At 46.8% G+C, this 144,179-nt stretch overlaps 1 protein-coding gene and 1 long non-coding RNA gene across 5 annotated transcripts; both read right to left on the reverse strand.

Moving 5' to 3' along the window:
• Positions 1-13,043: 13,043 nt before the first annotated feature.
• Positions 13,044-17,013, reverse strand: LOC139080197 (uncharacterized). The gene is made up of 4 exons (XR_011534499.1): positions 16,878-17,013; positions 16,594-16,711; positions 14,138-14,258; positions 13,044-13,465 (listed from the first exon to the last, which is right to left on the reverse strand). It is a non-coding gene; the product is annotated as an uncharacterized lncRNA (long non-coding RNA).
• Positions 17,014-19,292: 2,279 nt separating this feature from the next.
• On the reverse strand, positions 19,293-96,724 carry ZBTB40 (zinc finger and BTB domain containing 40). Of its 4 annotated transcripts, XM_008537083.2 has the most exons (20): positions 96,225-96,419; positions 72,683-72,777; positions 72,133-72,223; positions 56,431-57,207; positions 55,840-55,973; positions 46,565-46,757; positions 45,814-45,956; positions 41,971-42,163; positions 40,065-40,201; positions 39,226-39,427; positions 38,719-38,852; positions 36,957-37,125; positions 36,197-36,658; positions 35,205-35,411; positions 31,545-31,709; positions 28,762-28,976; positions 27,329-27,491; positions 26,544-26,630; positions 25,017-25,243; positions 19,293-23,285 (listed from the first exon to the last, which is right to left on the reverse strand). In XM_008537083.2, the coding sequence occupies exons 4-20, from the start codon at positions 57,134-57,136 to the stop codon at positions 23,091-23,093; spliced, it is 3,732 nt and encodes a 1,243-aa protein (XP_008535305.1). In that variant the 5' UTR covers positions 57,137-57,207; positions 72,133-72,223; positions 72,683-72,777; positions 96,225-96,419; the 3' UTR covers positions 19,293-23,090. The 4 variants fall into 4 exon arrangements, with proteins under 4 accessions (XP_008535305.1, XP_008535306.1, XP_008535304.1 ...); XM_008537084.2 differs by lacking the exon at positions 72,683-72,777 and having other exon boundaries at positions 96,225-96,362; XM_008537082.2 differs by lacking the exons at positions 72,133-72,223; positions 72,683-72,777 and having other exon boundaries at positions 96,225-96,724.
• Between the last annotated feature and the right edge of the window lie 47,455 nt (positions 96,725-144,179).

The following is a 144,179-nucleotide window of genomic DNA, read 5'->3' on the forward strand; positions in this document are numbered from 1 at the left end:
CCCAAGACTTTCCTCGGGGAGCAGGCGGGGTCAGGCCGTGGCTCTTTATCAGACAGAGGAGCATTAATATCCTCGATATTAAAAAATAACCTTATCGTCCTCCTGCCTCGTCGGGAGGAGACGAGCCTGCATCAGCCTTCTGACAGATGGGAGCGGCTCTGTGTTTGCCGTGTTTGTGGGAGAGAGACAGACAGACAGAGAATGAGAGGGAGGGAGAAAGGGAGGAAGGGAGGGAGGGAGAGACACACAGAGATGGAGGGAGCGTGGCGTGTGTGAGCCTGGGTGACAGGGACTTGGGGGGGCGGGGTTGTGTGGGTGGGTGGGTGGGTGGGCGGTGATGGCACCTCTCCAGAGTGGGGAATAGTTCTGGGAGGGTGACTTGGTGATACCCAATATTGAATGTATTGAAATGCTAAGCAGCTCAAAAATCTGTGTGATTTTCATTAAAGCTGCGGAGGCAGGGGGTGTGCTGGGAGGGGCGGTGGCTGCATCACTGCCTGGAGGTCTCATTACAGGAGCCAGAGCTGGGGTCACGACCAGCACTGAGGCCACCCACACCCACACCACTGCTGCCACCTTCCCAGCCGCCACCACCACTGCCATCACCAGTCACCACAGCCCGGAGGGGGCCCTGGCCCTATGTTAGGCCATCTTGGTCACTGAGCAGCCTCAGCTTCTTCTGCAGACCGAGAGATGCCCCCCCAGTGGTCCACCTGGCAGACCCCACACTCCCACCCCCAGGGCCCTTTTGCTGCTCTGTCATATGGGCAAAGAAGCAGCCCTGTGCCACCTCCAAACCAGTCCATCCACCCACATTTCCTGAGGCCTGACGGTGTTGGGGCAGGGGGCAGGGGGCAGGGGGCAGGGGGCAGGGAGCTTTGCTGGGTGCCAGGTGTGGGGGACGCATCCGCTGTCCTCTAGGAACTGCTAGTCTGATGGTGCAGTCAGATCCAGAACAGATCATTTCATGGCAGTGGGGTGGGAACACCAAGAAGCTACTGAAGGGCCCAAAGGAGGGAGAGCTAAACAGTGTGGTGCTGGTGTGCATGTGGGAGGAGGGGACTGGTCATGTGCCCAGAGAAGGGAGGTGATTTCCCCGAGGTCACACAGCCAACAGCAAATCTAGGAACAGAATCCAATGTCCTGGGTCAGAGCACCTACCTGAGGCCACCTCACCACGGAGCAGCCAGAACATGGAGAGGGGGCTGGGCTGTGGGTTTTTTCACATGTCAGCCTTGGGGAGGAGGGGGGGAGCGGTGGTCTGTGCCCTAGCAGGGCAGGGAGGAATAAGCAGTTGGAAGGGGGGGTCATCATTTATGAGGTGCCCACTCTGGGCTCGATGTCTTGGTATTCCCCTCTCCAGTAACCCCACACCAAGGCTGCAGGGGTATCATAACACTTATGTTTGGCTCCCTGAAGGCTCAGAGGGGGAGAGCAAGCTGTCCAAGGTCACCCAGACAGGAAGCAGCAGAACTGAGATATGAACCCAAGGATATCTGACTCTCAAACCTGTGTATGTCCCCCTTGGCCAGACAACTCCCTGGGGTGGGTTTCCTGGGAAGGACACAGGGTGTAGCTCCGAAGTTGGAGACCCATCAGTGGCTCAGGGTCACCTAGAAGGACCTCCAGAGAGTCCAGTTTAATTTGGAGTTGTCCCAAATGCAGATTTACTCCCTGGGATTCGAGTGGAAGCTGGGGAGAGAGCCCAGGGCTGCTGGGGGCCCAGGCTGTTTGAATTCCGGCCGAGCTGCTCCCGGCCCTGCCCAAGGTCATTTGTTCGGGGAAGAAAGCAGCTCCTCAGCCCTGGGTGCCCCGCCCTCCTGCTCTGAGCTGGGAGCTGGGGGAGGCTGAAGGACGATGTTCCTGGTGAAAGCAGATTACCCGGCGCGGCGCGGCGGGTGAGGGGCCGGCTGGGCGGGATGGCTCTGTGCTGACAGGTCCATCAGGAGGCTCTCTGAGGGGATGTTTCCCTGGGCTGCTGGTGACAGGCCCAGGCTGTGGAGGGAGTGCTGATGAGGTGGAGGCAGACTGGCCCCACAGCTGGAGACACGACCCCCAGGCTCACAGTGGCCTCGTGGGCAGGGGCTGCGCCGAGTCCCTGATGCCTTTTCCTGAAGCCCGAGGAGTCTCCCAGTCATCAGCCCTGTTCTAGCTCAGGACCACGCGCCGGATCTGTCCCCTCTAACTCTATCCCACATCCCACCCTTGATGTCTCAGCTTCTGGGGGCTGTTCCAGGTTCTGGCTGGATGCCAGCTCTGTTCAGCCGGGACCAGCACCCCCAGCAGCCCTGGGCCTCTGGGCCCTGACAGTCCGAGCAGCTTCCCAGGCAGGTCATGGAGGGGCTGCTCTTCCCATTGCAGCCAGGAATTCACAGCCCTCTCCGCTGGCTCTCCCTGCCCCGTTTCTGCAGCCCTTTGGCTAACTCCTAGAATTTCTGACCTCATTCAGTTGTGACCTCCTGGCTTCTGGATCTCGCCTCTTGTTTGTCCTGGGATCCCCATCTTCACACTTCAGATCAGCCTCTTGGCCTCACTCCGTCTCAGCTTGCTGCCTCTGTACAGTGGCTGGGGACGTGTTTCCAGCCCTGGACCCTGCCCGAGGCCCCACACTGTCCCTCAGTCCAGGCTTGGGCTTGTTGTGTCAGCCTAGCCCCCTACCAGAGCTTTGAACCCCAACGTGGGAGCTCAGCGCTCTGGCCCCACCCCCTCTCCCCACCGCCGCGCCGCGGAGGGGCTGGGGGGCTGGGGATGATGAAGCCGTCTGGGAAGGAGGAAGCTAAAGATGTAAACGAGCCCGTGAAATCCCCGATGACAGCCGTGAACACTGTGGCTCCAGCCATTAAACACGGAGCTTTATCGGCCCCCGAAATACACCTGGGGCACTTGTCAGAAGCTCCTGCTCATCACACGTGCACATGCGAGCCGTGCACACACGTGCAAACGCATGCACACATACAGAGGCTCAGAGAGCAGCTCAGAAGGGAAGGATGGGGGACCGCGGGAGATGGTTCCAGCAGTCTCCGTGGCTGAAGGATGAAGAGACTGGGTGGGGTCCAGGGAAGAGGATCCAGCCACCCTTCCAGTCTGCATCCCTTGCGGCCTTCCCGCTTTCAGACTGCACTTTATATTTGCATAGCACTCATGCATCCCCTGCATCCTTCCTAAGCAGCTTTGATGTGGGTCAGATGCTATCGAATACCCACCCCTCCTCTGGTCCCACAGTGCAGCCTCAAACACGCAGCACTGTGCCTGGCACACTGCAGGCACTGGGAGGTGCGTGTTGACTGAATACATCAGCTGCATCGGCCATCAAGGGAAATTCCTAACCGGGAACCTCGTGTTTTGTCTGAGACCCACCTGGTCAAGTTGAAAGTCCTGGATGGGGAGCCACGGCTCTGAGTTCTGGCCATGCCACTAACTCCTGTGTGATCTTGGCGTCCTGTGTGACCAAGGCCTCCCCTTCTTTGGCATCAGTTTCCGAATCTGAAAAGTCCCTGCCTGGCCTGGTCATCAGAGCATCCTGTGGTGGTTGTCTGAATCACGTGGTGAGTGTCCGTCAGCCTGTGGCTCCTGCAGCCTGGCCAGGGAGGTGGCCCAGCAGCTGTGGGAGCGCAGAGCCTGCTGGGCCCTCGGGGTGCTTCCTCTGTGGCCAGTCATTGTTGTTCACACAGCACAAAGCACACGGCATATAGTAGACACTCAGGGAAGGTTGGTTAGTCTGAACTAGCCACTAAATCCTGTAAGAGTGAATTTTCAGGAAGCATTCAGGAGTCTCTCCTTGTGTGTCAATTCCCCACTGAGGGAGTTCTGTGTCTTGGCTCTTGTTTACCTCTCCAACCATGGTTCTCACCATTCATACTTCCCTACTCTATGCAATAAGCACTGTGAGCTTTCAGCTTTGCTGGTCTGCTGTGGTCTCTCTGGCTCCCTGCTGCCAGTCCCTTGGCTGGCACATTCCTCTTCCCCTTGCCCCATCCCTTTGCCTGGTGAACTCAACTTCAGACTAAAACTTCAGGCCTCCAGAAAGCCTTCCTTGGTTTCCCATGTCTGGGCTGGGTGCATCCTCAGGCTGCTCAGCCTCCTGAATTTCCACCGTCACAGAACTTACCACTGTGACATGTCCACGCTGGGCTGTGCCTCTCTTCTCCAGGTGGCTGGGGGCTTGAGAGGGCTTAGATGGTGTCTTCCCCAAGGCTGGGCCCGGCAATGGTGAGCAGTGACGTGGACCTGCTGAGTGCTCAGGGCTGGCAGCTTCTAGCATACGCTCCTGTGGCTCCTGCTGGTCCCCACCTCATGATTTTAGTGCCCACCTGGCTCTGCAGGCACCTGAGGGCTGCCACATGTGGCCGTTTCTCGGGCCAAGACCCCTCCACTGGGCTGCCTGTCCTGGAGAGCCCACGGCCACTTGCACAGTGGGCTCCACCCATTGTGCCAAAGACAAGCTCAGCTGGGGACCATGCTTCCAAAGTGCCAGGCACAGGGCTGGTGAGACAAATCCCAGCCATTCCCTCCCAGGCACTTTCCAAACTCAGCGGGCCCCTGTCTCCTGCTCCCAAGGGCCTTAGGGCTCAATCTTCCCAACTGAGCCTGTTACCTGTGCCCTTTCCAGGGGTCACCTGTCATAGGTAAGAGGAAGCAGGGTCCAAGGACGTTTATTTAATTTCCTACGCAGAAAACCGCCTTTCGACCCCAGTGGTGGCCTGTAACAAGACCAGAGCCCAAACGATCATCTGCGGTAGAAAAGGTGAGAGTGGGCCTTTGCGGGAGGTGACAGGTAGCGGTGAAGAAGCAGGCAGGCCCGCCAGAAGGGATGGTGACTCCAGGCAGGCAGAGGGAGTGTGACGGGCCCTCGTCCGGCAAGTCCCTGCCATCAGAGGGCTGACAGCAGGCAGGCGGAAGGCTGCCAGGGGGACATTAAGAGCAGGCAGTTGGCAAAGGGCAGGCTCAGGACAGAACCCCAGACCCTGGGAGTGCCAGCAGAGGAGGAACCGTGAGCAAGCTACTTAACTCCTCTGGCCCGGCTCCCTCATCTCTAAAATGGGGATAATAATAATGGCTTCACCGTAGGCTGTTTGGAGGAGGAAGTGAGTTAACACAGACACAGCTCAGAACACCACCGGATGCAAGTTTGCTACAACGACGCTGATTACCGCCTGTGTGCGTTTTTGCTGTTGTTATGGTTTTAGTGATGCCGGCCATTTATGCAGCAGCAGCACGGCTGCTCTCACTGCGGCCTCATTCAATCTTCATGCACCCCGCGGTGACACCCTCACCTGATGTGCCGAGGAGGCCTAGAGGGGTGAGGTCAGCGGCCTGGGTCACCGGAGCAGCAGAGGGAGGAGCTGGGGGCCAGCGTCCGTGGGGAGCCCACACTCAGACCTCGCCCCAGGGCTCCGGCTCTCCGCGCAGGGCTCCTTCCTCTCTTTCTTGCTGCTTCAATGACACAAGTCATTGGTTCGGCCATCCCCTGGAGAGAGGCGAGGAGCCCATGGGGCAGTGGGATCTTGGCCTGGTGAGGCTGGCAGCTGACCCGTGAGCATGCTCTGAGGAAGCCACTGGTGACCACCGGTGGCTGGGCCTGCTGCAGGGGGAGGGACCCCACTCCCTGGCCCTGGGAGGATGGGCCTGCCCAGATCCTCGGGCCACCATCTCATGCCCAACAGGGACTCATTTCAGAGCAGTGACCAGCTTGCTAGAGGACTTCAAAGGTAGCATTTGATGAGTTTTAGCAGCTTCAGCAAAACTCTAATTTGAATTTCAGGCGCTGGTGTGTGATTTCCTCGGTGACAGCTCCAAGGGACGCTCGGGCTCGGCTGTCATCCAGGGGGGCCTCTCGCTGGCTGCCGTTGCTGCCTGCCTGCCCAAGGAGGAGAGAGGAGCTGGGGCTCCACTGAAGCTCAGGGAGGAGAGGAATAAACAAGTGACAGAGAAAGAGGGATGGGCTGTGGGGGGAACCAAAAGCAGAGATGGAGGGACAGAGAGAGGAGGAGGAGGAGACGGGAGAGAGTCGGGGAATGAGGGTGAGGTTAGGGACGCTGGGGAGAGGCAGAGCCACAGAGGACACAGAGACAGGAGGGAAAGGATGACAAGACCCCAAGGGAAAGAGGCAGAGAGAAGGGGGAGAGGGGGAGAAAGACAGAGAGACAGAGATGGACAGGCCAAACTCCAGACTGAGGGAGCCAGGAAGAGCCCGAGGACAGAGACACAGGGAGGACAGCAGAGGGCCAGAAAAGACAGGGAGGGGAGGACGAAGAGGGACAAACGAGAAAGACAGGAGAGGGGTGAGAAGGAGACCCCGAGAGAGGCGCTCATTCAGCCAACCCACGTTGACTAAGCACCTGCCCAGCAGGGAACGAGGCAGGCAAGCCCCAGGGGGTGTGTGTGTGGGGGGGTGCGCTCAGGATGCTCCTTCCCCAGGCACCTTGGCTGGTACGGCTGTTCCAGAGGTGAGGGGGCAAACTCCTGTCTCCCACTCCCCAGCACCCTGCTCTGAGCCTGTCTTCCACCCGCCAGCCCCTCCCCCAGCAGCAGGGCAGCTTGCGAGCAGGAACTCTAACGCCCAATGCCAAGGCTGTGTGTGGGAGGGGGCTCATTTCTCGTGTAGCCCTCCCCCTCACACGCACACACACACGGACGCATGCACGCACGTGCACACACAGGACCGGGAAGGAGAGAAGAAAGGGAGACAGAATGAAAGGAGATCTAGGAGTAAGGAAGAGAGTCACTTCCTCCCTCTGAGCCTCAGTTTCCCCCTCTGCAAAAACCAGGAGCAGACAGCGAGCATCCCTTGGGGCTCCCGGGAAGGCAGACCAGATGACTCAGGGGGAGTTTAGACCCATACCCCAGCAGACGGATCTGAGCGGAAGGCACACACATTCCAAACAATGGAACCCGGGTTCTGAGGTCTGTTTTCCCCGTGACATCCCCCTTCCTGGGGAAGAGGGAGCTGGTGCCCTTCTGCCCTGTCTTCTTTCCCAGGCTGGCAGAGAGGGAAGCCTTGCGGGGCTGCCCGGGCCTTCAAGACCACGCAGGACTCCACTAGCCTCAGCGCAGAGCTCTGGGTGTCCAGGCCCCGTTAACTGCCGCCAGGCTGGCACTCGGCCAGGTGGGAGGGACCAGGAGACCGAGGGCCACCCGCAGCCCCAGCAGGAGCCACAGCCCTCCTGGAGGGACGGCGAGAGTAAAGGCTGGGGCAGGACACGACGAGAACTCTAGCATCAGACGGTCCAACACGGCGGCCACCTGCCAACGTGGCTCCCGAGTGCTTGAAAGGTAGATAGTCTGAATTGAGATGACTTAGTACAAAAAAAGTGTAAAATATCTCATTAGCATGTTTATATGGATTACGTGCTAACATGAAAATAACTTGGATGTATTAGGTTAAATAAAATATATTGTTAAATTAATTTCACCTGCTTCTTTTGACCCTTTTAATGTGGCTCTTAGAAAATTTAAGGGGCCGGCCCCGTGGCCGAGTGGCAGAGTGGTTAAATTCACACGCTCTGCTTCGGTGGCCCAGGGTTTCACTGGTTCGGATCCTGGGTGTGGACATGCCACCACTCATTAGGCCATGTTGAGGTGGCATCCCACATACCACAACTAGAAGTACCCACAACTAAAATACACAACTATGTACTGGGGAGGTTTGGGGAGAAAAAGCAGAAAACAAAAAAAGATTGGCAACAGTTGTTAGCTCCGGGAGCAGGGAGCCGCTCTTCCCTCTGGCCCCAGAAATGGGGCCAGGCACAGTGTGCGGGGGGCTACTGGCAGCTCGATAAGCTGGGAGTGACGTATGAGGCAGGAATGAGTGATGAGGCTGGCAGAGGTCAGACCTCGGAGGGCCCTGTCTGGCCGACTAAGCCGCCAGGACTTCACTGCGGGCGCCGCAGGGGGTTGGAGCCAGGGCACCACGTGGTCCAGTCCATGTCCTAAGCAGATCCCTCTGACAGTTGAAAGGTCTGTGAAGACAGCTCTAGGGTCTCCAGGGCCCCCAGCTGCCCCTGTGCCCATCTCCTCAGCACGTGCTCTGCTTGTAAATGGTGCCCACAAGAGTGGGAGAACGTGGCTCTCAGACCGACAGCCCAGGGCCACCCGTGGGAAAGCTGAGCACAGAGGACCTGAAGGGCCTGGAGCATCTGCCTCCCCAGACCCAGTGCTGCCTGGGTCTTCTCACCCCACCCAGACCTGCTTTCAGCCAGAGGGTTCCAATCCTGGCTCCCCCACTTACTACCTGTGTGGCCTTGGGCAAGTGACTGAATTCTCTGTGCCTCAGTCTCCTCACCTGTGAAACGGGGAGGAATCTCATCACGGGTATGTGTGTGTGTGCATGAGCGCACTCTCCATAGGCCATGACTGATGGCTTCCACATGCCTCCCTGCATCCATGACCCTTGGGAAGCAGACGGGGGAAGGGATCGTGCTCATCTCCCATGGAAGAGAGAGGGAAGCTGAGACTGTGGGGGAGGTGGCCTGTCCAAGGATGCTCGCTCAGTACATCAGGGACGCACCTGGGACCAGGACTCAGGTAGGTTGGCACCTGGTCTGGAATTCTCCCTATGTATCAGGTTGCCATCCAGAGCTATATCCAAGTCGAGGGATGGATAGGAGGATTCCAGGCACCTTTCAGTGGTCAGATGTAATTTTCGAGCTTAGGACATCAAAGAAGGAAATTCTCAGCCTTCTCCCAACCCGCTCTGCACCCCACTCAACCAAAGGAACCACTCTGTGTAGGCATCTGCTTACCCCGCCGCTAGAAGGGAGCTGGGATCTGCAGGTTGGCCTCCCCCAGAGCTCTGCTCACTTGCCGCAGCCCTGCTTGGCCCGTCTCTGGAGCCTTCCTGATGCTAGAGGCCCCGCCTCCCTGCCACCAGCATGGCTCCTGCCATTGGGTAGAATGACTGCCTATTTTCTTGCCTACCCCCCACCAGATTGTGGCTTAAGAGCAGTGTCTCTGAGCTTGGTCACCTCTGTGCCCAGCACTAGGACTGAGCCCTCTGTTATTGTGGGGCCAACCGAGAGTGTGCTCCAAGCCCTGGCCCTCCCCTCCGCCTCCTAACCTGGCTTCTCACCCTTTCCTTCAGCATTGCTCCCCAAGGAGCCTTTTAAGACATTTCCTCCCCTAATCTCTACCCCCGTGAGATCTTAATACTACAGATGTACTGCATACCTGTGTATGTACTGTGCGCATATCTGCACTTCATACATAAAAAGAGTAAGATTTTTTAACCCTCTGATAGCCAATTACTGCCCCCCTTGAGAATCTAAGCCTTAACCCAAGTCACTTGTGAGTCCTGTGGACTGCAGACCACACTTGCTAGGTTGACTTAATTGCTTCACCACGGTTAATCACATCTTGATGGAACATGAAGACGGCAAAATCGATGTCAGGGCACATTTGCTGGTCAGATGGGTGTTATGGGAGCAGGAAGCCAACACGGATCCCTCTCCCAGCCCCGCCCAAGCCGTGGCGCCCCAGCTCAGAGAAGGGGGAGGGCAAGTTGGCCTCATGAGGTCATGGGAGGTCTGAGTTGGCGGTGCCCCTAAAGATTGTCTGATCCAAATTCATTTTACCAATGGTGAGATTGAGGCCACGGGAGGCAGGAGGTGGCGGGGGTGGGGGGGAGAGTAGAGAGTTTGTAACCAGACTGTAAGCCTGTTGAGGGGAAGCTGTATCTTACTCACTCCTGTATCCCCAGTGCCTGACACCGCGTCTGACACAGGTGAGATGTGCAGGGCATGGACGGATGGATGGATGGATGGATGGGCAAAGGAAGAGCAGATTGTAAGGCCTGGTCTCTTCCCCACACTGGGGAGGGTGGAGTCCAACCTGCAGCCTGGGTCTCTGGAAAGCTCTGGTGATGCCAGGTGCCGGCTCGGCCTCAGAAAACAAAACAGGAACACTGGACTGAGTGACCTCAACATCCCTGACTCTAGAGTCACACATCAGCTGCCTACTCTCCATCTCTACCTGGGCGTCCGCTGACGTCTCCAACCTAACGTGCCCCAGGGAGAACTTGTCTTTCCGCCAAGACCTGCCTTCTCATGGTTCTCCCCATCGCAGCACACGGCAACTTCTACGCTCCCACTTCCAGAGCAAAATCTCGGAGTTACCCTCGAGCCCTCTCCCTTCTCAGGCCCCACATCTAAGGCATCGGCAAATCCTGTTTGTTCTACTTTCAGCATCTGAACTCCTCACCACCACCCCAGCCCAAGCCACCGTTATTTTCGTTTGGCTAATAAATGAACCACTCAGAAACTGATTTTAGTTGCAGCCTCATTTTCGTTTTTAATTTTTATCAAATTCTGCTGTGAGGAGACACTGCAACACCCCAGGTAATCTCCCAGCCTCCACCCTTTCTCCTGAATTTATTCTCTACACAGCAGTCACAGCACTAGCTCAAAACCCCCCACTGACCAAATCCTTAAAATGGCCTAGACGGTCCTACATGATCTGGGCCCCGATTACTCTAACTTTATCCGCTACTACTCCCTCCCTTGCCCACTCTGCTCCAGCTGCCCGGGCCTCCTTAGTACTCCTCAAACACGCCGTTGCACTCCTGCCTCAGGTCCCTTGCACTGGCTGTTCCCACGGCTGGGAATGTTCCCCCCTAGACACACACGTGGCCACTCCCTCAAAGCCATCAGGTCTTTGCTTGGGTCACTGAACAAGCGAGACCCTTCCTGGCCACCCCATCTAAAACTGCAACAGCGTCTGACTTCCACGTGCCTCCACCCCACCCCTGCCATTTAACTTTCTCCTTGACGCTCAGCATGACGCAGCACACTGTGCACTTACTGTCTGCTCTCCCACTGAAATACGAGCTCCACGAGAGCAGGGCCTTTCCTCTGCTCCGCTCACTGCGGTGTCTCCAGCACTGGACCACAGCCTAGCCCGCAGTAAGTGCTCAGCAGGCCCTGTGGAATGACGGCGTTCTAGTGCTGGGTGGGAGGGCGTGGCGGGACCGGGTCTGTCTCGGGAAGCCTTGGGCCCGGCGTCATCCTTGTTCTTTGCCCCTTTTACCCGGTCACTCAGTAGAGGCACCAGGCTCTGTGGAGGGTCACGACATGAACACAAACACCGTGTCATTCCACTTCCATGAGAAACCTAGACTAGTCCAATTCAGAGCGCCAGGGGGTGGGTGGTCTCCAGGGCCGGGGGCGGGGGGCGGAGGAGAGGGATGCTAACACATACGGGCTTCTTTCAGGGGTGATGGAAATGTTTAATGGGTACAGAGTTTCAGTGTGAAATGATGAGAAAGTTCTGGAGATGGATGGCAGTGACGGTTGCACAACAGTGCGAATGATGTTAACGTCACTGAACTCTACATTTAAAAATGGCTACAATGGTAAATTGTTATATATATTTTACCACACAAAAAAGTCAAAACAAACAGAAAGACGTGAACACTAATTAGCGCACGCTCAACAATGTGGGTCACACGAGGTATCAGGGGGGCCAGGGGAAGACCCTTTTGGCTGGGCTGACCCGAGGCACCTTTCTGGGGTGGGAGACATCTGGGCTGGGCCTGGAGGGCTGGGAGAAGCTGGTGGGAAAAGGCCAGCGGAGGGCATGGGTCGGGGACGGGATGGCTGGGGACAAGGCCTGGAGATAAGTTTGACCTTGAGTATGCGTGCCTGGCTAGGGTACAGAGGGCCCCACGCTGGGAGCCTTGAGTGCCTGCCACCTCCCCATTCCCCCTGGTAGGCTGCGTGTGCACCCCCCAGGAAGGCTTGTGGGGAAGCTTCCGGCCAGGAGACAGGGAGCAGCCCGTGCGGTCCAGGGGCTCTGTCTCCTCAGGCCTCCTGAGTGCTGGGTTGAGGAAGCCCCTCACAAACCTGGGGTTCTGGTCCTGACTGCCCCGCCAGCGAGGCCTAACCCAGAAGGCTCAGGACACACAATACCAGGCTTCAGGCCTTGCTTCTCCCTGCAGGAGCGGAGGCCGCAGCCTAACCAAGGCCGGGGGGACCTCCCCCTACCCCCGAGCACGACTTGCCCCTCCTGCTGCCCTGTGGCTCTGCAGTCCTGACTACAAAGCACAGCCCCTCCTGCAAGCCGGCCTTTCTGGGGTCAGGCCCAGAGAAGCCATTTACTGAGCCTGTTCTCTGGCCACACAAGGGCTTTCACGAGTATTATTTTATAATCCTAAGAGGCAGGCAAGTACCGTGATCCTCTCCATTTCAGAAAAGGAAAATAAGGCTCAGAGAGGTTAAGGGGCTCGCCCAAGCCCAGAGCACTGGCTGTAGCAGGCTGATACCAGACCGTGTGACTCCGCAGCCCTCGGGCCACCCCAGGCTTGCTTCAGACCAGGGCTCACAGGGACGGCAGAGCCACTGTCCCCATGCCCCACTCTCCTCATGGGGTAACCCCTCTCCACTAGCTCTGGGAAGCTTCCCTCTTCCAGGCCTAGATGCTTTTTCGCCCCTCCCTCCCTGCCAGCTCCTCCCAGCTGTGCCTGCGGTGGGCCAGGCCCAGGCCCCAGGAAGGAGAGGGGCAGGCAGGGCTGTACCTGACGGAGCTGCTATGGGAGGCTCTCCTCACGTAGCTCTCAGCACCTGTGGCAGGACCTTGGCCCCAGAGGACATGTTTGCCCTCCCACTGAGGACAGGGGGTTCCTCCAGCGTCTCCTCCCCCGAGCAGGGCAGTGAGTGCTGCTGGGCACTGCGCATGCAGCACAAAAGCCCATCGGGGCCTTCACTGCACACTCGCCAGATGGTGGGCCAAGCCGGGAGGTGGCAGCATCACAGACGAGGAGACCGAGGCTCAGAGGTAAGTTGCACAACATGAAGCTGGCAGAGTCAGCCCCAGAATGCCAATTTCCCTACGATCCATGCTACATAAGGAATCAAAGACTATTGGAGAAGGGCCCTTGGAGGTTATCTAATCCACTCGCTGGGGTGGAGCTGAGATTTGTCCAAGGTCATGCAGCTTGTGAGTGACAGTGAATTTAGTTTCCCCACGACTTCTATTATAAATGTGCTGGCATGCTGCCACAAATCTTGTTAGTTCCAAGATAAACAAAACTCGAATTTAAGATTATAGTAGGCTTTTTTAAAAATGTGTTTAATTGAGGTAAGTGCCTTCTCCTGCAATGTCAGAAAGCCACAAATATCCAAAGGTGAGCCTGCCCCAAGAACATGCCAGCTGGCCAGCCCTCCACGCAGACAGCCACTGGAACCCAGGCAGCATGCTTCCTGTGATGGTGTCTTCTCAAAAGCCGGGAGGGAGAGGGCGTGCCGGCTGTCCTGTGGTACCTGCTAATTTCAGGTTAGCTCTGCTCTGGAGCTGGAGAGGAACAGGAGCAAGAACCAGGCATTTTGTATTTATACCACCGTGACTCCTCCAGCAAAAGCCCACCTAGCTTGGACAAGTTTCTCGACTCTTTTGAGCTTCAGTGTACTCATATGTAAACAGGATAACAGGATCGTCATTATAATTATCAGGATCAGTCACGATGGAGGTGGAGCCCCTGGAACAATAAACGGAATCCACAATGATGAGGATGCAGACGGACGAGGGCACAGAGCCGCGATGGTGCTAACAGTACGAGCATAAAGCAGGGGACAGCCTTAATGAATGAAACAGAAGTATTCTGACCCTTGCAGCCAATATTTACGCCCGAGTGCATTTCCCTCCTGACACTGGGCTCCAGTGGAAATGTCATGGGCTTGGGAGTCTGACAGACTTGGCTTTGAATTTGGGCTCAGCCACTTCCTGTCTGACTCTCATCCCTGAGTCTCCATCTAGTTCTATGCCATTCAATACATTAGCCACTAGCTACACACAACTATTTAAATTAAAGTTTAAAATGTGGTCTCTCAGTCACACTAGCCACATTTCAAGTGCTCAAAGCCACATCTGACTAGTGGATTCATGTGGGACAGTGCAGAATAAACCATTTCCCTCATCACAGAGAAGCCCATGGGACAGTGCTCCTCTGGTGACCTGAACACAGATGTGGTGTCTACGTTGGGGATGATGTGCACACGGCCTGGCCAGGGCAGAGGGTGACAAACGGGAGCGCTCAGCCCACCCCTGCCGCGAGGACTCTGGCTGAGCCCTGGCCGAAGTTGTGCCTTTCCTTGCACAGTGGGTGTAATGGGGTCCAGCTGCTCCGATGGCAGTTCCGCTACTGACTTACCATGAGATGGAGCAACGTGGGCTTCTGGAACCTCGAGTTCTTCATTTGCCAAATAATTCGTGCCCCTCCAGTCTCAGAGCATTGCTGCCAGGGTCACGAAAGTAAACGATGGAAAAGTGCTCTGAATACGGGGACCAGAGAGACACAAGGGACAGCAAGGTGAGGTGGGACAAGCCTACATGTGGTGTCAGAAAACTGGGCTGCCATTCCACCTCCCACTAGCTGAGGACTCTTAAGTCCACAGAGGAGGCTGCGTCTGAATTCCTTCACTGTGAAAGGGGTAACAATAAGGATACTTACTCTATACTTTCATGGTGCTGCAGGATCAATAATGTGTATGAAAGTGATCTAAAAACAGCAGCGCTACTCGAGCAAGGCATTATGGGACTACTGATACCCATACAAAAACGAGGGAGGCCAAGCTGGTCCAAGCATTTGCCACTCCCTCTCCTTCCTGTGCCCCGCCTGCCTGAGAGCCTGACTCCCACCTGGTGAGGCCTCTCTCACTCCAGGCCAATAGCCATGCTGGGACAGAAACGGGGGCACCAAATGGGTCAAAACAACCTGTGCTGCTGATGCCAGAACAAGACATCAACTCCACGGGGGCCACATGGCCAGGACCTGGGGCATAGCCAGATCCAGGAAGTACGCCTGCATTTGTGACACCCTTTGGCTATAGGATCTTGCTCTGGGTGGTCCTGGCGTAGCTGGGAGCAGCAGGAGGAGCCCGGCCCTTCGCCTGGTTTTGCCACTCACCTAGTCGTACAATGGGTGTTCCCTGGCACCAGACATGTGCTGGACCCCAGGGAAATGGGGGATAGAGGGACAGCTTAGACCAGGCCTGACCTCCAAGGACTCTGTCTAGCCTGCCCTCTTTTCCACCTTGCACTCCCCACAGAAGCCCACCTTCCTGAGCCTCAGAAGCACCCAGTGGGTCTCTGCACTGGGGCAGGGACCACCCCGCAACTTTGGGTCCTGACAGCATGAGTGGTATCGTTTTTATTGAGCACTAGCTACATGCCATGACCTGTACCGGAGTCTTATATGCACCACTTCTAATCTCCAGACTTACCCCAAGGGTTTGTATTACCTGCATTTTACAGACAAGAAAAATGAACATACTCAAAGTCACACATCTAACAAGGGCCAGAGCGGGGATCTGAACTCAGAGCTGAATCTCTCTCAAGCGGGGCTCTGAACCACGGCATTTTATAAAGTTTTCTGATTCAATACTCTCCAGTAAAATGGCTGTTCTTCTGAAAACATTTTTCCTTTAGGAGCCCAGGATTAGGGGGAGATGGGGAAGTCAGAGAAGACAAGATGTTTCCCAGAGTGGCCTGGGTCGGGGAATGGCCCTTGCACATTTGTCAGGCACCGTGCGGGCTCAGCTGCCCCCGCAGGGGCTCAGGCAGGACCTGCAGCTGTCCTTCTGCCCTCCCAGAAGAGCACCAACTGCGTCATCAAGGGTCGACCAAGGGCTGGTGAAACTGTGAGAGCGGCAGGGGCCCAAAAAAGTGACAGGCCCTATGCCACCAACAATCTAGTCCCCAAACAAGGCAAAGGACATGACTCCTGTTGCTACTGGGACTCCAAGTTTCCAGCTGAGAGAAGCAGAGTTTTAGGCCTGGCTGGCTGTCTCAGGCAGGAAGGACAGAAGGGAAGAGAAAGGAGAGGGCAGGTGGGGAGACATGGCAGGCCTATGGCAACAGTCCAGGTGTGACACACCGGGCTGCTTAAGAACTGGAAGTATGGCTGACCGGGGATTAGGCAAGAAATGCCTGAATGTGGCATGGTGTTTAAGAGCAAGCTCTGGAATCAGTCAGCCAGGGTTCGAGCCCACTGTGCTGCTCACTAGCCACATAACTCATCAGGGAGCTTCTCACCATGCCACACCTACACATCAGGGTGCTGGTGACGTAAGAATTACATAAAGCTCTTCATCCAGTGTCCAACACGTGGTGAGCACTTAATAACAGTAAGTATTAATTATGAGAAGATTTCTAAAAAATATTAACACCCCCTCCTCCATGAAAAAGACGAAAAAGAGAGAAACGCAGCATTTATGGGTACTTTAGGCCTGAGTCTGGACTGGCATGGGTGTTTTGGGTCCTTGTTTCTCACACCGATGTTATCCTTGCCTGGCCAACCAGGTCATCAGTCCCCTAGGAGCAGGCACCACGCATCATTTTAGCCTGATCCAGCCCCAACCTCTACAGCATCTGGCAGGGGACTAAGCACATAACAGGACTGCAGAGACTCCAGAACCTCAGGTCTAAAAGACACCTGATGTGCCTGGCTAACCGCATGTGTGTGTGTGTGTGTGTGTGTGTGTGTTAACAAAAAGGATAATGCACAGTTCTTGCCCTTGAAGGGGTCACAGTTTAGTGAGGGAGGATCTTAAGTCATCCTGTGACAATCTAATAATCCCATGCTCCCAAACCCACACTCGCTCCTACCTGACATCTCTCTCACCCCCACACAGTCATGCGTGCATGCACATTTCGCTTCAGTTCCCTGGCCTCACAGGCAGCAGCAGCCCTGGCCTCTCTGGAAATGCTGGCTTTGGTCTGGACCCTGTGTGGAGCACAGAGGTTTCAACCTTAAATGGAATGAAAAGCTGCTCAGTCCTGTGCCAGCCCCACGGGCCCTCTTCCCCGCCCCCTACCCATTTTTATCAGACCCTCCTGATGGCAGGTCTATGAAATCTCCCCTGGAGGGGACTGTGGGTCCCTGGACTGACCTTGTCCTGATGTGTTTGATCAGCTGTTTCTGGCCTGCGCTGGGGGAACCAGTCAAGAAGAGGCGGCAGAGTGGTGTTTGATCAGAGCGGCCGGGGAGCCCTGGCTGGCGAGCTGCTCTCAGCCTTCTGCTAATCTCTCCTTGGAGGACAAAGAAAGGAGGATGTTCTGATACCCCAGCCGACAGGTAACTTGGGGAGCACCTTGCTGGCAGGGGTGAGATGTGGAAGCCGGGTTCCTCCTCAGCAGCCTTGAGGGCAAGTGAGAGGAGCACTGCTTGGTCCTGGCCGAGCACCCTGAGCTCAGTGACGCCAAGTACGTGGAAGAGATACAGTTGTCTCAGGGGACAGGGGACATACGCTCTGGGAGCACTGGGCGGCAGGGCAGAAGACAGGAGAGATGCACAAGCACAAGCCTGGAGAACACTCACGAGAAGTAAATGAACTTGGTTCTCGGTGAAACCTTGAGTCCTAGGGTATTTCCCAAGGAAGGGTGAAGACCCTTGGTCTAGGACAAGTCCGCATGCAGCCATTTTTTCACCCAAACACGCCCCTGAGTCCAAGCTCACAGAGGGTAAGATAAACGGTGACTAAGAAAGCTCACGCAGACGCTGGCCTTGTGGCTGAGTGGTTAAGTTCGCTCGCTGTGCTTCGGCGGCCCAGGGTTTCGCTGGTTTGGATCCTGGGCACGGACATGGCACCGCTCATCAAGCCATGCTGAGGCAGTGTCTCACATGCCACAACTAGAAGGACCCACAACTAAAAATACACAACTAGGTACTGGGGGGCTTTGGGAGGAGCAGCACACAAAAACCCCGAGCAAGCTCATGCAGCAAAGTGGGAAGGCCGGAAATCACTCTCCAGCATTCCCATTTCCCTTGCCCTCATTACACGAGTTCCCACCTGTGCTTTACTCCGATGTGACCCCCAGCTGCAGAGCCTGGGGCGGCGCTGTGCCCCTCTCTTACCACTCGCTCTGGTCTGGGACAGAGGCTCTGGGTTTACTGTAGTGCAGCCCACAGGGCTAAACCTCACGGTGGTCCCGGACACCCCCGCACTCCACTGCAGGCCTCTACCTGTAGAGGACACCGCAGGCAGCCCCCTCCTGCCCTTCCCTGCCCTTTTCCCCAGGCTCCTTTAACGTATCTTAGAGACATTCACAGACACCACTTACGAAGCATGAGCACTATGCCACGCCTTTTAGGATGGCTAGGTTCCTCCTCACCACCACTGTGAGGGACACTAGCCCAAGGGCATCTGGGCGTGCAGAGGTGGGCTGGGAGCTGGGGTCCACACCCTTCCGCTGTGCTGCTCAGCCCCTCACAGCCAGCCCTGGCCTGGCCTGAGACAACAGATCACCAGGGCCCGTGTCCTCCCTCTGCTCTCCACCTCTGCACGCTCACCTTCATGGCTGGAGCCGAGGCAGGTCACAATGACCCCTGCAGCTGCCTGGACACTTAGGATTATTGCTCCACACACAACAGATGGCTCCAGCCTCTCTCCGAAGACACAGCTTGGGAGGAGGGGCATTCTCTCCTCGGGCCTGTGGGCTCTGGACAAGGCTTGACGCGTGCTACCCCGGCGCTGTCCCAGGAGAAGTCAGCACAGGACCCCTGCCTTCCCGGCCTCGAGGACGACCTGAGCCAGAGGCTGCAGCATGTGACACGCCTCCCCTTGCCTGCCATGCTGGGTTCCCACTGCAGAGACTCTGCACACCCTGTGAGTCGGCTTCTCGCTTCCTTGTTGGCTGTCGGCGATGTGGCATTTTCACCTGTTCACCACGAAAGGTTTCTGCTCATTTTACAGTCATGTGCTCAGCACTCGGTGCTCTGGGGGCAGTTGAGAGTCAAAGATAAATGACACGGTGGGTGTTACAAGGATCCCTAAGGACTCAGAGACAGAGGAAGAGGAGAGACCCGTACAGGTGCGGGCATGAACACTCTCCTCAGCGCTGGAAACTGCAGGGAACGGCTGACTCGTCTGTGAAGGACTTTATTAATAACGACTAAACTTTCCAACACTAAATTCATTAAATCCAGGCTTTTCATTTGTACTACAATTCTGTGGGGTAAGTACAGTAATCCCTCATTTATAGATGGGAGCAGGGAGGAGGGAGCTCAGAGAGGGTAACATTTCACCCACGGTCACACAGCCAAGAAGTGGCATAGCTGGGATGTACCCAGGTTGGACTCAAAGCCTGCCTCTGAGACACTGTACCACACTTGCTCCCTGGGAGAGGGTTTAGGAAATGAGACTCCACATGGCAGGAGAGCTTCCTCCCTGACCCCCAGGCCATGCCACCATGGCCTGAAGCTCCTAGGAAACCAGGCCTATCAAGCCTTCCCATCTGACAGCTGCCTAGAACCAGAGAAAACAGCTCTATATCATCACAGTCCATTTGAAACGCAGGCAGCACGGTTTTTTTCAAAGTACATATTTTATTTATATAGAGTAGTGCAAGTTGAACATGAATAATGGTTTCTAATCCAATTTATACAGCATCACGTGCTGGCTAGCCGTCCTGGCCATGGGTGGTGGCAGGTGGGGCTGGCCTCTGTAAAGGAAACAATAAACACCTCCACGATTTGGAAGTGATCTAAATTAGCCCAGGGATGATTTCCCGCCCCCCGACAACGTAGTCCCCAAAGCACAGACAGCTCCTTTCTCCCTTACAGGCCCCGTCGTAGGTGTGGCAAGCTTCTGGGTTCTGGCTGTTCTTCTGAGCTTTTGGCCCAAGTCCTACCAGTTCCAGGTTTTCCATGGCAACAAAACAATTATCACCTTGCCTTCGACACTCCCTTCAACCCCGGATCTTTCTTTTACTCCCATTTTCTCCCAGGGATACACTGGGCCAAGTGGAGCGGGGCTGGGCTGCTGAATTCTTCCCTTGGGAGGCCTGCTTGCAGCCTCTCAGTATTCTCTCCACCACAGTCCAACTGTCTAGTCCATTTACTAGAAATACTGCTTATCCCCTAGACCCATTCTCTGTAAGGTTAGCAGTTTCTTACATCCCTTAGTCAATCTACAAACCTCAGGCACATGAGATTTAAAGGCACAGCCACCCCATTACCATGTCATCGGCCTGTGGTGACTGCAATATCACCTGGGGTGAGAGACTCTTTGGGTCCCTCTCATCTTTCTCCTCGACTCTGGGAGCATTCCTGCTTTAGACCGTGAGCAGAGAACAGGGACCTTGTCTCCCCATTCACCCCCATCGGGCTGGACCTCATTTCATCCCTCACCCCCGGAACATCAGAGCCCTCCCCTGGGGGAGGAGGCTGACGTGCGTTCTGTGGTCGGTGGGAGGGAGAGTCAGAATGCTTCCTGAGGGCCTGAATCAACAGAGGAACCCAGCCTGTACACTGTAACCATGATACTCACTGGGCTCAGCTTTCCAACCACAGAGCTTCTGGGACAGAAGAGAGAGGCTTTATACAGTAAACGAGTACAGCCCTGTGTCGCTGCCCCTCTGGTCCCCGGCTCTGCTCACGTACCTGGCCAGTCCCAGCATTCTACAGCAATCCTTGCTCTTGACTCATCTATTTGCTCTCTCACTTACCAGGGATGGGCAAATCCTGTTCCATGAGGGATCCCCATCATTCCCACAGAATTAGGCTCCAGCTTGGAGTCTGCCTGCCCGTCCCTCCCCACCAGCTGCCTTATGCTCTCTGGGAGCAGGGAGGTTTGGGGTCCCCCAAACAAATCCAAGTGTCCCAAGAAGCCCAGACTCCTCCACACCCCTGCCAATGCCCCAGGGGTCAGCCCGGAGGCCACAGGGCAGCACCCATAGCACCGAGGCAAAGAGAACCCCACTGCCATGTGAGACCAGTGGTGTGGACTAAAGAGACAGGTGACAATGTCCTCTGCGGCGGCAACTCAGAAGGGCTCTTGGGCGGAAGTCGAGAAAGTAATAAAATGGCTAGAAAAACTCTTCCTACAATAAAATCCAAGCGCGGGCGTCTCCAGGGAGCAACACTGAACTCCTTGGCAGTGCGGCGTCCTGCGGAGGTGCGCTCAGAGCAGGCTGGACTCAGGATGGACCCCTCCGTCTCGCTGAGGACCAGCAGGGGCCGTGCCTCCTGCCGAGTGTGCCGCAGGGAAGTGCAGCCCGCAGGGAGGCCGGCTCTCCATCGCTCCTGGCAGAGCAACTGCAAGTCTGGTGATCCGGAAGAAATTGAGTGTCCTGACACCATCTGGGTCTCTGTCAGAAACCCGAGAAAGGGCCTCTCAGTACCCAAAAGGATCTGAAACTTGGATTTAAAACATATAGTTTTCATTACTCAGAAGACTTTCTAAAAAGAAAAATCACTTTCCCCTACAGGCCCTCAGCAATTAATTTTTGACTTTCTTTTGTTTTCTGGCTGGAAGGAGTCCTGCCCACAGCTTGTGAGGAGCGCGTCCGCTGGGCCTGGCTCAGGCCCTGTGGCACGGGCCACTCCACTGTCAGTGGGTTTTCTCTGGTGCCAGGAGAGATTCAGAGCCATTGCGCCCCTGCAGATCAAGAGCTCTCCTGCTCTGACAGCTCACTGGACTGAAAAACCTTAAGACAGAGACAGTCTCGGCAGAAGCACTGAGGGCCTTCCATGGAGGCGAAGTCTTAAAGGTTTGAGCACCATCTTCTGGTCAGTTTTCGGCTTTCGAGGCCAACATGCCTTTGAAAACTTCATTTACTTCGGAATGGGAAGATCCCTGAGCAGACCAGCTCAAGTGATTTGCATATCGAAATGAGGACCCACTCGGGGCAGGAGCAGATGCCTGGGGTACGTGGCCCAGCTGCCTGCACAAAGCAGGATGGCCAGACACGAACACACTGGTCACTGTTAAGGTTCCACCTTCGGTCTCCCCAGCAATGTGTGATGGCAATACAAGTCCCGACCATGACACAAATTGACCCCCTACCCCTGCTTGTACTTGGTAATGTGACATGTGCTTAGAAAAAAGGGGTGGCTTGTGTTCTGCCAGCCTGTAGCTTGAGGGTGAGTGATATAATTGGGCCCTGCCCTCCGCAAGGGGTCAGGCCACACAATGTGGCAGGGGGCCCTGCCTGATGTGTAGACACTGCACTAGCAGACTTCAACCTTCTGGCATCGAGGAAAGGAAGATAAACGCCAGTAATTCCCTCCGAACGGCGGGAGCCTACATCCATCTAATTGCACTTCAGAATGGATCCCACAAACCATTAATTATCAGATTATATTTTAGGAACTGAAGATAAAAAAGCTTTGTGAAATTCAGACTCCAAGGGATCACTGACCTGCACTAACAGTGGCAGCCCGGAAGAGCTCAGACAGCAGGCCACTCACGGTGCATGAAAGACCGTGGCAGGAGGAAGAGCCAGGGGCAGTCACGGGCGCTGCTCCACCTGGCGCTGGTTCCTTAGCTACAGGACGTGATCCAGAGCAGGCGCAAGGCCTCCAGGTCAGGAGAGTTTTAGGCTTTGATTAGGGAAAGGGGATGAGGATGACATGGAAAAGCCGCAGGAACCAGCCTTCAGGTACAGAACAGCATGGAGACCATCCTGGAAAGGCAGGGACGGTCTTTGCAACTGGACGGCCTCTAGGGAAGAATTCCAGCAGGAACACTCCAAAGGCTTTGTCTGGGGAAGGGCTGACTGTACTGATAACGTGGGAATGAAGCCTTCCTTCATTAACACGCTGCCACCTGCCCTAGGGCCACCACAATGGGGCTGGTGACCCAAGCAGCTGGGAGGATGATACAAGTGAGGGAGGGGCAAGTGTGCTCAAGGCTAGGAGTCCCTGGATGGTCTGCTGGTGCTTGTTTCTCAGTTTTAAATGGTCAGAAGGCACTGGCAGCATATGCAGCCCCACTCTGTGGGCCACGGCCCACATCCACCTGCTGTTCTGCACACGGAGGGCTGCTGGCACATCACCCCTCTGGCTGCCTTGAGGGCTCCTATCCCACTGCTCTTTCAGAAGCTACACTCCACTGGGATGGACAGCGTCACAGAGGCCACAGCAGGAGACGTGGGGGCAAACAGGCCTGCCTGCTACGGAGAGTGGTGGTGTTGACGTTGATGACTGGGACCTTGCTGGTTCTATGGAAACAATGATGCTTGTCTGTTTTCCAAGTGAGACCATTTAGGCTGGTGCCAGGCTAAGATGCCGCCTCAGGATAGCAGGGGTGGAGCGCAAAGGGCAAGCTGCGGGGTGCTCTCTCTGCAGCAAACGCAGGGCCCTCCACTGGAGGGGCAGCAGCTCACTTGGCCTCACCACAGATCAGGGTCACGGTGCCATCCAGCAAATCCTCCACGGTCACAGCCACGAGTTCAGAGCTTGTCTGAGATGTCTGCGAATCTGGCAACGTCACAAACACCTGCGAGCCAGCAAGCTGGGTCTCCTCCAAAGTGATCACCTGCTCTGTTGGGGCCGCTGGCTCTGGGGTTTGGATCACCTGAAAGGGAGAGACCGTGAGGCTGCTCTGGGCAATATCCACAGGTAGCTCCACAGAATTTACATGGTTTCATCTTACGCTGTAATGATGATATTTATGTTTTCACCTGAGGAGAGCAATTACACGTGCCTAATGGGAAGAGGCAAGTCTAACACACCAGTGATGCAAAAGAGAAGGCTGGCAAACTATTTAAATAACGCTGTGTGCTAAATTGCTGTAATTTAGCTCAGCGCGCCATCTGAGGTGCCCGGGCTCTGTGATTACACACCGGTGACCGCTGGCTCAGTTTCTCACTGGGGTGGTTTTCCTGTCTCGAGGACTACATGCGGAGGTAAGTGCCACGTGAAGGCAATGCTCCTGAAGCGGTTAGCCTTATGCTTCAACCGTGGAAGCAGGAATGGTTCACCAGAGGCCTCGGCTGGCCAAAGGGGGTGTCTCTGGACCTCGACCAGGCTAACAGCCTTCCTTGGGGGTTACGTGGCTACAGAGCTAACAGCTACGGGAGGAAGAACGGGTGGACAAAGGTGACTTCTATCAACTCACTCATTTGGCTCACCAGGCCGCACATCCCCTTCCAAATCTGCATCACCTGCTAAAGATGACGCTCCCATCTCCGGGAGAACTAGTCTGTGGGTGAGTACACCCAGCTCCTGCCCGAACCTCCATGGTGATGCTTCTGACCATGCAGCTGAGGCCAGCTTCATGCCGCACCCCGATATCTTCCATCCAGAGTGCCCACAGAGGGCACAGCCACCACAACTCCTGACAACTGGCCAGGAGCAGAGAGCGCCCTGCACTAGACCTGAATGCACAGAAACAGGGATGCCAAGCTCAGCCATGTCTCTGTGCTACGGGAATGAGGAGATCAATTATGATTCAATCAAAAAGCATCTAGGACAGTAGTTTTCAAACTGTTTTTCTTTTAGCAATGGAATCCTGCCCCCCCTTCCCCTCAAAGGGCATCTTACCAAGAATCCTAATATTTAAAAAAGATAAAAGCAGAGCCACTCTGGCTGCTATGGCACCAGGAGTGTCACTCAGAGGCCCGCCCCCTGACTTGCCCTCTGCTCCCCACAGAGGCCCGTAAGCACACGGTTTACAAAGGACTGCTCCATGGGACCGGGCAGGTGGACAGTCCCATCAGTTTGCAGTAACTGAGTTTCTTTTCCTTTTCTGCCTGCCCTCTCTGGACAAGACGCGAAGAGCAGTAAGAGGAGCAGAGTCACAAAGAGGGGCTGGGGCGAGCTTAGCGTTGAGACATCAGAGAGGTGGGCTGCTCACCCAGGTAAAAGAGAGAAACCCAGACATGTCCACATGTGCACAGCCCAGAGGAGCGAGCAGAGTGTTTCACCTGAAGTGGGTCCAACAAAGAGCTCACCCACCCTCCTCCAAGGTTTCCTGCAACTCTCACATCTCACAGTGTTTCGCAGAAGGTGGGAAGTGTGAATTGGGAGGAGAAGCCAAGGTCATTCTGCTTTTGGAAATTCTTGTTCCAGGTTCCCTCTACCCAGGGGTCATTCCAACTGTGGCCACCAGGAGACTACAGTTTTCTGTTTTGTTTGGTAAGAGGTCCAGAGAGACTCTTGTCCAAGCTCCTCTTTGTCATGAATGTACTACTTTCGGGACCCTGTGAGAGCCCCAGGGAGAGAGGCTGGGCATTGTGACAAGCTGCCTCAGAGAACCTCAGGAACCCCATGTTAGTGCCCTCACATCCGCGGGCCCCAGAATCACCTGCACCATCTGCGAGGCTGCTGCTTGGGTTTCAGTGCTCGTCACCTTTGGGTGCTCAGATTCCAAGTGGCCGTCCAGCTGGGCCTGAGAGGTGAAGAGTTCCCCGCAGAGCTCACAAGGGAAGGTGCTCTCCGACTGCCTGAAGTGCTCCGTGGTCACGTGGTGCTGCAGGGCCCCGGGGAAGCGGAACGTAGCCGCGCAGTACAAGCACCTGAAGGGCTGCAAGCCTGGAGGAGGGGGCACAGACGGACGGGCTGTGGGCAGGAGGACTCAGAGAAAAAGAGCGGGGCGGGGGAGGAGCAACGAGGATCCAAGGGCCGAGGCAGGTCTGAAGGCAGATCTCCAGGTTCTGGTGGACCTGAAGCTTGTACAATTTGGGGAGCCCTCTTGAGGAAAAATAATACAAAATTATAGACAGGGAAATAGAGACAGAGCTTTGGAAAGGTCCCGTGCAGGGAGGGGCTCTGAAGCCATAGCTTCATTAGGGTAGATTCAGGCTAAATCTGCCTCTGCTGAAGCCCACTATTCACTCAACTGTAGATGAAGATGCTGACAATACTGTACTCCATCAACTCCAACAACATCTCTGAAATGGGATCCATGGCATCTTACGACCGCTATGGGCTAGGCGGCAGGTGGGTGTAACTGTCAACGACTGTGCATGTCCCAAGGGGCAGCATTAAGACTTGCAGAATGCATGTCCATGGCTTGGAAGAATCCCTAAGACAGGAGGGGTGCACATTTTTAACTCAGAGGACTCAAATGGCTTAGAGGGAGGAGGCGAGGGTGGATGTGCAGCTACATTCCCAATGCAGCAATCAAAGGGAGACTGGTTTACACACTGCTCAAGAGACCAAGACCAAGGGCCTCAGTACGTGCCCCGTCACCATGCCCTCGATGGCAGAGCGCAGCACCACGTGGAATAACACGCACATCGACAATCTGACCTGAAAGCTACTCTCAGAAGCTGGATTCTTACCTTAATCTACTTATTTCTTACTCTTCCCTTTTTATGTGTGCTTACAAGAGGGCATAAAATCTATGTCAAATTAAGTCCAAAACAGCACTCAGAATAACGTGCAAATTCTAAGTAATAAGAAAGCACGGTTTAATTGACAAGTTTTCCTTTCTTAATGGTTCATCAAAAATGGTGCATCCTATAGCTGGAATTTTAGATTTGATGAGATAGAGCAGTAACAACGATAATCACAGGTAACACTTAAGGGATGTGTACAGGTGCCAGGCCTTACGTGCACTACAACCCACACTGTAACACACCATAACTCCGCTGTCACTCCAACACGTACTACAGTACACATACTATTAGCTCTGTACTATAACACATTCAGTTCTCACAGCTACCCCGTGAGGTAGGTACTCCACTTGTCCCCGTTTTTTAGATGAGGAAACCGAGGCACGAGGTAGTTAAGCTACTGAGCCCGGCTTGCCCAGCTCTGCATGATGGAGGTGAGAATCCCCCCTGGGCCCAGGGCTCCAGCCCCGCGGCGTCTCGGGAGGGGCACTGACCTGAATGCTGGCACTTGATGTGAACCTGCAGCAGAGCTGGCGTGGGGAAGAGCTCCTTACACTGCTCACATTCGTGGAACTTCATATCTGCGAAGCACACGAGGAAAGAAGTGGTGGGAAAGAACAGAAGGATGGCTCTCTGAGGCTGGACAGTAACAGGGCTGGCGGTGATGGCTAACACTTGGCATGCATCTATAAGTGCCAGCATCCTTATGCTGATGATGTATGAGAGCAATCTAGCGGGAAAGAGCTCCAGTTCTGAATCCAGACAGTCTGGATGCAGAGAGGGTTGTCGTGAGAATTAAATGAGAACACACACAGAGTGCTTAGCACAGTGCCCCGCACACAGGAAATGCTCCATAACTGCAAGCTGTTGTGGATATCCCCAAATTTACCTGACTTTCCAAAGAGAAGGAAACAGGCCCAGAAAAGAGAAGTCATTTGCCAAGGTCATGGAGATGAGGAGCACTGGAGTTAGGCTTTATAGCCAGGCCCACCTGCCACCAAAGTGACCCCCCTTCCCATGTGCTGACCGATCACCACTCAGGGGTGGGCAGGAGCGCACACTGCTCTAGGGCTCGGGGTGTGAGAACCGCTGCCACTCAAGCTACTGTTACCGATGGACTGGTGTGGCATCCTTCAGGTGCGCTGGGGCAGAACAAAGGTAATGACCACAGCACAACACACCCTAACTCTGGAAGGCGGGACTTGGGAATAGAACCCATGGCTACGTTACCAAGCGCCCCCCATCAGCTCACATCCCCCGTCCACGGCACTCAGTTCACCTGCGTGCTCTGCTTTGATGTGCTTCTTGTGCTCAACGGTGTTGGGAAAGGTTCTGTCACAGGAGCTGCACTGGAGTGACGAGAACTTGGAAGATCGATGGTTCTGAGCAGCAAACACGTCAGGGTGGTGGGTCCGATTGTGGTACCACAGACCAGACAATTGCTGCCAAGAAATTGGGCTAATGTTAGGTCTTAGAACGTTCCAGCAAGCTGGAGAGTTCACAAGGCCCTCGTGAGAGAGAGAAAAGTGTCCTCAGGTAAGTTTATGGACCTGGAATCACGCTCTTACCTCTTACACTGAACGCTGACACGAGAGGAGAGGCTGGTGTTTAAGGGAACAAGCACCTGTGTATTCCAGGCCACTACAGGGCGGCTCAGCCAAGTCCTTCAGAAAGTCTCACTCCGCACAACAAGCCTATGAGGGAGGTGTCAGAGTCTGTCCAGTGAGGCAGATGCTGAGGTACAGGGGGTTAAATGACCTGCCCAAGGTCACACAATAGGTAAACAGTGGGACAGGATTCAAACCCCAGCCTTCCGACTGGAGAATCTGTTCTTGACCTCTGGGGCTATATCTCACTGCGTCAGAGGCCCAGGTGCAGCAGAGAGGCCTGCTGGAGCAAGGGGCATGTGCTGTCCCTGCTCCATATGCAAGTGCCCCCTCCTTCCTGGGTTCCAGAGCAGCCTTGGGACCATCTCCCTACAACTCCATGGTTTCCTAGAGACCAAGCCCAGGTCTTACTTACAAGGCTTGGCACAAAGTTAGCTCTCAATTTTTGTTGAGCTGAAATTAGCTACTGTGTTTCTCTCTTTATACAAATCTTACAGATGCCAGCAAGGCTCATTCTTTTTTTCTTTGCTGAGGAAGATCTACCCTGAGCTAACATCCACTGCCAACTTTCTTCTTTTTAAGGACCATTCTTTTCTCTGTAGTTTTAGAGTTTCTCATAAATGTGGTTTCCTTTTAGTTTCACCTGGGGTTTCACTTTAGTTACATACCAAATTCTAAGGTTAAAAAAAGCAGAGTCCTTCCCCAGGAGTTAAAAAAAAAACAACCCAATAATTGTGCTAAACAAGATAATTCCAGGCAGTGTTACACACCCCATTGTCATTCTTACATTCCTCAACACATGGGGTCAATAGGTTCTCTAGAATGTGAGACCCAAGGGGAAAAGCAGCACTCAGTTCATGACAAGGCTGAAACCTAAGAGAAGAGGTCTCAGAACTCTCTGCTCCAGGTAAAGCTCCCCCACTGCCTTACTCTGCCCAGGTCACCTTAGAGAACCTGAGTAATTACAAGCCGCATTCCTCATGAGAACCAGCCAAACCCTGGAGACAGGACGTGCTCCATAAACCACGAACACGGAAATCAAGGAAGACCACAGGGAGGGTAGGTGAGGCACGGAGGAAGAGCTCCCAGCAGAGCCTGGGGTCACCTGGTAGGCCTTGTTGCAGATGCCACAGCTGAAGGGCTTCCCTCCGACGTGGGTCACCATGTGCCGCTCGAGCATGGAAGGGGCGCTGAAGATCTTCCCGCACGTGGGGCAGGGGTGGTACTCCTTGGAGTGCACCTCATGGATGTGCCTGCGGTGGTCCTGCAGGGTGGGGAAGCTCAGCCTGCACTTCTTGCAGTCATAGGGATCTTCCACGTCTGGTCCCACGGGGGCATCCACAAAAGGGGGGGGGGGGAGAAACACCAGAGGCAGCCGTCAGCGAGATGGGGGTGCTGTTCACAGCCCAGATGTAAGACCCTGTTCAGAGGCACGCGGGGTCAGCGACTCCAAGGGCCGGAAGTCAGTGCATCGATCGCCCGACTACCCCACCTTCATCCAGGAGGAGGGGTTCCTGCAAGGCCTCTGGATTAACCACCTCTGTAGCATCAAATAGTCCGCCTCCATTCTTCATTTTACATCTTACAAGTTAAATTCTATTTTACTGCTTTCCAGGGAGCACTGCCCTTGCTCTTCCTCTGTCTGCAGTGGGCTTTTCTGAGTTTTCTAATTCTCTTTGGAGATTTCCAACACACTCCCCAGAGCATCACCCTTCCCTCTATTGTCAGCAGTAGACTGAGGGGAGGAATGCTCCCCATGCTCCCCACTTTAGATTCAACAATGAAACATTTTCATAGCTAATGTTTAAGGAGTGCTGGATGACAGGCATGTTTATAGCACCTTACATATACTAACTCACTTAATCCTTCCAATAACGCTATGAGTAGGCTCTATTATTAGTCCTATTTACCAATTAGGGAAATCAAGGCTTAGAGAGTGCCCAGAGGCACGAGTAGGAGGTGGCTGAACTGGGTGACAATCCCAGCTTTCACTCCCAGGGCCATGCTCAGCTACATGCTTAACCGGATGTGCTGACACTTCAGTGGGACCTCAAAAATAACTAACACTGATGAACATATTTGCCGTCCCTATGGCAGGAAACTTGTCTTTTTCTGAAAGCAACAGAAAGTGACATGTTTTAGTAATAAAATCCTTTGCCCGGAAGAAAGGCCCAGCCCACGAGCCAAGCTCATGTGTGCACTGATTACTTCAGGAATTCTGATAGGCAGCAGCCTTTGCTATCATTAACTAGTTTCCCTGTAGACATGAGCTCTTGAAATCTCAGTTTTACATGTCTTTTAAGAGACTTTGAAGCATTTCTCCACAAGCCATGATGTGGTCCTGTGGAAAGAGGCGAGGAGCAGTCAGTGAGAGAGGGCCTGGAGCTGGGCTGGCTGCTGAGGACATACTCTAAGGCATGGCAAAGCACTGTGGGTCCTTTACATTCTGCAAATTGCTGTCTTCCTCTTTCCTGACTCCCATGTAATGCTACTGGGAAAAGGAGACTAAAGCAGAACGTAACTTAAAGAGGTTGAGAGGACATCAAAATTGTGGCGCTGGGTCCAAGCCAAATCTCACTCATCTGGAAGTCCACTGCAACTGGATGTTTTTGGGCAGCCTTGTACACTCCTTGGGGGAAGGGCTGGCACTTTATACTCCTCCTGCTTTTCCCAGTGTCCAGCAGCCAAATGCGGAGCACACTGTAAAGCTCTGGCAAAGCCGTTTGTTGGCAGGCTGACAACAGACTTGAATGTGTTGACAGAGGCACATGTCTGTGAGGCACTGTATTTGCTAACAGCTAGAAACTGGGGTGTGGGGAACAGGGGAGGGGAGGAGGCAGGAAGGGGATGCAAGGTGCATGGCATGCAAAAAAGACACGCTTTGACGATGACACCTCAGAGAGTGACTTTGCCAACAGTAAGAGTCTCTGGCATTTGCCGAGGACTTTCTACGTATCAGGCATGGAGCTTCCTGCTTTACAGGTGGTATCTATCTAATTCTCACAACAGTCCAAGGTGGCAGCAGTGTTTTCTCTGGTTTACAGAAGGGGCATAGAAGGCTTAGAAAGGTAAAGAAACTCGTTTAAGGCCTCAAGGGAGTAAACGGAGGGTCAAGATCCGAGGCCAGGCCTGTGGTTTCAGAGCCCAAGCTCTTAGCCTCCCTGATGCGCTGTGCTCATTACTCCTGCGGGAACAGGAGCGGCTGAAGACGACGGGACGTGAGCAGCCAAGTGCCATATGGGTGAGTTCCCGATGATCTAATGAGGAATCACAGAATTTCCTTTTCCTTCCAGCGTGTGTTTTTTCTATCAGTTCTAGAAGAAGGGGAGAAAGATGGGGGCAGACCCTACTAATTGAGTGACTACAATGGCATTTGAAGACAATACTGGGCAGAGGCTTTTAAGGGCACGTGACCAGGGACCACTTACACTGGCATATGTTAACTCAGACAGTGTCTGGGTTGCTTCTACGGGGAGAGGCAGGTATGACTATAAGATGAGAGTGGGGGAAGGAGGGTCAGGGTAGAAAATAGCAGCCCAGTGGACTTCTATTAATGGGAATATTCTGGTGCTCTGCTAGCCTTCTGTTACAGAGGCTCTTTCCTTCAAACAGAATTTGCTTCTGTCAGCCGAACAGAGCCAGGTGGGCTAAAAAGAAGACAAGGAAACAGCCTGGAGAGAGAAATAGGCGTCGCACAATGACATGTTAAAATGAGATTTTTCTTGAAAAAGGAATGAGGAACTCTGGGTTTTGCAGGAGAACAGGGGAGGGGAAGGCACTAATGGGGCCCAGCTCTGGTGAAGTGACAACTTCTGTTATGATTTTTACATGCCTTCTCAGGGCCAGGCCTGGTGCTGGATGCCTTACGTGCACAGTCTCAGTACATACTGTGAAAGGTGTGCAGGTGGATGGAGAGGCCATTGGCTTGCCGAAAGCCCTTGCCACAGTCCCGGCAGACGTACGGCTTGTCGCCAGTGTGGGTCCTCACGTGGCGGGATAGCTCAATGGACTGGGCAAACACAGCATCACAGTATTGGCATGCGTACATTTTTCCTGGAAATATACATGAGTTTATTAGAGCCAGCACTACACATTTATGGCATTCCTAAAACCAAATCACATTCTAAGGCAGGTGTCAGGCAAATATAACCTGGGAGATGACATTAAAACCTCAGGCAATTTGTAGCTACTGAGTGAGAGGGCTGAGCCATCCTATCAGATGGCACCTCAAACACAGGTGATCACAGAGAGGGCCTCAGTGTGGTCTCCTCACCCTGAGGAATAAGGACACAAGATTCCCCATCTGTTCACCAGCCCACACAAGTATGCAGGAGCTCATTCCACTCCCAGGAAGCAGATATACCCTTGTGCCCAGAAATATGTGAATCTGGATCCCTTGCGACATATACAGTGTGGAATCGCAATTGCACACACAGGTGAAAGACATGGAGTCAGAGAAGAGTGAAAGCTGTCCCCCAGTGACTTGCTGTAAAGTTATTACAAACCACTTGGCTTCTCTATTTTCTCAAGCACATAATGAGAATATAATGACCAGACTGCCAAAAACTATTAGAAAATACAGGTAAAGAGCAAGTCTGGAAAACTGGCATTTGTAAAAAACGCTAGATCAAGAGTTCCTCCAAGCTCCCTTATGGGCCAATAGAGAAGTGGGGAAATCAATGAGGTGAGGGCCAGACCCCCACAAATCCTGTGGCCCACTTCAACTACAGCAATTGACCTCATTTTTTATATATTGGGCTTTGAAAGCAGATTTTCTTAGGAAAAAAAGTATTTCTTGAATCAAGAGTTGAAATTATTGAGAAGCCGAGTAGTCAGTCCTTGGCTGCCTTCTCTGACTTCATTTTCTGGATGGTTTTATCTCAGAGCCTTACATCCCATCAGTACACTGACAGCTCCCCATTTATATCTCTAGCTCCCAGCTTTCCCCAGAACTCCAGACTCATATATCCAACTGCCTGTCACTCTATTTCTCCACCTGGAGGTCTAATAGGTATCTCAAATTTATCATATCCAAAACAGGGCTCCTGATTCTCTGTCCCCACCACCCCAAAACACACGCACACAACACACACTCCAATTTCCCCCGCCTCAGTAAACGGCAGCATCATTTACTCAGCTGCTCATGCCAAAAACTCCAAAGCATCCTGAACTCCTCTTTCCCTCACCCCCGTCACGATCCATCATCAGTGCCTTCACTTCCACTTCCAACAACATATCCTGCAAACTGAACGTTTTCACACATTCCCCGCCCCCGGCCTCTGACCCCAGCACAGCTCTTGTTGAAAACCCTCACCTCTACACTGGACTACTGCAACACTCCTGTCTCCCTGTTTACATCATGCTCTTGCCCTATTACAGCTGAACGTCCAAAGTGGCCAGAATTAACTCTGACAAATGTAAATCAGATCCTATCACTCCTCTGCTCAAAACCCTCCCGTGGCTTCCTGTGGTGGCCAGAATAACGGTCCCAAAGATGTCCATACCCCAATCCCAGAAACTAGTAAATGTTGTTACCTTACGTGGCAAAAGGCACTGTGTGGATGATATTAAGCTAAGGCCCTTGAGGTGGGAAACTTATCGTGGACTGCACAAGCAGGCCCACTGCAATCACGAGGGTCCTTGTACGGGGAAGAAGGAGTCAGAGGAGGCCTGTGACAGAGCAGAGGCTACAGTGATGCAGCCACGAGCCAAGGAAAGCAGGCAGCCTCCAGAAGCTGGGAAGGCAAGGAATAAATCCTCCCCTGGAGCTTCCAAAAGGAACACACTCTGCCAAAACTTTGATTTTAGCTTCATAAGACTCATTTTGGACTTTTAACCTCCAAAGGGTAAGATAATACACTGAATTGTCACTATTCATGGTAATGTTTTAGAGCAGCAATAGAAACTAAAACACTTCGTGTAAAAACCAAAGTCCTCACCCTGGCTTGTAAGACCCTCCGAGATCTGGCCTTTGGTGACCCTCTGAGCTCACCTCTCAACACTCTTCCCTCGCTGACTCTGCTTTGGCCCCTCTAGTTTTCTTTGGCCTCTCACACCAGGAAGGCCCCTCTCCGTGGAGGGCGCTCTGCACTGTGATGCTCTTCTAGATCTTCCACTGCTTCCATCTCTCACTTCATTTGGGTTTCTGCTCAGATCTCATCTCTCAGGGGCCTTTTCTGATGATAGAAATAGGGCCCAACCCAACCCTGTCCTCTTGCCGCTTACCCTGCTTTAGTTTCTTGATAGCAATTACTACTACCTGAATTTATTTGCTGAAGCTCTGTTCTACCCAGTGGAACGTAAGCTCCAGGAGAGCAGGGTGCACCTAGTCTCACCATCCCCAGTGCCTAGAATAGAGCTGAAGAGACTCATTCGCTCAGTAATGTGTTCACTGAGGGCTGGCTATTGCTGAGTACTATTCTGAGGGCGACAGATACAGCAGTGGAACAAAAAAAGACCACCAGCTTTACCCTCATGGAGCTTACATTCTAATGGGGGAGACTGACTCTAAACAAAGTAAATTGCTAAAGTAGATAACTCAGATGGTAAGCACTATGCAGGGGACCTGGGGCTGAGTCACTGAGATTCTACAGAGGGTGGGCAGGAAAAGGACTCAGGGCAAAGGGAAGTATGAGTAACGACTGGAAGGGGATGAGGAGAGAAGCACGGAGTTGTCTGAAGGGAAAGCCCTCCAAGAAGAGGGCACGGCGGGAACATGGGCCCTGCAGGTGTGGGGCCTCACATGGAGGCTGCAGCGGGAGAACAGGGTGGTGGGGGGACAGCAGTAAGAGTTGAGGTCAGAGGCGCCAGGGGATTTGCTCACATGGGGCCCAGCAGGCTGTCGTGAAGCCTTCAGATTTCACACTGAGCGAGGCAAAAAGCCTTTGTAGGGTTTTGAGCACAGAAGCAACAGGACATGGCTTAGTTTCAAAAGGCCCCCTTGGGCCTGTGTACTGAGCTCACTGTCCAGGGACGTAGTGAGAGCCAGGAGACCAGTGAGGGGCTACACCAATCCAGGTGAGACGATGGTGGCACTAGGACTTACATATACATGCTCCTCCTCTCTGACTGGACTAGAAACCCCGACTTCCTTCTTCTGTGTCTCCCTGGTAGTATTTCATGTTCCTCCCCAATGGCTCTGCCCCGCAACTATCTCTGTACTAGACACTCTAGACCCCCAGCTCTGTGCGCAGAGGGTCTCCAGCTTAGTCACTCAGCATTGCCACTGCCCCATCCACAGCAGGGGCTCAACCAAGGATTTCTCATGCTTGAACGCCACCTCAAAGCCCGCAGAATTCCTGGCGTTATGTAAATTCTCTAGCTATAATGCCATAAACCCGTGTTAGCCAGCCTCTCTTCAGGGCCTCTCACCATCAGCATCTTAAGTGCCTGTGCACATAAGCAGTCCTGGTGTGTACCTAGAAGTTTTGTGTTCTGTTTTGTTTTAATCTCCTTGAGATATATATCATGCCTAATTCCAAACAGGCTTTCAAGCAGCTCAAATAGGTAAAGTATGCAGCAGAGATGAAGAAAGTCTCCACGCCTTACCTTCTGAGTGCTTCTTCTTGGTGTGGTAGGCCAGGGCAGAGGCCTGAGTGAAGGTCATGAGGCAGTGCTTGCACATGAATGGGCGGTCCCCAGTGTGGAGGCGAAGGTGGTTCTTCAGGGTAGAATTGGCTGCAAACTTTGCCCCACACTCTTCACAGGAGAAAGGCTTCTCGTCAAAGTGCTCTGTCAGCTTGTGGTACTGCATGCCTAGGGAAGCCGGGCCAGGGACCAGAGAGACAGCAGTAAGCACCGCTGAGTGCAGCATAAGGAGACACAACAGCACTGTCTCAGGCCAGGTCTCAAGAGGAAGCACAGCACGGACCACAGGACACTGGGCCGTGCGCACTCTGACCTCAGAGAGCCGCGCTGCCCATCTGCCCACCACCCGGCACTCTGAAAGTCACCTCAGTCCCACTCCTGGTTGGACCAGGCATGAGGTGTTGTGGGTTTACCTGTCCTACGCTCTCTCTCTCTTAAAGAGGACCCAGACACCCAGAAAGAGTGAAACAAAACTCACTTTTATGTTTCATTAGGTTTATCCAACATCGGGGCAAGGGAAAATAAGTCCAACCATACATCCCGTGGTTTCCGTAATTCTTTTCTATTGTCAAGAAACAAGTGCTACGTGGAAACCAGAGTCAGGTGTTCAACAGCTGGTTATTATTATGAGCAATAATTGCCACAAGTTTCTGAGTACTAACTCTAGTGTAGGCACCGTACTAGGTGTTGAGCTACATTATCTTAAATCTTTATAACAATCCAAAACAGTAGGTGGTCTCAGGGTGCCTTTTTAACAGACGGGGAAATTAAAGCTCAGGGAGCCGATTCCAAAGCTCACGCTCTTCTCTAAACATTCGCCTGCCTCTGCAGGAAGCTGCTCTATTTTCTAAGCACATCCACAGCCCTACTGCAAACAACCAGAGGCAAGGCCTGGAATCCAGACTCAGTACTCAGCGTTACCATTCCCTAGTACTTCGCCTTCTCGAAGGTACCTGAGGCGTGAGCAAACTCTCTTCCGCAGAGGTCACACGTCACCGGGAGCCTCTTCTTCTTCTTCCTGGGGCCGTCAGCCTCTGCACCTGCACCATGGGCTTCCAGCTGCTGGTTCTCCAGCTCTCCCTTGGAACCCTTGGTCTCGTCGCCCTCTTTGCACTGCACCTGTCTGCTCTTGGCCGCCCGGCAGCGCCTCACGTGCACCTTGAGGCGGCAGTAGAAATGGAAGCTTTTGTCACAGGCCTTACAGACGAAGCTCTTCTTGGCAGAGTCTGGGGAGGCAGACGCGTCGTTCTCTTGTTCTGGCAAGGAGCCAGCCTCTCCTTGCTCGTTCTGCTTCCCAGACTGGCGGTCTTCTTCAGCTGGCTCAGCCGCCTTTTCATCTGCTTTGTCATTGGCTTCAAGGTGAAATGTGTCACTCACCTTCCACCCTTCCTCTCCATTTTCCTGAGTAAGGAAACCTGCGGAGAAGAGACATCTCACGGCTCTGGGAGTTCTCTCTGTTTCTCCTTTGCTTTCTAACTTTTCTTCTTGGAGGAGAATGAAGACTACTTGGAACCCTCATAAAACTCTGAAGCAATATCACCATCTTTACTTTCTTGTAAACACACATAGCATCACTTTACATCTATGTCTACACTTTTCTAGGTATCGAGAGCATATGAAATAAATAAACAAGGTGGAGACGACGAACTGCCGCCTCTTCTTGTCAACGAGGACACAGCCTGGGGGCCCGCCGGGACCCCACCCCGGTCTTACCCGCGTGTGCCAACTCCCGCATGACAGGCTGCAGGCTGGGGAAAGACCCGTGGACGCTGCACAGGAGGTGACATATTTCAATGGCCGAGACGGATTTCTCCATGGCTCTGCTCAGCACTGCTCTCAGAGAGGCTTCGGGGCTGGCTGTCTCAGAGGAAACGCTCAGAATCTAAATGAATACCATGAGACAAAGGTTTGTGGTTAGTATCAGATTTTCTCCATGGTTTTCAAATTTTTAAAAAAAAGCTAATTTCAGGAAGGCATTGCTCCATCTATAACAAGTTTATATTTCTTGTGATAAATGTGGTAGAGAGCCCTCTTTTCCAAAAAACAAGGAAACTAACAACACAAAAAAGGGCAAATGTCAAGACAAATGCGCAAATATAGAGAAGGTGTAAGCAAGGAAGCATTAAGTATTTTCTATGAGGAACAGCTGCTCAGAAACCACGAGTCACCCAAAGAACTTTTCTAGATCTTAATAATAAAAGCTAAGAAAACTATAGGATTTGGTTGTTGGCATTTCTATCCTGAAGATCAAGATAATTTTTCACGATATATCAATGTCTGGAGTAATTCTGCATGATCAGTGGCTTCACATTTTTAGATACTTAGATGTACCCTTTTAAACATCATTTTCTTTCATAAAGAAACAGCTTTTTAAAGGTTCAAACAGGGGCTTTAAAGAGGCCAAGAATATTATTTCAAAGCCGTCCTCTTTCAGAACATTAGAGCTATCAGCCGAAAGAGTCAGTACATGAGAAAATAAGGCTAAACCATCCAGAGATGGCCAAACGGAATTTTCACTTTCGAAGATATTTTACTTCTGCTCTTTTTAAGTCTATCTAAATAAACCTGATGTCTCTGGAGGCACGCATGAGACTAATTAGTGAGGCTAAGGCTGATCAACTGCAGAAGCCCCGTCTCTGAAGTACGAGGCACAGTGGAGAGTACAGCAGAACAATCTCTCCTCTGAAGCCGCAAAGAAGTGTGTGCCATCTTCTTCTCATCTCAGAGTCAGACTAAGGGGGCGCTGTCACCTGTGCAGACAGTTAGAAACCAGCCCTTCTGCACATCTTCTGTGCCTTACCTGGATCAAAAGGAGCTACAGGTAAGCGTGTAGTTTAACTCTATGTTCCTTTATAATTCTTCCCCGCTCAAGACACACATGATCCTGGACTGGACATCCATGAACGCCCCCCCAGTGCCCACCTGGTTTTTCTGGGATGCTGGCCACACTGTGAGAAGCATTACAGAAAATGAGTTGGCACTATTTGCTACCCCATATGGGCAAAAGCTTTGTTCTATCTATGTTTATCTTGGCTCTTTCTAGAAGCCAGACTAGTGCATGTAATAAGAGCAGTTTTACTTTCCTTTCTCTGAAAGCAGCTGCCTCTTAGAACGCGTTAGAGAGCAGCATCATGGTTCCCTCTGAGTTTACCCAGGTTCAGACAAATGGAGTACATCTAGGTTTGAGGCACATGAACCGGGCTTCAAATCTTGGCTTCATCTCTGACCAGATGGAGCATCCCAGACATGTCACTGAAGCCCTTGAGCCTGAGTTCCCTTATCTGTAAAAGTGTGGATGACATCGCCAGCCACTTAGAGCTGGGAGGGCTGCAAGAGCAAAAGAGTTATCGACTGTTAGCTCAGCAGGCCCGGTGCACAGCAGGAGCTCCAGAGAATCGGTTCCTCCCTCAGGAGCGAGACAGTCCCGGGCGTGGACTCCGTAAAACTCTCTGAAACAAAGTGTTCCCCACCACACCTCTCTCACGGTCTCCACCAGGCTCTCGTCCTCTGAGGCACAGCCCTTGAGTTCAGTCCTTTGCTGGATGGCCTCCAGGATCAGTTTGTGATGCCTCAGGACGGCTTCTAAGGCAGCACTTTGTGGGGTGGTCACTGAAAGAAAGAGGGATTGGAGACTCATTAATGAAACGATGAGCATTTCACTTCACCTTTTCTCAACTCAACTCTTCATAATGAGAATACACTTCACCTATCTTCTCTTGGGGGTGAGGGCTGGGGTTGGAAGTGAGGAAAATGGCAAATGGCACTGTAATCAGAGGATAATTATTAACGTAAGCTTAGAATACTTACTGCATATTTTATTTAAAAGGCTTTACACACTCCCATGTGCTTGAACAAAACGGTCAGTCCTTACTTCTGATGGTAGGGATGTGGAAGACTACCATAGGAGAGCACGTCTGTTTTCTGGCAAGACTGACAGTAATCTCTGGCAGGGGCAAAGCCATGACAGAGGTCAGTGACCTACCTGCTCGGAAGAAAGCATCGGCCCCAGGCTCCCTTCGTATTTCCTCCACGAGCAGGTTCAGTGGGCAGCTCTTTGCCTCCTGAGCCTCCAGCAGCAGTTGCCAAACGGCTGCTGCAGAGAGAGTCTGCTTCTCTAGAACTGCTGACACCAGGGAACTGAAACCGCCCGAACCAGAGTCACGCTGCACAAGCTTCTCCATGACCTTCAAGATGCAGCACAAACACACACGTGAGGGATTTTGCAGCCACTGGCCCGGCTGCGGAGTTCTAAGTCTGAGTTCTGGGTTACAGTGAACGTACTTCTGGGGAGGAGTTCTTCAACATCCTTCACCTCTCTCAACCTGAGAGGTTTTTATACATGACAAGGTTCTTCATTCTTCCTTGTCAATGCCTTTCCTTATTACTGCAGAAATTACAACTATCCTACTTGTCACTCTGCCTTAGAAATTGAGTTACCTTCTATTTCTCCTTCTCTACTGACCCTTTAGCATTTCTCAACATGGCTGTGTGTGTATATTTATACAAGATATGAATATATTTAGGGGGCTGGCTCCGTGGCCGAGTGGCTAAGTTCGCATACTCCGCTTGGGCAGCCTGGGGTTGCCAGTTCGGATCCTGGCGCAGACCTAGCACCACTCATCAAGCCATGCTTAGTGGTGTCCCACATGGAAGAACTAGAAGGACTTGCAACTATGATATACAACTATGTACTGGGGCTTTGGGGAGAAAAAAAATATATACATATATATAAAAAAAAATATATATATATATATGTATTCTTTTTTTTTTTTTTTTTTTGCTATTCTCTCATTTTACCCTCCCTCCCTCCGTCTCCCTTACCTCTCTGTCTCCAGAGGCTAAACTCTTCACACGTGGGATCATTTTTAGTAACATCTGGTTGTCAGTGAAAATCTCAGAAAGGTTTTCTTGATATCGTCTCAACAGCTCAGTCCCATAATCATCCGCACTTGCTTGGACTGTAAGGATATTAGCAAAACAATAACATTTGAAGCCGCCTTAGGGCTTCTCCTACAGAAGACGAGGGCTTACAGATGAGAGAGGCAGAGAGAGCAGCAAGAGCTCCATCTCATCTGCAGGGCAAGCTCAGCTCCTGGCTTGGGGCCTCGTACACATGTGTTCAGCTCTCCTGTGGTCTACACTTAATCACTGGTGCTTCAGGGTCACAAAACCACTAACACTTTGAAAGTTAGCGCCCAGTGGTAGACGCTAGCAATGGCTCAACAGGGGGGTAATTAGAAGGCTGCACTTGTAAGAGATGCAGACGCACAGATTCAAGGGGTGTGAGTCGGCAAGCCTGAGGTCAAGGATCCATGTGGCGCTCCAACACACACGCAGGCGTGAGTCGGGACTGTGGAGTGGAGCTGACCCACCATTCTGCTGTGTACATGCCCTCGGAGCCGATCTGTCAGGTACTCTTTTAAGAGATCATATTATTTGAAAGTAAAGAAAAATCAAAACTATCAGCCACTTCCTTTAGCTTTGCAGATATTTAAAAATTTATTCTCTTTGGCCCAGTAACTCCACTTCCGGGAATTTAACTTAAGAAATTATCTGAAGGCAAAAAAATCTATGTACAAAGATATCTGTCATAGCATAATTTTTGATGATGATGATGAAGATAACTAATATTTACTGAGTGCCTATTATGTGCTAGGCCCTGTGCTAAACGTTTCACGTGTATTATCTCATAGCCGCAAAAACGAACGTGACAGGTACCACTCTTATCCTCATCTCACAGAGGAGAGAATGAGGTTCAGAAAAGTTAAGCCACTTGCTCAGGTCACACAGCTACAGAAAGAGTCAGGATGCAAACCCAGACAGTGTTGACAGTCTTCACCATTATGCCACATGTGCCCCAAACAACGGCATGAGTCCTTATACATATACATCCTTATGATGGAAAACTACACAGCCTTCAAAAAATAGGATTATAGGGAGATTTTTGAAACGTGGAGGAGAACGTTTATGTGATACTGTTAAATGGGGGAAATTGTAAAGTTATAAAACATGGTAGGGTATCTCAACATTGAAAAATAATGTGATAAAATATGTCAGTGTGTTAATATTGATATAATTGAGCAGTAGGATTTTAGGTTATTTTCTTCTTTAATTTTTAAATTGTTCAAGTTTGTATAAATATATATTACTTTTATAAGCTAGAAAAAAAGTTCTCTGATTTCCCAAACATCCTTTTTCTGAAAACCATCTCAGCCTCCCATGCTCCGAGATGGGTGAGAACTGGCTAGAGTTGGGCTGTTTTCCTAAGGCACAGGATGTGCACTCATTTCCCCAAACTGAATGGACCCAGAAGTAGCTTTGGGGACTGCTGGAACCAAACAGCACTCCAATGGGAACGGGGAAATCAAGATCTGAGTGTCTGCTGCTCACGTTTGTCAACACGGCTCGTCAAAATCACGTGCTGTGTGAGCCTGTCTGCTCCTTAGGTGCTCGCAGTTGACAAGTGACAGCCCTGGGAAAGCCACTCTTAAACAAACCCTGAACCACAGGAACATCATGAGGGAGCTTCATGGACATGAGTAACTCAGATTTCAGATCTGAGCTCCAGAAATATTGAGAATCACTGGTTTGTTGCAGCCAGTTTCTGTTTTGCAATGGCATTTCTTAACATTGTCTTACACACCCAGCATGGAACCAAAAGGGTGTGTGAAGCTATAATTTTCCGTAGGAGGCTTTCCAGTCCAGAGAGTCCACAATTAACTAATACCTGTGGTGCTCGGCAAAGCGGCTAATTTCTGCAAATTCTCCAGCAGAAGGCCCAGGTTTGGGAATGTCATCTTCACAGCCTGAAGGAGTTTTACCAAACTCTCAGCAGCAAGGGTCTTCTCTTCAGACATCCTGTGCAACAAATTTTCTATTGTCTCCTTGGGTGTTCTGCCCTCACAGCAATCCAGAATCACCTGCAGTGGCAAGCAATCAACCAGACACCAGTTACTGGCAACTCTAAATGTACCTGACACACCACTGGAAAACCTAGCAAGATGGCATTACATGATGCCCTGTCTCCAGGTCCTCCTCTGCTGGTCTCTAGCGCTATTTTCATAGTCTCTTCCTTATTCTATTTCAATAAAATCCAAAACATTCTCCAGACAAACAGCTCTATGAAAATCTTTCTTTCTCAATTGCAGGTCTGAGTACATTCTTTGCCTTCAACAGTTTGCATTTTGTGAAGATATTCTTATACTAGGCCCATAGGACAGAGCAAGTGGCTTACGTCTAACCTGATTCCTTAGATTTAGTTCGTTCAGACACCAAGATTGAGAAACAGACTGGCAACTAATACACTTACAGTGTTCTTCAATCTCTGTTCAGTAAAGTACACGACAGTCATACAGACTGTAATTTCAGAGCAATTCTATTATTTTCCTTCCTTTTGTAATTTGCATAGCAACCTGAATACCCAGATAATTTATACATTAGTCTGTGGCCTCCAAAATAATAGCTTAAATGTGCATTTCTGGATTACTTTTCTTGTGGATTCTTTATTATCTACCCTTCTCATTCTCAACAGCCACATACATCAGCTCCAGCCATCATCCTACAATTCCACTCCCTTCTTCTTCCTTTGTGTGCTAGGGGATGTTCTGAGTCAAGAGGGCACAGGGCTTCAGCAAAAGGTTGAAAAATAAAACGTGACAGCTATTTTACAGATATTTTCCTATTACAATACAACTGTTTCTTAATGGATTACGACTCAATATGCTAACTCAGTTCTCATGAAGCTGATAATATGGGGGATTATTTTAATACACGTAATCTACAGATTCATAGTAACTGAATTTTGAGCTGTGCTTTGGGAAAATGCCAGCTCTCAGGAAAAACAGTCAAGCAGATAAGTCACGGTAGCATGCCAGAGGATGGCATTATCAAATTAACTCCCATTTTAAAATAATGAACTTAGCTAGAAAACCAAATTGGTTTTACATATATGAAAGAATGTATATATTATAAATCAAGTTGTCATATTCCTTGTCAGTACAGAACATAGTCATTCTCTGTTTAAGGTCTAATATATATTGGATTTCTACTAAATGAATCATAATTTAAAATTTAAGAGCTTTTATCTAAAAACCATACTGATTTCACTGCTACCTCTTGGTTCCTACGCAATAATCTGATACATAATGAGGCAGCCAGATACTGTAAAGAGTGGGTATGGGCTTCAAAGAAACACAGGGCTAGTTAGAACACAAGTTCTAAAATTTATTGCCTGTGTGACCTTAGGCAAGTTATTAATTCTTTGAACCTTATTTTCCTCATGTGCAAAAGAAGATAACAATATCAACTCTTGTGTAGTTGTTATGAGGATTCTATAAAATGAGGTTGTTTTTTGTAGAGTCTAACATAACTCCTAGGACAGACGTGATCTTTAAATGGCAGTGGTTCTTGATATTATCAGGAAGCAGTATGCACAGTGGTTACTGTACTCACATTAAGAGAACATACTTTGTTTAGAAGTCTGGCTTCCAGTTTGGCCCCAAGCAGCTGTGTCTTTGGGTGAGCTGCGTAACCTTCTCAAGCATCTGCTTCCTCATCTGTAAAGTCAGGGTACTATCCATGACTTAATAAACTTGCCGAGAGGGTAGCATTTAGCGATGTTTAAAGGGCCCTCGGCACACTGCTTGGCACACAGCAAGCGATAAATAAACGGCAGCTGTACTAAGTGCTACTTTTGTACCTGTTTCTAATCCTGAAGTAAGGACATTGCTATTTTCCACTTCTTACAGAACCAAAGGTGTGTATACACAAGGGCCATGCACCCCGACTAGCATCATTCCAGATGATGGCACAGTTCTAAAAGTTCTGAGTGCATGCTCCACATGCTGTCAAGGCGCTGTGGCTAGTCAATCAACATTCACCTCGACACTCCCGCTTTATTACTTTGCTTCAATTTGCGTGAGAAGGAGCAGCTTAATGAAGCTCTGGTGGAACCCCAATCCTAAGGAGTGCTTTTGTGATTTATAACTAATTTAAGTTCTTCTGCTTCAGCCCTTTCTGTCAAGTAAACTGAAAGTGACAGAAGAAAATGACAGTGGGTCTGTCTTGCTGCAGAAAATGAGGCTGAATTTGGGTTCTACCCATAAATGCTGTTTTACCAAGATAATGAAACAGTTCAAAGGACATGTTCAATCTAGCTAATAAAGAAGAGGTTTAAAAAAAAAAAAAAGGAGAGGTTCGAATGAGTAACCGAATGAAATCACTAACAGGGAGTCAGGTACCTCTAGACCTACGGCAACTTACTTTAACCGAGTGCCTGAAATTACACTTAATCTGAAGTCTAAGGAGAAAACAAGGGTGTAATCTTATTTTGTATATTATCTTTCTCTAAGAAGTTCAAAGGAGTTAAAATTTTAAAAACATAACTTGCAAAATATAATTCTGCGATTAACGATTGTTCCCATTTTATACGAAAAAATAGCAGTATATGATCGCTGAGAAAGAGAAATCCAGGATCCAGTCATCACTCGGGACCCAGTGCATAGCCATTGCACCAGTTGTTTCTAAACAATTTCTCTCTTGAACATTTAAACCACTTCTCACAGTTTTAAGAACTGATGCCACAAAAGTTCTATCTGTCCCTACTCCTCCCTTCCAGATATAAAAATATTTTTAGCACAAAGTTGAAATCAATAACAGCTACAAACACAGTTATCTAGTTGACTTGAGAAGTCATGCCAGCAGTTTTACGAGGATTTTAGTAGCTGGCTGGTGGGAGAGTAAATTGGTACAACCTTCCTGAAGGACACTTTGGCAGTGTATACCAACCACTTGAGAATTTTTACACTCTCGATTCCCAAGCTCCTCTTCCTAGAAATTATTCTAAGGAAATAATTTGAGAAGTATGCAAAGATTTCAGTGCAAGGATGTTCTCTGCAACATCACTTACAATAGCAAAATATTGGAAAAGCAAAATATTGGAAACAAATACCCCAAAATAAAGAATTAATGAATTAGGGCACATCCATTAGACAGAATACAATACAGCTACCAAAATGCATACTGTAGGTATGGAACTGTATTCACAAGATATTAAATAAAAAAAACAAAGTTACAAAACTGGATGATAACCCCATCTCTGGATGATTCCAATCAGAAAGACTGGGAGCACACGCTCTAAAATGTCAGCAGTGATCATCTCTGAGTGGGGAGATGATGAGAGATTTGAATTTTTTTTCTGTTTGTTTTCCCAGTTTTCTACAGATGAACAGTGCTATCATTTCTGTAAAGAGGAAAAGTGTCATAATAATTACAAATGTGGCCAAACACTTTAATTCCTGGGGAACCGTTTTATACTAAAAACTCATCGAGTCGGAGTGGGAATATCCATCCATCCATGCATCTAAACATCAGGGTGCAGCTGCAATGTGCAAGGCCGCAGTGAGCTGCCACAAGGGATACAAAGAGGCGTGCATCCAGATCTGAACTTCAAGGGGCTTACTACGTAGTACACACAAAAATACCGCAAGGTAAAAAGTGCTGTGTGCCACAAAAGAGGTTTAAGAAAGGGCTATCTGAATTCAGAGGGGAGGAAGATACTCCACACAGTTACCCTTTTCTCAGGGCCAGGCAGGAATTCCTCCTTGGCTGTTTCCAGGAACTCCACAATAGGTCTCAGCTGTGTTACACACTGGATCAGGTCCTCTTTGTGTTCCAGCAACAGAACAGACAAGGTCTTTCCCTCCTCCGTGCTCCCTGGGGGAGGAAGAGGTAGAGACGCACAAGAGCAGCGAGTCAACTTGAAGAAAATGACAGCATGGTTTGTCAGGAGAGATCTAACAGAATAGTAAAGTGATTCTCAGCCGATGCTGAGCACCCGAATGCAGAATCTCTTTTTGGAGAGAAAAATACTTTATTATTCTGTTTAAACTCTATGAAAGGAAAAATGTTTCATTTATCTGTCGAAACACAAAGCTGCAGAGCCAGCCAGAGGTTAACTTCTGGTTGGCAAGGCCACTGCTTTGTACCTAACCCAAATGAGAGAAACTTCAGCCTTTAAGTGCTGTCGGCGAACCAGCTCACCCTGGGCACTCAGCACATCGATTTGGATGGGTGGCTTTTTGAAGGGCAGGAGAACATTGATTCCAACTGCAAGATGTCAGACTAGTTAACTAGGGGATAGAAATGGAGATTCAAATTTAGTTTGTATGTATTTAACACGCAGCTTCTGGCATTACATGTAGAATTTATGCGAAAATCACTTAACAATAACCAAGCCACTGAAGACATGTATGGCTGGAGCCAACCTTACAGCATCTTCCCAGAACAAAGCTCAGTGACTCGGGGGACAGGCTTCCTCCTACCTTTTGGCCGCACTGCTTCTACATCCTCCGGCTTGCTGTCTAACAGCGCTGTCTTTACTGCAGGGTTAGAATCTTGGTACAGCCTCAACAGGGACACGACAGTCTGAACATCCAGGCTCTCATCTCTTACTTTATCCAGGATTCTCTGGAATGCTGCATGTCCTTCTTCACCCTCAAGACATCCCATTATGGTCTGTGGAACACAAGTACCCAGAAAAAGAGATTAGCCAGCCACAAGAACCCCACGCTCCTTGGATTTGGCAAGGAAGGCCCTCAACAGTTGGATCCCCACGTACCGGACCTTTTCTGTGGCATCTGGCCTTACTATTGCCTCTGCATCACAACCCTCGGACTTCACAACACTGAAGCATTCTGGATAAACACTCATCATTCTGGCCACTCTTTTCCAGCCTTCCTTACTGGTTCTTCTTCCAAATCCATAACCATAAGCCATACCTAAGACTGGTCTCAACTCTTTATTTTTCTCACTTTAATCTCTCCCTTTGAAAAGCTCTCCCGTGTATAGCTTTAACTGTCACCTTTACGCAGATAACCCTGAAAGCCAGCTCTCTAATCCTAAGCTTTCCATTTAAATCTAGAACCATAGTTTCTGCTAGATCTGCCTGACCCTCCCGAGGTCTCGGCACCACACATCTAAAACAGAGCTTGCCATCTCGACTCTTCCAAACCTAGAGTACTAAAATATCAACTCCAGGGGTGAAATAAACAAAATTAACATCTCTCACACAAATGGGAGGAGGGCCAATTGGAAGGCAGGATTAATATTTCTATTTTAGCAATAATGAATTTATTTGAAAAAAATCTGGAACCAAAACTTCATTTCACGTGTATAATCTTTATGTTTCTATTTAGCAAAACTAGCACCTACCTTTGATGCTTTTTAGTGCTGATACCATAAAAGAAAATAGGGTTTTCTCACAAAAGTCCAAAGAGAGCAAAAAGTTAGGGTTTTCTATACACACACATGACACGGAAGGATTTCATGAATATCTACACTTGCAAAGTTCAGTCAGACAATTATAAATTCTGGTAGTGATTATATATTTAAAATCTCTGTTTAGAGAGATTTTGTCTCTCTCCCCTCCTCCCAGATAAACAGGAATTATAAGTGAGTTAGACTCGGTGTTTCTTGGCTTTGCTTTAGCTTGTTTCCTGATCACAGAATGGCTCTATAAAGCTAAATTAAAATAAAAAAAGGGGTCCTATGTTTTATGGTCATCTACAGAAGTAAACTTAGATGAAACACAGCTTAGTAATCCACATTAAGATTATACTGGAATAAGTAACTTCCATGAACCTAAACTAACTCTTCTCATTTCTATTTTAAAAATAATAAACAAATGAGATAGACATCAGTTGATGCTTAATCCCTTTTGGCCCCATCTATCCAACATTTCATGCTTTTGTTAGTTGGCCTGAAATTCCTTTAGAAGGCCTTTTCCCAGACAGCAGTGGGGACCTGAGGTAGGCAGCATCTGAAATGGTTCCCAATACCCCTGCCTCCAGGCATCCATGCCCTAGGGCTGAACCTGTGCCCTGCGCTTCTAAGGAAGAACATATGGCAAAAGTAATGGGATGCTACTTCTGAGGCTAGGTTACTGTGACTTCCACCTTACCTATACAGACACTCCCTCCCTCTGTCTTTGCTCTGGATGCAAGCTGCCACGTTCTGAGCTGCCCTACAGAGAGGCCCACGTGGCAAGGAGCTGACATCTCCAGCCAACAGCCACGTGAGTGAGCTCAGAAAGAGGCACTCCCCGCTGCTGAGCTTTGAGATGTCTGCAGCCCTGGCTGACTCCCTGGCGGCAGCCCTGTGAGTCCTGAGCCAGGGACTCAGTTAAGTATATCTAGACTCCTGATCCACAGCAACCAGGAGGTAATAAACATCTGCTCTTTTAACCTGTGAAATTTTAGAGTAACTTGTTACAGAGCAATAGATAACTAATACAGCCCTACTCATTGCTAATGCCCTTAATAAACATGTTTCTTCCTCTTTATTTTCCCTTTCCTTCCATCCTTTCTTTCTTATGCATCTTAACTGATACAGCATATAGCTATCTCATTCTATCCTAGGCCAGCGTTTTTTCACCCGAAGCTCTCTGAATATCCCAAATCTACCTCTCTCCGTATCCAATTTGTCTGGTATTATCATTTGAGCCAGTGGGGAAGAGAAGCTCTCATCAATGGTGGCATCTGATGCGCTTCTCATTATCCTCTCTGCTGTCTCCTCCTCTGCAGAACTGCTCAGCAGTGAAATTAAAACATTTGTTAACTTCATTGCTCAGCAGTGACGCTAGGGTGACCATCTGGGAAGAGAAGCAGGGGTGGGCTGATGACAGGGCCAGGAGGGAGCAGTCAGCTGCCTGGACAGCCCTGCTCTCTGCTCTTTCTTCCAGAACCTACTGGGGACCTGCACCAGAGCCAGTCTTGTAACTGCTAATCCATCAGCCTCCTAAACTGCCTGGGGCTCCACAGAGGAGTGAGCCCTTTTCTGAAATAGTGTATCTGCCTGAACAGAAGGGTGTCGCATATTGCTACAGGCTGGGGTTCATTGATTGCTACTATGTAAGAGAACTCCAAGAGATGAACCAAAACAGAGTTGTGTTCTTTAACCACACATCTGGAACTCCTGTGATTCTCAGACTTAAAGGTACTTCAATAAATTCATAGCAATTCACGGTCACACGTGTAATCAAAGTACTTTTATCCGAGTGAAATATAGGTCAATACATTTAAAGATGGGACAGTTTCGTTTCCCTCTATTATGTGTGAAAAGTCATTTAATCTCTCCCTTACACTCAGGTCTTTGAACTGAATTTACTCATTTTCCCAACTGTTTGCCTACTGCCTTCGGATATGCTTAAGTTACACTGTATTCTTGTTCGCTCGTGGCTCCCCTGAACGCCAAGGGCCAGACAAAGGCAGTAATGATACAAACCATGACAGCTCAACACCGTCCCAGACACTGCGCATCCACTTCATGCCTCACATCAGTCCTCGGAGGCATTTCTACGACTCCTTAAATGAGAGTCACAGGGGCCGGCCCGGTGACGCAGCGGTTAAGTGTGCACGTTCCGCTTTGGTGGCCCAGGGTTCGCCAGTTCGGATCCTGGGTGTGGACATGGCACTGCTTGTCAAGCCATGCTGTGCTAGGCGTCCCACGGATAAAGTAGAGGAAGATCGGCACGGATGTTAGCTCAGGGCCAGTCTTCCTCAGCAAAAAGAGGAGGATTGGCAGCAGACGTTAGCTCTGGGCTACTCTTCCTCAAAAAAATTTAAAAAAATTTAAAAATAAAATAAGGTAAAAAATGAGAGTGACAGAGGTGAGGTAAGTTGCCCAAGGTTGCATGGCTAGTAAGCAGAGCACCCTGGATGAAACACTGAGCTCATTCCACTGGCCTGGCACCCCTTTCACGCAGTTCCATCACCCAGATTTTGAGTGTAACCAAATCCATTTACACTGGATTCTACTGGACTTACTAGAATCAAGATCACTTTGAATACTGGGTAGTATCTAGACAATCTGTAGCATTCTTCTTGGTGTTAATGATTAGTATAGAGTCTGGTACACAGTAGGTCCTTAATAAATGTTTGTTTAACTGAATGAAATTCCCTTCCCATAAAACCACTAGCCCTTCTATCTATGGCTGCGTATCTTAGACTTAATAATTAGCAGAGAGGAGATGTGGAAAAACAACTTATTTTCATCTCTCATAGACCTGTAAAATGAATCCTGCTAACTCTCCCCTCAAGAGGGTTATCCTCCACTGGCAGTAAACACAGACCTGTGCTTCTCCACGAAGCTCCTAAGGAGTGACACGTTGGAAACATCAGACTCACATAAGAGAAGGGACTTGTTTGCCTTTGAAACAAAGTTGAAGGGGAAAAAAATGCTACTAGGTCTTCATCTTTGGGAGTCTTCCTAGAACTTTAGGTGAAAAGTAGATCAAACAGCAAAGAAATCAATAGTGGAAAAAGTTATCTGCTTATTCTAGTCAAAGACTCACTTTGCTATATACACAATTAATTAAAAGCAGAGACATGGCCAGGAATAAAGAAAGAAGACAATTAAAAGTTCTAGCATAAAAGCTGAAAAAAGTATGAGTTTGCATTTAAATACAGGTTTTACTCAGCTCAGCCAGAAAGCCTCTTCGGTCAGTATCTGCTTTTTCTAATGGGTAGGGGATATCACGCTGAGAGGGACAGGCAGAAGACACTTTCCCATGCCAGCACCCAGGAGACTTCTCTTTAATCAGTTTTGGCTTGGGTTTCACACAATTCAAGCAGCCCAGCCTCTTCCCATGTTGCTGCAATCACTGTTCAGGGAATGGCTTTGCCACCTTTCATCATTTATCTCAGAAAATAAAATAATCAGGATACTGGTTCACGGTGTCCTCCCTAAATTCAATCCGGTCCAGTTGCACACTCCTTTTCAGAAAAGGGAGAGGCTGGTCCCTCTCAACCAGCACATCACTCACAAGCCTTAGAGAGCCTCAAAATTACATATCTAAGGGTACATTATTTTTACTGTGAAGCTGTCTCAAGTTACGTTATGATGATTAACCAAATAATAACAACAGCAAAAAACATTCAAAGCTCTCTGGGAGCTAAAAAATGTATAAACAGAAAGACAACAACAAACAAACAAAAAACTCGATACAAACTTTCTGATTGGAGCTGAAATGCAGACTGACATTCCAAATGAACAGTTCCTAAATGCTCTCCACACTGAGGTCTTTGGTGATTCCCGTAGTTTGGTGACTCCTGTGCACGCCTCCCCCAGAATTACACATGTGCCAGGGTTTCTTTGCTGTCATGACATTCTGTAAGGATAGGGATCTAGTCTAACTTATGTTTATTTTCCTAGCAGACAGCTCAATGCCTAGCACATACCTGTTGCTCAGTAAATATTTGTGAATCCAGGGGAAAGCAAAGAGTAACACTTGGAAAAATGGGTATTCAGTGGCCCCTCAAAACATTGAGAGTTCTCAGCACAGACACTGTGGCATCTGCCATCACACATTAAGCATTTTGTAAGCCATCAACTTCCTCACCAGTGCTTCTCAAAATGTGGTCTCGAGATCCCAAAACAGTAGTCCATGGGGAACTTGTTAAAGATGGAGATTCCCAAGCTCTATCATAGCCTAAGAATCAGACTTTCTGGAAATGTGGTCTGGAGGTGTACATTTTAACAAGTGCGCCAGACGACTTTTATATATACTGAACCATTGTTCTAGAACCTGATGCCTTTGTACAAGACACTACACCTGCAGTTCAAGAAACTATTTCCCATCTATGGACAGCTAATCTTTGCCAAAGAAGCCAAGAACATACAATGGAGAAAGGAAAGCCTCTTCAATAAATGGTGCTGGAGAAACTGGACAGCCACACGCAAAAGAATGAAAGTAGACCATTATCTTTCCCCATACACAAAAATAGACTCAAAATGGACCAAAGACTTGAAGGTAAGACCTGAAACCATAAAACTTCTGGAAGAGAATATAGGCAGTACACTCTGACATCAGACTTAAAAGGATCTTTTTGAATACCATGTCTTCTCAGACAAGGGAAACAAAAGAAAAAATAAACAAGTGAGACTCCATCAGACTCAAAAGCTTCTGGAAGGCAAAAGAAACCAAGATAAAAATGAAAAAACAAACAACTGGGAGAAAATATTTGCAAATCATATATCCGATAAGGGGTTAATCTCCATAATACATGAAGAGTTCACACAAATGAACTACAAAGAAACAAACAACCCAATCAAAAAGTGGGCAGAAGATATGACCAGACATTTTTCCAAAGAAGATACACAGATGGCCAATAGGCACATGAAAAGATGCTCAACACCACTAATCATCAGGGAAATGCAAATCAAAACTACACTTAGATATCATCTTACGCCCATTAGAATGGCTATAATCACCAAGACAAACAATAATAAATGTTGGAGAGGTTGTGGAAAAAAAATGGAACCTTCATCCACTGCTGGTGGGAATGCAAACTGGGACAGCCACTGTGGAAAACAGTATGGAGATGTCTCAAAAAATTAAAACTAGAAATACTATTTGACCCAGCTATCTCATTACTGGGTACTTACCCAAAGAACTTAAAATCAACAATTCAAAGAGACTTATGCACTTCTATGTTCACTGCAGCATTATTCACAATAGTCGAGATGTGGAAGCAACCCAAATGCCCACTAACTGATGACTGGATAAAGAAGATGTGGTGTATATATATACAATGGAATACTACTCAGCCATAAAAAAGATAAAATCATCCCATTCACAACCACATGGATGGACCCTGAGGGCATCATGTTAAGTGAAATAACCCAGACAGAGAAAGACAGACACCATATGATCTCATATGTAGAATACAAACAAACTTATGGACAGAGAATAAATTAGTGGTTACTGGGGGAAGGGGGTTGGAGGGTGGGCACAAGGGGTGAAGGGGCATACTTATATGGTATATGACAAACAATAATGTACAAATGAAATCTCACTACGGTATCAGCCATTATGACCACAATAAAAAAAAGAGAAGCTATTTCCAAGTGGATAATATACCTATTTGAAAGCACGACTTGCAAATTAAGCTTCAAGTAACAGCAAACCATCTCACATGTCAGAGTAAACGACCATGGCACTAAGATATTAAGTGAAAAACGGGTTTCAAGGTCAACCAAGTCTAAAAATACTGAGTTAATGTATAAACAAATAGCAGTCATCACCTCTGAGCTCCTTCTGTGTGCCTGGCATTTTAGCATGAGTTTTACATAAATAATCTTAATTTCACAATGATCCTATCACATAGGTGATAACATCCTCAAATTCTACAGATTAGGAAACTATGGCTTACAGAGACTAAGCTGCCATGGTCACAACACCAGTAAATGGTAGAGAGGATAAATAAACTGTATATCCATATGATGGAACACTGCTCAGCAATAAAAAGGAATGAACACGCAACAACACGGATGAACCTCAGAATAATTATGCCGAATGAAAGAAGCCAGACCAAAAAGCACTCAGACTATATGACTCCATTCACATAATACTCTAGAAAATGCAAATTAACCTACAGAGATGGAAGCAGCTCAGTGTCACCAGGGTATGGGTGAGTGGAAAGGGGAGGACAGAGGGATTACAAAGGGATGCGAAGAAACTTTCAGAGGTGACAGATATGTTCACCATCTTGATTGTGGTGATGGTTTCAGAACTTATCAAACTGTATGCTTTAAATATGTATGGTTTACTGTATGTCAACCATACCTCAATAAACACATCTAAAAGAAAGTAAGAAAGAGAGAGAAGCACAGAGCCTAAGGACAAAGTAGTACCTCCCCAACTCTACATTTAATTTAATTTAATCTTATGTTCTTAAAGGATCTTTTCCCTTTTTCTTTCAGGAGCTGAAAGACTTATTATGGACTATAACAGAATCATTTTAAATACAGCCACCAAGGGATTTCTAGAGCTCTCACTCTGACCTCTAAAACTGAGGAAGAAACAACATAAGCCTCTAATGGTCACCAACAGTAACCAATATTCTTTCACAGTACTATTAATGTTTATTGTCATCAAAAGATTAGAACAAGAATTGGGGGGGGCAATAAATGCTGAATGAATCCACGTACAGCAAACATTTCTGGAGCACCTGTTATGTGCCAGACAGTTTTAGGTACCTGTGATAGAAAAAAAGCGCATCAGATACAGTTCAAGTGAGCACAGAGGTGACACTAGTAATTTGAGAATCGCTGATCTAAGGAGTGATGTTGCTCCTCTGTAACCACAGTTAAGTGGAGAGGAAGTGTTAAGAGAGAAAATGAAGGGGTGTGTCTACAAGCTATGAAGGTAACAAACTAGTGACAAAAATGATGGATTGAACAGTTAAGAGAACATCCAAGTGCAAAAATATAAAACGATAATGTCCTTCAGCATACTTCGTACAAAGAGTACCAAGGATTTACAACTTGAAACCTCCCTAAGAGTCATCAGGGTTAAGCCAGTCTTGTAAATAGCTTATCTCTCAAGAAAACAATTTATAACCAACTGTCGATTAACCACGGTAAAATAAATACTTGACCTTGAATTTGTTTTTAAAAAAGTAACTTGCTATGAATCAGGGAAACATTTAAATAGTAGAAGGCATTTATTGCTTGGATTCACAATAACTACCGGACACTAAATTGCCTACAGCAACACGGGAGACCTCCCCACACCACCGACCCGGCGGAGGAGCAGGCCTGCGGAGCCCGTGCCCTCTCGCCTCAGAGCGGGAGGCAGGGCTGGGAGAAAGGGGACACAGGGGAGTTCCAGGGTGGCTGTGGAGTCCGTCCTGCCGGGTCAACTGTGAGGAATCAGGCGGTGAGAGAGCCCACAGTGGGGGATGTGTTTCACTGAGACATTGAAAAAAAAGAAAAAGTCAGCTAAGAAATAGAGCATGAGAACCATTCGGCAGCTTTCTGTCAGGCAAGTCCTAAACATGTATACACGCAGCATACGCACGTATCATTTTTACCCTGTCGGGAGGCAGCAAAACTCAAATGTGTAAAAGAACAGCTCTAAGGTCAGAATGTTCAGGTTTGAATTCTCGCTCAGAGTCTTTGAGCTCTGTGACCCTTGCCAAGTTACATCACCTCTTTGAGGCGTCTTCTCACCCATAAAATAGGGCTAAAAATAGTAAAATAGTATCCACCTCAGTGATTTCTGTGAAGACCACATGAGATAGATCTACCAAGCGTAGCACAGTAAGTATTCAATAAATGCTCACTATTACTGTTTTTATATCTGAAAATGGCCACTGTATTCTTAAACACTGGATGTAATTTACTATGAAAGTTTATATTAAATCCCTTTTGTGCCACATTTTGAGTATTTGTTGTTGTTTTGTTTTGTTTTTGTTTTTATTAATCTCTGATTTGAGGTTATCCCTTACTACTTTCTGCCTCGTTTTACCCTTGAAGAATCAGGAGAGAATGGTATGATCAGTTAAATATCCTGGATCAAAACTGGCTGCAAGCTGGGATTCACCTAGTGATCAAAATATAACTTCGTTTTGAAAGTTTCGTGTCTAGTACTTTTGCAAGACTGTCTTTTAGGGAATACATGTCAAAGAAAATATTGAAGTTTGAAAAAATTGAGACCCTGGGGTATTCTGCATTTTCATATTTCTGCCCCGTATGGGAAGCTGATCAGGTACCTAGAACATTAAACTAGCAAACAAATAAAGCTCACGGTTCCTACCTCCTTCTGTGCACCTTTAATTTCTGAACATTCTTCTAGTCTTTTTAAGACATCATGGGTAATCAAGAGTGCGTCTGAGAAGATATTTTCATTTTCTAGAAGAAAATTCAACTGGTAGTGTTTCTTCTCATACTCTGAATGTAAAACAAAAACAAAAAGACAATCAGTGATTCATTCCTTGAAATGATTTTAAAAGTTCAAGCTGAGAAACTTTAAGTCACATACTGCCTTTCTAACTGGTATCTAGCACAGCAGTTATGAGTAATGGAAAACAGCATCTCTAACAGCTCCCTCCCCCTTTGCGCCACTCTCATCCTGGTTACAGTAATGGGTAAGTATCAAAAACGGTACATCGTTACTTCAATACTGCTTTCTTGCTCTGTAGTTCACCTTCAGACTCCAAACACTCAACAACACAGACACTTTCAACAGAAGATGCCCCAGTAGGAGTATGGCATTAGATTCTGGTTTCCTATCTAACAGCGGTCTTTGGTAAATTTATCAATGAAACAAAACATTCATAAAGATCACTGAATCCAGTCACTGACAACAGAAGGACAGATTACAAAACAACCACTAAACGAATGTTACCTGGTTCTGGGCGTGTCTCCTTTGCCTCACTAAAGCCTTGTACAACAGGGCAGGGGGAACAAACTCGAGCTGCATGCGGAGTCTCCACTGGGGTGTCTGCAGTCCCCTGAAGCTCCTGGGCAGTGGAAGGACCCACACTCATCTCTTGGGCAACCGTATGGACTGCTTCCTCAGTCTCCTCAGTCTCGGCCTTCACAGGGCCCCCTGGAGGGGTAGAAACCTCCAAGGAGGAATGAGGCTCTCCAGCACCCTCAGAGGAAAGGATTTCTACTTCTGGCTTCTCCAATTCCTTCCTGAAGGACTCTGAGGCTGGTACTGAGACATCACTCACCACCTGCCCCTGAACAGAGCAGTTTACAAGGCTGCTCAGAAGATTTTTACAACTAACAGCCACATCAAACATCTGTAGGCTGTCGGCTAAAGAGATGATTTTGGAGAAGTTGTACTTGCCCACAGGTAGTTTGCCAGTGTACATCATTTCTAACAAGAGGGCAAACTCCTCAGGGCTCACCACAGATGCATCGATGGAGATGGTGTCTGTGTTGTCCAGCAGGGTTTTGAAGAGGAGGCTGGCAGCAGCCAGGACCAGTTTGTGGGCCTTGAAGTAAATGGTACCAATGGAAATGGTGCAGTCACAGAACTGCTGCTCCTTGCACAGAGTGTAGAGCTGCTGCAGCAGCTGCCGGCTATAGTTGGGGAGCTCCATCACAGCAGCTCGGCCCAAGGGCTTCTCTCCCTCTCTTCCAGAATCCACTTTGTGATGATCAGTACTAGATTCTAGAGAAATCCGAAAAATGTCATGTTAACACTTCACAAGCACATAGGGAAATGCCTTGAATATTAAAACAAACAAATAAAAAGGCAATTCACTCATTCATTCAACAACTGCTGGTCAGTAGGGAGGGGCACAGTGCCAGGTATACTAAATTAACAGTCATGATAACTGTCACGTGTTTAACCACAGTCACGTGCCGCATAACAACGTTTCAGTCAACAACAGATGGCATATACGATAGTGGTCCCATAGATTAGTACCATAGAGCCTGGGTGCGTAGTAGGCTACACCGTGTAGGTTTGTGTAAGTACACTCTATGACGTTTCCACAACGATGAATCACCTAACAATACATTTCTCAGACTGTCTCCCCATCATTAAGCGATGCATGACTGTACATGAATGGGACTGTGCTTAGTGTTACATCTGGATGATCTCATTTGATCCTCACAATGGCTCATGGAAGATACGAGATCCTCCCCATTTCACAGATGAGACTGAAGCTCAGAAGGACTGAGAGAACGAGCCTAAGCAAAAAGAGCCACTAAATGACATGCCCATTTTATCTCACTGATTTCAAGGCTGTAAGTAACTACACTGCTGTATGCGTTCTTGCTTCCAACGAGTTTTCAGCCAACTGAAGGAGAGAAATACATAAACAGAGACTTACAATACAAGGTCCTCATCTTATTCGACCTTTCTGCAACACTGGACACGGGTCATCATTCCCTCCCTCTCGAAATGCATTTTTCACTTGCTCTTGCTCTCTCTGGTTCTCAGACTACCTCACTAGCCATGCCTTCTCAGTTTCCTTTGCTGGGTCCTCTGCATCACTTTTGCCTCTAAGGTTTGGAATGCTCCAGCACTCAGTCATCTCACCTTTTATCTTCTCTCATCTCCTCCATACCTTTGAAATATCAACTAATGCTGACGGCTTTCAGATTTCTACCTCCAGCTCACACCTCTCCTCTGAACTCCAGATGCACACCTCTGACTACCTACTCAATATCTCCAATTGCAGGCCTGATAGGTTTCTTAAACTTATATCCAAAACTCTCCTGCTGTCTTGCCCACTTCACAGCAATTCTGTCTTCTAGTTGTTCAGACCAAAAACCTGGAAGTCATCCTTGACTCCTATTTTTTTCTTATACCCCGTATCCAATCCTTTCTAAATTCTGTTGGCTCTACCTTCAAAATATATCGCAAATCCAATCACTTATAACCACCTCCACAGGCTCTCCTCTGGTCAGTCCAAGCCACCATTGCCTTTTATCTGCATTACTGCAACAACCCCCTAACTGGTCTCCCGGCCTCCACCCCTTGCCCGCATCACCTCTACCCTATCCTAGCTTCAACCGAGTAGTCCGAGCGATCTTTTCAGCACACAGCCAGAGCTTGTCATTTCTTTGCACAAAAGCCTCCCTGGTTTCTGGTCTCAGAGTAAACCCAAAAGCCAGAATTCTTATAATGGCCTACAACCCCTTCGTGACCTGGCTGCCACGAGCTCTCTAAGCTCATCTTCTCCCATTCCCCCTCACCCATTCTGCTGTAAGCACGCTGCCTTCCTGCTGATCCTGGCACCCACCAAGCACACTCACTACAAGGTTTCTTTGCATATGTGCACAGCGCGCTCCCCCACTCCCATCAGATCTCTGCTCGAAGGCCAGATTATCAGTGAGGCCTTCCCTGACCATGTTCTGTAAATAGCAACCTTCTCTCCAACCTCAGAAGATTCCATCCCTCTTACTCTTCATCACAGCATTATCATCTACTGACATGTATTTTTCCTTGTTTATTACGTATCTCCCTTCACTAGAACATAAGCTCCACTAGGGAGGAAACTTTTCTATCATCTGTTGTATCCTAGTGCTTAAATTTCTGACTGACACAGATACTGTTGGTTAGTTGGTTGAATGAGTAAATGAATGGAAGGAAATGTAATGATAGAGATTTGCTCCTAGAAACCCAGTTTAGGGAACAGGGGTGTCCAGGAGTTAGAGTAAGGTTTTGAGGAGGAGCTAAGAGCTGACCTGTCTTAATAAATGAGCAGACACTGATGAGGTGAAGAGAGTGGCAGAAAAGAGGCATTCCAAGCAGGGAAGGCTGCAGGAGGCACACAGATAAGAAAGCATCCCGTAGTGGTGGGGAGGAGAATTCGGAGGTGGGACTGCACACAGTACAGGAGAGGGAGTGTCGGCAGACGAATCTGGAGAGGCAGGCAGGGTTCTGGCCACACAGACACACACGGGCTGTGCTTAGGAGCTCAGATTTATCCCAGAGGCAATGAGGAGCCTCTGAAGGGTGTAAAGGGCTTTAAGCAGGAAAGTTTCATGGCTAGACATGCATTTTAAATGTATCATCTAAGTGACATTGGTACAGAATTTGAGGGGGAGGATGCTAGAGACAGGCTCTATTTTTGCAGTAGTTCAGGAAAAAATCAATGAGGGCTGCGCTCAGGAGAAGTAGTAATAGAAGAGACAGGAAGACACAGCCAAAAATATTTAGAAAGTGTAACTGTCATGATTTAGGGTATGAATGGCTGTGAGGGAAGAGAAAGACAACTCCCAGGTTCCTGGTTTGGTGAGTGGGGACAGATGATGAAATGATCCAGATGATACAAGAAAAAGACAGCTTAGGGAAGGAGACATCTAGTTCAGTTTTGGGTTTGTGGAACTTACAACAACAGGAAAACTGTATAATCTCACTTGTCTAAAGAAAAAAATACACTAAGAAAAGGGTGGAAAGACATATGTCAAAATAACACTGGCTGGCTTTGTTAGCAGGATTATCAATGATCCCCTTTCCATGCCACCACTATTTCCTTATCTTCCCACATTTGAAACTGACAGGTAAGAAGAAAAATAAAAATATTTCTGAGTTCCGGTTTCTGGTACAGCATGTAAGGAGTTTAGAAGTCACCACTCCACCCTGACAAGTAAAAACCTGAACAAACGGAAAAACCAACAACTCTTCTTAGATCCATCAGAGAAGAGAGGTCACAGGGCAAACTGCCCCTAAAATTGGAGAGACAGACAGGTGGGTACAGAGAATCACAACTTCCCGGAGCAGAAACCCACCAACAGAAGCCTCCGTGGGAACCAGGCCCAGAATAGGAAAAGTAAATTGATACTGACAGATTGCTGGAGGCTCAGGGTGGACAAATTTGAGAGTTAAAAACTCCAGAGAGACAGGGTCATAATTTTGTGAGTTTTACCTCCAGGAGCTCTACTGGATTCTCCCAGTGAATATCAGAGAAAAATTCCCTTCAGCTTCTGGCAGGGGGAAGGGGAAGGCAGCCATTTAGAAATATGCCAGAGCTTTCTGTTCTTCTTAACACGGCCGAGCCGCAGGAGAAACTACTTCACCAGAGTCTAACCTAACTGGGAGAAGGGAAACACCCCGCTTCAGCCCACTCTAGCCATCGTGTTACCACTTAAGGGGAAAAACACTGAAAATCACCGGTGAAGTCCACAGTCCATGGACATAGGCTCACCAACAGACCGGGACCTGAACACAGGTCTATAACAGACTTCCTCCCCGCACACCTCATCACTCCATCACTAGAGGCCTATTTACCACAGTTCCCTTTACCCAGGACTTCATGTCTACCTTTCAAGAAAAAATTACAAGGCATACTAAAAGGCAAAAAACACAGTTTGAAGAGACAGACCAAGCATCAGAACCACAGTCAGATACGTCAGGAATTACAGATATACCTCATTTTATTGTGCTTCGCTTTATTGAGTTTTGCAGATACTGTGTTTTTCACAAGACTTTCCACCAGCAAAAGATTAGGACTTGCTGAAGGCTCAGATGATGGTTGAAATTTTTCAACAATAAAGTATTTTTTAATTAGGTTATATACATTGATTTTTTTAGACATAATGCTATTGCACACTTAATAGACTATAGTATAATGTAAATATAACTTTTACATGCACTGGGAAACCAAAAAATTTGTGTGACTCACTTTATTGTGGTACGTGCTTTATTGTGGTACGTGCTTTATTGTAGTGGTCTGGAACCAAACCTACAATCTCTGAGGTATGCCTGTATCAGACCAGGAATTTTAAAAAACCATGATTACTATGCTAAGGGCTTTAAGGGAAAAAGTAGACAACATGTAAGAAGAGATGGACAATGTAAGCAGAGAGATGGAAATTCTAAGAAAGAATGAAAAAGAAATGCTGGAAGTCAAAAACACTAACAGATATGAAAAACGCCCTTCATGTGCTCATCAGTAGACTGGATGTGGCAGAGATGATCTCTGAGCTTAAGGATATGACAACAGAAACTTCCAAAATTGAAAAGCAAAGTGAAAAAAGACTGATAAAAACAGGATAGAATATCCAAGAACTCTGAGATGATTACAAAGGTAAAACATACGTGCGATGGGAATTTCCGAAGGGGAAGAAAGAGATAAAGAAACAGAAGCAATATTTGAAGCAGTAATTACTGAGAATTTCCCCAAATTAACATCAGATACCAAACCACAGGTCTAGGAAGCTCAGAGAACACCAAGCAGGATAAATGCCAAAATAACTACATTAAAAACTCCAGAAAATCAAAGTTAAAAAAAATCTTGAAAAAAGCCAGAGGAAAAACCCTTATCTACAGAGAAACAAAGATAAGAATTACATCTGATTTCTCCTCAGAAACCATGCAAGCAAGAAAGAAGGAGTGAAATATTTAAAGTATTGAGAAAAAAACAAACCTAGAATTCTATACACTGCAAAATTATCCTTCAAAAGTCAAGGAGAAATAGACTTTCTCAGAATAGTGAAATTGAGAGACTTGGTTGCCAGCAGACCCGCCTTGCAAGTTCTTCAGAGAGAAGGAAAATTAGAAAGAACAGAAATCTGGATCTATGTAAAGAAATGAACAGCTTTGGAGAATGAATAGGTGAAGATAAAATAAAAACATTTTTTAATTCTTAATTAACATAACAGTTTGTTCAAAATAATGACAGCAACAATGTATTAGATTATGTATGCTTATGTTTATATATGCTTATGTATAAGTGAAATGAATGACAGCAATGATACAAGGGATGGGAGGGAAGAATCAGGATTATTTTATTCTTATAAGGTACTTGCAGTACCTGTGAAGTGGTATAGTGTCATTTGAAAGCAGACTTGGATCAGTTGTAAATGTATATTACAAACTATAGGGCAACCACTGAAAAAGTTAAAAAAAGAAGTATAACTGATATGCTAAGAAAGGAGAAAAAATGGGATCACGTCAAATGCTCAAGTAAAACCAAAAGAATGGAAGACAAAAATAGGAACAAAGAACAAGGGCAATATATAGGCAACATTAACAAATATGGTAGCTATACCAATAATCACTTTAAACATCAATGGTCTAAATACACCAATTAAAAGACAGATCGTCAGAGGTGATCAAAAACAGGACCCAATTCTATGCTGTCTACAAGAAATCCACTTTAAATATAAAGACACATACAGATTAAAAGTAAATGCATTGAGAAAGATATACCATGGTAACACTAGCCTGAAGAAAGCAGTGGTAGCTATATTAACTTCAGACAGAGCAGACTTCAAAGTAAGGAAAGTTATCAGGGAAAAAGAGGGGCGTCACATAATGAAAAATGGGTCAATACTGCAAGAAGACACAATAATCCTTCACTTATACACACCTAACAACAGAGCATCATAATATGTAAGGCAAAGTGAAAGAAAGGCAAAGAGAAATACAGGAATTCACTATTATAGTTGGAGACTTTAAACATCCCTCTATCAGAAATGGACCAATCCCCCAGCAGGCAGAAAATCAATAAGGACAAGCTGAAGTCAATAGCACCATCAATCAACTGGATATAATGGACATCTATAGACTACTTCATCCAACAACAGCAGATTACACGTTCTTCTCAAGATCACATGGAACATTCACCATGATAGACCACATCTGGGCCATAAAACACACCTTAACCAATTGAAAAGAACAGAAGTCATACAATCTGCTCTCAGACTGCACTGGAATTAAACTAGAAATCAATACTAGAAAGATAGCTAGAAAATCTCCAAATACTTGGAGATTACACAACACACTTCTAAATAACACATGGGTCAAGGAAGAATCTCAAGAGAAGTGTAAAGATATTTTAAACTACATGAAAATGTAAACACAACCTATCACAATTTGTGGGATGCAGCAAAAGCAGTGCTCAGAGGGAAATTTATGGCATTGAATGCATATATTAGAAAAGAAGAAATATCTAAAACCAATAATCTAAGCTTCCACTTTAGGAAACCAGAAAAGAAGAACAAAGTAAATCCAAAGTAGTAGAAAAAAATAGAGGAGAAACAAATGAAATTGAAGAGTAAATCAATAGAGAAATATCAATGAAACTAAAAGCTGGTTCTTTGAAAAGATCAATAAAATCTATAAGCCTCTAGCCAGGCTAACTAAGAAAAAAAGAGAGAAATCACAAATTACTAATACCAGAAATGAAAAAGGGTCTCTCACTACAGATCCAATGCACAATACAAGGATAATAAAAGAATATTATGAACAACTCTATGCCCACAAATTTGCTAATTTTAATGACATGAATCAATTCCTTGAAAGACATAATCTGCCAAAATTCACACAAGAAACAGACAATCTGAATAGGCCTATATCTATCAAAGATATTGAATCAATAATGAATAACTTTCCAACACTGGAAGCTCCAGGCCCAGATGGGTTTGCAGACAAATTCTACCAAACATTTAAGGAAGAGATTATACCAACTATCGACAATCTCTTCCAGAAGACAGAAGCGGAGGGAATACTTCCTAACTTATTCTATGAAGGTAGCATTACACTAATACCAAAACCAGACAAAGATATTACAAGAAAACTACAGAACGTTATCTTTCATGAACATAGATACAAAATTCCTCAACAAAATATTAGCAAATCAAATCCGACAATGAATACAAATCCACAAAAAATGAAATTAAAAAAATGAAATACCTAGGGACAAGTCTAACAAAATATGTACATGATGTATATGAGGAAAACCCAAACTCTGATGAAAGAAATCAAAGAAGAACTAAGTAAATGGAGAGATAGTCCATGTTTATGGATAGGAAGACTCAGTATTGTCAAGATTTCAGTTCCTCTCAACTTGATCTATAGATTCAACCTAATCCTAATCAAAATCTTAGCAAGTTATTTTGTGGATATTAACAAACTGATTCTTAAGTTTATACAAGGCAAAAGACCCAGAAAGCCACCTCAATACTGAAGGAGAAGAACAAAGCTGGAGGACTGACACTACTCAACTTTAAGAGTTTCTACAAAACTACAGAACCAAGACAGTGAAAGAATAGAGAAACAGACCCACAAAAATACAGTCAACTGATCTTTGACAAAGGACAAAAGACAATACAATGGAGCAAAGATAATATTTCAAGAAATGGTGCTGGAACAGCTGGACACCCACATGTAAAAAAATGAATCTAGGGGCCAGGCCAGTGGTGCAGCACTTACGTTTGCACATTCTGCTTTGGCAGCCAGGGGTTCACCAGTTCAGATTCCGGGTGCGGACCTACACACTGCTTACAAAGCCATGCTGTGGCAGGCATCCCACATATAAAATAGAGGAAGATGGGCATGGATGTTAACTCAGGGCCAATCTTCCTGAGCAAAAAGAGCAGGATTGGCAGCAGATGTTAGCTCAGGGCTAATCTTCCTCAAAAAAAAAAAAAATTTAGACACAGACCTCACAGCCTGCACAAATTTAAGTCAAAATGGATCACAGACCTCAATGTAAAATGCAAAACTATAAAACTCATAGAAAATAATACAGGAGAAAACCTAGATGAACTTGAGTATGGTGATGACTTCTTAGACACAACACCAAAGGCATAATTCATGAAAGAAATAACTGATAAGCTGGACTTCATTAAAATTAAAAAACTTCTGCTCTATGAAAGGTAATGGCAGGAGAATGAGAAGAGAAGCCATAGACAGAGAGAAAATATTTGCAAAAGACACCTCTGTTAAGGACTGTTATCCAAAACATACAAGGAACTCTTAAAACTCAACAATAAGAAACCAAACAATCAGATTAAAAAATGGACCAAAGGTCTTAACAGACACCTCACCAAAGAAGAGATACAGATAGCAAGTGAGCATATGAAAAATGTTCCACATCATATGCTATAAGGGAATTGCAAGTTAAAGCAACCCATTAGAATGGCCAAAATCCAAAACACTGACACCACCAAACGCAGCTGAGGATGCACAGCACCAGGGCTCCTGCTCGCTGAGGTGAGAAAATGGCACAGCCACTTTGTTAGCTGGATTAGCCGTTTCTTAAAAACCTAAACGTACCCTTACCACATAATTCAGCAATTGTGTTCCTTGGTATTTATCAAAATGAAATGAAAACTCATGTCCACACACAACTTATGCCCATGCAAACCTGCATACAGATGTCTATAGCAGCTTTATTCATAAGTGTCAAAACTTGGAAGCAATCAAAATGTCTTTCAGCAGGTAAATGGATAAACTGGTACATCCAGACAACGGAATATTATTCAGTGCTAAAAAGAAATGAGCTATCAAGCCATGGAAGAAACGTAAATGCATATTACTAAGTGAAAGAAGCCAATTTCAAAAGGCTACATACTGTTTGATTCCAGTTACACGACATTCTGGAAAAGGCAAAGCTATGGAGACAGTCAAAGATCAGTGGTCGCCGGGAGTTGGGGGAAGGGGACATGAACAGGTGAAGGACAAAGGAATTTTAAGGCAGTGAAACTATTCTGTGTGATACTACAATGGTGGATTCATGTATTACACATTTGAGAAATTCCACAAAATGATTAACACCAAAAGTGTACCCTAATGAAAACTATGGACTTGGGGTGATAATGACGTATCAATGCAGGTTCACTGATTTTAACAAGTATATCATTATGTGATAGGATAGTGGGGGAGGTTGTGCATGTGTGGGGACAGAGTTATATGGGAACTCTGTACTTTACTCTCAATTTTGCTGTGAACCTAAAACTGCTCTAAAATGAAAGTTCATTTATTTAAAAAATGCTTCCCAAAATCGATGTAAGTTTTTCAGTTCTACTCACCCCAAGCCCTATTTATACCATGGTATCTAACATTATAGAGCATTCAGGAACTCATAGAATTTTTTTAGTTTACTCAAAGAAGATCTCTGCGAACACCTAGCTCTACTGTTTGAGTACAGTTCGTCTCAGTATCTCTATTACAGAAGTGCATACTTTCTTCAAACAGATGCAGAAACTGCGGCCAGGAGCTGACTGACTTGCTGTAACAGTAGCAGCAGCGGGGGCAGGACTGACACCCTTATCTCCCGGTACTTCCAGAAAACAGAAAAAAATCTGCAAGATTTAAGACAGGCAAAGTAGGCGCTATCTTTAGAAAAAAGGACATAATTCTGAAAATTTGTAAAAAACTTATTTTAATATCAAAAATCAGAACAAGAATTCAATTGGCAAATAAACACAAAGCATAAACCACTAAACAGGCACTGATGGGTTTTTTCTCAAGAACAAATAATATCAATGGAATGTGATTTTTTTCCTAAAACAAGTCACAGGCCTCATGGGTTACAGTAAAAGGCTTATCTGGACATACAGTACATCTTTTTAAACATTCTTACTAATAAGAAACAAGTGACTGGGATTATATTTTCAGACAAACTTAAAACCTCCTTAAAAGGTGGTTTTTCGGTCATTTTTCCGGGTAGAGCATCCATATCTTTCATCAGGTTAAAAAATAAGAAGGTGTATCAAATGATGCAGAGGGAAGTGCTTTGAGCATTAACGACAGGACCTTGTGGCCAGAGCTATTTCACACCTTTGCTAACAACTAAACAAGAGAATAACAGAATAACTGTTGCGGAATAGCAACTGAGCGAGGTTAACAGAAGCTGGACTAAACTACGTGGCTTACCCATACACAGATACTAAAACATGGTCATAAACTTGAGCAATGAGAGGACAACGCGGGTGGTTAAGGCAGCAAACATTCAACGGTGATCAAGGGTTACTTAATGAATGCAAGTTAGCGATGCTGAAAGTTGACATTTTACTGAGATTAATAGGAATACTAATTAAAGACCAGACTTTTGGCAAGATGACGCAGTGAGTTGATGTAAACGGACCTTTCCTTCCACTTCACAGACAATGCTGGATAAAACATAACAAAAATGCTTTTAAAATATATAGTCAAGCTGAAAAAAAAAAAAAAGGAAATTCCCAGGTACCTGAAATGAAAGAGAAATCAAAATCAAAGCTGGATCAGTGAGTGGGAATTGAGACCATGGCGGTCCATAAGGGTTTCAAAGTCCAATACAGGCCCTGGGCTTGGAAGAGAAAGCATTAATGCTCACATGGAGCCTGGAAATACAGCTTCAGGGAGGCAGAAGGTGGGGGAGTGGGAACTGAGACCACTGCACAAAGCCCAGAGCCTCAAACAGCAATCCTCCTTGATAGGCGGTCTGAAAACCTGTCACTGGCTCAGGACAGCAACCAACGTTGCTAATTATCTAGGCCTTGAGTAGGGGAAAAGGCACTCACAAGAAATCTAAAATGTAGGCCTATGCTATACCAGAGGAATAGGATCCAAATCTGTACTCTGTATCATCCAGGAATCCTGAGCTGAGAAATCAGCGAAAAAACTGGTCTTTGACATGCACAGAAAAAACTGGAATACTTCATAATCTAAGACACAGAGACTCACAATGGGAAAAAGAAAAACACAGAAAAGAGCTCACTATTGCAAACCATACGAGGAAGAGCTGAACGTGAAAGGTGAATCTCTCAACCCTAGCAGGAGGAAGTGCGACAGGGCGTCTTCAAGCAGACAGGGAAACTTCTTAAACAATGCCCCAAAAGCCAAAAAAAAAGAGATGAATTCGACTACAGTCATGCACCGCATAACGATGTTTCTTTCAGTCAATGACGGACTGCATACACGACAGTGGTCCCACAGGTTCAGTAAACATATAGCCCAGGTGTGTAGTAGGCTGTACCATCTAGGTGTGTGTAAGTGCACTCTACGAGTCTGCACAACGACGACACTGCCTAAGGATGCATGACTGTATACTGCTATTAAAGATTCCTGTCAAAAAGCTCTACAGACGTGATTAACAGACAATGGACAAACGGCAGAACAAGAGAGAACAGCTGCAAAGTTTAAAGGCAATAGAAATTAATATCTAGAACATCTAAGAAATTCCTGCAAATCATGGGGAAAAAATTAAAATCCAAGGGGAAAAAAATGGGCAAATGATATAACTAGGCAATTCAGAGGAGAGGCTTACTTAATTTGCTAACAAGTAATAGCAGTTGTTATAACAGCAGTAATAGCAGCTAACATTTATTTGATGTCTACTATATTCAGGAAGTGCTTATTATATTCAGGAATATGCTTTATACACATTAACTCATTTTATCGTCAACAATTTGATGAAGCAGATACTGTAATTATCCCCGTTTACTAATAGGGAGACTAAGGCCCAGAGAGGTTAAGTAATTTATCCAAGGTCTCAAAGTAATATGTGGTAGAATATGAATTTGAATCTAGGGTACCACTGGTGAGTATATAAATTGATATAGTTGTTCTGGAAAAACATTCTGGTAATATTTAGCGGAATTTTCTGTGCATATATGCTTTATGACCCAGAAATTATACTCCTGGGTACATATCTTAGAAAAATTTTCATATAGGTCCATAAGGAAACATGGCCATAAAGCTCACTGGGGCATTGTTTTTGGTAGCAGGAAGATGACAGGCAATCTAGACGTCCATCACTAAAAGAACAGATGTAAATGTGCAGGATGTATACTATGGAATATAGTACATTAGAAAGAAGCAACAACCAGCTATTCTGACAGAAACATGGATAGATCTTAAATAAAGTGTGGAGCAAAAAAAAAAAAAAGGCAGCAGAATGAGATCTAGAGAATAATACCATTTATGTAAATTAAAAACACATAATCACAACAATCCTATATATAAGATAAAGCTACATAGGTAGCCAAACACATTTTACCAAACATATTAGAGTAGGTGCCTGGAGGGGTAAGGGAAACAGGAGTAGGGGTTGGAGGCGAGGGAGAAAAATAAAGTCAAACAAGACGGGCCTTGCCCAGAAAGACAAATGCTAGAGCATCACAGATGAGGAGGTTCCCTGCACCACCCCAAAATTACAAAAAATAAAAATAAAAAGTCACAGGAAATGAATCACCACAAAGGAAAGTCGTTAGATGCAGGAACGACACAAATAGCATCCCCAAGAATTGAAAAATGTAAAAATTATAGAATACTATGAAAAATTCTATTAATTAATTGTTTCATTTTAATAAACAGGTAAAACGAAAGGAAGTCATAATTAAAGAAGAAGATAACATGGAAAAAGAATAGGCAGATGTGGGAAAGAAAACCAAAAGAACTTCTAGGAAAAAAAATTAAGTCGCTGAAATTCATCTGTTGATAAATTAAATAGATTAGATACAGCTAAAGAGAAAATTTGTGATTAGGAAGAGATGTCTGAGAAAATTACTCAGATGGTAGCAGAGAGTTAAAAAAACCAGAAATGTGAAAAAGAGGTTGAGGGACATGGAAGACAGAATGAGAAGGTTGCACGTGCATCTAACAGGTGTTCCAGATAGAGACAATGGAGAACATGTGGGAAAAGCAATTTGAAGATATAATTTCTGAGAATTTTCTAGAATTAAAGACAGATACAAGTCTTCAGAATGAAAACTTCAAATATCAACGACACAGAGAAAAAGAAATTGTCAGCAAACCAAGAGAAAAGATATTACTTAGAAGAGAATGACAACGGGATGATACAGACTTCTCATTAATAACAACAGATGTCAGAAGGAAATGGAGTCAGTTTTCAAATAATAAGGAAAATAAGAATCAACAAAGTATCTATATCCAGGTTGAAATAAAATCATCTTCAAAACAAAGATAAGAAACTCACAGACTGTCACTGAAAGAATTTAAGAAGAAAACTGAACCAGAAAGAAAGGATAGAATGTGAGAAAAAATAGCAAGTAGCATGCAAAGAAATTGCTAAACTATCCACTAGAAAAGTTAAAATCAGAAAGACTGATAACACCAAATGTTGGTGATGATGTGGAGTGACTAGAACCGTCATACATTGCTGGTGGAAGTGTAAATGTTGGTGATGATGTGGAGTGACTAGAACCGTCATACATTGCTGGTGGAAGTGTCAATGTTGGTGATGATGTGGAGTGACTAGAACCCTCATACATTGCTGGTGGAAGTGTAAATGGTACAACTACTTGGGAGAACTGTGTGGAGGTTTCCTACAATAAAGAACGAACTGCTGATGCATGCAACAACAATGGATAAACCTTAAAAATATTATGTTAAGTCAAAGAAGCCAGGCACAAAAGAGTACACATAGATGACTCAATTTATAGGAAATAGAAATACGGATGGTCCCTGACTTACAATGCTTCAACTTACGATTTTTCAACTTTATGATGGAGTGCAAGCAATACACATTCAACAGAAACTGTATGTTGAATTTTGATCATTTCCTGGGCCAGCGATAAGCAGTAGGACCCTCTCTTGTGATGCTGGGCATCGGCAGCGAGCCGCAGCTCCCAGTGAGCCACACGATCACAAGGGTAAACAACTGGTACACTTACAGCCATTCTGTACTCCCACAACCATTCTGGTTTTCACTTTCAGTAAAGTATTCAATAACTTCCATGAGATATTCAACACTTTATTATAAAATAGGCTTTGTGTTAGATGACTTTGCCCAACTGTAGGCTAATGTAACTGTTCTGAGCACAGATAAGGTAGGCTAGGCTATGCTGTGACGTTCAGCAGGTTAGGTGTACAGTATTAAATGCACTTTCAACTTAGAATATTTTCAACTCATGATGGGTTTATCGACCTAACAGCACCATAACTTGAGGAAGATCTGTGCGGGCAAAACGAATTACAGTGATAAAAATCAGATAATGGTTGTGGAGGCTGTGGGGGGTGGTGTGGGGAAGGGAACATTGGGAAGAGACCCAAGGGAGCTTTCTGGGGGAATGGAAATGTTCCACATCTTATTTTGGGTGGTGGTTAAAGAGTAGCTTTTTGTCAAAACTCTTCGAATAGAACACTTAAACTGTTAATTATAACTTCAACTCAATGTTAATTATATCTCAATAAAAAAGAAATTAAGAAATGGGTTGGTATACCTAAAATGTACTGACTGTTTAAAAATGAGTATGGGAAGTGGGGGTTAAAAACAAGGTAGAATCATGACAGGCATAGTAGTGTGAAACGAGTAAGAGAAAATGCAGCTAAACCAGAGTCAGGAAGGCCTGTAGGAGGAGTCCTCGCACCCTCTCACACACCTCAGTCACTCCAAACAGGAGGACACGGACGCTTGCACCTCAAGAGAAGCACAATTACTTTCCTAGAGAAGGGTGATTTCTCCCTCACCTGGCAAGAGTCCACCCAGTGAGAAACACTGCAGCTCCGACAATGGCAAGACGCTGCCACCTTGCACTGTTACTGTCCCCCAGTGGACTTTGCTTTAGAACAGCCCGTCCCTGCTCCCCCTTTCGCTTTAAAAAAAGGCGAGCCCCTTCCTTTGTTCTCAGGATATGCCTACGGTTCGCCATAGCAAGCACATCTGGAATTGCAATTCTTTTGGCTATTCCAAAATAAACTCGTCTCGAGGGTAAAATAACTGGTGAATTTGCTTTTTCAGTTGACAGCAGCTACCACTTATCGAATGCTTACCATGTGCCAGGCACTGTTCTAAATGCTCTGCCTATAGTAACCCATTTAATCCCTTCAGCAACCATATGAAGTAGGTACTCTTAGCATCTCCATTCTACAGATAAGAAAACTGTGGCACAGAGAGGTTACATAACTTACTTGGGGTCACACAACTAGTGTGTGCAAGAGCTGGGTTCAAACTCAGGCAGTCTGGCTCTGAGGCCTGTATTCTCAAAAATCCACTGCCTCTCTGAAATAAAAAATCAACAATAACATGGAAGGTGAGAGAAGGGAAACCAGAGTTAGGGTATTCTAAGAGTCAAGAGGATGACAAAAATAATGATTAACTTTAGCCTTTAGTGTCTAAGTGAAGCATGTATGACAGCAGGTAAGGATATAAGGAAATGGAAGCGAAATAAATATTTGCAAACAAGAGGTATAAAAGGGAATAAAGAAACTGTGATTAATCCAATAGCAAGGGGGAATAGGGAAAGAGGAAGGCAAAGAAAGTGTAGTAAATAGAAAACCAGATGGTAGCAATAAGTCCAAATGTATCAGTAATCACAATAAAGTAGATTAAACTCTCTTGTTAAAGGCAGAGAGATTCTCTGATTAGATTTTTCAAAAACCAGCTATACGTTGCTAATAAGAGAATGTGTGGGTATGTTTATACCCTGTTTTAAGTGGACGAGCATGTAGTAAATACTACCTGTGTTAGCTGTTATTATGGCAACCAAGAGAGACTGTGAATCAGCCTCATTAAATAGTTTTGGAACTAGGCATCTGGCATGACAGCTGAAGTATCTGTAAAGAAACAAATTACACAATCTTTGTAGATCACTCTCATGTACAGAATACTGTTATTAAGTAAATCTAATATATAATCATGAGGGATACACTAGTGATTTGGGGGCTACTGAAATGTACTATAGAGGAAAGTTAAACTCTACTTTCCCGATCTCACCACTAAAATGTAAAAGCCTCTAATATGTTTTACTGTGTTTCCTCCTAACCGCCTCTGCAAGGAAGTTAAATGCAGGAGAGAGAATACAGCACTAGATAGAACGTCGTGAAAGTGTGCTTTTCAGAGTTAAGAAACTCCAGCGGCACACTGCATCTTGGAATCTCTAGGTGAAGTGCTGTTGACTCCCGTAGAAAGGCAACGTAAATTATGTTATCAAACACTTACCGAAATTGCTAGGCTCGGGAAAATTGTCAAAAGTCCCAAGGGAAGAACATTTAAGCAACAAAAAAGCACCAGAAAGAGAGATGTTCCTCAAAGGAACAATATGAAAGCCTCAAGAAAAGCCTATACTGATATAGAATAAAGATACTTAGAAAGAAAAAACTTAATTGGCTGAACCAAGTGCTGCATAATGACCCAAAACACCAATGGGAATTCAACACAAAGTGGAAACTAGGCCAGCTTTCTAAAAGGAGCACAAAGAATATTTATTTATTTATTTATTTATTTATTTATTTATTTATTTAAATTTGTATTCCGTCTACTTCCAAAAAGGATTTGCAAGTTTGAGGATTCTTTAAGTTACAAAGAGACAACAGTTGCACATAGGAGAAAAGCTGGAAAACGCAAGTGTGAAAACTAAGTCATAGTAGGAGAGATGGAATCCCTGTCAGGAGCAGAGGGCTGTAACAGTGCAGACTCGCAGTCTCGACACACACGGCTTCACTAAATAAAGCGGACGTTGTGAATGCCACAGCTGCTGGCAATGTCCTTAGGAAGGCACTCACTCAAGGGCCTCTGCTGCCACTATTGCAGGGTAAGAGGTTCTCTTCTGTGCCTCAGGTTCTGGACCTGCCATTCCCCAATTTACTGTACTTATTTTCTCATACGTCCTCAGCCAGCAATACACATGTGTCAGCCAATAACTATTTATGTATGGATCAACTGCCTACTGTTTACTCAGCACATGGCTAGGTGCTGTGTGGGAGCCAAGTGAAATATAAAACAAGACCCTTGTCCACAGGGAGTTTGTAATAAAGTTGACCCAAACTGGAATGATGGAAAACAGAACTCTTAAAAGGACTCAATCCACAAGAGACAAGCAGAGGGAAAGGAAAAAGAGGAGAGAAGGGAAAAAAACAGATCGATCTCAGCGAGTGGAAAGAAAAGGGAAAGGGCTGGAGCTGGTAAATGCAAGTTAGGTACAATTTCAAGAGGCCAGGTGAAGAGGGAGGGAGAACCCAGTTCCAGAAGAGGCACATTGGGCATGTATGCTGGAAATTATGTATGTGCACAGGCAACTGGCACTGCACCTGACATTGGAAAGGCATCCAATAAGTAGGTGCCATCATCACTGGGCTGGCTATGGTGGGTCTCCAAAAACACCCATGTAAACGCAAGTGTGGAGCACAAGGCTGCCTAGGTTAGGGAGGACAGAAAATGAGCAGAGGAACTTACACCTGCTTTGAGGGAGGAGCTTCTGAAATAGAAACAGCACAATTAAAGCAGAGCTTTGTCAGTGATGGGTGGGATGGACTAAGAGGGAAAAGTGACTAGCAACGGGAAGGAAGAACAGGCATCCTATATACATTGTCTACCAGTAAATAATTGCAGTTCCATGGACCAGAAGTTGGACACCCCTCTGCCTGGATTTCCGTATTCCAATATCCAAGGGGGAAGACATTCTAACACTTGATTAAGCCTCCTCTACTCTGGTTGGCCTCACAATTCTGCACTCCCATTTGGGCACGTCTATCTCAGGGTCTGAGACATCTCTCTTATGGTCTGGCTCTTAACTACTTAAAGTATTTTTTTTTTCCTGTTGCTAGTGATAATCTCTATCTCCTGAATAAAATCTTTACTTCTGTCTTGATGCCTAGGCTCTGCTGGAACCAGAGAGCTGGAAGGGACCTTGGAGAGCTCTATTCATTGCTTTCAGCAAACAGAAGTTCATTACTTTATCTATCACGTACTCTTGTCGCATGACCAAATGACCTTAGTCCAATCTCTTCCCTTTTTAAGGGAGGAAACTGAGGTCCTGAGAGGCTGAGCTGCTCTTTGATCTGAGTCAGCTTTAACCCTGCGGCTATTTAGTATCTCGCAAACAACCAGAGTCAGGTGAAATAAGAGGCACTCTCAACATAATTAGAGCAAAGATCACACATTCAGAGACAAGAAATGGGGCATTTGCTACACACAAAAAGATGATTTAAAATGTAAGGTATCTAAGGAATCAGCTCAGTTAAAAGAGAACCACCAGCAATTATTTCTGAGAACGCAAGGAGGATTGGTGAGGTTAGAAAAGGGTGACTGTAGCTTTTAGCGGGCCCAGATTTCTCAAGTTCAAAAGCAGCTGTCATTTGGTCTCTCTCTTACACTGAGGGTGTAAAAGGCAGCAATGCATAGTGTAAGGGATGGAGATTTTTGTATTTGACACTCCTGGGTTCATGGTAGTATCTTTTCAGACGTATCGTCATTGTTGTTTCTAATGTTATCACTAACATCACCATTTCATCCCAAATGCTGGTTTCCTACTGTTCCAATCCTTGAGATTTGTTAAAGATACCCAAACATCCTGTGCTTTCCTAAGGTACATTCTTAAGGTACATTTCCTAAGGTACATTCCTAAGGTACACTCTGGTCTTTGAGAAATCCAGGTAGCCAGAACAGATCTGAAGAACTCCAGGACTAAAGATTTGAAAGCAGCCAAATCAGGCATAAAATTCACCTTTGGGGATCTGGGAGGCTGTCTCGTGAGCTCTTCGGTACATACCAAGTGGAATGATGCTGAGATGATAATACCTTGTTTATGTACTGGGATTCACACCTCAGCATCCCATTTATCCTTGTTTTACAGATGAAGAATAAGGCTCAGAGACGTTAAATGCCTTGTTAAGGGCCACACAGCTAACAAGGGGCAGAACTGAGCCCAGGTCTCAATTCTCAGGCCATGGTTCTTTCCTCTATAATGCAAAGGCCTCACTGGATGCCAAGACTTAGCTACCACTTCTGCAGATAATTCTCCCTTCCAAGAGCTCAGCGGCCACTAAGAAGTATAAGTGTCAACTCTTGGTTACTTAACAAATACACTTAGAGTCTCACCCTGAGGGAACTGGTTAGCGAGCCAACCACATCCACTGCCCCGCTGGCTCAGGAGACCACACTTCTCTCAATTATCAATTTGCATCTCGTGACAGAACTAGCTCTAATGATATCCTGCTCTCTCTTTTCATATTCTATCAAATTACACAAAGGTATTATTTATCAAATAACCACTAATAAGAGCTGCTAATAATTAAGTACCTTACTATGTTTCTAAGCACTTTTTACATGTTACCTCCTTTAATACTAACAACCCAGCAGGATAGTTAAACCCAATCTAAAAATAAGTCCTGATAGTGAAGAGGTTAAGGAAGAGGCCAAAGATCATGGAGCAAATCAGGAGAGAAACAGATTTTAAGTGAGTCTGCCTGAGCCTAAGGCTTCTGCCCTTCTATCCACTGGAACAGTTTCTCAAACTTTAACGTGCATAAGAATCACCTGGGCAGCTTGTCAGAGAAAACATTCTGATCTAGGAGGAGTGGGTGGGGAACGAATTTTGCATTTCTAATAAGCTCCAGGTGATACGGATGCTTTTGGTCCAAGGAACCCTCTGAATAGCTAAGCACAATATGACATTGTTTGTTCTTAAATCACATTTTTTCACACCTAATTGCTATCAAATATGTTTTAAGCAACCCTTCATCTCTAAAAAGTGACAGGTCATCCTCAAATCCTTCTCTCTTGCACCTGCCCTTGCTCCAGTCAAAAACAAACAAACTCCAGAATAGATGTGGGAATAAAACCTACAAAATGTGGAGGATTCCAATGACCAGGCCTTTAGGTGAATCGCTCTGTGGCCTGGCACCAATCCAAACTCCTTTAGCATGCACGTCAGCAACCTGGGCTTCCAGACCCAGCCTTGCTTCCCTCGCTGCCGTCAAAGTAACTAGGGGTCAAACCGCTCCTCATCCAGAGTGAAGTGGTCACTGAAACTGGGGAAGCCTCGGAAGGGCCCAGGACGGTACAGCCAATCAATAGATGTACGCTGAACTGAATACAGTGACACTATATACGACCTACTGTGACATTTCCTTTCCAGCCACTACACCATCTGTCTTCCCCCACAGAATCAGACAACTCTACAATCTTCCATAGCTTTCTACCCAGACCCTCTGAAAGCCGTATTAAATATCATTTCAGGGACTGTATTCTCTTGCATGGTGTAAAGTCTAAAATTAAGGCTCAGTATTATGTGCTGCCTTGATATCTGGTAAAATCAGGAGGGCCTCAAATGGCCTAACCACATACTCCACACCCGCTCGGCCCCCGTGAACAAGGTCCCCTAGCCAAACAATCCTCCTCATCAAAGGGACCGGGTATAGTTCCTGCTTATCCTTGAGCAGTGGGCTGCAGTTCCCTGCCAGCCCCCAGAATTATTCAAACAAGCCAATCACATCCTCCGGCAGAAACCAAGAGGCACCCCACCCTCTTGATACTACAAAGCCAGCCTCCCACAGCTCCTATTTTTTCACTCGGCTCCAGAGTGCAACCCTGTGTGCCTGGCTGTGTCTTCTGGAGCTGTGAGTGCATGTGCCTAATAACCTGCTGTCAATCTCATCTGCCAGTGTCCAACGTTGTGTGTGCAGCCATCCCATAACCCTAGGCTCGGAATCCCTCCCTCATCAATGGAGTGAAGAGGAGGTGATTAAAACATCTTTTTGGCCCATTCCACTGGTCTCAGCTCTTTTTCATATCCTTGAATCTCTTTAGAGCCTTTGGCAAAGTGATCGACTGCTCGATGATGTAATCACATCCAGCACTGTGCTAAGCAGTGTCCATACCCTTTCCTGTTTAATTCCCCTAACACCCCAATGAGGTAGATACTATTACTGTCCCTAACACAGATGAGGAAACTAATGTCCAACAAGGTTATGCTACGTGCCCCAGACCACAGCTCCTAAGCTTGAGCAGAGCTCAAAAGCAGATCTGCCTGGCTCCCTGTTCTTAATGACTACCTTAGTCTTGACAGGATTTCTGAGCTCAGTGCTATCATTCCTCAACTTCTCTCACAGACACAGATGTGCTGCTGGATGGCCTGACAGGTGCACCTGCATTTGAGGGGCCTTGTTTCTCCTGCTGGTCTCTGCTGAACAATGGATGGAGATGCATATCTGGGAAAGAGCACTGTTGGAACAGGCCCGCCGACGGGCTGGCTGCCAAGAGACTTCCCTTGATGGCTTGAACTTAATTTACCAAAGGTCGAGTCTGGTTGTCAACCTTGCAGATACAAACACTCTGTCCTGTAAAAGTCCCACAGTTAATTTGACTTAGGGAGGTTGGATAACACTGTCTAAACTCAAAAGAGAAGAAATATAAGTCAGAAAGTCAATTTATTAGTTCACTCATTAGTGAAATATGCCTACTCTTTGCAGTTATCTGTGAAAAAATTCAAGTGGCAAGATCGAGTATCATCAGAAAGGCTTTTAGGAATCAGAAGACACTGTGTGCTACCAACATTCACTGGAAGCCTGTGCATCTGTCTCTGCCATGGAAGGAAATGCCTGGCCCCGGAATGGGGGCAGGTAGAGTCTGAGGGTCAATGTACACTGCACGGGCACTGCCAACCAACAATCATCTTGTCCCATCCTTCGCCGAGTTCCTGGACTCTTCTCTGGCTCGGTCTCTCTTTTGACATAGTTGCACTCAGCTTTGTCTTTGAGGTAACCTTGTGCGGGTATCTAATAGCACTGACTGCGTGCTAATTTTTTAGTCACTCTCAGAATACAAGGTGCGCCCTCCTGTTGCCCCCGCCCACAAGCTTTCCTTTCGGTGCTCCAAACATCTATCTACAGCAGATCAGAACCACTCCTCCTTCAAGGAGCCTAAGCCTAGTGAAGGTCTCATCCCACTTCAAACTTACCCACCTTCTAACTTCCATCTGGGCCATCTACCCAACACTGGCTACACCCAATCCAGTCCTCACTCCCTTTCCTTCTGTTCCCTCGCTCTCTCCTTCCTCCCATGTACTGCTTTCACCTGTCACTCTGCCTTCCTTCAGGACACTCTGCCACAAATCACTAATTAAAACTTTAAAAAATTATTTACCAATACCAAACACACATTAAATGATTTTTTTGTTGTTGAGGAAGATTTGCCCTGAGCTAACATCTGTTGCCAACGTTCCCCTTTTTGCATGTGACTCGCCACCACCACATGGCTGACAAGCAGTGTAGGTCCACACCAGGAACTGAACCCGGGCTGCTGAAGCAGAGCATGCCAAACTTAACCACTAGGCTACCGGGGCTGGCCCCGTGAAATGATTCTTGATCAGAAGGATAATAACAGTCAGAGAATTCTGCAACTAGAATTATCCTTAGAGACTGTGTAATTCAGCCCTATCATTTTACAAATGAAGAAATTGATAGAAATTAAGTGACCCGCCAAGTCATGTATCTAGGTAATAGTAGGGCCAGATCCAGGACCCAGATTTCTGGGCTTTTAAGCTAGTATCTGAACCAAAAAACCAAACTCCTAAGTATACACAACAGGCCCCCAGTGGCGGCGGCTTCCTATACGTCTCATAGACTGGGAGCCAGTAGCACCAGATGTGTTACACAGCACATTCACTGTTTTTTTCTTCGAATGTTACTTTAATATCAACCATTGGTAGCTCTTTCAATGAGAAAATCATTATCCTCAAGCCATAAAACTGCCCAAACATATCTCAGGGAATACAAAATTGCAAATTTCCCAATCCATTGTCATAGGGACAACTGTAAGGTGGATTTATGATTTCAAAAAATACAAAACAAAACTTTCTTTAAGTGACTACGATATTTAAAAGATAATACATTAATGACAGCCAGCCCTGATGGACTAGTGGTTAAAGTTCAGTGCACTTTGCTTTGGGTGCCCAGGTTCATTTCCTGGTCGTGGAACCACACCACTCGTCTGTCAGTTGCCATGCTGTGGCGGCACCCCACACAGAAGAACTAGAAGGACCTACAACTAAAATATACAACTGTGTCCTGGGGCTTTGGGGACGGGAAAAAAAAGAGAGAGAGGTAGATTGGCAACAGATGTTAGCTCAGAGCAAATCTTTAAAAAAAAAAAGTAATACATTAATGGATACTTAGCTGAGCTGAGGATGAAGAAGGCCCTTCTCTGCATGATGGAAACAGAAGAAAACCCCAAATGAGCAACAGATTTGACTACATAAAGACATAAACTTCCCAAAAAAAATCAATAAAAAGATAAATGATAAACCAGCGAACATGTCATATGAAAAATAAGTAGTTAATATTAGAATAGAAAGATCATACAAATCAATAAGGAAAATATTAACATTTAAATTTCTTTAAATGAACAAAAAAACATAATTTGCAAAAGAAATGTCAATAAACTGATTAAAAAAAGTTCACTCTCATGAATAAATAAAGAAACACAAATTTACACATAAGTACTATTTGGAGGCAATCAAACTGGAAAAGTTTTGCGATGATCATATTTAACTGGAAAGCAGTGGTTTCAGACCATGGCCCCTGACTCGGCCGACTTCGGTTTGAAGCCTAACTGGAACGCTTACTCAGTGACCTGAGACAAGTCACTTTAATCGCTGTGAGTCTTAACGTCTTTACAGTTTTGATGTGAAGATGAAATGAGATCATGCATCTGAACTGTTTGAGCAAAGTGCCTGTCAACAGTAAACGCTCAGTAAGTGATAGCTGCTATTATTATAAAAGTATTACTCGCATTAATAATGCAGGGAAGGGAGCAGTGAGACAGGGGCCCACTCAGCGCCTATGGAAGTATGAACTGGTAACATCTCTCAGGGAAGTAACAGAGTAAGTAATCTGCTCACCCAGAACTGTAACAAATGTCCTCGGAGAGACATGAGAATTCTGGGGCAGGGGCTGTACTTTACGTGCACTGTTCAAATGTTTTACCAGAATATGTTTACATGTCAGTTGTATAGTTACAGATTAATAAAAAAGAACGAGAAGCCTATTATAGAAGAAAAACAATTTTTTAAAATGTTTATACCTTTAGAACCACTTCTAGGAATCTATCTATACAGAAATAATTAGAGATATAATGAAATATTTATGTACACCATATTCAGAGCAATAACATTAATGGTAAAAAACTGGCAATTGAGATGTACAATATGAGATTTTTAGGTAAATATGGTATATAGTCATATTATGCAATACTATGCAGCCGTTAAAAATTAGGCTCTCTTTATGATACCTATAGCACAAGTAATCAAAGAAAAAATAAACTGGACTTCATCAAATTTAAAAACTTTTGTGTATCAAAGGCACTATCATAAAAGTAAAAAGACCACCCACAGAATGGGAACATTCTCAAATCATATATCTGATAAGGGTCTAGTATCCATAACATATAAATACAGTATATCAGAATATTGTATCCAGAACTCTTTACAACTCAACAGTAGAAGGACAAATAAGCCAATTAAAAAATGGACAAAGGATCTGAATAGATGTTTCTCCAAAAAAGATACACAAAATGGCAAATAAGCACATGAAAGGATGTTCAACATCAGTAGTCATTAGGTAAATGCAGGTCAAAACCACAATGATATTGGGGCCGGCCCTGTGGCCTAGTGGTTAAGTTCAGCATGCTCCACTCTGCTAGCCTGGGTTCAGTTCCCGGGTGTGGACCTACACCACTTGTTGGCAGCCATGCTGTTGTGGTGACCCACATACACAATGGAGGAAGACTGGCCCAGATGTTAGCTCAGCAAATCTTCCTCAGCAAAAAAAGAAAACAACAACAAAAAACATGATGAGATACCACTCCACACCCACTAGGGATGCTATAATAAAACAAACAACCACAGAAAAAACAAGTGTTGCTAAGGATGTAGAGAAATTGGAACCCTCATACATTGCCCGTGGAGATGTAAAATGGTGCAGCCACTGAAGAAAAGAGTTTGGTGGTTCCTCAAAAAGATAGACATAAAGATACCATATGACCCAGCAATTCCACTCCTAGGTATATACCTAAGAGAAATGAAAACACATGTTCACACAAACACTTGCACACTAATATTCACTGGAGCATTATACGTAACAGCCAAAAAATAGAAACAACCCAAATGTCCACCAACTCAAGGGACAAACAAAATGTTGTATATCTGCACAATGGAATACTATTCAGCTATAAAAAAGAAACAGACTACATGGGCCAGCCCAGTGGCACAGCAGTTAAGTTCACCCAGTCCGCTTCGGCAGCCCGGGGTTTACTGGTTCAGATCCCAGCCACAGACCTACACACCACCTGTCGAGCCATGCTGTGGCAGGCGTCCCACATATAAAGTAGAGGAGGATGGGGATGGATGTTAGCTCAGGGCCAGTCTTCCTCAGCAAAAAAAGAGGATTGGTGGCAGATGTTAGCTCAGGGCTAATCTTCCTCAAAAAAAAAAAAAAAAAAAAAGACTACAGATACGTGATACAACATGGGTAAACCTTGAAAGCATTATGCTAAGTGAAAGAAGCCAGACACAAAAGGCTATGTAGTGTATGATTCCATTTACATGAAATGTCCAAAATAGGCAAATCCATGGAGACAAAAAGTAGATTAGTGGTTACCAGAAGCTGGGAGGAGGGGGGATTAGGGAGTGAATGCTACTGGATATGGGGGGTTTTTTTTGGAGTGATGAAAATGTTCTAGAATTAGATAGTGGTGATAGTTACACAGACTTTTGAATTGTACACTTTAAAACAGTAAATTGTACGGTATGTGAATTATATCTAAATAAACTTTTTTTTGAGGAAGACTAGCCCTGAGGTAACATCTGCCACCAATCCTCTACTTTTTCTTTGCTGAGGAAGACTGGCCCTGAGCTCACATCCGTGCCCATGTTCCTCTACTTTATATGTGGGACCCCTGCCACAGCATGGCTTGCCAAGCGGTGCGCAGGTCCGCACCCAGGATCTGAACCGGCGAACCCCAGGCCGCCAAAGCTGAATGTGCAAACTTAACCACTGTGCCACCGGGCTGGCCTAAATAAATTTTTTTAATTAGGCTCTTGAAGATTTTTAATAACGTGGGGAAATGCTCTCAATATACTAAAAGGGAAAAAACCAGCACGCAATCGTATATATAATTCCAACTGGGTTTAGAAATATAAGTACATGCATATACACATTTGCATTAAAAAAGACAAAATATGGGGCTGGCCCTGTTGCCGAGTGGTTAAGTTCACGCACTCCACTGCAGGCGGCCCAGTGTTTCGTTGGTATGAATCCAGGGCGCAGACATGGCACTGCTCATCAAACCATGCTGAGGCAGCGTCCCACATGCCACAACTAGAAGGACCCACAATGAAGAATATACAACTATGTACTGGGGGGCTTTGGGGAGAAAAAGGAAAAAAAATAAAAATCTTTATTTAAAAAAAAAGACAAAATACATCAAAATGCTAAAAGTGGTTATCCCTAGGTAGTGTCATTATGGAGGACTTATTTTCTACTTCATACCTTTCAAAATTTTCTCTAGTAAACATTCATTATTTTTATAATCAGGAAATTTAAAAATAGAAACCCAGGTAGGTCTATCTGGCTTCAAAGCTAGTGTCATTTCCAATATACTATTCACTCATTAAACATTTATTTAGCTCCTACTATGCACCAAGCAGAGTTAAATAAGATAGAATCTCTGCCCACAGGAATTCACGTAAGTCTCGGGTGGGTCTGAACCTGAGTCATGGCCTGGGAAGCGGAAGAGGAGTCCATGTGCTCTTTAAATTACATGCAGTGTTGCCCAACTGCACACTGCCAGGGGAGAGGGCCCACAGCTGTCATGAGCAGCAGCGTAACTTAATGGCTAAAGGCTGGAGGTGGAGCCAGACTACCTGGGTGTGAAGTTGGAACATCCAGTTACTAACTGTGTGACCTTGGGAAAATCCCCTAACCTGCATGGGTGCAGCTCCCTCATCTACAGAACAGGGGCAAGAATAGTACCTCTCTCGCTGGGTTGTTGGAGGATTAAATGAGCAACACACCTAAAGCACCAGCTCTCCATGCTGGAGACAGAAAGTGCTCAATAAATTAATCAGCTGCCAGCCGCTATCGTTATCACCATCATCATCACTACCACCACCTCGCCACCAGATTCTCACGGAGGCAGACACAGCAGGTCAAGGACCACTAGAAAGGTTGTTTTCCACATCTCAAAAGTGGCAGCTAGCATCGGATTCCTGTAAGAACCATTACATTCAACTAATTTCTTTTTCCAGATTTCTGAACTTCTAATGAAACTTCTTTTGAGGCGTTCTACAAAATGCAATGAGGCAAAACATCAAAATGTTCGGCATAACGAACTGCTTGTGTCCTCTTATCTTCTGCCTAATTCACAGAAATGCGTGACTTTTCAAGGCCATGGTAACGGAAGGAGGCTCTGGGAGACTTACCTGCCCTGATCAGCGGCTCCTCCAAGAGGACTCTCCACAGGCCAGACCCCAATCTCCTGAGCAACCCACTCGTCCAACGAGCGGGGACGGTGCCTGCGTTACACCTAACGCGACTCTTCAAGGGCAGTCAAGAGTCTCCAGGAGCAACAGCACTTCAGTGCTTTCACATCCACCTCTCCGGCGGCGCTAAAAAGCCCCTTGGCTTTGTCACTGGCACTGACAGGCATTTTGCTCTGACCTGACAACACAGATGAGCTCCAGGTTTTCACCAGCTTGATCACGAGAATACACTTTTCTTCAGCAGGGAATAAATATGGACCACACAGTAACACAGCACCAAATTCCAAATTCGAAGATAACCGCCTAATGTAAAATTTAAAGGGCTCAGGCAACTAAAGAACATCAGACCAGGCCTGTGACCCCAGAGGCTGTGTGCTCAACAGTCAAGCTTTGGGGCACAGGTTCTAGAGACAACCAGCCCCGGGGGGGAATCGCAGCTCTGCCCCTCCCAGCTGGATGACTTTGGCAAGTTACTGCACTCTCTGGACCTGTTTCCTCGCACGTAAACACGTAAAATGGGGCTAATGTTAGTGCTGAATCTCATGGGGTAGTTGTAAGCATTAATAAGCCACTATCTGTAAATGAGTCAATACACCTAAGGACATTTCCTGTAACACTGTAAACACTCATTAAATGTTGAAAGAAAGCATAAAATATACCTGCCAAAATACTTGTTTTTACAGTTCTTAGGTTTGCTGATCAGTTCACAGATGTACTTTTTTTTAATCATGCTGCCTCATCACTTATATAAGTTATATATGTATCTCCTATATATGTCAAATATTGTATAATTCTTTTGAAAAGAAAAAAACTTACAGACAACCACATTGCTAGTTTCCTACAGCTGGTCTGGGATGGGAGTCAGCCGGGAAATGGAGAGAACATGGGGAGGGTGAGGCCTCTCATAACAGAGTGCGGGGCCGTAATCTGAGAGACGTCACACAAAGCCTTAAACTCACTGAAAATTAAGAGGAGGTACAAAGAACCTCTGAAGTCACACGGTCCAATTTCCTCGGTTGTAGGCGGAGAAACTGAGGCCTTGAGAAGTGGTTTAAAATCTTCCAGTTCACTAACGGCAGAAATCAGAGTCTTCCTGTTACCTACGTCTTAGAGTTATACCTTAAGTGGAAGGCAACGAGGAAGACATTTTGGAAAGGGGAAAAAGAAAGAAGGGTTTGGAAGGGTTATGGTAGCGACCTAACAACAAAAGCCGACACTGATGGAGATTCATCGTATCCCAGGCACTGTGTCAAGCTCTTTGCATGGGTGGCCTTATATAATTTTTGCAAAACCTGTGAGGTGGTTCCTATTATTAACTCCGCTTTCAACTGAGAAAGTGGAGACCTAGAGAGATTAAATGACTTGCCCCAGTCACAAAGCCAGTGAGGGGCAGAGTCAGTAAATGAGCCCAGGCTGTCTGACTCCAGAGCCAGAACCTATGCCACCGGACACTGCCCAAGCTTGGGGATTTGAAAAGCACTGAAGCTCTTGATCCCTGAGGTTTTCTCCTACTTTTTTGGTAACTTCTCTGTTCAGAGGCACTGCTAAGATACACAGCAAATAAAGTGGTTTTTAAGTAAGAGCAGATGACATTTATTTAGAGCCCACTGACTTTCTGCTATGTAAGGTACCACACACAAATTACTCTGGCCCCCACTTGTCTAAGGCCCTACAGCCGGTAATAGTGCCGCTGGGGGACAGGGCTCCAGGTCCCCGTTTTCCAGCCTCGTCAGTGGACAGTTTATGCTTGTCCATCCAGCAGATTTTTGCTGAACTCAGCCAAATGCCCTTAACTGAGGTCTGGTACTACAGAGAGAAGAAATTCAGCAAAACCCTCCTCTCAAGGAGCTTATGGCACAGCTGGGAAGAGGCCACTTTCAGCTTAAAATCCTTCTTTTCTTATCCCTTTGCAGTTAAGTAGCAGAAGCACTGAAGAGACTATGGACCCCCAACTCCCTGCAGTATTACACAGATCGTCCAGCCGTGAGCACACCTCTGTGTGCTGGTCATGGATGAACTCCATTCTCCTCTCCTCCTAGTGCCGTAAGCTTTTTCTTTTGTCTTTGAGGAAGCGGGAAATATTTTCCTCTCCATCTTTCTCTCATCCATCAACAGGCAGTATGACAAGAGGTTAACTTAAGGAGCTAACAAAAAAAATGCAAAAGAGGCTAACTTCTCTATTGCCTCTAACTTTAGGAAAGAGCCTACGGGACTCCAGAGTATTTGCTCAAAAATGTTCAAAGAAGACATGGAAAATTTCATCCTCAACTTTTTGCTGCCCAGGAAAAAAATCCAGAACTCTAGGGGCCAATTATTCTGCTGTCTTGGACCTTGACCTTAGACAGTCTCCCTCTGGTCTGAATCTGACTGGAACTGAGGGCAGCTGACAGCAGAGTGCTAGCTATAAGAGCAGCTTGTGTCTAAGGTGGTCAAATTTAATCACTGCCAGGGCTTCAGCGCATCATTCAGAAGTTATAGTACCACATCAAACTCTGGGCTAAATGTGTACGAGCTGCAAGTTTCACTGTCATTTAAACTTATCAGTTCCTACTCTGTTCCTGACGTCATGCTAGGAACTAGGTACTCAAAACAGTGGCAGGTCTTTAAAAATCAACTAATATCAGATTGCTCTAATAAAACTAGGCAAAGAGAAGGGAAGGCGTGAGTAGAGCCTATAAGCAGTAAAGAGGGAGAGAATGGAGGGCTTAGGGGTTGCCAACAGTAGAACTGAGAGAAATATTTGTGATGGACTTAGAAGGGAAGACCAACATACCACCAGCTGGAGTTTAGAAGAGTGACTCTTGACCATCTCCTGCTTCTGCTTTTCTCTGGTCACTTGGAGTTTAAAATTTGAAAAATAACCTTAACAAAGAGCTAAAAAGAGCTGTGTTCTAAACGTTAGATTAGCTTTGCAACCCTGAGTTACTTAACCTTTCAAAACCTGTTTTCTCAAGTGTGAAATGGAGTTAACATGTATATAGGAGCTCATAATGTTATGCCTACTTTTATATGTTTGAAATTTCCACAATAATTTTTTAAAGGGGGCTAACAGTACCTATTACTTTAGTTGCTGTGAGGATTACACCCAAAGAAAATGCTTAGTAGAGTGCTTGGCACCTTGTAGGTGTTCAATAAATGGTAACTATCATTATCAACATGGTGTTTTTTACAGTTCTGGGATGGGAGTAAGGAGGAGAACAAAACATCATGAGCCAGTGAATTAACAGCTGCAGACCGCAGACTTAGGAACATCTGGGCGTCTGGACAAGGACAACCTTTCCAAACACAGGTCTTAAGGGGTTCTCACTCTTTCATCCACTTTGTTTTCCCCTTACTGCTTTATTCATTCCATTTGACAAATGCATGCTGACAGCCCACCGTGTGTAGGTACTGAGAATGGGAAATATAACAGGGTTTTGAGGGGACAATATAACAGGACGGGCTTTTGGAGGAGGGTATATATGAACCATCCAAAATGATATGCAAAACGTTTTGAGCATACAAACTATATAAAGAAGGATGTATACAACTTCTCTGAGAAGTTTTAGAGGGATTCTAAAAGAAATTATTTATTTTTTTAAAAAGTTAAGAATGGGGCCAACTCCATGGCCTAGTGGTTAAGTTTGGTGCCCTCCACTTTGGCGGCCTGGGTTCAGTTCCCGGGTGCAGACCTACACCACTCATCGGCAGCCATGTTGCGCTGGCGACCCACATACAAAATACAGGAAGACTGGCAGAGATGTCAGCTTAGGGCTAATCTTCCTCAAGCATAAAAACAAAGGAAAAACAAAGATAAGAATGAAATCTAATAAGCAGAACAGAAGGATACAAAATTTATATAAGGAAAAGCATAAAACTCTCCTGAAAAATCACAAAAGTAGCCTTGCACAAATGGAAAGACAAACCATCATCTTGGATAGGAAGACTCAAAATCATAAAGACATCATTTCTCCCTAAACTAATTTATAAATTTAACGTAATCTCAATAAAAATACCATCAAGTTGTTTCATCTTGAGATTACACAAACTGATTACAAAGTTCATATGGCAGAATAAACAAGGAAAAACTGGCAGGAAAACCCTGAAAAAAGAGCAATATGGAAAAACTGGCCCTTCCAGATATTAAAACAAATTATAAAACATCTAAAATTAAGATGGTTTTGTAACGGCATATGAACTGACAATCAAACCAATGGAACAAAACAGAAAATCCAGTAAGAAACCCAAATCAACAGAAGAGTTTAGTAACCAATAAAGACAGCATCTCACATCAGTGGAGAAAAGATAATAGCTTTTAATAAGTAGTGTTGGGACACCTGGCTGGCCAATGGGAAAAAGATAAAATTGGATTCTTCCTCAAACCAAATGCCAAGATAAATTCCAAATGGATCAGAGTATTAGAGGTTTAAAAAAAATAGTGAAATCATATATGATTCTAGAAGAAAACATTAATTCCTCATAAATTAAGAATGGGGCCAACTTCTTAACTTTGACTTAAAATCTAAAGCAATATACTATAAGACTGATAAATAGGACTACATAAAGATGTAAAACTTTTGTACAGCAATAAAACAACACATGTAAAGTCAGGCATATGACAAATTGGAAAAAATACTTTTGCAACTTAAAATACCACAGACATTGGGCAGATATCCTGTATCTCATAAAAGGAGAAAACAAATTTAAACCATACTGAAATATTATTTCTTACCTAACAAATTGACAAAACCCCAAAATTCAAGAGAAATAGAGAAGAGGGGTCAGGTATGAAATAAAAACTTCTGTGAATGTACTTTGATGGATAGTTTTGATTTTGAAACCATGTAAATAGTTTTCATAGTTAAAAAACAAGATTAGGGGCCAGCCCTGTGGCCAAGTGGTTAAGTTCACACACTCCACTTCAGCGGCCCAGGGTTTCACTGGTTTGGATCCTGGGTGCAGACACGGCACTGCTCATCAAGCCATGCCGAGGCGGTGTCCCACATGCCACAACTAGAAGGACACACAACTAAAAAAATACACAATTATATACAGGAGAGGATTTGGGGAGAAAAAGTAGGGAAAAAATCAGATTTTTTTTTTTGCACAGAAATATTCAGCTTGAGCTAACATCTGTTGCCAATCTTCCTCTTTTTCCCCCTCCCCAAAGCCCCAGTGCATAGTTGTATACTCTAGTTGTAAGTCCTTCTAATTCTTCTGTGTGAGCCGCCACCACAGCATGGCAACTGACAGATGAGTGGTGTGGTTCTGTGCCCAGGAACCAACCTGGCTGCCAAAGTAGCGCACGCCGAACTTTAACCACTAGGCCATCAGGGCTGGCTCCAAAGTTAGAGTTTTAAAAGTAATTCTTAAAGTTTAAAACAAATGAGCCTAACTGTTTATCAAGTTTATCAAGTTGGTGACATAATCACACAGAGAAAATAATTACATCAAGTGACTTTAGGGCAGTATTTGACTATACATCTCAGGTAGCATATATTCTAAGGACAAAAGGAACCACAAAGAAAACTAAAGCATTCAGTAATCCAATGGTCAGCGTAGATAACAGCGTTGCTCCATGCTAATAGCATGGCCAGAGAAATCTAAGGAGAGGGAGCAGCCTGAAAGCCCCAGTGCGCCCACTTATCTGGGAAGGATGACGTTCCCGTGGCCCAGTGAGCGTTAATGACTGGCGCTCAAGTAGAAGGGTGAGAGGGAAGCGGAGAGGGTGCTAAGAGATGAGGCTGGAGACAGGCACAGCCAGAGCCTGAGAGCAGCACATGCCAAGCCAAGGAACTGCCCCATCGCGCGGGCAGGCAAGCAGCCTGCAGTTTTAAGTGTGGAGGCACATGCTGTGCTTTATAAAGATATGGCAACAGTGTACAAAACAGACTGGAGACGAGCCAAACTGGAAGCCCCGCTGGCGAGCTAGAAGGCTATTGCAGTAATCCAGGACAAGAGGTTATACCAGCTTTAACCAAGAAGAGGGGACATCAACAGCTTGCAGCCTAAATAAACATGTGCCATTGGTGGGGGGAAGGTGGAAGGTGGGTGGTGGCTTGACAGAAGGGGAAGAACAGGGGACGACTCCCAGGATTCTGCCTTTGGCGACTCTGTGGAGCCATCCACTGAGACCAGGAACCCAAGAGAAGTACCAGATGGAAGAGAAATGGCAGGCTCGCTGCGGCCAGAGCCCCTGACACGGTCTTTGAGAGCAGGTTCGGACAAGGAGCTAAAGGCGTCAAGGAGGAAGACCCAACAGTCAGGCCAGTCCTAGAAGGCTGAGAAACAGATGAGACAGAGGTAGATTACCCCTCCTAAAACTTTCTCAAAGTCAGAAAAAGAATCACATTACTGTTCGCTTTTTTTAAAATATTTTTTTTAAAAACCTGCAAGTAACCAATATTTGCAGCCTCAAAGGCAATTATTTACACTTGTAACCCTTTGTTTCTCATCTCCCTCAACTTTCGTGGGCCCTTTTCTTCATAAAATATCCTCTGTTGTTTGTCCCACAACCAGACCCTAGGGCCTATACCGGGGTCACCCATGAACACACCTCCAGGGGTCAGACACTTAAACTCTCTGATGTTTAAACGTAAGCAACTAATTGTGGGCCAAGCTGTGGCCTACAGCAGTTTTCTATTGAGGTCCCATTTTTACAAAATATCTTAAGATACACATTTAAAAGATATTTCCTTCCTTTTTTTTCCCCTCAGGTATAATAAAACCTGAAATTACATCTATACATTGACTTTTTCAGAGGTCCTAGTATTAGCTAAGTGCTGAGATAAGTTTGGTTTCACAACAGCAGCTCTTTACGGTCACAGATGGACTCCAGGACAAATGCAGGGGAAGCGTCCTCTCCTCCTTTACTGCTCTGTCTCTGCTTCCTTGACTCCATCCCTCTCTCCCTTTTAACCCTACCTTCCTTCTTCTCAGGAGCTGACTCCATCCGCAAGAAGTTCGCGCCTAGAGCCAAAGAATTAGGCTTCTACCACTCTTCCTCTCACCTGCCAGAAGAAACAACCACGGCATCTGCTAAGGAGGTTCCCGAGACAATATGTCCCATTTCGCCAGTCTCATGTAAAATAATGACAGATGACCATCTCGAAGGCATTTCTGAAGCGCCTCACTGGGTGCATATCTGTATCATACACCATATTCAACTATGCTTGGCCACTTTAGACAGGAAACAAAGGCTGAACAGACACTTTCAAATCTTTGAGGTCAAGGCCACAGAGCAGTAAGGAGCGCTGGCTTCAGGGGGATTCTCATCACTGCCTTCGTCCAGTGGTCTTAGACGTGGCGTTTCATTCTTGGCTCTGCACCTTTTGAGGGGTCAAGGATCCCTCTGAGATCTGATTAAAGTAACGGGCTCTCTTTCCCCCAAAAATGACATTCATACAAACGTGCAGGCAAATTCAAAGGATTCGTGGGTCCCTTGCAACTCGACCATTTACCCCAGATTAACAATCCCTGCCTTGTGTGGATCAGCTATCACGTAGTATTTACTTTATCTAAGGAAATGAAATACTTGATGTCATGATTTTGAAGATATGGAGTTAAATAACATTAGGGAAATGTAAGGAAAGGTAACTTTCTTTCCTTACCCTTCTCTCCCTCGAGGGCTGCAGTCTTAAAATCGCATGCTTTCTGCAAATGAAATACTGCACGACTTAAAGAAATTGACAATCTCATCTCTGAATTTAAAGGCCCTTAATATTTAATTCTTTCCTCTTTGTGGTTACAGCTTGCTTTCTTCACACCATCAAGATGACGGCTTTAGATGGCAGGCTACTGGAGATCCAGAAAACCATACACCCCAATTCAATTTCCTTGTGAAAATCAAAGAGCTCACTCTCTTGAAGAGCTGAAAGAGGCTGAGGGGTCACTGCCTTCCCCCAGGGTGCTGGTAGGCAGTGTTCCAGAAGGGTAATGCAAATACTCAGTATGAGGCAACAGGGCATACCAATTTGTTTTTCAATCTATTTTATTTCAGTTCAAAGCATCTTTACAGACACAGTCCAGAAAACAAGCCACACTTTGGTTATGCTCAGTCTTCCTCAATCTCCAAAAGCAGTTGAGTATTGCCAAAGTGTGGCTTGTTTTCCTGCGCTGCCTGTCTGCAATGATGCTTTGAACTGAAATAAAATAGATTGAAAAACAAATTGGTATGCCCTGGCTCTTCCTGCAGTTTCACATCATCCTTCAAAGCTAGTGTTGCCACCTACTCTTTACTGGAACCCAACGGACTCAAATCACAGAGTAAAACTGCAATAGTTTAAATGTGAGGGTCCCACCCAACCCGAAAATAGCAATGTAATTCAAGGCTTGTTGTTTAACATTGCATTAACATGCCACTCTCTGTCCAGCTCCTTGCTCCGTTTGCTAGGCTGGATTCCATCTTCTGATGACATGTGCAATATGGTTACTGGAGACAGTTTAAAGCAAAACTTGACATTGCTGATCTTCTTACACAGTGCGCTCGATTTATTACCGCCTCTGTAATTCTTCAAGTTCTTGAGCCCAAACATCACCTTAATTTTACCTATTCAGAAAGTCTGCTACTTGCTTTAAAGCACTCAACACTCTGCTGAAAGTATGCAACGTTATTTTGAAAACTTTGAGAGGAAACCCAAATTATTTGTAAACAAATTTTAAAATTACCACCAACTAGAAGAAGCCTATCATTTTCTTAGAACGCCTTAAGAAAATGCACGTCTGCCACAGAGGAACACAAATGGTCTCAAGCTTAGAACACTAAAATGATGAGAAATGCTCTGCATAGACAAGTTGGATAATTTGGTTTAAAAAAACTAAGTCCCATTTGGAAAAGTTCCTCTCTTAATAGAAACATTAAGAAAAAAATTAGATCTGTTGCCTTCCCCTCACACATAGAAACTCCCTCCCTCTCTCCCTCCCCCGCCCCATCTGTAACATGCTTCTGGATTTTTGTTATTATTTACCACTTTAAATAAGTTTCCATTTGGGGCCAAATTTGGTTACTTTTCTCTAATTGGAATTCAACAATATGTATAACAAGAAGAAAACACACAACGGCCCTTTGAGAAGGTACCATTACCTACATCTGACAGACTAGACAATTAACCTGTAACTGGTCCAGAGCACGCAGCTCTGCTGGCAGTAAGCCCTGGGCTCAGGGTCAGGACTCGGAGCGCAGCACTGGGAGCCACACTCACTCACTCGCCTCTTCCAGTTCTGCAACACTCCGAGTTCGTGCCATCTCACAGTCTCTGAACTTGCTGAAAGATTCTTCCTCCCAGCTTCTCTCTTTCCCCTTCTTGCTGGACTGGATCCTTGTCACTCAACAAGTTTCAGCTTACACTACCTTTCTCAAGGGACCTTCTGGGCCTGTTCTGGTGAAAGGTGGTCTCCCAGGTCAGCACTGCTTTGTTTTCTGTACAGCAGCTGCCACAATTTGGAATAACTTTATTTCTTCACTGTCTCAGGCACTAGGTTTCAGGTCCATCTTGCTCACCCCGGTAACCATAAGGCCTAGCACAGTGGTGCCTGGTACACAGCAGGCACTCAAATATTTGCTCAGTGAATGGCCTGGATTTGTTTATTTAATATTGACCAAATGCCAGATTGCGGGCACTGGCTAGCAGCTGACACAAGAGCAGGTGAGGTGTGATCCCTGCCCTCGAGGACCTCCCAAACCAGCAGGACAGATAACACGTAAACAGATGGACTACTACAGGGTGGTGAGTGTGAGCAGTTTGGGTTCAGATCCCAGCTCCCTTATGCATTAGCTACGTCACCTTGGACACCTCTCCTGAGTCTCAGTTTCCTCATCTCTAAAAATGAAAATATTTATACTACCTATCTCATAGTGTTGGTGTGAGGATTAAATGATAATCCATGTAAACAAAGCACGTAGTGCAGTCCTCGGCACACGAGAATCACTCAATAAACAGTAACTACTAATTTTATTATTATGACACTCTGACAGCTGTATTTATACCATCCAGCTATATCTGAAATTATCTTTGTTTACCAGTATAGCACCTGTCTCAGCCCCAACAGAATTCAGATTCCATGGAAGGGCAGAGATCATGTTGACCTTGTTCACCACTATATTTCCAGGGATTTGAATCATCCCTGGTGTACAGTAAGTGCTCAACAAGCACTGAATGATTAATGAACGCATGCATGCAAGCATGCAGTGTTTGGAAACCATTTGTTACTTAAACTGGTGACGAACAGCTAGGTTTGGGAAAGACCGCCATAGAAGACAGACATCTAAACTAGAAAGCGGGGTGTGGCAGAAGTTTGATGATTAGCCACGTAGAGAGAGTTTTCATTTTGAGATTGTAATTAAATCTCCATAAACCATACAAAGATTTGGATTCGATCCAAAGAACCAATAGTCCCAGATTGAGAGATCTGAAAGAATAAGGTCCCAGCAGTCACAGGCGGGTCGCCAGGCAGGGGGGCTCCCAAGGACGAACCTAGTACCCCTTTAAGTAGCTTATAACCCTCTCAGAATCCGAGCTTCCTCCTCTTAACGCAACAACGGACACAGGCGCGCTTACTCACAAAGCGTTACAAGGCTGTGTGGATGCATATAAAGCATCTGGGATCTCGTAAGCGCTGAGTGGATGGTATTATTGTTACTCAAAGTAGGGAAAACAGTTCCCACTAGGAGTAATAAATCAATAAGACCAGAAGAGGTCACGGCAGCCAGAGTGTCTGGTCAACTAAAGAGCTCCGGAGCCAGCCCTGATGGCCTGGTGCTTAAAGTTCACTTTGGTTCCCAGCACCCAACCCCACCCCTCGACTGTCAGCAGCCACGCTGTGGCAGCGGTTCACAGAGAAGAACTAGGAGGACCTACAACCAAAACATACAGCTGTGTCCTAGGGCTTCAGGGAGGACAAAAAGAGGAAGATCGGGGACAGATGTTAGCTCAGGGCAAATCTTTCCCAGGGCAAAAAAAAAAAAAAATTATAAAGAGGTCCAGGTGCGGGCTCAGTTGCCGAGTTTCCCAGCGGGTGAGAAGAAGCAGAGGCGACGCTGAAGGACAGCACCGACCTTGCGTTGTCTACTTGTGTCTGGGGCAGGGGTCGCAGGCTTTCTCTGCGAAAGGCCCACAAAAGCATTCTCGCGCTGCGGGCCCGGCCATCGGAGCCCGGCGATGGCTGTCGCGACCGCTCCGCTCGGCTCCGGAGCAGGACGGCAGCCACAGACACCGCGTCAACCACGCACACGGCCGTGCTCCAAACTTCATTTCAGGACACCGGGATTTGGGTTCATGTGACTGTCAGGAATTAAGTGAAATAGTCTACTTTTCCCCCGGCCGTTTAGAAAAGTAAACACCATTCTCAGTTCCGGGCAGACGAGAGCGGGAGGGGCGGGGGGAGGCCTGGCCCAGGGCCCTGACTCGCCGGCGCCTGGACGGGGGCCTGGCGGGAAGGGACGAGCCTGCGAGCACGGCGGCGAGGGGGACGCCTCCGATCGCGCCGGGCGGCGGGCCCAGGGGGGGACCGGGCCGGACCGAGCCTCCAGGCCGGGCCCCGCGGCCCCCGCCGGAGACTCCTAACGATAATCCATGTCGGTGCTAGGGATGCGGGCCGCCCTGGGGTCCCCGTCCCGGGGACAGGCGAGGCGGAGGCTGGGACTCGGCAGAGCCCGGCGGGGTTGGCCACGCGGAAGGGTCTCTGCGCGCCCCTCACTCGGGGCGCCTCTCGGCCCTCAGCTGCAAAAGGGGTCTCCGCGCTGAGTCCCGGCTCCGTTTCTATGGTTACCTGTTCAGCACCGATTCAAACTGCCGGTCTTTATTGACAGCGCCATAGAGGACACGAACACTCCTGCCCGAAGGGAACAATAAAGCTTTCTCCATTCAACAGCGCCAGAGACGCCAGAAGGCGGCCATTTTGAGGCCGGCGCGGAAGGGGTACGAGCAGGCAGGGGCTGCCCGGCCTGCCCCGCGCGCCGCAGTCACGTGACGTGCTGGGGGCGGGCCCGCGGGGGGGCGGGGCCTGCGTCTCGCGCGCGCGCGCTCCATCCATGCTAGGACCCTGGGGCCAGCCGGTTGCTGACCTCTTCTCTGACCTCTGACCCTTGACCACTCCTTCGCGTCCCCACGCTCCCTTAGTAAAGTTCTAATGGGGTTCCGCGGGCCCTCGCGGGGGCAGCATTAGGGTTAGGATCTTCCTTCAAGCAGAGACAAAAGGTTTCTTTATATTTTTCAAAACACGTTCACGTGCAAGGCGGAGACGTGACCTGAGCCGCGTCCCCAGGCTCCTCGTTGGTGGACTGGCTTGGCGCCGCTCGCACGGGAGGGGCTAACAGACCACGTGTCGACCAATCGTGGGCATTGAAGGCGTGTGCATCCCGCCCCTCCCTCCCAATCTTAGATTTAGGAGTTTTGGGGGAAATACACGTTTTCTTTTGCTCAGTTTCCCTGTCTCACAGCTTGTTGCACAGTGTGCGTTCCACGTTGGAGCTCCTCTTGTCACCCTCATACAGCCAAACAGATGAAGTCAGACCCAGACAGTATCAGACAAGTTGTCACATCAGCGCTGGCCCACTGAACCTCACATTGTCATTCTGTCGCTGACATGCAGCCAATTTTTCTGTCACTGCCAGTCGTGCCGCCCAGATCCAGTTGTCTCAGTACAATGCCGAGTTCCCTCTGTGGTTACAGCTGTTACTCCACAGTGTCAATATTCACTCCTTCTGAGAGCTGTCATTGTCAGACTGACCCCACTCTGTCACCGTTTTTAATCAAAAATTCAATCTACTGGGCAGAACTGTTACTCACATTGTTGCTGTCATCTGGTCCATCATTTTTGACTGTCGCTGTCCGACGTGCGACCCCTGTCAATGACAATAAACTTCAAACAGTTCTGTACAATATAGCACTTGGACTGTGTTCCCAGCTGTCACCCTTTCAGGTTGTTTTCACTGTCGTTGTCACTTAGCTACTTTCACCGCCGCATAGTCAAGCCAATATTTAGCAGGCCCCTACTGGGTACACAGCTGTCCTTGTTACTGCCCAATTAGTCACTTTCACTATTATACTCGCAAATCACTGTCACTTTCAGGGTCAGACTTACTGTAGCTGACATTGTCACTTTTGTAGTCACCAGAGCCACACCACATCTGCTGTGTCTCCTCATCACTCATTTCCAGTATCTCCTTCATTCTCCTTTAGTGGGAGCCCCCCAACAGAGGGTGGCCAGAGTCAGCGAACAAACACCTAGAATGGTGCTTGGTACATAGCAGGTACTCAAGAAATATTTGTCGAATTAATGGATTTAATAAAACAGTGTTATTGTCAACGTTCTGTATGTGAATGTGGATAACTTGAGGCTCATCAGACTCAAACAATAGGAATAGTTTGTAGGCACAATCTATTCTCCCTGTTCCATTTAACAAAACTCTGCGTCCTATGGGGATAGAAGGAGAAAGCAAGAGAATGCATCTACCATGCATACACCAAATTCCTGGGACCATGGTTACAAAGAATATGATTTTTTTAAGGTTTTTATTGTTACTTCTTTAAGTTTTTATTTCATGTTTTAAAACAAAAACCTGTTTGTTGTAGGGCATTTAGAAAATATAGGAAGGACTCTTTCCTTCTGAAGGATTGTTTTAGATATAACAAAGAATGCCATACCCCAGTACACCCCCACACCCCCACACACAGTCAATGGGTCAATGGCCACAGTTTCTCCACAACTGTTTACTTGAGATTTTGCATTCTTAGAAATTCTCATGGAACCGCCTTGCCTACAGTTCATGAAAAACAGCGTGGGTCGTGGAGAGCAATGGCCCCTGCTTCTGGCTGGCCATCACATGAGAGAATAAGAAAACAATGGCTGGACCCTTTAGGGACCTCATCTCTCTGGAGACCCCCAATAGTTTTGGAGAAATAACTTGTGCTTTCCAGTCGCCACAAGGACCCAGTCCTTGACCTTGAGGGGGAATGTCCTTGGTTACTTTTCATCCTTTTTGTTCCTTGACAGAACATGTTCCCAGGCCGATGCCTGAGGTGGCTTCAGCTAAATTGCCAACTCTTTCCAGAGTCACTACGACGTACCAAGAGCGCTGGGGTGAACAGAACATGGTCCTTGCCCAGGTAGGAAATAACACAGCCGCCACCCCTTCTCCTGCTAGTATCAGCACTCATCATTCAGCTCGCGCTTACTCTCTGCCCAGTACCACACCAAGCTCCTTGCCTAGGCCATCTCATTTAATTCTGGTAGCCACTCAGTGAGGTAGGCAACATCATTTTACCCCCTTTTATACAGGAGAAAACAGACTCAGAGAAGGTAAATAATTTGCTCAAGGCCACACAGCTACCAAGCAGTGGAGTTGAGATTGAAACCTAAGAAGTCTGATTCAGAGCCTTTACTTTTTTCCCCAGAAAAATGACCTGTGTTTTTTTTTTTTTTTTTGCAAAATATATATGTTCATTTTAAAGAACTCGAGGATTACAGAAAAATACGAAGAAGAGAGTTAAAAATGGAATCACAATAAATCCTACCACTTAGCAGTAACATATCATTATAGACGAGCATTTCTCCATCCCTGAGCATATATATATGCATATATATATATATATATAGGTAGGTAGCTGGAGAGAGAATGATAATAATGACAGTTTCCCCCCAGTAAGCGCTATGTGCTGGACACTATTCCAAGGGCTTTCCACGAATCAACACATCTAATTTACTCAGAGAGAGATGGATAGACATAATTTTATTAAAGTGAGCTCATTTAACATATTCAGGGTTCACATCAGCAGCCAACCACCTGGAGATGTTTTCCCCCAAATCTGGTTCTTTCCTCCATCTTTGCTGTATTCTCTCCGCCTTCCAATCAAATCCGGAGCCCAGAATCCTTGGGCTGCAAAAGCTGAGTCTTTAAATAGCACGCTCTGCACAGCTGCGGCCCCGTCAAATGTCTCTGCTGCTCCCCAAGGCGATGGTGTTATTTGTGGAAGTGCAGTTTGCTAGGGGCTCGGCACGCTTTGTATTTGTTAGAGTAGGTATCTGGGCCTTGGCATTCCTTTTCCTGGCTTTCTAAGTGTTAGAATTTCACTACCCTTTTCTCCAGTCCAAATGAAGCTTGGTCTTCAGATCTTGCCCGGTGGAGACCAGAGAGTCTCAGATGAGGATGCTGTTGGAATTTGCCAAATGACTCAGAAAGGTCAGCCGCCTGCTCATCCATGGAAGATGACAAAAGACCAGGAGGAGGGAGAGACTGCCTGGCTCCGATGGGGCTGTCCAGCAGATGAGAGTCTGGAGCACTTCTGCGGATCTGACCCTACCAATATTGTATATTGTGAATGAATCCCTTGACTCAGTTTCCCCCCGAGACAAAAGGCTCTCTCAAATTCAGAATGCAGAATCAACATATCCACGGAGATAGCTCACAACCCCCTCATGTTCATCTAATCCAGAACAGAAACTGATTTTCCAGCCAAGACTGCTTCTCCCCTTGGGTTCCCTAGCTCAGAGAAGACCGCGCACCCACCATTCTCTGCCCGATTGCTCAGGTCAGACCCCTGTGAGTGTTCTTGACACTTCTGTCACTCACCCTCAACCAGTCACCAAGTCTTGTTGATTTTACCTCTAAATATACTCTCTCCATTTCCACGGCCAAAGTCCAAATGACCTCTACCTCTCACCTACTGTATATCCTCCTCCTGCAGCCTCCTTTGATATCCTTTGCTTTGTTCTGCAGACAGCAAGTCAGCGTAGTCCTTCATTTCATTTAGAATCCACTTTAAGTATAATTTACATACAAGAAAATGTACTCATTTAAAGTATAATTTTGGCAGATATATACACCCGTGTAACCACTACCATATCAAGATATAGAACATTTTTATTTTTTAGAGCAGTTTTAGGTTCACAGCAAAACTGAAAGGAAGGTACATAGATTTCCCATGCTCTCCCTGCCCCCACACATGCATGGCCTCCCCTACCATCAACATCCCCCGCCAGAGTGGTACCTTTGCTACAATTGATGTGCCTAGATCATTATCACCCCAAATCCACAGTTTACATTAGGGTTCACTCTTGGTGTTGTACACTCTATGGGTCTGGTTAAGTGTATAATGACATGCATCCACCATTATAGAATCATATAGAGTAGTTTCACTGCCCTAAAAACCCTCTGTGCTCCACCTTTTCATCCCTCCCTCCCCCAAACCCCTGACAACTACGGACCTTTTGACTCCATAGTTTTCCTTTTCCAGAACGTCATATAGCTGGAGTCATACAGTATGTAGTCTTTTGAGATTGACTTCTTTCACTTAGTGATATGCATTTAAATTTCCTCCTTGTCTTTTCGTGGCTTGATAGCTCTCTTCTATTTAGCACTGCGTAATATTCCACGTCTGGATGTTCCATAGTTTATTTACCCCTTCACCTACTGAAGGACATCTTGATTGCTTCCAAGTTTTGGCAGTTATGAATAGAGCTGCTGTAAACATCTGTGTGCAGGCTTTTGTGTGGACATAGGTTTTCCGTTCATTTGGGTAAATACCACGGAGCACAATTGTTGGATCGTATGGGAAGAGTATGGTTAGTTTTGTAAGAAACTGCTAAACTGTCAAAGCGGCTGTACCATTTTGCACTCCCACCAGCAATGAACGAGAGTTCCTCTTTCTCCACATCCTCACCAGCATGCGGTGTCGTCAGTGTTCTGGATTTTGGCCCTTCTAATAGGTATATAGTGGTAGCTCATTGTTATTTTAATTTGCATTTCCCTGATGCCATATGATGTGGAGCATCTTTTCATATGTTTACTTGCCATCTATATATCTTCTTCGGTGAGGCGTCTGTTAAGATCTTTGGCCCATTTTTAATCAGGTTGTTTGTTTTCCTATTGTTGAGTTTTAAGAGTTCCTTGTATATTTTGGATAATAGTCCCTTATCAGGTATGTCTTTTGCAAGTATTTTCTGCCAGCCCGTGGCTTATTGTCTCATTCTCTTCCCAGTGCATTCTGCAGAGCAGAAAAGTTTAATTTGTTTCTCTCTCTCTCTTTTTTTTTTAAGCCTGGAAAGATTTGCCCTGAGCTAACATCTGTTGCCAATCTTCTTCTTTTTTTGCTTGAGGAAGATTTGCCCTGAGCTAACATCTGTGCTAGTCTTCTATTTTGTATGTGGGTCACCACCATAGCAAGGCTGACAAGTGGTGTAGGTCCGTGCCCTGGATCCAAACCCATGAACCCAGGCCACCAAAGCAGAGCATGCCAAACCTAACTACTACACAATGAGGCCAGCCCCAGAAAAGTTTAATTGTAATGAGCCCAGCTTATCAATTCTTTCTTTCATGAACTGTGCCTTTGGTTTTGTATGTAAAAAGTCATTGCCATATCTAAGATCATCTAGATTTCTTCCTATGTCATTTTCCAGCAGTTTTATAGTTTTGCATTTTACATTTAGGTCTGTGATCCATTTTGAGTTAATTTTGTGAAGAGTAAGGTCTGTGCCTAGATTCACTTATTTGCACATGAATGTCAGTTGTGGCAGCACTATTTGTTGAAGCTGTCTTTGGTCCATTGTATTGTTTTTGCTCCTTTTGTTCAGTATCAGTTGACTTCATTTATGTGGGTTTATTTCTGGGCTCTCTAGTCTGTTCTATTGATCTATTCTTTTGCCACTACCAGTCTTGATGACTGGAGCTTTACAGCAAGTCTTGAAGTTGAGTAGTACCCATCGTCCAACTTTGTTCTTCTCCTTCAATATTGTGTTGGCTATTTCTGGGTCTTCTGCCCCTCCATATAAATTTTAGCATCGATTTGTCAAAATTCACAATATAATTTTTGGGAAAACTTCAAGTTTCTTGCTTTTAAGTATAGTGTTGGCTGTAGATGTTCTTTATCAAGTTGAGAAGCTTCCCCTCTGTTCCTAGTTTGCTGAGAGTTTTTATCATGAATGGGTGTTGGATTTTGTTAAATGCTTTTTCTGCATCTATTGATATGATCATGTGATTTTTCTTCCTTAGCCTGCTGATATGATGGGTTACATTTATTGATTTCTAAATATTGAACCAGCCCTGCATACCTAGGATAAATCCCACTTGGTCATGGTACGTCATTCTTTTTATACGTTGTTGGATTTCATTTGCTAATATTTTGTTAAGGATTTTTGCATCTATGTCCATGATAGATATTGGTCTATAGTTTTCTTGTAATGTCTCTGTTTTTGTTATTAATGTAATGCTAGCCTCAAAAGGTTAGGAAGTATTCCCTCTGTTTCTATCTTTGGAAGAGATTATAGATACTTGGTATAATTCTTCCTTAAATGTTTGGTAGAATTTATCAGTGGAACCATCTGGGCCTGCTGCTTTCTGTTTGGGAAGGTTATTAATTATTAATTCAATTTCTTCAATAGATATAGAGCTACTTGGATTGTCTGTTTCTTCTTGTGTGAGTTTGGCAGATTGTGTCTTTCAAGGAATTGATCGATTTCATCTAAGTTATCAAATTTGTGGGAATAGAGTTGTTCATAATATTCCTTTATTATTCTTTTATTGTCCATGGGATCTGTAGTTACATCCCCTCTTTCATTTCTGATATTAGTAATCTGCGTTCTCTCTTTTTTTTTCTTAGTCTGGCTAGAGGCTTAATGATTTTATTGATCTTTTTTCAAGGAACCAGCTTTTGTTTCATTGATGTTCTCCACTGAGTTCCTCTTTTTTTTTTTTTTGAAGAGAAAGATTCAGCCTGAGCTAACACCTGTTGCTAATTTTCCTCTGTTTTTTTTGCTCCCCAAAGCCCTAGTATATAGTTGTATATTCCAATTGTAGGTTGTTCTACTTCTATGTGAACCACCACCACGGCATGGCAACTGACAGACAAGTGGTGTGGTTCCACGACCAGGAAGCAAACCAGGGCCACTGAAGCGGAGTTTTATGGCAGAAGTTTAACCCCTAGGCTGTCAGAGGTAGCTTGAGCTCCTCTTTTCAATTTCATTTATTTCTGCTCTAATTTTTATTATTTCTTTTCTTCTGCTTACTTTGGAATTCATTTGTTCTTTTCCTAGTTTCCTAAGGTAGAAGCTTAAATTATTGGTTTTAGATCTTTCTTCTTTTCTAATATATGCATTCAATGCTATAAATTTCCCTCTAAGCACTGATTTTACTGCACTCCACAAATTTTGATAAATTGTATTTACATTTTCATTTAGTTCAAAATATCTTTACGTTTTTCTTGATATTTCATCCTTGACCCATGTATTATTTAGAAGTATCTTGTTTAATCTCCAAGTATTTGAGGATTTTCCAGCTATCTTTCTGTTACTGATTTCTAGTTTAATTCCATTGTGGTCTGAGAACAGAGATGGTATGATTTCTATTCTTTTCAATTTGTTAAGGTGTGTTTTATGGCTCAGCATGTGGTCTATCTTGGTGAATGTTCCATGTGATCTTGAGAAGAACGTGTAATCTGCTGTTGTTGGATGAAGTAGTCTATAGATGTCCATTATATCCATATCCAGTTGATTGACTGTGCTGTTGACTCAACTATGTCCTTACTGATCTTCTGCCTGCTGGATCGGCCCATTTCTCATGGAGGGATGTTTAAAGTCTCCATCTATAAGAGTGAATGCCTCTATTTCTCTTTGCCTTTCTTTCAGTTTGCCTTACATATTTTGATGCTCTGTTGTTAGGTGCATACACATTAAAGATGATTGTATCTTCTTGGAGTATTGACCCCTTTGTCCTTGTGTAATGCCCCTCTTTATCCCTGATAACTTTCCTTACTTTGAAGTCTGCTCTGTCTGATATTAATATAGCTACCCTTGCTTTCTTGTGCCTAGTGTTAGCATGGTATATCTTTCTCCATCCATTTACTTTAATTTGTATGTGTCTATATTTAAAGTGGGGTTTTTTTGCAGACAACATATAGTTATGTCTTGTCTTTTGATCCACTCTGAGAATCTGGTTTTTTTAAACCGCTTTATTGAGGTATGATTGACACAAATATTTAATGTATATTTAATATATATTTAATGTATATTTAATGTATACAACTGATGAGTTTGGAGATAAGTATACAGCTGTGAAACTATCACTACAATCAATGCCATACACACATCTATCACTTCCAAAAGTTGTTTCCTACCCTCTTTATTATTATTATTATTATTATTATTATTATTTTTGTGATAAGAACACTTAACAAAAGATCTATCCTCTTAGCAAATTTTAAATTATACAATACAGTATTGTTAACTATAGGAACTATGCTGTACAGTAGATGTCTAAGTCTTATTAATCTTGCATAACTGAAACTTTGTCCCCTTTGACCAATACTTCTTCTATTCCCTTTTCCCCCAGCCCCTGGCAACCACCACTCTGCTCTCTGCTCCTATGAGTTTGACTATTTAGATTCCTCATATAAATGGGATCATGTAGCATTTGCCTTTCTGTGTGTGATTTATTTCACTCGGCATAGTGTCCTCTAGGTTCATCCATGTTGTTTCAAAAGGCAAGATTTCCTTCTTTTTTAAGGCTGAGTAATATTCCATTGTATGCATATACTACATTTTGTATCAAACTAAATGTCTGATACAAACATTTATCTGTTGATGGGCATTTAGTTCGCTTGCATGTCTTGGCTGTTGTGAATAATGATACAATGAACACAGGAATGCAGATAATCTCTTCAGGATCCTGATTTCAATTCCTCTGGATATATACCCAGAAGTGGGGTTGCTGGAGCATATGGTAGTTCTATTTTAATTTTTTCAGGAACCTCCTTACTGTTTTCCATAGTGGCTACACCAATTTAGAGTCCTCCCAAGAGAACACAAGGGTTCCATTTTCTCCACATCCTCACCAACACTTGTTATGTCTTGTCTTTTTGATAATACCCATTTTAACAGGTGTGAGGTGATATCTCACTGTGGTTTTCATTTGCATTTCCCTGATGATTAGTGATGTTGAGCACCTTTTCATTGATCTGTTGGCCATCTTTATATCTTCTTTGGAGAAATGTCTATTCAGTTCCTTTGCCCATTTTTAAATCAAGTTATATATTTATTTTTGCTATTGAATTGTAGAAGTTCCTTATATATTTTAAATTTTAACCCTTATCAGATATATATCATTTTAACCCTTATCAAATATTTGCAAATATTTTTTCCCCTTCTGTAGGTTGCCTTTCACTCTGTTGATTGTTTCCCTTGCTGTGCAGAAGCTGTTTCATTTGATTCAATCCCACATGAGTATTTTCACTTTTGTTGCCTGTGATGTTAGTGTCATAGCCAAGAAATCATTGCTAAGGCCAATGTCAAGAAGGTTTCTTCCCATGTTTTTCTCTAGGAGTTTTACAGTTTCAAGTCTTACATTTAAGTCTTTAATTCATTTTGAGTTGGCTTTTGTGTATAATGTAAGATGGGATTTAATTTTATTCTTTTGAACGTGAATATCCAGTTTGTCCAAAACCGTTAATTGAAGAGACTACCATTTCTGGGCTCTCAGTTCTGTTTCATTTGTCTATATATCTGTTTATATGTCAGGACCACACTGTTTCCTTACTGTAGCTTTGTAATATATTTTGAAATCAGGAAGTGTGATGCCTCCAAATTTGTTCTTCTTGCTCAAAATTGCTTTGGCTTTTTGGGGACTTTAGTGGTTCCATATGAATTTTAGGATTGTTTTCCTATTTCTGAAAACAAAATGCCCTTGGGATTTTGATAGGGATTGCATTGAATCTGTAGATCTCTTTGAGTAGTATGGACACTTTAACAATATTAATTCTTGCAATGCATGAACATGAGACGTCTTTCCATTTATTTGTGTCTGCTTTATTTTATTTTATGAATGTTTTACACTTTTCAATATATAAGTCTTTCACCTACTTGGTTAAGTTTATTCCTAAGTATTTTATTCTTTTTGATGCTATTGCAAATGGGATTGTTTTCTTAATTTCCTTTTCAGATAGTTTGTTGTTAGTGTTTAGAAATGCAACTGATTTTTGTATGTTGTGATAACCTCTCTTCATTGGTACACTTAGACCATTGTTATTCAAAATGGTTATTCATATAGTTGGATTAATATCTTTCATACTTGTTACTATTTTCTATTTGTTGTCCTTTCTCTTTGTTCCTAATTTTGTCTTCCACACTTCTCGTTCTTTTGTGGGTTTTTTTTTTTCTTTGCTGAGGAAGATTCACCCTGAGGTAACATCTGTGCCAATCTTCCTCTATTTTGTATGTAGGATGCTGCCACAGCATGGCTGATGAATGGTGTAGGTCCATGCCCAGGATCTAAACCTATGAATCCAGGCCACTGAAGCAGAGCACACCAAAATTAACCACTAGGCCTCAGGGCCAGCCCCCTTTTGTGGTTTTAACTGAGCATCTTATATTATTCCATTTTCTCTCCTTTCTTCACATATCAGTTATACTTCTTATTTTACTTTTATTAGTAGTTGCCTTAGAGTTTGCAATATACATTTAAAACTAATACAAGTCCATTTTCAAATAACACTATACCACTTCACAGGTAGTGTTGAGTACCTTATAATAACAAAAAGATCCTAATTCTTTTCTCCTATTGCTTGTATCATTGCTCTTCTTCATTTCATTTATACATAAGCATATATAAGTGCGCATATATATGCATACATAGTCAAATACATTGTTGCTATTATTATTTTAAACAAACTGTTATCTGTTAGATCAATTACAAATAAGAAAAAGAAAAGTTTTTATTTTACCTTCACTAATTTCTTCTCTGATGCTCTTCCTTTAGTTATGTACATCTGATTTTCTGACCTACATAATTTTCCTCCTCTCTAAAGAATTTTTAACATTTCTTGCAAAGCAGGTCTACTGGCAACCAATCCTTAAATTTTTGCTTGTCTGAGAAAGTTTTTATTTGTCCTTCACTCCCAAAGGATAATTTTGCAGGGTACACAATTCTAGCTCGTGGATTTTTCTGTCAACACTTTAAATATTTCACTCCACTTTCTTCTTGCTTGCATGGTTTCTGAGGAGAAGTCAGATGTAATTCTTATCTTTGTTTCTCTGCAAGTCAGGTGTTTTTTTCCTTTTACTTCTTTCAAGATTTTTTCTTTTCTTTTTTTTTTTTAAAGATTGGCACCTGAGCTAACAACTGTGGCCAATCTTTTTGTTTTTTTTCTGCTTTTTCTCCCCAAATCCCCCCTGGTACATAGTTGTATATCTTAGTTGCAGGTCCTTCTAGTTGTGGCATATGGGACGCTGCCTCAACGTGGCCTGACAAGTGGTGCCATGTCCACGCACAGGATCCAAACCCTGGGCCACTGCAGCAGAGGGCATGAACTTAACCACTCGGCCACAGGGCCAGCCCCAAGATTTTTTCTTTATCTTTGCCTTTCTGAAGTTTGAATATGATATGCCTAGGTATAGTATTTTTGGAATTTATCCTGCTTCCTGTCCTTTGAGCTTCCTAGATCTGTGGTTTGGTGTCTATTATTTTTAGGGGAAATTCTGTCATTACTGCTTCAAATATTGCTTTTGCTACTCTCTTTCTTCTTCTTCTGCTATTTCCATTATGCATATGTTACTCCTTTTGTAGTTGTCCCACAGTTCTTAGATATTCTGTTCTGTTTTTTATTTTTTTCAATCTTTTTTCTCTTTGCTTTTCAGTTTTGGAAGTTCCTATTGAGATATCCTCTGGCTTAGAAATTCTTTCCTCAGCCATGTCCAGTCTCCTAATACACCCATCAAAGGCATTCTTCACTTCTGATACAGTGTTTTTTGATCTCTAGCATTTCTTTTGGTTCTTTCTTATAATTTCCATCTCTCTGTTTACATTGCCCATCTGTTCTTGTATGCTGCCTACTTTATCCCTTAGAGCCTTTAGCATATTAGTCCTAGTTGTTTCAAATCCTCAGTCTAATAATTCCAACATCTCTGCCATAGCTAAGTTTGTTTCTGATGCTTGCTTGTCTTTTCGAACTGTGTTTCTTGCCTTTTAGTATGCCTTGTAATTTTTGTTGAAAGTCGGACATGAGGTGCTAGGTAAAGGAACTGCTGAGAATAGGGCTTTAGTGGTGGCAGGGAAAGATGTAGGGGAGGGGAAGTGTTTTATGGTCCTATGATGAGGTCTCAGCTTTTAGTGAGGTTGTGGCTCTGGACTGTGAACATCACCAGTGCTTTTCATCGCCCAACCCCCTTAGGGACAGGATGGCCAGAGCCAGCTGGAGTTGGGTATTTCCCTTCCCCCAGGGTTAGGCTCTGATAAAGCCCAGCAGGTTAAACTCTGGTTCTATGGTTCCTATGAGGGCAGACTTTATTCTGAAGAATAGAATGCTCTGGTGTATTTCAGAATGGTTCCTTTCTCCCTCCCCTGCCAGAAGCCCCAGGAGATTTTTCTCTTATATTCAGTGTGAAAACCTGGTAAAGCTCCAGGAGGCAAAAGTCACAAAATTCCCCCTACCACGACTGGGTCCCTCTGGAGTTTTTAACTCTCAGACTTGTCCACAATGAGCCTCCAGCAATTCATCAATTACGGCTCAGGTTTCCCTATCCAGGCGCTGGTTCCCACGGAGATTTCCATCTGTGGGTTTCTACTCAGGTAAATTGTGATGCTCTGTACACGCCTGTCTGTCTCTCCAATTTTGGGGGCAGCAGTTTGCCCTGTGACCTCACTTCTCTGATGGATCTAAGAAGACTTGTTGATTTTTCAGCTTTTCACTTGTTGTTAGGACGGAGTGGTGACTTCCAAGCTTCTTACATGCCGGACTAGAAAGCAGAGGTCCTGGAACATCTTCATCACCTGAAAGGTCCCCGTGTGCTCTTCCCATTTCCACTCCCCTCCTCCCTCTCCTGGTCCTCCAGCGACCACTGATCTACTTTCTGTCAGTACAGATGACTTTTGTCTGTTACAGAACTTCATGTATCGAAATCATGTAATATGTAGTATTTGGTGCCTGGCTTCTTTCACTTGGTATATTGTAGTTGAGTTTTATCCATGTTGTTGCATTTATCAGTCCTTTACTCCTTTTCATTGCTTGGCCCATTGGTTTGGATATACTACAATTTGTGTATTCATTCACCTGTTGATTTAGGTGTTTCCAGCCTTAGGGTATTATGGATAATGCTGCTATGAACATTTGTTTGCAAGTCTTTGTGTGGACATGTGTTTTCATCTCTCTTGGGTAAAGTCCTAGGAATGGAATGGCTGGATCATATGGTAGCTATTTATTTACCTTTATAAGAAACTACCAAACAGTTCTCCAAAGTGGTTGTGCCATTTACACTCCCAACATCAGTGTATGAGAGTTCTAGTTACTCCACATCCTCATCAACATTTGGTATTGTTGGTTATTTTAAATGTAGTCATTTTAATGGATATCAAGTGGTATCTTATTTTGGTTTTCAATTGCGTTTCCTTTCCCAAGCTTATAGACCACTAACACTTTGAGGGAGGGGGGAGAGTCCAAATATTTGACCATTGTTTTTGGGTGGGTTTGTTCTCTTCTCATTGAGTTATAAAAATTCTTTATATATTTTGGATACAAGTCCTTTATCAGATATATGTATTATGAATGTTTCAGTCTGTGGCTTGCCTTTTCATTTTTTTGATGGTGTCTTTCAAAGGGCAGAGGTTTTAAATTTTGATGAAATACAATTTATTGATTTTTTTCTTTTAAGAGGAAAACTATAAACGCAGTGCATCTGCTTAATGGGGAAACTCCAGTGCATTCCTTCTAAAAGTTAGGAACAACCCAAGGGAGGCCACTGTCACCGCTGTTTTTTGACATTAAATTGGACCTCACTCAACAAAATCAGATAAAAGAGAGATAATAGGACTATATACCTGGAAAACCCTAAAGAATCAACTGAATAACCTATTATTGAGAGAAAGAATGAGAGAGAAGAGAAAGAAAGATGGGGGTTGTGGAGAAGAGGTGGTAAAGTAAGGTGGGGAGGGAGGAATTAAATAAATATACAGAACCCAGTTAGAAGAGAAAGCCCTCTGCCTTGGACTGAGCTCCACCATCAGCTCCCCCAGTTTTCAGGCCTGCAGACTTGGACTAAATTATACCACTGGCTTTCCTTGTTCCACAGTTACAGATGGCATATCATGGCATATCTCAGCCTCTGTAATTGCAAGAGCCAATTCTCATAATAAATCTCTTACATATGTATATATATCCTATTGGTTTTGTTTCTCTGGGGAGCCCTGACTAACCTAGTGTGTATAAACTTTATGCAGAAACCAGTTAAAAAAGATAATAGAAGAAAGGGCTGTATTTACAATAGCAACAAAAAATAAAATGCCAATGTATAAACTTAAAATATCGGTGAAGGATGCAACAGAAAACTTGAGTGGAAAGACATACCATTTCTTAAATATCAAGAAAACTAAATATCATAAAAATGTTAGTTCTCAGGAAACACACCAAGAGGTTTTTTCTGTAACTAGGAAGCTGATTACAAAGTTTAGATGGAAAAATAAACAACAAAGAAAATGGAGAACCCTCCCTACCAGATATTAAACTATATTCTAAAGCCTCAACAATTGAAATAGTGGGTAATTAGCTCATAAATAAACAAACCAATGGAACAAAACAGAAAGCCCATGAGTAGAGCAAATACATACAGAAATTTAGTATATGCTAAAGGTGTGAGAGTGGGCTTTATAATTAATGATTTGAGGATAACTGGGTAATTATTTGAAAAAGTATTTTTTTAACTCCTTTTTATCTATACCTCTAAATCTATCCCTCACATCTTATGCTAGGATAAACTAAAAATAGATTTAAAAAATTTAAAGCTTAAAAACTGTAGATCTTAAAGTGCTAGAAAAAACAGGCAAATTTCTTTATAGCCTTGAGGTGGTGAAGGCCTTTCTAACTGACTCAAAATCCAAAACCAAAAAAGAAAAGATGGATCAATTTAACCACATTTGAAAAAACCATAAAGAGTCTAAATACAAATGACGACCTGAGAAAATATATTTGCAACTCATATTACAGACGAGGATTAATTTCCCTAATACATCATGAGCTTCTCAAAATTCATAAGAGCAAGACCAAAAGATCTTTCGAAAATATTAAAAAATGGGCAAAGACATGAAGAGGCAGTTCATATACACACACACAAAGATGTGAATATGGCACACAAAAAGATGCTAAATCCATTCATAACATGAACAGTGCAAATTAAAACTATCCCGGAATATCTCTTTTTACCTATCAATTGGGAAAAATTCTTGAAATTTGACAATGTGATGGCAAACAGGTACTCTCATACATGGCTTGTTGCAATATAAATTAGTACAATTCCTATGTAGAATAACAATATCTATCACAATTTAAAAATGCTTTTTCCCTTTGACCCAATAATTTCACTTCTGGGTATTTATTTTATAAATATACCTGCATGTGTACAAAATGATTCATATACAAGGTTATTCACTGAAATAATTCTCGAAATAGGAAAAAAATGGAATTTAAACCAAAGGACTAGCTTAAGTATTTTGTGATGTGTCCATTCAATGGAATATTATGCAGCTTAAAAAAAGAATGAGGGGGCTCTAACATCCGTATAGGGAAAGAACTCTAGTACATATTGCTAAATTAAAAAAGCAAGATATAGAACAGAGACCAGCAAACCTTTCTTTTTGTAAAGGGCCAGACAGTAAATATTTTCAGCTTTGCAGGCCATACAATCTCTGTTGTGATTACTCAACTTGCTGACTTGCTGTTGGGTTGTGGCACCACAGCTCAGTGAGGACAGAATGAACTATGTAATAAATGGTGGTGGGAGAATTGGCTCATAATTTGGAGAAAGTGAAAGTAGCTTCATATCATACACTCTAACAAAACAAAACAAGTCAGAATGCCTCCAGGTGGAGTAAAGACCTAAGGTGAAAAAGCACAGCTATAAAACCTTTAGAAGAAAAATGTAGGCAAATGTGGTTGTGACTTCAGGATCAGTAAGAATTTCTTAGAGAGGAAAACAGATGGATTTGACTACTTCAAAATGAAAGACTTTTGCTTATATCAGTTCAATTTAGGTTTAGCTCTGAGAGAGGTGAGCAGTCTAGAAGCAAGCTGTCCAGGACTGGCATCAGGGACTCAGTCCTTCCCTTGTGGTTTCCTCATCCTTAACACGTAGCTCCCAACTCATGATCCAATACTCCGACCAATGAGGAGAAAAGAGGAAAGAAGGGAGCTCTTTCTCTTTAAGAATATTTCCTGTAAATTTCCCATACTTTCTTTCATATCGTACTGGCCAGAACTTAATCATATGGCCACAGCTGCAAGGTATGCTGGGAAATGTAGTCTCTATGCCAGGAAGCCTTGTGTCCAGTTAAAAACCAGAGTTTGTTTGTTTGTCTTAAGAAAAAGAAAGAGAGTAGTTGGAGGAGGATAGTTAGTAGTGAAACAACAAAAAAAACACCCTAGACAGATGTAACCAGCAATTAACAGACTGGGAGGATATATTTTCAATATATATGACTGATATTAATATCTGAAATGTACTGGAAATCAGCAAAAAAAAAAAAAAAAGAGAGAGAGAGAGAGGGAGAATTCAATACAAAAATGTGGGTAAAGAAAGTTACGGGCAAGCAATTCACAGAAGAGGAAAACCAGAAATCAGAATGGCTAATAAATATGTAACCATCATAGACCAATTTGTACTGGCCCTATTTATCAATAACAAAGTGTCAAAGTTATCTTGCAGAGGCAGTGAGCAAAAACTGCAGGTCATGTAGCTGAAGCATGTGCAGAAGATGGAAACCTTGTCCTCAGATGACCCTGAGCCGCCTAGGAACCAAAAGTTCCCTAAATACGGAACTCCATATGATGAGAAAGTGGCACAGAGAACCTAATAAGAAGCAAAGGGTCCCTTCGTTTGTAGCACACGGGGCTTATAAGACCCTTACACTCCTACCGTCCAATCAGATTCCACCAAGCCACTGTTTTGCATAACCACTCCCACTCCCAACTCCTTAAGCGTCTGTCCCTGCTTCAGCTCAGAGACAGATTTGAACTTTGCCTCCTGTTTCCTTGCTAGTTGGTCATGCAATAAAGCTCTTTCTTTTCTCAAAAGCTGGTGCCAGAGTATTGGCTTCTATGTGCATTGGGCAGTGGACCCTTGATTGGTAACAAACAGATAGAGAGATGTTTAACCTTATTAATAATCAGAGAAATGCAAAATAAAACGAAAAAAGGATATAACGTAACATCCAAAGATAAAATATGGGATAATATCAAATTGCCAAAGATGTAGGGAAAATGCAATTCTTACGCACTGCCTCGGGAAGTGAAAATTGGTGCAGTTATTTTGGAGAGCAGTTTGGAGGTATTTAGTGACATGGACAAAATGCATATCACTTATACTGCAAATCCCGTCTTGTGTATAAACCCCAGAGAAATTCTTCCTAAGCACACAAAGAGATATGTTCAAGGATGTTTATTGCAGCATTGTTTATAATAACAGAGTTGGAAATAACTTAAATATCCTTCAACAAGGAATTATTAAAAAAGTATAAAATCTGTAAGTGATGGAATATAATGCAACAGTCAATAGAGGACTAGATGTACATTAATCAGCGTGAACAGATCTCAGAGAAGCAGAATGAGACATACAGCAATGTATCATTTATGGATATTAAATACACACATGTAACGATACCATATGTTGTTTACATAAATGCATGTATATGCATTTAAAATGTAAATGCATCTATAAGTATAAGTAAAATGGACAGAGAACTTGAGGGCAATGCCTATGGGGAAAGGGGAATGGCCAGGAGATAGAGGATGAACAGAATACAATGAAAAAATAAAATAATAATGAATAAAAGTAAATTATAAATATGTGACAGCCTGAGGCAAGATTGAAACTCCTTAAGTGTAGATCTGGGCTTGATTCATCTTTCCACCCACAAGACACCCAGTTTTACAAATAATCGGGTACTCCATAACGTTTCTCGAACGAATGGATGACTATTCCCCAAACAGAAAATCGCTGAGTCTGAGGTGCTACGACGTGGGATCTGTGTAATGATTCATATGAATATCTTCCTCTTTGGGGCTGGCATCATTTGCCTCCAACTGTTTAATCGCATCAAGCAGTGCGCGCACAATTTCCAGTTATTTCTTGTGAGGCCGTTATCATGGCTGGGTTTTTTGTTTTTCATTTGGAATTGTGTTTCTACAGCCACTCTTTCCCTGCAGGTTTTGAGCCATCTGCGACAAAGGAGGTGCTTCAGATTTCAATAACAACAAAAACAGATTAACTAAAGGTTTGCCTTTCATGTGGAGTATATTTCCTTCAACTTTCAGGCAATGCGCCACAAACAGTCTTTATTTTGTTTCAGTCGATTGAACACAAGGCCTAGGTACTGGATGAAATGCGTTTGTTCTCTTTTAGCCGCTTCCAAGTGTGGAAATCTCTTCCCTCAGATAGCCACATGGCTTCACTCGTGTCTCTGCTCAAATGTCATCTGTCTGGAGAGGGCTTCACTATTTATAACAGCATCTCCATTGCTCCCTAGCTCCTTGATTCTGCCATATTTTTCTTCTCGGCACTTGTTATTATATCATATTATGAGTTTATTCGTTTATTGTCTGTCTCCCCACACTAGAATGTGAGCTCCTTGAGAACAGAGATTTTCTCTCCTTTGTTCATGGCTCTATTCCCACCTCAGAAAAAGTGCTGGAACAGAGTGGGCACTCACTAAATATGCATCGACTGCATGAATGAGGCATTTTCTGAGGGGTTTTATAAAAACCTCTCCATTATACTCCTGTTCAGTTTAGTATAGCTCTTAGAATTAACTCTATAAGCATTTCTCCCTCTTGCTGGTACTCTTTTCACCCTGTCTATATGGTTATTCATTCAATATTTACTGGGCTCCTACTGTGTGCCAGGCACCATGCTTGGTGCTCGGGGATCCTGGGGAAAATAAGGCAGGCCATGCCTCAGAAATTTTGTTTCTGCTTTCAACAACGACAATGACCTCATGTTTCTAAAACTGTCATCCACTTATTGAAAGTTTACTCCACAACAAGCACTGAGTGAATCTCATTATATCCATTATCTTTTCCAAACCTCACAACCATCACATGAAGTTGATGTTAGAGGGTCTTGAAATTTCTTTCGTATAAGCATGCAGTTTATGGGCAATAAATAGAACAACGGAATGATCTCATAAAATTCAGCCTATGATTTGTCAAAGCCACATAGAGGCTTCCAGAAAGCGGCATGCAGGGCACAACTAGGTGAAACAGGTGCAGAGCCCCTGCAAAGACCCCTCACTCCCCCACCTGCTCCCCAGGGGCGCTTGATGTTCGTTTCTCATCACGCACACCTTTGTCTTCAACTTCACAGATTCGTTTAGCAACTGTCTATCACTCAAGGCTTTTATCCAGAAGAAACACAGATATATACGGTCGCAAGGGCTTTAAGACATATTTGAACGTGATGCCGAACATGTTTACATATAATCGTCTTTTCCATTCCACACTCAGCACTGCCCCTTCCTGAGAAAGGCCTTGTGAGACACCTTAGTATTTTTACACCACTTTAGAGACAAGGACATTGACAGTCGGAGAGATTAAGAAACTTACTCAAGGTGAATAAGTGGCCCACTCAGGATTCATGCCCAGGCCTGTCTCCCACAGCCAGGCTGTGATCCACTGAGCGGTGACCGCTCCAGTGGGACCCTTCTCACCCGTGGAGGCCTCTGCCAGCTTCCCTTTCACAGTTCTCTCCGAGGGTGGGGTCACTGACTCAGGAGATGGGAGATCTGGACTCTGGTCCCTGCTCTGCCTCTAATTTACAGTGTGACCTTGGGCTGTGTGCCTTCCCCTCTGCGACCTTCAGTTTCCTCATCTGCAAAATGAGAGGAGAAAGATGAGCATTTTTCGTATTTAAAAAAAAATAGCCCTTTCTTCGAATGAAATCACATGTAGAAATACAGTATGTAAATACGCAGACCGGACAAACACGGAGCTCCTCTAGTTGAATCTGGACTTGGGGGCTCAGAGCTCTGCCCACGTGCTCCTCTCTCACCACTGGGGAGAGTCATGGGTGGGCTTAAGGGAACCTGTGAACCTCCAAAATTGTGTCTTGAATCGTGTGCGTGCATGAGCACATCTTTCATCAGTCTCAAAGAGGTCTGTGGTCCACTAAAAAGTGAAGATGATGAGGATACGGTGATACCAGTCCTAGCAGACATGCACCAGGAGCCACGCTGGAGCACTTTATATGTGTTAAATCATTTCATCCAACCACCTGCTGAGTAGGTGCTAATGGTCGAATCTCCATTTTACAACTGAGAGAACAGATGAACGGAGTGGTTAGGTCAGTTGCTGAAGTTCAGACAGCTAAGAAATGCTTCTCTAGACATCTCCTAGCTTTTTGTAAGGATGACCAATCTACTCTCTTTGGCTAAGTTTTATACACTCAGAAAGCATTATACTGTTTCCTATGGGACACTGTTTTTCATTATCCATGAGATTTTGCACTCCAGTTGTTGCACTTTCTAACCAGACTTTGCCCAGGACACATCTTAGAGAGCTCTGATTTCTCCTGGTCTGTCCAGCTTGAGCTCTGCCTGAGTGTTCATGCCTTCTCCAGGCTCTAGAACAGTGCTTTTCAAAATCTGGTCTGGGAACCTCCCCTTGGGGTCACCTGGGAAGCTGCAGACCATCTCTGATCTGAATCAGGTCTCTGGGGGGTGTGCGTGTGTGTGTGTGTGTGTGCACTTTTCATACAAGAGGGAGTATGGAGGTTGGATGGTTCTAATGATGAAATCCTGCTGCCTGGCTTCCCGGCCCCAGGGGAGCCTTTTGTGTGGGGGTGGGGGGGTGTAGGTATGAAAGCTGGAGCAAGAGTAACAGGGACCAAGGTGGGCAATGTTATCCAGCTCTGCATCGAGCTTTGTGCTAAACACCATATTTGATTTGTGTGTGTGTGTGAGGAAGATTGGCCCTGAGCTAACATCTGTTCCAATCTTCCTCCATTTTATGTGAGATGCCAACACAGCACGGCCTGATGAGCAGTGTTAGGTCTGTGCCTGGGATGTGAACCCACGAACCCTGGGCCGCTGAAGCAGAGCGCGCTAACTTAACCACTACGCCACTGGGCCATCCTGGTATTTGATATTGTTTAAACTTCACAACAACCAGAGGTGGGTAATATTGCCCCCATTTTACAGAGGAGGAATCCAAGGCTCAGAGAAGGTATGAAATGTCCCCAAGTTCACACAGCTGGTAAACAGAGGGGGTGCAATTTGAAGTCTTTTCCTACCATTAAGACATGAGAATATTTTCCTATACTATCTTCTAGAAGTTTTATTGTTTTGCCTCTCACGTTAATATCTACAGTCCACTTGGACTGTGTGCGTGGTGGGGGGGGGGGGCGTGGGGGGATGGTAGGAGATAAATTTTTTCTATATAGATATTCAATTTTCCCAAAACCATTTATTAGAAAGGCCATCGTCCACCCCTTAGTATCCAGCTCATCTCTGTCTAGGTGGGGGTCTGTTTCTGGGCTCTCTGTTCTCTCCTGTCTTCCTCCTTGTCTATCTTGTGCCTGCACTTCACTCCTCGTTTCTGGAGCTTTATACCAAGTCTTGATGTACAGCAGAGCAAGTGTTTGCACTTGTTCTCCAAGATTCCACATCTTTGTGTGGCTGGGCCCAAATTCATTCAGCTCTCTACTCAAACATCCCTCAGAGAGGCCTTCCCTGGCACCCTACAAAGAATGGCCATCTCTCTGTCACCCTCTATCTCCTTCTCTGCTTTATTTTTCTTCCAGGCACTTAGCACTCCCTGACATTTATCACGTGTGCAGTTGGATATTTCTTGATGCACGTGCACTAGATGGTAACTGCCGTGAGCACAGGGGCTTTGTCTGTCTTGATGTTTTCCTAATGATACAGTAAATGTTTGGTGCATGGTAGGCCAAACATTATTTATTGAAAAAGTGAACAACTGACTGACTGGCTGACCGGACGGGTTTTAAGCAGGGAGATGGTATTCTAATTCTAGAACAATCACTCTGGTTGTAGAATTGCACACAGATCCCAGCAGGATAAGACTGTAAGCTGTTGGGCAGGCTGCTGGGTGGCTAATAGGCTGCCCAGCCTTGACATGATGGTGGCTTTGACCAGGGTGCCAGTGAGGGCTGGTGGAGATGGACAGAGAGGTTTGGGAGGGGAATAGCTCCAGGACTTGATAACCAGGGGACCTGAGGACAGGCAGGAGTCAAAGATGGTCTCCATAGTTTTGACTTGGACGACTGGCTGGTGGTGGTGCCATCTCGAGCTTGTGGCTGTAAGCTGCTTGCAGCCAGAGGTGATGCCTCAGGCCCATGAGTGTGAAGTTGGGGTTGCCCGGTGACTCCAGAGGACACTGACTAGAGACTCACGCCCCCTTCAGATCCACTTCCATCTTCTCCCAGGGCGTGGAGGTGGGGGAGATGGCTCCCAGCAAAAGAGGGGAGAGCACCCGCGGTGGAGGGGGCTGCCGGGCGTAGATGATGTCAGTGAGTCCGGCACTGCTGGCATTTCAGACTTCCTGGCATTTGCACAATCAAGGCTCCCCTAGGACCCCGGAAGAAATATCATCCGACAACCAGCAAACACCCCTGGTCTCCCAGAGATGCAGTGCTGCCAGTGACCTTGGTGATAATGACCTTCAGAGGAAGATCCAAGTGAGCACAAAGCCAGCTGAAAGAAACTCGCCAACCCTGGGGCTGCCGCCACACCGACTTCAAAGTGCGCGGCGCCTCGCCTCTCCGGCCTGGCAGCAATTAGAATTCTTCTTCTGCCTTGAGCGCGTCAAGATGAAACAGGTGGACATCTGCCAGGATCTGCCTTCCCCGGCGCTCCGGCTTTCCTTCTGGGAACTCTCAGGATGCGACAGGACACCTGGCCTCCGTTCCAGGTTCAGCTACCCGCTGGTGGGTGAATTCATAGGAACAGCAGCACAAAGGTCAAACCCAAGCCAGCCTCCAAGACAGAGTCTCTCCTTAAGTGCCGTCGACTCTGGTCCTTGGCGGTTGGGGTGAGCAGTGGTTTCTTTATGACAGGAGAACTTCTTTGGCTTGGCTGCGTCTTCCCCACGGAGGCAGCCGTCCCGCCAGAGGGGGCTTGCTACCCGCACAGCTCAGCGGGTTTTGGGGAGCGTTTGGTTCATCCGGATATAATACCCCGCTCCTTGTCTTGGGCCCTGCGGTGGATGGCGTGTTTTTTTCCTGGCCTCTAGGCTGTTCCTTCAGCCTAGAAGGCCATTCCTCCCCCTTGTTACTTGGCAAACCATCTTTTCCTGAAGGGCTCAGATCAACTATCGCTTGCTTCTCTCTCACTCCCACCTGCTCACCAGGTGTCCCTCCTCTGGCTCCCACAGGCCCCGGGCGCCCCGCTCCCACTGCTCATCACGCTGGTGTCTCTTGGTATCACCTTGCTTTCCCATCCTGGGTGCCTCACACAGTGTCTGGCATGTGGCAGGCCCCCAGCAACTGCCTGTGGAGGGAATGAAATAAATTTACGACGCTCTAGCTATATTGCTAAAGAAGACCCGGAAGATTTAAATTCCATAAAAGACGCCAGAAGCAGCAGGCTTCCTTTGTACCAGCTGGCAGGGAAGGAGTCGGGATGGAGGCTCAGGACCAGGCTTTCACCTGCCCTGGGATGCTGATTTCTCTCTTCTTCTTTTGAGGCTGTCGTCACAAACGTCCTCTCAGAGACCTGGGGTTGAGACTGCTCAGCCGCTCATCTGCTGTGTGGCCCTGAGCGAGGCAGCACCCTCTCTGGGCTTCAGTGTTCTCCTTCGTGAAGTAAAGTGGTTGGACTACATACACACAGCTAATATGTACAGTTTTGGGTTCCTACAAGTGCCAGGCACTAAGTGCCGTCCATGTATTACCTCATTTAATCCTTACAATGACCCTACGAGATGGGTAGTATTTCCCTCATATTGTTAATGGGGAAACTGAGGCACAGAAAGGTTAAATAACTTGCCCAAAGTCTCACAACGAGTAACAGATGGAGCTGGGGCTTTTATCCAACAATCTGTCTCTGGAGCCCACTTCTTCTCCCCACAGCTGAACTGCCTCTCAGCTGGATAATTTAGAAGACCCATTCCTATTTTACAATAGAACCTCAATTATTCTCATATTGAGAATATCTGAATTTGGTGCCCTCAGAGCCTTTTTTTTTTTTTTTGCTGAGGAAGATTAGCCCTGAGCTAATATCTGTGCCAATCTTCCTCCACTTTATATGTGGGTCACTGCCACAGCGTGGCTGATGAGTGGTGTATGTCTGTGCCTGGGATCCTAACCTGTGAACCTGGGCCGCTGAAGTGGAGTGCACTGAACTTAACCACTGCGCCACAGGTCCAGCCCCAGAACCCATTTTTTTTTTTTAAAGATTTTATTTTTTTCCCCTTTTTCTCCCCAAAGCCCCCCGGTACATAGTTGTATATTCTTTGTTGTGGGTCCTTCTAGTTGTGGCATGTGGGACGCTACCTCAGCGTGGTCTGATGAGCAGTGCCATGACCGCGCCCAGGATTCGAACCAACGAAACACTGGGCCGCCTGCAGCAGAGCGCGCGAACTTAACCGCTCGGCCACGGGGCCAGCCCCACCCCAGAACCCATTTTTAACTGGTCACTTCCCCAAGAGAACAGAGGAATTCAGCCTTCTCTCTCTGCCCTTTGTGCTGATTGGAGAGGGGACTGAGGGGGCAGACTCGGGAGCTGGGCAGACCTGGACTGGAGCTGCGGCCCCACCGCTCACCTGCTGCGCAACGTGGGCAAGTCCCTTCGCCTCGCGGAACCTCCGTCACCATGCCCGTTAAAGTGGAGGTGGTTCCAGAGTCTTCCTCCTCTGTGGCTGTAAGGGTGAAATAATACAGACAGGGTTTGCCAGATTTAGTAAATAGAAATCCAGAGTGCTCAGTTAATTTGAATCCCAGGTAAGCAAAGCATCCTTTTTTTTAGTATAAGTATGTCTCCTGTACTATTTGGGACATACTTATGCTAACAGTTTATTCCTTGTTTATCTGGAATTCAACTTTGCCTGGGTGTCCTGTGTTTTACTTGATAGCCTTATGTGATGGGGAAGCACTCGGCGTGGTGTCTGTCCCATCGGAAGGGCTCAATAAACTTTAGAGAGGTCTCTGCAGACACCCACCACTCTGCATTTCCTGGGGACGCACCTAGGAGGCCCGGACTGTGGTTGAAATCTGCATTCACTCCTGTTTGGACCCACCTGACTGGTAATAACGGCAAACCCCTGATTAACCATGTGGCTGGACTGTCTGTGGACTGGAGTGGACTGACCTGGGATTTCAGGAGTCTTGAGGGCGCCTTTGTGAAAGACCAGCCTGTGCGGAGACACCCTCCTCCCCAGAGGGAGCGTGCAAACCACAGGCCGCCTGGTCAGCAGTCCCCGCAGCCAGGCCGCAGCCAGGCCAGGCTCGCTCTGGTTGGTTCCCTATCCGAGGGCGCCATCTTGTGCCAGCATCTGGGTTGCCAGCCTCGTGTGTGGCTCTGAGCAGAGGCTGGGATGCGAGGAGGGGTTCCAAGGGGCCTGGATTGTAGTGCTGTTCACCGCCCCAGCACAGCCCTCTTCCCGGGTCCCTAATCGTCCTGCTTTCTCTTTTCCAGTCCATCTCTGCTGTCTCTCTCTCTCCTGCAACGCATCAACCTGCTAAACCCCTTTACTGCACCGTAGAGGGTCTCAGAGAGGCTGCAGGTGCGTGAGCATCAGCACGGATCAGGAGTCAGAAAAACTTAGGCTGGGGCCCAGGGAAACCACTTACCAGCTACATGACCTTGGCAGGGGTTCCTATAACTCCTCGGAAGCTCTTTGCTCCGTGAGGTTGTGATAATAATCCCTGCCTTGCGTATCTTGAAGGACTTTGGCAAGGAAAAACGCGTTGTGCATGCGAAAGAGCTCAGAAAATGGTAAGTTGCCATGCAGTGTAAGTAATTTTCTAGTATATTGTTCCATAGCGTCTATAAATAGAGTATGTTATCAACAACAGTAACAACAGCGACATGTCCCGGGCCCCCTCACCCCCCAGCTCTGAACGCCTGGACACATCTATGCCTGCTTGCCTCCCACTTTCAGACCCAGGATGCTCCCCTCAGGTTCGCCCTTTCGTGCTGTGTTAGGAACCACCAGCATCTGGGAGGCGGAATGGCTCACGCGGCAGTAAAGAGCCCTGCGTCTGCCGGCAGGTACCCAAACTCCCCGTGCCTCAGTCTCTTCCTCCGTCTAACGGGGATGACAGCCAGCAGCCTCCCTTCCTGTGAGGATGAAATGAGCTAATAATTGACAACTCTAGCAGACTCTAAATAAACGCTGGTTATTGTTTCCTTCAGCTGCTGGCTGTCATTCTGACTGCCCCCTTTTAGGAAGCAGTGTAGAGAAATGGAAATTGTGTGGGATTTGTAGCCAGGGGGAAGTGACTTTGAATATCAGCTCTGTCACCAGCATCGTCACTATGGGACTCTGGCAGGTGTCCTCACTCCCTGAGCCAGTTTTCTCTGCCCTGAAATAGGAATAGAAATGGGCTCTATCTCCACGGTTGAGTGAGGATTCAATGTCATCACTTTGTAAAGTGCTCTGCATGTTTCTGTCACCACCTAATTGCCAGATAAATGGCCGCTCTTACATATTTCTTCCTCCTCTTTCAGCCACATCCACTAAAAGGCATCTATTACACTTCGACTATGGGCCAGATGCCGTGCTGGTTGCTGGGGATGCAAAGAGAAATAAGGCACGAGTCTTGCCCTCCAGGAATTTGCAGTCTTGTGAGCAAGGAGTAATAAAAAGACTCGCTTCCATTTATTGAGCACCTGCTGTGCCGCAGACTATGTGGGGCTTACACACGTCCTCTCAGTAAATCCCTGCAAGGACCCAGGACTGAAGCCCAAGCCGAGTGACAGGGGCCAGAGGCCTTGTCTCAACCAGCACTGTCTCCTGTCTTCTGGGATCGGCTGGTCAGGTCAGCACGCCAAGTGGATGTGGGAAGGGCCACCCTGGAGGCCCAGAGGACGGAGTGCTCAACTCCAGGACGGGAGGCTGGGGAGGGGGAGCAGGAGCAGGGTTTGCAGAGGTTTAAGAGAGAGATGCCCCAGGGGATCGGGGCAGTGGGCAGACACTTGGAGGCACAAAGTAGCAAGGCCCCTTCAGGGTTCCTGAGTGCTTTGGGAGGGTTGGAGCGAGGGAGTGGGTGGGAGTCGATGCTACTGGGGTGGGGGTGGAGAAGGGGCTCAGATCACGGAGGGCCTCTGAGTCCTGGCTCTGCTGGGCCGTTTGGACTCTGGACCGTAGTGGAGTGTGTGGGTTTCAGAGCGAGGTGTGCGAAGGGAGAGGGGCTCATGTACCCACTGTGGTGGCAGCATGGGGCGCAAGGAGGAAACCCGCGAGGGGAAATTTGCGGTAACCCAGTCCTGGAACAGGAGGGCGGAGAGAACTCGCCACGCAAAGAAGGCGTGACGGGATGACCTCCTCGCTGGCAGAGTCGACACAAGGTGGGAGAACGTGGCCACTCCTCACTGGATGGCTTGGTGGACGCTGCCACCTACCAGCACAGGGAATCCAAGAGCAAGAGCAGAATTTGGGGGAAAAGATGGTGAATTTTTGGGTTGCTGTTTAATAAGCAAATCAAAGTGCCACATTCCACATCCTGCACCATGCACTTCATTCTGAATCCAACAGCTCCATACAATCCTGTCATCATCCCCACCGTACAGACGAGGAAACTGAGGTTCAGAGATGTCAAGTCTCTTCCCAAGATCACACAGCTCGTGAGTGGAGCGGCCAGGATTTGAACCCACATCTGCCTGGCTCCAAGCCTGGTGGGAAGGGAAAAGCGAGGAGGGATTTTCAAGACTCCCATCATGAAACTCGAGCCTGGTGGTGTCCAATTGTTAGAGCTGGACCTGAGGATCATTCCAGAAGCCCAGGAGGGTATTGACCATGCCCCTCAACCTGTTCTCCTCTTGGCCCCAGAGAAGCCCTTCTCCAAGACGCAGCTGTGGCCAAGCTCTCTTGGGCCAGAGCATCCTGAGGGCCCACGAGGGGGCAGTGTCCCTGGTGCCCGCTCTCCAGTCCCGACCCGGCCAGCTCCTCTTGCAGCGTCTCAAGGGAGGGGCAGGGGGTCCAGGATTAGTTTGGTGAGAAGAAATGGAATGAGAGAGGGGAGGAGCTGTGCTGGGGAGAGCTCGTAGCCCCTCAGAAGTGAGCCTGTGAATCAGAGGCACCAAACACGTAATAAACATTGTAGCAGGGCTTGCGGCTGGTTCCTGCCTACTAGGTTTTGTGCTACTAGCCTTTCCTGCTATACCCCTTATTTAGTCCTCAAAGCAACCCTATGACATAGATACTATTGTCGATGAAAATAATCCATAACCAATCTATAAATGAAAATTTGGGTGAGTTTATTCTGAGCTTAAATCTGAGGATTATAACCCGGGAGAGTCTTTCCACAAAGGAACAGAGCACTCCAAAGAAGTGGGGGTATACAGGGTGGTTATAGCCCCTCAAAGAGGATGTTTCACATATGATTGAAATGTCCCTTTTACAATGGTCACGAGGCTGCTCTGTCAGCACAGCGATTGATGGAAACAGCAGATAGGTCTGCCGTCTCAGCGAACGCCGCGGGGTGGCAGGTCTGTTGCCTCGAGCTGGGTGGTTACAGGTGAGCGCCACAATCAGTTCCCAGCCTAAAGAAAGATGCTTAATCTTTAAGGAGATGCCAACGTTGGGAGGGGGAGGGAAGTTGCACCTTTATCTCAAAATGGCTAAGCAGATATACAATGCATGCTCAATGGCCACAGTCAGGCCCTTTTGGAAAAACAAAGTCAGGCCGAATTAGGTTTATACCAAATGGCTTCCTCATATACTCCAATATATCCTATTGCTTGCCATTTTTATTTGTCACTATTATTTTCCTCATTTCGCAGGGGAGGAAATTGGGGCACAGAGAAGTTAAGTACCCTGCATAAGGTCACACAGCCATCAAGAGTTTGAGTGCCCATCACTGACACTCTTCCTCTTCAACCTGTCCCACTCTACCCTGTGTGTCTGGCAGCCCCGGGGGCAGCGGGGGGAAAATGGAGATGGGGCGGGGGCAGGGTTGGTGCATCCAACCTCTCAACTTCCTGCTGGGTCCGGATGGGGAGGTGGGTGATCCGGGCTCTGGTCTCCACTCTGCCCCGACTCCCCGTGTGACCTTGGTGTGCTGTCTCCACTCTGGGTTCAATAATTGCCTCTGTGCAAAGGGAGTGTTCATTTAGGTGGCGTTTAAGTTTCTTCCCGGGTTAGAATGATGTAATTCTAACAGCCCGGACAGAGGGAATATTGGAGTGTCAAGGAGCCGGTGACCCTGGCACTCAGCCGGACTGGTGAGGGCGGGAGCGGGCCGGCGCCCCTGACCTGCTGCAGCCCTTTGAGACTGGCTCCCCCCGGCTCTGCTCCCTCGCTGCTGAGCAGAAGCCACTGGAGGGCGCTGTGTGCTCACAGTTCGGGCTGAGCTTCCCTCCAATGGCCCAGCGTGTCCGCTTGAGGCTGGAGAGAGTTTGGGAGGCCTGGGGCCAGTCGCTGGGAGGCCTGTGGACACCGCCGGGCCCACTCAGGCCACGTGGGGCCAGTAGGATCTGAGCCTGCGACAGCATGTGCAAAAACGTTGCCCAGGAGCTGAAGCCTGGGCCTCCGTCTGCCGCTGACTCAGGGTGAGCTTTGAGCAACTTTCTTTGCCTCTTTAAGCTTCAGTTTCAGCAGCTGTGAAATGGGGACAGTGATGTCTGCCTCATGGGCCTGTTGCAAGACATGCTATAAATAGGGAGCACGTGTGAGTACTTCCAAGAACACGATGCTCTCCAGGCCAGAGCAAGTATCTATTGTTATTACCCTTGGAAGGTCATTCAAGGACACTTGTCAAGGGAGGAGAATGGCCCCGGCTGAGGGCCTACCATGAGTTTGGAACTGGCTCGGGCACTTTCCCCAGTCCACCTCCACCAGATTCTCCCAGCGCCCCGATGAGGTACGAGCCACTGTCATCTCCATTTCACAGTTGGCAAAGCCCAGGCCCAGAGAGGTTACACGGCTTGCCCAGGGTCACCCAGCTACGGAGCGGCCTTAGTGGAATTCACCTGGGTCTGTCTGGCTCCACAGATGCCCTCGACCACGACACGGCCCCACACTGCCTTGCGCCAAGGCGGGAGGGTTTTGGCGCCTCTTCCTCGTCTCTCCGGCTGAGGTTTCAGACGAACATCCTTTATTTAGTCCTTCGGAGACGTGGGATCTCCTCCCACGGACCAACATGTCCTTGATGTGGAAGCGCGTTTGAAGGGGGCCCTGGGTCGAGTTTACGATTTCCTCCTCCCTTGGACTTGTGTGTGATTCGTCCCCCTCCCTGGGCGGCAGATGGCTTCACCTGCAGTGTGACGAGCTGTCAGGATGAGTGAGTGACAGGTGGGTGGAAGACGCTCGACTTAGGGTCCACCCACAGGCTCCCCAAGATGTTTGGGGTGCAGGTACTTGCTGTGGTGGAGGAACACGCCTCCACGAGACGGCCCAATGGAAGGGCTTGTAGTTTCTCTCCACTTTTATTTCCTATCTTGATTATCTCATGATTTCGTAAGTGTTTTGAAGGCTAGAGGGTCTAAAACAGTGATTTTAACATCTCATTTGAGAAAAAGATTGAGCTATTTCCATGGTTGTAGATAAACAGAACTGTGGCTTAGTTTTCACGATTTCCATTCTCCCTCTCCCTATCCTTCCCTCAGCTTGAGAAGGATGGAGGGGACAGCCGGGTGAACTCTGGAATCTTCCAACCTGGGGGGTTCTTGGAGTCCCAGAGTCGTGGAATCGTGGTGCTGGGAGGAGCTGAGATGGGATGACCCAGACCTCTCGGGGCAGAGACGAGGTGACAGAGGCCAGCGAGAGGACCAGACCTGCCCAAGGGCAGTGACAGAACGGGACCAGAATCCGCCTGCTCTCCTGGTCTCACGCCAACACATTTTGCTATGTCACTTGGCCACCTGGAGCAGGGTTAGTTTAGAAAACTCGGACGAGGAGAGCGGGGATGGGACAGTGGAGGGAACAGGAGGGGCTGGCCTTGCTCTCTGAAAACTCGAGTGGCGAGTTGATTGTCTTCATCTGACGTCAGCCCCTGCGCGAATAATGGCCATGGATGCAAATATTATGAGAGTAAATGTGTAAACACAGAGCTGGTGGTGGTTTCAGTGTCAGAAATGGGCCGAGGACTCCAGGCTCTACCAGACCAGCACCTGGGGCTGCCTCCTACCAAATGCTCGGGAAGCAGGACGTGTCAGCAAAGACGAGGCACGGGCTCCTGAGAAGCCGCAGTGGGCTGGGGGTGGGGCAGCTAGGAGGGCGCTGAGAGGACAGGGGAGATGCAAGCTGCCCAGGATACAGGAGGGAGAGAAAACTTTCAATTGCTGAGTACCCACGCCCGATGGAGCACTTTATGGAGATTCTCATTTAATCTTCCCAGGAGCCCTAATGGACAGGCATTGTTGTTCCCATTTTGTAGACGAGCACACTGAGGCACGGAAAGGTTAAGTAACTTGCCTGCAGTCACACAGATAGGAAGTAGAGGAGCAGGGATTTGATCCCAGGTCTGTCTACCCTGCTGTGTTTCAAAATTGTGCCAGGGACCTCCTTTATCAGAATCATCAAGGACACATGTCAAAAAGGAGATAGCCAGGCTTCACCCCAGACCTACTGAATCGGAACCTTGGGGTGGGCCTGGGAATGGTACTTTTAACAAGCTCCCAGGGAAGTGGGGGTCTTTGCCGCTGAGACCTGGGAATAATTGCTCAACGGCAGGAGTTGGCCAACTTGTTCTGTAAATGGATAGATGGTAAACATCTTAGACTTTGCAGGTCTTAGTCTCTGTCGCAACTATTCGACTCTGCTATTGCAGCATGAAAGAAGCCACAGCCAATACACACGTGAACGAGCATGGCTGTGCTCCAATAAAGCTTTATTTACAAACACAAGTGGTGGGCCAGATTCGGCTGTGGTGGTTTGTTGCCACTTGCCTAGTCTACAGCAGCCCTGCAAGGAGGGTATGACTATCTTCATTCTGCAGATGAGAAGACTGAGGCCCAGGAAGGTCAGACATCCACAGTCGCACAGAGAGTGCGTGGCAGAGCTGGGATTAGAACCAGACCTCCTGATTTCCAGACCGACGGTGCTGGAAAGTACGAAGCCAGATAAGAATACCTGGGCCACGGAGATTGTTACTATTTGTGAAAGCAGCCACCGTTCGTTGAACACTTACCATGTGCCAGGCAGAGTCGTTAGCTCATATAAGCTGCTACCCAGATGTTGAATGTCATTGTCCCTTTCACATGGGGCCGTCGCAACCTCCTAGGAGGAAGGAAGGCATCTGCAGTGTGTCAAAACCAGCTTATCTTGAGGGCCCCGTACACCTGACATGCTACAGCTGGACAGCGGGAAGGTGGAAGCTGCTGACCTGACATATTTGCCTTTCTGTTCTTGAGTATGTGTGCACACACTCCCCTCCGCTCTCAGAGAGACATCAAACAGATACATGCTCAGTTTGGTGACCTCCTTGTCGCAGGTAGGAGAACACAAAATGCAAGGCTTGGAAATGACCTGTCCGGTTTACGGAAGATGCCCCACCGAGTCAGGAACCAGGAAGGAGCGTGGTGAGGGGAGAAGAATGTTGGACTTCCATTTGGCCTAGACTCCACACCACACTCTGCCCCTGGTCTCCTGGGTGACCTTAGGTGTCACTTTCCTCATTTATAAGTGAGAGTCACTTTCCTAATTCATAAAATCGTGGGAAATAAGTTTGCTCATTAATAAGTTAAGCCATTCGTTCATTCATCCACTCACTCACCATATTAAACACCTACTATGAGCCAAGCATGGCATTCTATAGATTTGAGATTCAATCCTTCCTACTCCTAAATAGGAGTTAGTGCATAAATGATCGGTCCTTTCCTTCAAGGATGCCTTGGGCTAGGATTTCTCTTTAGGTAAAAAGTTTATCTCTCTCCCCTGCATAAAGTAGTTCGTGGCAAGAATGTAGAGCCGGCTTCAGCCACCAACCCATTCATTAGTCCAACCTTCCATCCGTCCACCTGTCCATACGTCCATCTTTCCATCCCTTCACCTCCCTCTGCATCCCTTCATCCCACCATCTATATGTCTCTATCCATCCATTTATCCATCCACGTATTTGTCGAGCTCCTACCCTGTCCCTGGTCCAGGACTGTGTCCACTACCTTTCCGCCCCAGGACGTCCCCATTAGAGCCCACACCAACCTGGGGTTTGAGGCAGAGGTGATGGAAAGCCCAGAGTCTAGGCAGCAATAATTCTCCAGGCTCGAAATCCAGGGAATTTCTGGAATACTTTCGGGCACTTCCAGGGTGGGAATGGCCACAGACTGATCTGCTCAGGCTGCACACACCTCCCCATCCAGACATGGCCCCTCCTCTTGGCTCTGCTCTGGTCTTCCTCCCTCTGAGCACACTCGAGGCCCCAGCCCTGCATGTGTGTGAACTAAAACTAATCCTGTGTGGAAGGGGAAACAAAATGTGGTATGTCCATTCAATGGAATATTATTCAGCCACGAAAAAGAAATGAAATATTGACACCTGCTACAACATGGAGGACACTTGAAAACACTGTGATAAGTGAAAGAAGCCAGGCACAAAAAGACCACGTATCACATGATTGCATTTGTATGAAACATCCAGAAAAGGCAAATTCGTAGAGACAGAAAGTATGTTAGTAGTTGCCCGGGGCTGAGGAGAAGAAGGGGTGACTGCTAATGAGCACAGCGTTTCTTTTGGGATGATGAAAGTTTCTGGAGTTAGATGGCAGTGATGATTGTACAGCCTTGTGAATATAATAAAAACCATTGGATTGTATACTTTACTAGGGTGAATTTCATGGTATGTGTAAATTTCTTAGAAAACATTAAAAGTTTTAAAATGACATTCCCACGTGTTATTGCATGCATTCTTCCCAACTTCTGCTGACATAGCCAGGGCAGGTAGCCTTGATGCTGTTTTCAGCTGAGACATGGGGAGTTCAGAGAGGGTGAAGGACTTATCAAGACTGCATTGCTAATTAGGGGCAGAGGGTGGCCGAGAAGCAGAGTCAGACTCCTGGTCAAGTGCTCTTTCCTATGCATCAGGCTGCCTGACAAGTAGAAGGTGCTTCATGAGCCAATCCCCCAGCAATGTCATATTTGCCACCTTTAGGTCAGGGGTCTCTGCAGGCAGGGACTGTGCTAGAAGAGGCTGCCACAATAGCTAATAGCTGCCACTCCACAGCATGACTTGGTGCCAGGCACAAGGGATCGATGCATGTTGTCTGATTTCCTTCTCAAAGACTCCTGTCCTGGACCTTTGTTGTTGGCTCCAAACCCCCTTCTCATGAGCACCCTGAGAATTTCTGGGGAGTCCTCAGTGAACACAGACTGGTGGGAGGTCACACTGCCCGAACTAGGGAAGCCAAAGAAATGGGCAGGGGACTGGCATATAGGGCCGTGAACACTGAGCAGGTGATGTGGCTGCTCAGGGACCGCTGGAGTCCTGGCCATCACTGGGGCTGCAGCAGCCTGCCCCTGGGCTGCTCCTGCTTGCTCTGTTCCCTCTGCCCTGCCCCCACTTTTTCCTGCCCACTTTCTAGATCTGGTCTTGCAGCTTCTTGTCGATTCTGCGGGCTCCCAATATCCTCCCAGTAAACGCCCTTTTGCGCTCAGGAGAGACAGGGTCAGGTTCTGCTGCCTGCAACCGTTCACTCTGACCGATGTCTCCCCGTGAGAGCAATACTCTTATTTTGCCCATTTTACAGATGAGGAAACTGAGGCTCCAAAAGGTGAAGTGACTTGCTCAGGGCCCCCGAGAGAATGAGTGGCAAAGCCAAGATTTAAACCCAGGTCTGTCGGAGTCCACAGCCCAATCGCTCAACCTCAACAAGAAAGAAGGGACCGGAAATCTTTCCCATAAGCCAGACACTGAGCTGGGCATATGCTCTCAACAGCTCTATGAGGGGGAGACGGTCCCTATTTTAGAGCAATGGAAACTGAGGCTCAGGGAGATGAGGTACCTGATTTACAGGTCCCAGAGCTGATCACAATCCTGTCCTCTTACGCAGGGGCGCGAGCTGAGTCTCTGTGTGGGTGTCCCCTCTTCCCAGCTCTTGGCTCCATCAGCACCTCCCTGCCAAGCCCTTAGGGGCAGAAACCAGAGTCAACCCACTAATGCACGAGCTCAGGGGCTGGGGGGCCCCCCGGGAGGAATCCTGCCCCCCAGCCCAGGTCCCCTATAAATCAAGGGCCGAGGAAGCCACAACACTGATAAATATTGACTGTTGCCTCTAAAAAAAGTCTCACTTGGTATATTTTCTTTGTGAAACAGCAGTAAGTGGCAGGGCCCATGCCTTTTGGCCCACCCAGCAGAGCTGCGAGGGGGCTCTGTCCCAGCTGGAGCTGGGGCCCAGACCGTCACCCCGGGGCAGCTCCCTGTCTCTGTGTCGCAGGCGGCTTTGCTTGGGCTCCAGTGGGCTGTGGGTGGGACTCCGGGAAGGACCCATTGGGCGGGCACGGTGGAGAGAGGCCTGGGGCCAGGGCGACGGAAGGAAGGCGGCCTCTACACCCCGCTCCTCCAAGAGTCCCAGAACTAGCTGTAGCCCAGATCCCAAGCCCATTCGCAAACTGGCTTCAAGTCAGGCTGGACATCAGCGCCCACCTCAAAGTGCCTTCAGCCCTCATCCCGGCCAGGCCTCGGCACCGGCCCAGCTCTAAACACCAGCCACAGCAGCCCTGGCCCCAGCCCCGTCTACACTTCCACCAGACATCAGCTCTGCCCCAAGCTTGACTCAAGCTCATCGGACCCCAGACCCATCACAGCCACCGCCCAGCCCAAAAACGCCCCCACCCCAGCCTGAGTCCTGCTCCCAGCCCTGGTGCCAGCCTCAGCCCCGCCCCAAGGCTGCCCGGTGCTGTGCTCTGGTCAAGGGCAGAGGGGTCACCAGATGGCTTTCCTTTGCCTCAGGGTCTGACCCAAACATTTACTAAATATCTCCTGTGTGCCAGGCCTCCTTCTCTGTGCTGGGGACACATCTGTGAATATGAACGTTGCCTTGTGCAGAGGGAAGAGCGTCCCTCCTCCCCCAGCCTCCATCCTTCCAGTCCCAGCCTCCCCCTCCCCAGATCCACACTCCCTCCTCATATGCCATCCTTCCCCCCTGCCTCCCTCCTCCCCCTAGCCTCCCCTCTGCGGCCTCTGCTCACCCTCCACCTCCATCTGACCTCTGCCCTCCTCCTCCAGAGCCAGGAGGCTCGGGCTGTGCTCCCTGGACAGCCACTATCTCCCTTTGTGACCTGGGCAGGTCTCCTCCCTCTGGGCCTTGAAAGAGCTTCCTAGTGGACGGTGAGAGAGGGAGGGTTGAACAACCTGGACTCTGAGGTTCCACCTGCTTGTGACCTTCTAGAAGTCACCACTCTATGCATGAAGGTCAATATCGGAGTGGTAGACAGATGCTGGATTTCTGGACTGGACTCCCGTGGTAGGCAGGAGGTTCTGCCATCAGGAACCAAGCAGATGGTCTTGTCTCTGGTGGGGTCTGCAGAGCACAGGCTCTCTCCGCAACCCAAACCCAGAGCCACGCGGTTGAAGGAGTCATGCAGCCCGGCCTCTGGCCACTCGCCCTCTGACTCCCCCCCCGTCACTGAGGACCGTGTCTCGGAGCCCCCAAGGTCCGGTCCGGGTGGGCTTCCTCAGTCTTCTGCCTCGCCTTGTCCAGCTTTAGCTTCTCATGTCCTCGCTTTCTCTCCTGGCATCTTTCACTCTTGCTTGCTTTATTTTTCCCCTCCCTCTAGTTGTCTTAGGCTCATCTCTGTTCCTCCATCTCCCTCTTATCTTATTTTCTCCACAGCGTTTTTCTTTCCTCTGTTTGTCTGTCTCTGTCTGTCTCTCTTCCTTTCAATTCTCATTGTCTGTCACTTACAACCAAAAGAACGCAATGGGACTGGAGCATCGGATCCATGGCAGCTTAGGAAGGGTGAGGAATTTTAGCCCTCTGTGCTGAAGAAATTCTTATGATTTCATCCCCACAAAGCAGATACCCTTATTATCTGTTTTAAGCACACCTCCAGGGGCTTAGAGGCTGGGTGACCTTCAGCACGTTGTTCCTTGACGTTATAATAAGTCGCGAATCTCACCCTATCCTGTGAGGAAGGTGGGGCATGCCCCTATTTCCCACATGGGGAAGCTGATGCTCAGAGCAAAGCAGGAGCCTCTCACGGTGGGTCAGGAGGCAACCCCGAGTCCAGGGCTCTCCTTTGCCCCCTGCACTCCGCTGTGGGCCACAGCTCCCACCTCACACCCTGGGGGGAACACCTCCCGTTATTCTGGCAGGCACGGGGGCCTCCGAAGCTGCGGAGTGACGGAGGTTTTGTTCTCAGCTCCACGATCTGCAGGTCCCTGCACTTCCTGCAGGAAGACGGGCAGGATCAATGCCCGGTCCACCTGCAAAGGAGGCTGTGGGGACAACTTGGAGGGGAAGCTGCTGCTCCTCGAAGCCCAGAGGACGGGGAACTTCCCTGTGAAGAGAGGACTCAGGAGGGAGGGGTGGGCTGGTGAGGAAGATGAGACCCTGCCAACTCCTACACAAGACGCTGGCGTCAGCTCAGGAAACTGGCCCAACGAGAGGACATGGCCCGACTCAGGCACAGGCTTGAGGTTCGAGTGCTGGTTGCCAAGGGTTCTCCCCAAGTCTCCACCCGCTTAGTGCCAAGTGGGGATGCAGCCCCGCTCCAAGGGTGTGGATGTGAAAGCCCTTTGTTAAGTGTACGGCAGGCAGGTGGTCGTTGTTAATAATAAGGACCATGTAGGGTGAACCGTGGCGGCCCCAGCATTCAGCAGAGGTCTCTCCCTTCACCTACGAATCCACAATAGCTTGAAGGGGCTTGGGGTTCTCACCCAATTTGAAAAAGCAGTGAAATTTGAATTTGATTTATTCCCCCATCTTGAAGAAAAAGCTGGCAGCTGACCAACGGTGCATCCAACGGTCTTGCGTGTAATCGAGTTGAAATCGGACGTGAAGGTGGAGTTTGTAAGGATACCGGCTGTCTTGAAAGAGCACTGACAATTGCCACATGTTCATTTTATGGAGCACTTACCACCTGCCCAGAGCTGTTTGGCCTTTACGTGCAACCTTCAGCCTCACGAAATCATGGGGTTAACGCCCCCACGTTACAGACAGGGAAAGTGAGGCTCGGCATGGGGAGGTGACTTGCCCACTCTTGGGTGTGACTCCAAGCAGTCCGGCTCCAGAGCTCAAGTTCCTAATACCCACGCTCTTCTGTGCGCTGAACGGGGCCTGCATGACCTGATTTAGTCTCCCGATAACTCTGCTGGACCAGAACAGTAAGAGTCCTCAGAGCCAGCGTGCATGTGGCTTCTGCGATGCGGCAGACCCTGGGCAGGCACAGTACTCGCCTCGTGTCATCTCATCCAGCGGCTCTCTGAGACACCCCGTCTTGTAAATGAGGAAGTAGAAGCTCAGAAATAAAGCTCAGACCAACCTCAGAACAGCGTGCAGGCTCCTTAGCCCAGCACTGGAGGCTGAGGAGGCCCCTGGTGGCCGGGCCCCACCTCCCTCCACAGCCTCATCAGCTGCTTTGTCCCCCTCACACCCAACTTTCCAGCCCTGTTGGCAGTTCTCCGAGAGCATCCTGGCATTTTATGCCTCTGAGCCTTTGCAAACTCTGTTCCCTCTATCTGGGGTACCCAGTCCCCCTATACTGCCTAACGCTTACTTGTCCTTCAAGCCTTAACTGGGATGTCACCTCCTCCAGGAAACCTTCTCTGATTGCTTATGACCAGTTGGGTGCCTTTGTTATGTTCTCCCATAGATGTCTGCCCCTCGCCCCCAGCTCGCTCTGCTGTAATCACCTCCTCTTTGCTGATCTGCTTTCCTTGCTGGACCCGGAGCACCACGAAGGCAGGGACTTGTCTGTCGCGTTTGTCATTGTCTCCCTAGTTCCCAGGCCAGCACCTGACTCCAGGAAATGCTCAATTAATACTTGAGTAAACAAATAAAATGCGTCACAGTAGACAAAACAGCTCAGTTCATCGAGTGCTCACACAGTGCCAAGTATTTTACATGTATCATCTCATTTAATTCCGAAAACAGCCTTAGGAGGTGGAGACTATCATTATCTCCATTTTAAAGATGGCGACTGAGGCACAGAGAGGTTAATTCTTTGCCCAAAATCACACAGCCAGTACTGGTGGAGCTGGGATTCAAACCCAGGTCTCCTAACTCCAGCATCCCTACACTAGCCTGCTTCTAAGATACCTAAAAGGAAGTCAGAATACTTGGAAAGGAGTAAACTCACAGTATAGTGATCAAAATACCATTATAGTTGATTATTCAAATGGGCAAGTACTTTTGGAAAAGATGAGCTGGGGGCCGGCCGGGTGGCGTAATGGTTAAATTTACACGCTTCACTTTGGCGTCCCCAGGGTTCGCAGGTTTGGATCCCCGGTGTGGACCTAGCACCGCTCATCAAGTCATGCTGAGGCGGCATCCCACATAAAATAGAGGAAGATTAGCACAGATGTTAGCTCAGGGCCAATCTTCCTCACACACACACAGAAAAAAGAAAAGATGAACTAAAATAAAAATCCTTCAAATGCTCAAAAGTAGGCAAAGTAAGGGGGACGCTCCCTAGAAGTTTAGCAGGGTCTATATCCCCCAACATGAAACGCTGATTGAAATGGGGAGCGGGTGGGGCTGTGGGTACGCTGGCCTCAGGTGACGCTCAGCATCACTTCCCGGAGAGGAGGCGGCGGGACATCTCCCTGGACCAGGCCTGAGTGTTCCCGCCGCTTCCGGCTCCCACGCCCCTCCCCTCCTCCCCGGCTGGACCCAGCGGGGCTGCTGGATGGGTGGGCAGCAGGGTGGGGGGACCCCCCGCCCCGGCCTAGCTTCCAGGGCCATTCTCGGCGCTGGGAGCGGGCGTTGCGGGGCTGTCGTCTGTCTGGTTTGAATTAGGCGCCGGGCTCAGCAGAACGTCGGGCTCATTAGCGGTTTCACCGCTGGGCCTGGCGCCTGCAAGATGGTAACATTTTATTGTTTCCTTGGTTTTTCTTTCTTTCTTGTTTTTGTCTCTTTCCTCCCTTGCTTTATTTCAAATTTCCACCTCATGCCACAAAAAAGGAAAAGGCCACCACAGTCCCACTGGGAGACACTCAAATCTGCAACGCCCCTGCTGACTCCGCAGCGGCACCCCGAGTGCCACCAGCCGCGGGCCCCCCGGACCCCCGGACCTCTCCGCAGGGGGGGACTCGCGGGGGGGCGGGGCTGTGTTTTCCCTGCGTCCCCCGCCCAACACACAGCGCACCCCGACACCTGCAGCTATTTCTCTGGGAACTCAGGGCGCCACAATGGTTAGCAGGCGTTTCTGGGGTCTCTCTGCCTCTTTTTTTTTGCCTGGTCCAGTTTTGAATTCTGACCCACGTTTATTCCCTCACTTGACTCAACCTTTTCTCAGCTGCAAAATGGATGGAATAAGAGAATTTATCTCCTACCACTGATGTTAGGCTGAAAGGGGAGAGTGAGTAGAAGGTGCTTATCCCAAACCAGGCATACAGTAAGTGCTTAATAAATAGTAGGCGTTGTCCTTATCCTGCTGACGTCAGGGACGGCCACTACCGCTTGGAGAGCGCCGCCCTCGATGGCTTAGGGAAGAAGGGATGAGCAGACTCACCAGGTGGGGTGGGGGGAAGCGCTCAGTGAGGGGTATCCGTGTCCCTCCTACTCCTCATCTTCTTCATCGTCAACTCCTCTGACTTCTCTTGTTCTCTCTCTGCTTTGTCCTCAGCAGAGGGCGGGAGAGAATGTGACAAGGAGAGAGGGAGGGAGGCTGAGCAGACTGGGAAGCACTGGGAATTGCAAGGCCACGGAGACTCCTGAGCAAAGAGCCGGGCTGAGTGAGGTGGGGCAGGGGCCGAGGGGCTGACCAGTTGGGCCTGGGGGAGGCAGCTGGAGGAAAAAGTTCGTTTCTGATGAGCGTGATGAGAGCCTACGTCACTGGGTGCGTTGAGCGGACAAGGATCCCTCTCGGGGTCTTTAGTCGCCACAGCCGTCTTTGCAGGGGTGCTCTCACTCCACGTCTAGTGCTGTCGCCTGGGGCATCCGGGTTGGGCGGGCTGCAGGGGGGAAGACGTGGCAGGGCCGGGCTTCTGGGGAACTGCTGCATGTGTGTGTCAGCTCGTCCTGGCGGGGTGGTCTCTGCCTGGTGGAGTGTGCGAGGGCTGTGCCAGGACGTCTGCTGATGTTTTCTCGGGACCCTGTGCCGGACACCTTGTGAGCAGAGGCGAGGTCCCTGGGCTGCTGGTGGATCTGCTGGGGGAGCTGGGAATTGGGAAGAGAAGATGCCTCGCGTACAGCGGCCCCCGGCTGTTTGAGGGGCCATCTGCAGCCTCGTCCTCCTCACCCTCCCAGCAGCCTTTGCCAAAGCTTTCTCCCTCCTGCCTTCAGCACTGGCTTCCAGGCCGCTGCTCTTTTTTGATTTTCCTTCTTCTTCCCTGGCCACAGCTTTTCAGGCTCCTTTCCGGAATTTGTCTCCTCTTCCAACTCGATAAACGTGGGAGGCCCCCACGGCTCTTCTCGCCCACTCCCTAGTCAACTCCGGGCCGGGGTTGTAGATTCGGTCTCTCTCCACGCTGACGTTTCCCAGTGTCCATCTCCAGACCAGGCCTCTCTCCCTGGAGCTTCAGACTCTTACCCCAGCTTCCCGCTGGGAGAAGTGCCGCCGCGTCTCAAACCAGACTGAGTTCCTGAAACCTGCTCTTCCTTCCGTCTTCTGCTTCCAGGTAAAAGGCACCACGGGTTGCTCCGGCCCAAACCCCGGGAGGCACCCGCCTCCTCTCTCTTCCTCACATCCTGCCTCCAGTCCACCCACAGGTCTGCTGAGGGCTGGTTTAATAAAGAATCTTAACTCCCATGGGCACCCCACAGCCACGCTGGTCTTGCCCCAGCAGCTTGTGACCCTGTTGCTGGGCTGGCCTCGTTCTGTCTCCTTGCTTCCCCTCTCCCTGCTGCCTCTGGTCCAGTGAGCTTTCAAAAGCAGACATCAGATTTTGCCACTCCCCTGCTTAAAGCTCTCAAATGCTTCCCAGCCACGATGTCAGACAGTCCCGCTTTGCTGACAAGTCCCTACTGTGTGGTTGACCCCTGCCTGCCTCTCAGCCATGTCTCCCACCACCCTGCCTCCCTCCTTCTGATCTAGACTCACTCTGAGCAGACACCTCAGCCTCCTTGGTGCTCTTGGCCTTTCTAAACTTGTTTGTGCCTCAGGGCCTTTGCACCTGCCATTCTTCACTCCCGGAGTGCACTGCCCACATCTTCCCAAGACTTCTCCCTGCCTTTGTTCAGATCGCTTTTCCAAAGCTGGCTTGTCTGAGAGGGCTTCCCTGACAGGCTCCTGTAGGTGACCAACGTTGGCTCTCCTGCTCAGACCGCACACCGTCTGCTCCGGCCCCTGCCTGCTTTACTCTCCTTCAGAGCACTGACTTCCGCCTTAAATTAGATCATGTACTCATTTGCTTGTTTAGTGTCTCTTTCTCCTGCTCGATTGTAAGCTGAACTGTGGGGACTCTGTCTTGTTCACCACTGTTTCCTCAGTGCCTAGCACCGTGCCTGGTACATAGTTGGTGCTCAATAAAAATTTGTTAGATGACTGAATAATGAACATCTGCCTCGGTTGGACTGAGAGAATGTATCCATGGGACCCCTCGCACAGTGATTGTCGAATGAATTAATGTGAACTTGTTCTATTTGCCTTTTTGACTGTCAGCTCCTTGAAGGCAGACTCGTAGCTTGCTCCTCTTGCTATTTCTCAGGATGCTTGACTAAGCTGTGTGACCTCAGGCAAGTTACGCAAACTCTCTGGGCTTTGGTTTCTTCATATGTAAAATGAGAATAATAATGGTACCCATGTCATGGGGTTGTTGGAAGGATTGAACGAGTTAATATATGTAAAGTTCTTAGAACAGTGCCTGGAACAGAGTAGGTGCTCATTAAACATCAGCTGTTATTACCATGCTGGTTTCCCACGTAGTAGTGGTGATTTTAAAGCTATACGGCAGGGAATTGAGCAGAACTGGGTTCCCTTGAGCTGAGCCCAAAGAAGCCTGCTCCTCTTGCCCTTCGCTTTCCCCATCCTGAGAGCTGGAGAATTGTCTGATAACGTGAACCGACCTGAAATTGGAAACCCCATTGTGCCATCAGCTCACGCTGAGTTTGCGGTCAGCTAAACCCCAGAGCCTTTCTCCACAGCCTCACTGCTCAGCCAGCGATCCCTCATCCTGTATTTGTGGGTTTCACTTTATTTTTTGTGGTCTTTTGCTTTTTTTCATGTTCCGGATTATAAAAGTAATATATGCCCACTGTGGAAAGTTTACAATGAGCGTAAAATTACAAAGGCAGGAAAAGAGCCGCTTACAAATCAGCATGAATGGTTTGAAGCCACTGGCATAAAATGTTTTATGTATTTATGAAGAGAGGCAGAGACAGACAGGAATAGAGAGCGAGAGTGAGAGACAAGGATGGACGTTCGCTCAAGTGTGTGGAGCGGCTGTTCTCCCTGTGGCTGCCTGCCACGTGATTTTCAGATGCTCCCTTATATTTTTTTCCTTGATGCTGTTTGAATTTTTATAAGAACAAACATGTATTATCTTTTCAAAAATAATTTTTGTTGGTAATAATTATTTTTAAATGGGAGTCAGATAGCTGCTCTAACTTAAAATCCTCTGAGTCTTCTTCGCTCATTCAAGAAGAACTCACTGAGTGGGTCCTCAGTGCCAGGCAGGTCCTCTCTCCTCCTCCTTGCTTCATGCTCCTTGTAGCTCCCATCACTGAGAGTATTTTTTGTTTTTTAGTTTTTTTTTTTTTGAGGAAGATTAGCCCTGAGCTAACATCTGCTGTCAATCCTCCTATTTATTTATTATTATTTTTTTTTTGCTGAGGAAGACTGGCCCTGAGCTAACATCTGTGCCCATCTTCCTCTCCTTTATATGTGGGATGCCTACCACAGCATGGCTTGCCAAGTGGTGCAATGTCTGCACCTGGGATCCGAACCAGCGAACCCCGGACTGCTGAGAAGCGGAATGTGCAGACTCAACTGCTGCACCACCGGGCTGGCCCCACTGAGATTGTTCTTGACCGGTTCTGGGTCCAGTGTCTGTCCCCCCATGGAACTTACCCCTGTGAATGCAGAGCTCTGTATAAAGCCTGGGTTTGTCCTGTGCACAGCCTGTCCCTGGGGCCTGAAATGAGGCCTCGCTTGTGGTAGGGCCTCAGTAGCTATCTATTGAATGAATGAATGAATGAATGAATGTTTAAAAGCAAAAATAAAGCAGTAAAAGAAGATCTTTCATTATTCCACCAACCAGAGATTATTGTTAGCGTCTTGGTATGTTTCCTTCCAAACTTTTCTCTATTTTATGTATAATTATAGGTAAAAACACATTTTGCGTCTTTTTCTTTTTCACCCAGCATAATAGCAAGTGCATTTCCCATGGTGTTAAGAAATATTATTTTTCTTGAATGTACGGCAGTGGTTCCCAACCAAGGGTGATTTTGCCCCCTGGGGGCATTCGGTTGTCACAGCTGGTGGGAGTCGGGGGCGTTGCTACGGGCTGCTAAACATGCTACGATGCACAGGGCAGGCGCCACAACAAATTACCCAGCCCAAAGTGTCCATCACTCGAGGCTGGGGGCCCAGCTGCCTGGCGGACTGTCACGCGGATCTGCGAGACTTGACCTTCCCACCCCGTCTTGATGGAAATGGAGTCGTTTCTGGTTTTTCACTAATACGAATAAGGTCATGATAAACCGTTTCAGACATAAATCTCTACCACATTCCGTATTATTTTCTTAGGATAAATCGCAATGCTTGGTTTTCAGGAACTTCAATGAGGGACATCATTGGTCTAGCTTGAATGTCGTTTTGTGAATTACATCTGGGGAGCCCCGCTGCTCTGGGCCTCCTGTCGTCTGCGCGTTTGCCGTCTCTCCCAGCTGTGAGCCACGTCAGAGAAAAGATGCAGGTTTCCACGGCCAGGGTGCTTTCCGGGCTCAGGGCTGCCCAGCAGCACCTCAGCGTCTTAGTCGATTTGCGCTGCCGTAGACGGGGTGTCTCAAACCACAGACGTTTATTTCTCACCATAGGGGAGGCTGGAAGCCCAAGATCAAGGTGCCGACAGAGTGGGTGTCGGGTGGGGCCTCTTCCTTTTGCGGACGGCTGCCTTCTTGTATCCTCACCTGGCAGAGAGGTCTAACCTCTTCTCTTCCTATAAAGGCACGAATCCGCTCGTGGGGCTCCACCCTCGTGACTTCATCTAAACCTAACTACCTCCCAAGGGTCCCACCTCCCGATCCCATCTCCCTGGGGGGTGGGGTTTCAACACATGAATTTGGGGGGGACACAGGCATGCAGTCCATGACATCACCTGTCCAAGATGTCACACCCCTCATTTGGGCAAAGCCTGGTAAACCACGGTCTGTGACTGAAGCCCGTCGCGGGAGTGGAGGGCAGAGTCGAAGCGAGGACGCTGTTACTCACCATCCCCGACTCATGCCGACAAAGCTGCCACTGTTCCAGACAGTTAGACCCCGCTTTGGGAATCGCCTTTGGGGTTCACGATACCTCCCCTCAACACAAACATCGTTAGGAGGGAAGCGTTGCTATGTGTACAAGCAGAGCTGTGCAAAACAGAATATTCGTTCCTTCCACAAATATTTGCTGAGCCCCGGCTGCGCGCCAGGCACTGTACTGGGGACACAGAGATGAAACAAGACAGAGCCTCCGTCCTTGTAGAACGTATATTCTAGAGGGGACACAGGCATATAAACAGATTATACAAAATACAGGAAGCAATTAGTGCAGGAAAGAAAAATACGGCAGGGACAGGGGCAGAGGGTGGCAGGGTGAGGAGTGCTATTTCAGGTGGGATAGTCTCTGACGAGGAGATATTTTAAAGTGTTCTGAATTGAGAGAGTGGGAATATCTGAGGGAAGAGCAAGTGCAAAGGCCCTGAGGCAGAAGTGTGTCAGGCACATGTGAGGAGCAGCAAAGAGGCTGGTGTGAAATGAGTGAGGGGGAGAGCCCCAGGAGGTGAGGTTAGAGTGACAGGCGGTGGCCAAATCCCGTAGGGCCTGTAGGCCACGGTGAGGACTGGGGGAGGGTTCCATTGGAGTGTTTAAGCAGGGCAGGAAAGAGATCTGACTCCATTTTCGAGGATCTGCCTGGCTGCGACATGGACAACGGACCACAGGGAGGCAAGAGTGCCAGTGGGGAGCCCGGGGAGGGGCTGTGGGACAATGGAGGTGAGAGATGATAGTGGCTCGGACCAGGGAGGTAGTGGCACAGATGATGAGAAGTGGTCAGGTCCCAGGTATATTTGGAAGGTAGAGCGGACGGGGTTGCTGAGGGCTCGCACGCCGGGGAGGGGTGAGAGGAAGAGTTGAGAATGACTGATAACTGGAGTGGAGAGGGAGCTATGGGCCTTCTCTGCTGGGATCTGCGTTTCCGTGACAGGCCCACGTGTGATGAATCCCAAGACAGCCAGCCCGTCCCTGGACCGCTGGATGCTGATCAGCCGGCAGAGCCAGGCGTGCTCTAGGTTTTTTTTTTCCAGACTTGGGCCTTTTATCACTCTTAATTTGGTGCCTTGGGATGGGCCGCCCACCCCAACCCCATGGAGAAGTTCCACTTCCCTCCAGCCAGAGGACTGTCAGGACAGGGGCCCGGTGGCTGCGGCCCAGCCAGGGAAGTGGTTTGAGCGGCTTGTCTCCTGCCTCCCTGGCCGGACAGAGCACAGCGCTCTTGATGAAAGCTAAGACACCTCGGTCCCCCCGCTCTCACGGAAGCTGCTGCCCACCCGGCCTTCCACGCTCAGCTTGGCTGTATGGTCTCAGCCGAGCTGACCCGCATGATAGAGAATAAATTAACGCTTCCGTTAAGGAAAAAAAAAAGTCTGTTCTTATTGTTTGGTGATGAAATGAAGGATGGGAAAATGTTTGTTTTGGTTACAGGGCCGGAAGGAGGGGGTTGGGTGGGGCAGGCATCCAGGGACAGGAACAGCAACGGGCAGGAGGAGGAGCAGCTGTCGGGCGCGGGGGGCATAGGCGGGGGTCCTAGCAGTGGCATCTGCGCTGGAGGTTGCTGAAGGTCTCTCAGCGCTCTTGGAGACTCGACTTGAGGAAGTGGCCCCCAGCATGGGGTCAGATGGAGCTGGCTTCTAGCCCCAGGTAGATGCCGCTGTCTAACTTGGGGCGAGTCCCTGACCCTCGCTGGGCCTGTTTCCTCATCTGTTAATGGGGGAGCTGCTCGCAGTGGCCTCTCAGGGCCTCCCTCCTTGTCACCGTCTGGGATCGGCTTGGCTGCGGCGGAACAGAAGCTGTCCCTGAGCTTGTTTCTGACGCTATCACCGGGTGCATGGGGAACAGCAATGTGCCTGACATTTCAAGAACAGGCAGTTTCTGTCTCTAAATATCATAACTGCTTACGGCGGAATTTCATGCCACAAGCACCACCTGTCCCACGTCAGCAGGTTGGAGAATATTTGACTGTATCAAAGCCAGCTTGCTGGGAGCTCCCGGGGAGCCAGGAGGAGGGGCAGGGAAGGGGGAGAGCAACTGGCGTGGGGCAGCCTGGACAGACCCCTGGGAGCGCGG

The sequence above is a fragment of the Equus przewalskii genome, chromosome 2 (genome assembly GCF_037783145.1).
Source record: "Equus przewalskii isolate Varuska chromosome 2, EquPr2, whole genome shotgun sequence".
Classification (NCBI taxonomy): Eukaryota; Metazoa; Chordata; class Mammalia; order Perissodactyla; family Equidae; genus Equus; species Equus przewalskii.

Coding starts and splice junctions, on each gene's coding strand:
- ZBTB40 (XM_008537082.2), bottom strand. CDS start 57,136: ATGGAGCTCCCCAACTATAGCCGGCAGCTGCTGCAGCAGCTCTACACT. Junction 38,853..39,225: donor CGATGCTTTCTTCCGAGCAG/GTAGGTCACTGA, acceptor TCTTTCTTTCAG/TGACCACCCCACAAAGTGCT. Junction 25,244..26,543: donor CATCAAGTGCCAGCATTCAG/GTCAGTGCCCCT, acceptor CCCCTCCTCCAG/GCTTGCAGCCCTTCAGGTGC.